Source organism: Pipistrellus hanaki (genome assembly GCF_964339955.1).
Source record: "Pipistrellus hanaki genome assembly, chromosome: 6".
In the NCBI taxonomy this organism is placed as follows: Eukaryota; Metazoa; Chordata; class Mammalia; order Chiroptera; family Vespertilionidae; genus Pipistrellus; species Pipistrellus hanaki.
In genome coordinates, this window is record NC_140508.1 from 36,512,747 (window position 1) to 36,656,228 (window position 143,482).

Genomic DNA, 143,482 nt, shown 5'->3' on the forward strand with positions numbered 1-143,482 from the left:
AAATAGCCCAGGGGCTGTGCTGGTGGAGATAAAAGGGAATTTGACTTTTGTGTCCTGTGGCCAGGCTGGGGGGGCTGTGACACGTGGAGATTGCTGACATAGCTCTCCTCCGCGCTGACCTTGACGGGTGCAATAAAAGGGGGAGCCCAGCTCCCAGCCCTCACCGTGGTACTGAGGTGGGTGATCAGGGCTGGGGCTGGAGCTGAAGGGAGTACAGGTGGGCCAGTGGGTGTGGGTACCTATGGGTTGGTATGAGTCTCCTCATACTGTGGAAGAGGATGCTCTGATGTTTGAGTGAGTGTGTGGGGGGGAGGGAGGGGGAGTTGGGGGCTCACCAGGGAGACTGAGGTGAGGAGCCCCAGGAAATCACCTGGGTCCTATGGATTGTTGGATCATGCCCCAGTTTGGGGCCCCTGGTTCCTCAGTTCCTCTCTCATTGCCATCTTCCAGTGCCTGCTGTCTTGGACCACCTTAAACCTCCAAGATTTCTAGTCCCTCATCCTCCACCTCTCAGCACTGCCACCATGATGGATGTGAGTGAACTCGGGGAGTCCGCCCGCTACCTCCGCCAGGGCTACCCGGAGATGATGAAGGTGCACACTGTCGCATGGGATGGTAAGTGAAGGCAGAGGGGCCACAGCCGCAGAGACGCCTTTATGGACTTAGACCAGGAGTGGGGAGGGTGACTGAGCTCAGGGCTGAAGGAGCATGCACCCTGGCCTGATAGCATTAGCCCTGGACCTTTTTCTTAGAGTCTGGGGTCCTGAGACTAAGGTCTGTGTGCATCACTGTTGGTGAGCAAGCCTCGGTCTGCTCCTCTGTAAAATGGGACAGTATCAGAGCTGCAGTCCGTGGCTAGAACCTGCGGCCTCTGAGGTGAGAGTGATTGGTATGGGTGCAGGCTGCTTCCACATGTCCAAAAAAACCTGTGCTGGAGCTATTTTTAGTGCTTTCCATAGAGCCAAAGCCTCTGTTTATTAGGGACAGGAATAAAGACTACTATTTATGACCTGGTTTGTTCATAGGACAATAATAACAATAGGCAGTGCCCATTGTGTGCCAGGCCCAGAGCAGATGACTTTCTATGCAAGAGCTCAACAACCTGGGGAGGTGGGGACCAGGGCCTGGGCCAGTTTCATGGGTGTGCTATCTCTGCATCTGCAAGAGAACACTGATCTCAGAAAGGCCTCATGTTTGATTTAACACTCTGTCACCATCTTAAAATTTTTAAAAATATGTTTTTATTGATTTCAGAGAGGAAGGGAGAAAGATATATAGAGAGAAACATCAATGATGAGAGAGAACTATTGATTGGCTGCCTCCTGCACGCCCCCCACTGGGGATTGAGCCCACAATCTGGGCATGTGCCGTTGGCCGGAATCAAACCTGGGACCCTTCGGTCCACTGGCCAATGCTCTATCCACTGAGCCAAACCATCTAGGGCCTATCTTAAAAATTTTAATTATTTTTTAAACAAGGGATCTGCACTTTCACACTGGGGCCTACAAGTCATGTAGCTGGTCCTGATTGAAGCACCTGGCTAGTAAGTGGCAGGACAGGGAACAGAACCCGGTGGGCTGCAGCCTGAGTCCCTCTTTAACCAGCGAGACATATGGGCTCCCTGAAGCTCTGGGACCAGCCGTCCAGGCAGGAAGATATACAAGACACAGAGTGAGGAGACCTGTGTTTGAGTCTTCAGTGAAATGGAGGAGGTGGAGTCACCTTTAAAATCATATGCCCACAATATTTTGCTATTGAAGGAAAGGCCCAGAGAGGATGAAGGATTTTCCTGAGGTCACAGGGCACACGTGGCGGAAGCAGGAATCTGAGCCCAAGTGTGTAATCGGGGCAGCGAAGGACTTACCCATCAGGGAATCCCCTGGGAAGATCCTTAGAGACCCTCCCAGCTCTGCCTTGACAGGAGCCTGAGTCTGGAAGGATCTGCTCTGGGTATTCCTGCGTCCTGGCAGAGGGGGTACTGGGAGGGGCACAGCTTATGGACATGGCCTGGGAAACCCAGATGGAACCCCAGCCTCTGAGTGTGCCTGGGCCATTCTCAACCTAGGGAAGAAGCGGGTCTGGGTACCTGATGAACAGGATGCCTACGTGGAGGCTGAGGTCAAGTCAGAGGCTACTGGGGGCAGAGTCAATGTGGAGACCAAAGACCAGAAGGTTTGGCTGCCCCTTTCCCTGGTGTTAGCTCCTCCACCTCTTCCCCCCCCCCCCATACTCCCAGTATGCAGCTGTTGGCCAGCTGTCTGTATGAAAGGGGGTCTGGGAGGGTACAGGGGTGAGAGGTGGAAGTCAGTGAATACCCGCCCGCCCTCCGGCCACTCCACTATATGGCCTCCCTGGCAGATGCTGATGGTGCGGGAAGCAGAGCTACAGCCCATGAACCCGCCCCGCTTTGACTTGCTGGAGGACATGGCCATGATGACACACCTCAACGAAGCCTCGGTGCTGCACAACCTACGCCAGCGCTATGCTCGCTGGATGATCTACGTGAGCCAGGAGTCAGGGAGGGGCCAAGGGTGTGGAGGGGATGGGTATGGTTGGGGCGGGGTCAGAGGAAGAGCCACAACGCCATGAGGACTGGACTAAGGAGACAGGACTATGGAGAGGGGAAGGGGTTTGTATAAGGGGGCGGGGCTAAGGGGTAGGGAGGGGCTTGTGCAGTGGGGCGGGGCTAGAGGTGGAGCAGGGTGATGTCATGAAGCTGTAGAAGTGGGGCTAGGGTCTGAGACAGGGATAGAGATGGTGCTGGAGTTGCAGCTCTGGGAGTGTAGTGGCGGAGCTTCAGCGTGGGGGCGAGGCTCCCGGTGGGGCCATGGAGAAGGGGACATGGCTGTGGGCAGGAGCTAAGGCTGGATTGGGGTTAGGCAGCCACAGAGGGTATCACGTGGCATAGTTAAGTGACTCTTGGGGAATATTGCAAAGGTCATAGTTTTGTGAGGGCTGGGGCCTGGGAATGGGAATGGGAACTTGGCCTCCAACAACCTAGTATCTATACGCTTTCTCCTCAGACTTACTCGGGCCTCTTCTGTGTCACCATCAATCCCTACAAATGGCTCCCGGTCTACACGCCCTCCGTGGTGGCCGCCTACAAGGGAAAGCGCCGCTCGGAGGCCCCGCCCCACATATATGCGGTGGCAGATAATGCCTACAATGATATGCTGCGAAGTAAGGGCTGCCTGGACTCCTCTTCCTCTCCCCGCCCAAGACCCCTACCCCAGCTACAGGGAAACTTCTTTAAAGGACCCCTTCCCTCCACTTGCATTGCCCTATGATACTGCCGGACACCCTGGCATAGCCATTGTCTCCCCAGTGGGAACTGGCCTGCGGACTGTAGGGTCCTATCTGGTCCTTCCCATTTCTGGCTCTGGTTGGTGGAGGGGCTGCCCTATGCCATGGATACCAATGTGCTCCACCTGTGGCTGGTCCCTCATGGCTAACTTCTGTATCTCCTTCCCATTCCTCCAGACCGAGAAAACCAGTCCATGCTAATCACGTAAGTGTGCGGCTCTGGGGATGGGGTGGGAATTACTAGCCTTCTGGCAGGAAGGGATGGAACTAAAATCATAGCCCAGGGATGGTTCTAAAGTGCTTAGGGCAAGACTAAGCTAAATTTATCACCTGGAGCTAAATTAGAGCATGTTCTCTGCCTCCATTCTGGGTTATGGATAGTAAGCAGGAAAGGGATACCCACGTATCCGATGATCACCAGCCCTGATCGCCCCTCTTTCCAGGGCCTGGAATCTTTCCCACCTCGATCTTTTGGGAGTTCTGAGTTTGGCTTAAGGAGAACGGGGCATTCCTCTTCCGTTCCTCCTCCTTCCTTCTCCTTATCTCTGGGTCTTATTTCGAATCCTTTGTTTGTCTCCATGGGAAAATGATAGAATTCTTACCTGCCAAGTTCATGTCCAGCCAAGCCGATATGGACATTGTTGGTGTATGAGTGTGTGCGTGTACATGCAGCCTGGTTTTAGAGCAAGGCCTTTGAAACCAGATAGAACTGGGTTCATGTTCTGTGTTCACTTCTTCCTGCTGATGTCCTTAGGCCTCTGAGTCTCATCAGTAACAACAGAACAATCCTACCCACCTGCCAGAGCTACAAGGAGTCAGCATTTTAATGTACATACTTGGCAACAGCAGGGACAGTCACATAACTTCTCTGAGCCCCATTTCCTTATGCATAAACTGGGGGTGATGATGGTGCCTACACTTTCTCCTCCTTACCTTCTCCTTATCTCTGAGTCTTATTTCTGATCTTTGTTTCTAAGGCTTAAATGATTAAATGAGTCAATACAAGTAAAGAAAGCACTTGGCCCAGTGCCTGGCACTAAATTTGCACTTAGTAAACGGTGGCATTGTGTGTTCTCGTCTCACAGGGGTGTGGGGGGGTATGATCTATCTACACGGGCCTGCTCTGCTGCTCTGTAAACATCTGGATGCCTCTGAGGGCTGATCTCTTCTAGATTTTGTCTTTTGAGTTGGGATCCTAACTTGGGAGCTGGGTTGGGGAGGGCAGAGGGGCCCTGCCTGGTGAGTGGGACACTGAGGGGTGGGAGGAATTGGAGTGGCCAGGTGGGCATTGGTGACGTATGTTTGTGTCATCCAAGCGGAGAGTCGGGGGCCGGTAAGACGGTTAACACCAAGCGGGTCATTCAGTACTTTGCCATCGTCGCTGCCCTGGGAGACGGGCCAGGCAAGAAGGCCGTAAGACTCGCCCACTTGGGCGCTGCTCACCACTGCTTCTCACTGTTTTTCTTTTTGTCTCCTCCCCCCCATTTTTTTTTCTTTTTATGTTGATTCCCCAGAGCCTCCAGCCCCGCCTGAGCCTTCCACCTTAGTGGGGGACTCTGGCCTGAGCAAGGCTTGACCAAAGAAGCTATGGCCACCTCCGCTATGCTCTGCCACCCAGTCCCAGGCCTCTGTGTTTCCATCTGTAACCCAGAGGGGCGGGACCACGTCGCTGTTCCCAAACTTTTTATGTAGCTTTTCCCTCACATGGTGACCTTCATAATTTGAGAGTTTACCAAATAGGCCGTTTTTGCTAAGAAATGATTTTTTTTTTGGTTTCCATGCACCAAAGAGAGTTACCTGCTGTCAGTCAAACAAGCAGGCTTATGCGGCATTTAGCCAAAGCCAGAGGCACTTGGCAGCATTCCCAACGGCAGGGGCAGGGGGCAGTTTTGCACCCCCTGATAGCTGTATGGTTTTTGAAAATTTCTGATACAATGGGGGGCCAGTGTTTTGTTTTCGTTTTTGAAATACAGTATTCGTTCCTCTGCCTTTTCTTTCCAGAGCCCAAGGCCGCCTCCCACTCAGTCCCCCTTCCTGGTCCTGTTGAGCCTTGCTTTATTCTGGGGCATTTTTCTTTTTTCTAATTTTCTTTTCTTTTCTCCACTTTAAGTTTTCTTTTCCTTTTTTCTTTTTGCCTTTTTCTTTTCCCCATTTGAGTTTCTTGATTTTTTAAATTTTTATTTCAGTTTTGGTTTTTTTGTTGTTGTGGTGGTTGTTCTTGTTTTGTTTTTGCTGTTGACTTTTTGGTACTCTTTCCTCCTTCCTCTCCCCACCCCATTTTCCAAACCCCATGTGAGGATGCTGCAGAAAGTGGGGGCTCGGTCCCTAATAGGAATGGTGGGTGGAAAGAGGCCAGAGTGAGCAGGGTAGGGGCAGGGAGGCCTCTGGTCAGAAAGGACTCCAGGGATGGGCTCCCTCCTGCCTCTGTCCCCCCAGCAATGTCTCTGGGGATTGTGTCAGTTGGGCTCCTGGAGGTGAGAGAATAACCAAAGTCCCCTGGTGGCATGGTAACTCACTTTAGAATCCATTCTTCCCTTCTCTCCCTTTCAGTTTCCCCAGAGAGATGGTTGGGGGGACAGAGGCAGGAGGGAAATGGCACATAATCTTAGCCAGAGCTTTGGAGCAGCCTCTTTCGGGCTGCCAGGACCCAGGGCAGGGAAGAGAAGGAAAGGGAAGTGGAGGGAAGACAAGGATGAGGCCAGGAGAGGACAGTGGGGGGATCCTCTCAGTTCAGTAAGTCTCTCTAGGTGAGACATGGGTGGCTGTGGGTGCTGGGAGGCAGATGCCTGGGCTCAGTGCCTTCTCTCCCACTTACCGTTGGCTTTGAGTATGTTACTTCCCTGCTCTGAGCCTTAGTTTCCTCATTTGCAAAGTAGGGTAATAGTAGGCACTGGCAGGGCCGTTTTAAATAATAGCCGGTGTACAAGTTAACTGTGCCATGGAGATGTGCCTGAAACAATGCGAAGGAGAGGTGTGGAGAAGGGCTCACGGAGGTGAGGGTACGAAGGTTCAGGTGACAGAGATCTCTTCCAGCCATAAAGCATCGGGAAGCCTTCCTAGAGGAGGGGGCATTTGAGCTGTTGCTCTGAACAGGATTTTAGGCAGGAGCCTCTAGTGCTTGGGGCAGGGGCCACTTCCTGGAATGTGGGAAATGATGGGACATGGAAGAGGCCAGAGACAGCTGGGGGAGGGGAAGGGCTGCTAACTGTAGACTCCCCCAGACTCAGCCCCCTGCCGTGCTTGCTCCTACTTTCTAGCAGTCCTCCTGCAACGGCCCTGGGAGGGTGAGGCGGGGGCGGGGCGGGGGGGGGGTGCTAACATCGCTGCCCTGCTAACTACTGTCACCCTGGCCTGGTGAGACCTCACACCCTCTGACACTGTCTTCCTTCTCCCCCAGCAATTTCCGGCCACAAAGACTGGGGTAAGTGTGGGACCACAGTGAGTGGGCCAGGCAACAATGATGAGGTCCTGGGAACCTGCCCTTCCCCTTCCCAGCCAGAGGTGTCTGGGATGGGCTGTTACCTGGGACGGCGGCTGCTCTGGGTCCCAGTCAGTGAGCATACCTCACCCCCCAGGGTACCCTCGAGGATCAAATCATCGAGGCTAACCCTGCCATGGAGGCTTTTGGCAATGCCAAGACCCTGCGGAACGACAACTCGTCCCGCTTTGTGAGTGGCCGCGGTGGGAAGGGTGGGTGGGGGGAGAGGGAGGGGCAGCAGGGAGACTCGGGTGGTGGGAGCTTTCAGCTGAGAGGGCAGCATGGCCGGGCCCTCTGACTCAGCCTGCACCCCTGCCCACAGGGCAAGTTCATCCGCATTCACTTTGGTCCCTCGGGGAAGCTGGCATCTTCAGATATTGACAGCTGTGAGTTTGGGCGAGGCGGGGAGGGTGGGGGCGGGCAGAGGCCTTTCTGCTCAGAGGGAGCACCCCTCAAGTCCTTGGCTTCTCCCTGTTTCAGGTACTGCTTTCCATCCCAAGCCACGGCCCAGCCCAGGCCCCTCAGCTCTTACCTGGAGCATTCCACCAGCCTCCATGTGGTCTCCCAGCCTCCCTTCCTCTGCTGGATCTTCCAGCCAGAATGACCTTTTCATGGATACTAATCTGACCACATTGTGTTCCTGCATAGAAATCTTTTCTGGATTTTATCACCTTAAGATGGAGACCCAAATCCTTATTTGGTCATTAGGCTCTTTATGATTGGGCCCTTACCCCACTCTAGTCCTTTCTCTGGTCTTAAAGGGTGGGCCTGTGCCCATCCTGCCCCAGACTCACATCTACACATCGAGTCCTCATTCTTCCTGGCAGCCCCTCCATCCGTCTCACCCAGTCCAGCTGCACAGACACCAGGTGCCCAGGCCACATGCACAGAGGGTCCGCCACACTGACCACTCCCCACCTTGGGATTCCTGCTCGGATCCTGATGAATAAGCACAGACATATGGTGATGGGCAGGGAACAGCATAATTCATGCCTCGACTGACCACGTGCAGACACATGGAGCTCTGCCCACACACACGCTGACACACCAGCACTGCTCTGGAGGAAGGAGGGGTTGTGGGTGAAGGAATGAAAGCAGAGATGAAAGAATGGGCAGATGAATATCCCCACACAGATCCCACATTCACATACCCACACATAGTTACACATGGGGATACACACACATTCCCACATTGTGACATGCAAGATGGAGAGACACACTTTATATTTTTTATGTGTGTTTTCTTTTTATTAACTTCAGAGAAGGGAGAGGGAGAGATAGGAACATCTATGATGAGAGAAAATCATTGATTGGCTGCCTCCTGCATGCCCCACACTGGGGATCAAGCCTGCAACCTGGGCACATGCCCTTGACTGGAATCGAATCCCAGACCCTTCAGTCCGCAGGCCAACGCTCGATCCACTGGGGCAAGAGACACACTTTAGTGCATGCTGATGTATACAGGCAGTGCCTCTACACACACCCCTGCCCCTCACCCACAGCCCTGCCCTGCCCCTTCAGCCCTATTGGGTGCCCCGCTCTGGGGAGGTGCAGAAGATGGTAGCCTGCACCTCCCTTTCCCCCAGATCTCCTGGAGAAGTCACGGGTGATCTTCCAGCTGCCCGGAGAGCGTGGCTACCACGTCTACTACCAGATCCTCTCGGGGAAGAAGCCAGAGCTGCAGGGTAAGGGCCAGGATGGATGGGGGAGGAGGGGTGTACATAGGACTGGGAGGGAGGGAGAGCTGCCTGCCCCTATCAGGCCAGGCCCTGGGATGTCTGTTTCCTCACTCTTCTGGGGTCTGTGACATCCTGTCTTTCTTCTGAGTCCCTTCTGTCCCCTCCCACTCCCTGGGACTTCTGGTTATTGCTGAGCCCTCTCTCATGCAGGGAACTGACTGCTGCTTCTGTAAAGCTGGCCCTCCTGCGGTCCTGAGGCTAGAGAGACCCTGCTCAGCCCAAGGAAGGGCCAATGGCTCTGTCTAGGCCAGCTCCCCTCTCTTGCAAGCCCCTGAGGGCAGAGTCTGGTCCTTGCTGTGCCCCAGCACAGGGTCTGGACCAGAGGGGTGGCCATGAACAGTGGTGGAGGGATGAATGTGACATAGGGACGGGCTCATGCCTCAGAGAAGCATAAGGAAAGAGAATCTATGGACTGGGGATGGGGAAGTCCTAGGAAGGCCCTAGACTTTCCTGCAGGGCTGGCCCCCAGGATCCACCACGCTGGGATGGGGTAGGAGGACAGCCAGCTGAACACAGCTGGACCCACCCTCTTGGCCTGTGTTCCCCAGACATGCTGCTCCTGTCCGTGAACCCCTACGACTACCACTTCTGCAGCCAGGGTGTCATCACCGTGGACAACATGGATGACGGGGAGGAACTCATGGCCACTGACGTATGTCGGGTGGGAGCAGAGTGGGCGCCTGTAGCGTGGGGGCCCTGTGACGCTGGGTGGAGATTGGGGAGCAGCTGCAGTGCCCTGAGCTTGGCTGGACCCTGGAGGGGCCCAGACTCCTCTGATCCTGCCATCCCTGCCGCAGCACGCCATGGACATCCTGGGCTTCAGTGTGGACGAGAAGTGTGCCTGCTATAAGATTGTGGGTGCCCTCCTGCACTTCGGAAACATGAAGTTTAAGCAGAAGCAGCGGGAGGAGCAGGCTGAGGCCGATGGCACCGAGAGTGAGGGGCCCTGGCCCTGATCCCAAAGTCCTGTTCGTGACCATTAGCCCTCACCCTTGTCCACAGTCTTTGACCCCAGTCCTAACTGGCCTGATTATTACCCCTGACTCAACGCCAGACCCTCACCCTCCTGAGCTGCACAAACTGTTGACCCTGCATTTGACCCTTGCTAGCTTCCCCTCCCCGATGCCAGGCCGAGGCCATTTGAGCCCCAGGTGCTCTAATTGTTAGTTCTTTCTCCTCATCCCACCCATGTACCCTGCCAGGTGCTGACAAGGCTGCCTACCTGATGGGAGTCAACAGCGGGGACCTTCTCAAAGGCCTTCTGCACCCCCGAGTGCGTGTGGGGAACGAGTACGTGACCAAGGGCCAGAGCGTGGAGCAGGTGAGCTGCTCGCAGACCGGCTGACCCGGGACGGCTGGGAGGGTCCTCCTTGCCCGGTCCCAGCCCAGCATCCCCCCACCTTCAGGTGGTGTTTGCCGTGGGGGCTCTGGCCAAGGCCACCTACGACCGGCTGTTCCGGTGGTTGGTGTCTCGGATCAACCAGACGCTGGACACGAAGCTGCCCCGGCAGTTCTTCATCGGGGTCCTGGACATCGCTGGCTTTGAGATCTTTGAGGTGAGGGCAGGCCCACACCCAGGGCCATGGGTGGGTGGGGGCAGGAGCCTGGGCTTCTGCTTGGGGGCAGGGTGAACTCATACCCATTCCCATTCTTCTCTGGGCCTCCTGGTCCTGCTGAGCCCTTCTGCAGTTTTATTTTTTTCCTTTTCTCCCTCTACAGTTTAATAGCTTCGAGCAGCTGTGCATCAACTTCACCAATGAGAAGCTGCAGCAGTTCTTCAACCAGCACATGTTTGTGCTGGAGCAGGAGGAGTACAAGCGGGAGGGCATTGACTGGGTCTTCATCGACTTCGGCCTGGACCTGCAGCCCTGCATCGACCTCATCGAGAAGGTGGAGCCTGGCGCAAGCTCACTGCAGCGGGAGGGTGTGGGTGCAGTGAGTGAGCATGTGCAAGTGCGCATGTGAGTGTGTGACTGTGCGTTGAAGTGAGCTTGGGCCTGTGTATAGCTCTGAATACATCTCTGTACATGCCATGAATGGGAATGTGTGCATGTGTGTGATAGGTGTGCTGGAGACTGTAAAAGCATGTTGGTGACTGTGTGAGCAATGTGAGTGTGCATCCCAGCACTGCTGACAACAGCCCCTCATGGGTGGACACAGTTTTGAAGTTCACAAGGTCCTACTGCAGCCACAAGTTCACTGGACCCTCAGAACTGCCCTGGGAGAGGAGCAGGATGTTTGCTTTTTGTTTATTTATTGTGAATCATTACAATATATAAATCTCCCCATTGTGCAAAGAATGGGAGAAAGAAAAACCAGAAAAGTGGAAAGTAAAGGGGAAATAGTGTTTCCTCACCCCCACACACCGGAGTCCTGGCCCTCTGCTTAGTTCCCCGGCATCGGTGTGCACTCAGACACTCGGATCGCCTCTTTTTATCTAAAATGGGTTTGAACTTTGAACACTGAAGAAGGCGCAGTAGTTCACGCAGCAGGTGGTTTTCAGACAATGCCTTTCTGGAATCTCCTGTTGGAAGTTTATTTAGGTGGTTGACAGTTTTTTGTTCATTTTTCACTGTTAAAGCAGCACATATTATGCGTTCAGGTTAGGAGACAGGCTTAGGGAGGCTCAAGGGCCCCATAGCTAGTAAGTTTGAACCCAGGAAGCCAAAATTTGAACTCGGCTGCTTTTTTTTTTTTTTTTTACTGGTCCTGTGAGTGTGTGAGAGATCGTGGAGCTGGGGGCTGATGGGTACAGAGATGCCAGTTTGAGTTTGCACAGTTCTCATGAGCAAAGAGGACAGCTCAGAGCTGCGAATTGTGCAGAAGAGGGATGGAGCCAAAGTGTCTTTTCTGTCTTAGAAGACAGGGCTCCCGGTGCAGGATGGTCTCTGCCCTCTGAGCAGGTGGCTGCGGTGGGGCATCGGGAAGGCTCCTGGAGGAGGGGCTCCGGGATGGGCTGGCACAACGGGGGGCCTTCAATCTGGTGCCCTGTGCCCAGCCGCTCGGCATCCTGTCCATCCTGGAGGAGGAGTGCATGTTCCCCAAGGCCTCCGACGCCAGCTTCCGGGCCAAGCTCTACGATAACCACGCCGGGAAGTCGCCCAATTTCCAGCAGCCGAAGCCCGACAAGAAGCGCAAATACCAGGCCCACTTTGAGGTGGTCCACTATGCGGGTGTGGTAGGTGCCTATCGGAACCCCGGCTCTTGACGACTCTCCCCCCTCTGGGTTTCTCCGCCTTGGCTCAGCACCCATCTGGTCTCCGCCAGGTGCCTTACAGCATCGTGGGCTGGCTGGAGAAGAACAAGGATCCCCTGAATGAGACCGTGGTCCCCATCTTCCAAAAGTCGCAGAATAAGCTCTTGGCCACCCTCTATGAGAACTATGCAGGCTCCTGCTCCAGTACGTGCCAGGGGACTGGATCGCCATTGTGTGGGGACTCGGAGTGATGTCCCTGGAGTGACTGGTCCCCATGTCTCTCCTAGCCGAGCCCCCGAAGTCTGGTGTGAAAGAAAAGCGTAAAAAGGCAGCGTCATTCCAGACGGTGTCCCAGCTGCACAAGGTGAGGCTCTGCCTGGGCCTGTGCAGGCCTCACCCCTTGGCCTCCAGCCCGTTCTCACTCCCTGCACCCTGGGCGGGCGGCCGTTAAGACTTGCAGTGATGTTTAACTCCTCTCCACGTGAACATCACAGCAAGTCTGTGCTGCTTCCCGTCCCCACGCTGCCTGGGCAGGGTTTGGGGGTGGATTGGGGGCCTGAGGGGGCCTGGGTGGGGAGTGAAGACTGTGGTGATGGGACCCAGTCGAGCAGAAGAGGGCAGAGGGTCACGGGAAAGAGTGGCAGGTGTGTGGAGGCATGCGGAGGGGCCCTCCCCCAGCCCTTAGCGGGCTGACCCACTGCGGTTTCCAATTCTGCCTCCCTGCCCTGTGTGCCTTCTCCCCTCTCCCCACCCCCAGGAGAACCTCAACAAGCTGATGACCAACCTGCGGGCCACACAGCCTCACTTTGTCCGCTGCATTGTCCCCAATGAGAACAAGACCCCAGGTAGGCCCCCTGGGCTAGGTGCGTGGTAGCGGGGGGACATGGCGGGAGGGGCCAGGGTGGACTGGGAGCTGGATCTTTCCCTTCCGCAGAGCCCCCATATGGACTGTTGGTCTTTCTTTGAGGCACGAGGTCTCTGACCTTTTCCTTTAACTCCCACCCGTCTAGGGGTCATGGATTCCTTCTTGGTGCTGCACCAGCTGCGCTGCAATGGGGTCCTGGAGGGGATCCGGATCTGCCGCCAAGGATTCCCCAACAGGCTGCTCTACGCTGACTTCCGGCAACGGTGGGGGTCTTCCTGGCCCAGCCCCGGCTCCTCCCCAGCTCCCCCTACACGGACACCTTCCCCTTGCCCTCCACCCTGGTGGAGACGAGCCTCCGAGGGGATGAGAAAGGCACACATTTTAGAGTCAGACAGACAATTCCTGTCCCTGGGAAGGATGCAGTGTGACTGGGGAGGCGGCTGGGCAGGAGTCCAGCGGGAGAGGTGGTGGCTGAGGCCTTGGAAACAGAATCAGAAAGAAAAGACAAGGGTGGTGACTCCCAGATGTTTGACTTGAGCAATTGGGAAGCTGGTTGTAGGTTTGCTGAGAAACCAAAACAGGGTTTTTATTTGGGGGAGGTAGTGGATTGGTCCCTACTTTGAACACATAAATTTGAAATGTCTCCAGCGATGTCCTAGAGGGAAGTCCTGGGTGAGACGGGATTTTAGTCTGGCGATGGGGCAGCCAGAGCTAGATGCAGATTTGGGAACTGAATGGGGATTTGTGTGGACCAGACTCTGCATGATGCCTGGCCCCTCATGAGCACCCAGTCAGCGCTCTTAGCTCCTCCCCTCCCTTCCTCAGTTTGGTTTTGTTGAGCCACTAACAGCCCAAGTTCCCGCCCCTTCCAGAAGTAACTGGCCATCCATGCTGACATGTGTATGTACAGATATTGTACATGGACATGTGCATGTGCACATACACGAGTCTGTGGGTTTGTTTTTTCATGTAACCATATGTCTTTAAAATATATGTATATATTTGTTGATTTCAAAGAGGAAGGGAGATGAGAGTAATTCATGGCTGCCTCCTGCACACCCCCAATGGGGATCAAGCCCGCAGCCCTGGCATGTGCCTGACCCTTGACCGGGAATCGAACCATGACCTCCTGCTTCATAGGTTGATGCTCAACTACTGAGCCACGCCGATCAGGCTAACCATATGTCTTGGAGATTGTTCCTTATTGATAGGAATAAGTCTGTAACATCATCCTTTTTTAATTTTAATTATGACTTTATTTTTTAGACCAGTTTTAGGTTCACAGTGAAATTAAGAGGAAGGTACAGGAATTTCCCATGTTCTCCCTATTCCCGCGCACACACAGCCTCCCGTTTTAAACCTCGCCTACCCCTGCTGACCCTGCGCGGACCCATCCTCACCACCCGAGAACACAGTTGGCACTCGGGCCTCTCAGCGCCTTACATCCTGTGGCTGTGGATGAATATGCAGCAATGCACAGCGTCCCGCTGGAAATACCCCATCGTCCAGTGCCTGCTCTCCTCGTCAGCCCCCTGGTGCAGGCTGGTGTTCCTCAGGTTTTGCCTTCACAGTGTGGCCACAGCCAACCTGACTTGCACGACCCTGTGCACACATGCCAATGTGTCCGCGTACTGGCTAGAATTCTCTCCCAAATGTTCCTTCAGTTTGAGATGTGCTCCACCATCTCACCCTCTTAAACAATGACAAAAGTGCCGCCTGCCTTTGTAAGCACTGCAGCCCCTTAGAGAACCTCTCTACGGGTTGCATTTAAATGGGACCGGGATTTCTCAGCAGAACACACCTGCCTCCTAGTCTCACACTGCCCTCCCCACCCCCACACACACCTCCCGCCAACTGGTTCAGTATGTGCCCCACTGAACTCTGCTCCAGCTCTGGAGAGTTCCAGGAACATTCCTCACCAGCCCCTCCTCACCAGCTCTCCCTGCTGTCCCAGGTACCGCATCCTGAACCCCGGTGCCATCCCTGATGACACCTTCATGGACAGCAGGAAGGCCACAGAGAAGCTGCTGGGCTCCCTGGACATCGACCACACCCAGTACCAGTTTGGCCACACCAAGGTCAGGGCACAAAGGAGTTAGGGCTGGCTCAGGTGTGGGTGGTCACACTGGACAGGGGACGTGCTAGTGGGTGGAGGTTACAGCTGTGGCCCTACCCACCAGGTGTTTTTCAAGGCCGGGCTCCTGGGCATCCTGGAGGAGCTGCGTGACCAGCGTCTGGCCAAGGTCCTGACGTTGCTGCAGGCACGGGGCCGAGGCCGCCTCATGCGCCTTGAGTACCAGCGCCTGCTTGGAGGCAGGTGGGTGTGGCGGAAATGGGTGGCCGGGTTTTGGTGGGACTTCTGTCCATTCAGGGAAGTGAATGAGGGTTTGTGTGGACCAGACTTTGCATCATGCCTGGCCCCTGTGAGCACCCAGTCATACTCTCTTGTGGGTCAGATTACCCCTATGGGAGTGAGGGTGTCTCTGAGGGGTAAGGCTCTGTTTTGTGCCCCTCAACTCCCAGCTTCCATTTTGTCACCTCAAAAGTTGGGGTAAGAACACCTATTTCTCCACTCCAGGCCATCCCAGAGCCTGGCCCACAGTGTTATGACTTCAATGCCAGGCAGGAGAATGTATGTGCACTATCTTGTTTAAAGGATGGGATGGTCCTAAGACGGGTGTTGCGATTATCTCCATTCAGAGCCATCCTGTCACAGCTGGCCAGTGGGAGGGGGCGGGATGGAAGGCAGGAGGTGGAGATGTGAGTCCAGGGGTCTGATTCCAGAGGCAGGTGGCTTTACCCCTCCTGGTGTCTTTAGGACATTTGCAAGGGCCACTAGGACATTCGAGGCTGTGAGCCCCCTCCCTGTAGGCACCTGCATGACCTTGGCCTCTCCCTCAATCTCACCTACAAAGCAGAGGCGTCAGGACCTCCGTGAGAGGGTGTTTGGGGAGATTGAGAGAGATCACACCCTGAAGGCCTGCCCCAGGGGAGGTGCTCAGGGAACACAGGGCTGTCACCAAGAGTGATCACCTGTCACTGCCCCTCCCCAGGGATGCCCTGTTCACCATCCAGTGGAACATTCGTGCCTTCAATGCCGTCAAGAACTGGTCATGGATGAAGCTCTTTTTTAAGATGAAGCCGCTGCTGCGCTCGGCACAGGCCGAGGAGGAGCTGGCGGCCCTGCGGGCGGAGCTCCGGGGGCTGCGAGGGGCCCTGGCCACCGCCGAGGCCAAGCGCCAGGAGCTGGAGGAGACGCACGTCAGCATCACCCAGGAGAAGAACGACCTGGCCCTGCAGCTGCAGGCAGTGAGTGGGGGCGGGACAGAGACAGCGTTTCCCTCAGGGACCTGATGCCACAGGGAACCCCAGACTGCTACAAGGAAACGCCCCAAGCCTTCCCTGATCTCCCTTCTCCAGACGGGCCACAAGATGAGGCTGTGGGCTCATGTCCATGCTCGCCTCCTCCATTCCCAGCCTGCCCAGCCACAGGCTGTCTGTCCATGTGTCCTGTGCTCCCACCCCCATGTCACTTCGGTTTCCCGCTGTCGCTGCAGTGGAGCCCCATTTCCCCAGCTCTCCCCTCCTTGCTGTCCCTGAAACAGACAGACCTGTGCTCCCTTCTCTGGCAAAGGGCCCACGGGAACCCAGGTCACAGGTAACAGTAATAACTGGATGGCAGGGATCGAGGGTCCAGAATCTCCCCACGCCTACAGAGCCACTCTGTCCTTCAGCAAATCCTTCATGTCCCCTGAGTGGCAGGCTAGCTCTAGAGATACACAGAGGGGAAGACAGATGGGCCTGTGGTCACCAAACTCACCTGCTGGTGCGGGATAACGTGAGGCAGCCTGGCACAGCGAGGGAGCCGTGAGGTGGGAGGGAACGCCAGAGCCACTCCACAGCTGTGCAGGGCTCGCATGTCCGCTGCTCCCACCCACCTCCACAGAAGGCCTCCTTTGGGCCTCACTCTGGGTTGTCCCCAGCCTAACATTCCCCTCTTGCAGGTGTCATTCTGCCCCTGCCCATCCCTCCACCTAAGCCCTCATCCCACCGACCCCCTTCAGGGCGAGAGCAGGCCATAGGCGTTCCGTGGTCCCAGGACCCAGCGGAGTCCAACCTTCGCACGGACAAATGAACTTCCTTCTCTAGGCCCCAGCATGGTGCCCCCCTGCTGGCTTACCTGGCCCTGCCTCCACCCTGCCCCTTCCCGTTCCCTCTAGGAGCAGGACAACTTGGCAGACGCTGAGGAGCGCTGCCACTTGCTCATCAAGTCCAAGGTGCAGCTCGAGGGGAAGGTGAAGGAGCTGAGCGAGCGGCTGGAGGATGAGGAGGAGGTGAACGCCGACTTGGCCGCCCGCCGCCGCAAACTGGAGGACGAGTGCACGGAGCTCAAGAAGGACATCGACGACCTGGAGCTGACTCTGGCCAAAGCCGAGAAGGAGAAGCAAGCCACGGAGAACAAGGTGGGCAGCAGCCGCAGGTCCCCTCCTGGCTCTGCCAGGCCCTGCTGTGGAGCCCTGGGCAGGCGGCAGTGCTTACCCCATTAGGGTGGGCGAGGACTCACTGTGTAACTAGTCTGCTAGCACTCACCGCAGGGCCTGGCATGAGCGGGTGCTCTGCAAATGCCAGCAGTTATCATCCATCCTGGACTGCCAGCTCCCTGAGCACGGGAACCCCAGCCCCCAGCTCTGTACCCCCGGGTGCCTTCGCATACCGCCCGTCATTGAACCTTTCCAACAGCTCCGTGGCATTCATTCAGGGAGGATGAAAAAGTGAGGCTCAGAGTGAAGTGACTTGCTCACTGGAAGGGGTGGCTACTCAGACTGGAGTGTGGGAGGGACATCCCCATCTTGACCCGGGCCCTGGCCCTGGCCCAGGTGAAGAACCTGACGGAGGAGATGGCAGCACTGGACGAGTCGGTGGCTCGGCTGACCAAGGAGAAGAAGGCGTTGCAGGAGGCCCACCAGCAGGTCCTGGGCGACCTGCAGGCTGAGGAGGACCGCGTGAGCGCGCTGGCCAAGGCCAAGCTCCGGCTGGAGCAGCAGGTGGAGGACGTGAGTCGGCGCAGCAGAGGGCCGTGTGGCGGTGCCGGGAAGCTGGGAGGGTGCCTGGCTGGGCCTGGCGGCTGAGCATGTCTGTGCCCCCCGCTCCCCCCCACAGCTGGAGAGCTCCCTGGAGCAGGAGAGGAAGCTGCGTATGGACACAGAGCGGGCCAAGCGCAAGCTCGAGGGCGACCTGAAGCTGACACAGGAGTCGGTGACAGATGCTGCCCAGGATAAGCAGCAGCTGGAGGAGAAGCTTAAAAAGTAGGCCTGGGGTGGGCGGCAGACCAACCCCCGGCCAGCAGGGGCCTCCTGAGCCTACACGGGCTTCTCACTCCTGGACTCTAGCCGGTTCCATGACCGCAGAGGTTGAACATGGAGGGCTGAGATGGGGGTTCCTTAGGTGCTAGTGGCAATGTCCTGTCTTCCCTGGACCAAGGACCCTGACCAGGCTCTGAGGCCAGGGCTTGAGAGGGAAGGCAGGGTTGAGGTCACCTATGGCTGCTCTGGGTGCAGGGTGTGTGCTGGACGGGGGGGGGGGGGGGTGGGTGGGGGGGGTGGGGGGGTGGGGGGGGGTGGGGGCGGCGAGGGGTGGTGGTGGTGGAGGCCCAGGCAGGCTGGTGGAAATTAGGACCAGGGCAGCCTCATGCTCTGCTGTGGCCTCCAGGAAGGACTCCGAGTTGAGTCAGCTGAACCTGAGGGTGGAGGACGAGCAGCTCCTGGGAGCGCAGCTGCAGAAGAAGATCAAGGAGCTGCAGGTGTGTGGGGGTGGGGTGGATGGGGCCAGTGTGATAGGCTTACAGAGGTGACCTGCCTCCCGCGGTCCTCAGGCTCGGGCAGAGGAGCTGGAAGAGGAGCTGGAGGCAGAGCGGGCGGCCCGGGCCCGTGTGGAGAAGCAGCGGGCCGAGGCCGCCCGGGAGTTGGAGGAGCTGAGCGAGCGGCTGGAGGAGGCGGGCGGTGCGTCCGCGGGGCAGCGCGAGGGAAGCCGCAAGCGCGAGGCGGAGCTGGGGCGGCTGCGGCGGGAGCTGGAGGAGGCCGCGCTGCGGCACGAGGCCACAGTGGCTGCCCTGCGGCGCAAGCAGGCGGACAGCGCGGCCGAGCTGGGCGAGCAGGTGGACAGTCTGCAGCGGGTGCGGCAGAAGCTGGAAAAGGAAAAGAGTGAGCTCCGCATGGAGGTGGATGACCTGGGCACCAGTGTGGAGACTCTGGCCCGTGGCAAGGTATCTGCCTCCTTCCTGATCCTGACCTCTGACCCCCCTTCAGCATCCTCACCTGACCTCCTAGGCCAGTGTTTCCCAAAGTGTGGTACGCGCACCCCCAGGGGTACAGGAAGAGTTTGGTGGGGGTACGCGTTGCACCGGAGTTTGGTGGGGATATGCACTGCACCGTGCTTAGCTGCACCTAATTCTACGTTCTCTTGAATATGAGGGGTACTCAGCGTTACGAAAATTATAGAAGGGCACACATATGTCAAAAGTTTGGGAAACACTGTCCTAGGCACTAATTCCATAGCTATCCTGACTATAGGCCAATTCAACCTCCAATTGCTGAACCCTGACCACCCCATGCCAATATTGACCCCACACTAATCTTGACCCCAATAGATGCTGACCCCTGACCCATTCACCTGGCATCTAACCCCAATCCCACTACAGTCCTGACTTCAAACCCTGACTCTGAAACTGTGTCTTGACTCCAGGTTATTTTTGACCCAACGTCCAAGTCTAACTTAGCCCTTGACCCGCAAACTCTGTCCTGAGTCCAGCAACCAACCTTGACCTTTGACCTTTGTACCATCTAATCCTGACAGCTGGACTCTGTCCCTACCTGACTTCAGACTCTAGTATCCCAACTTCATTCTGATCCACTGGCCTCAGGACTAATCCAGCTTTCTCACTTAAAAATTTTTTTAATCTAGGTATTGATTTTTAGAGGAAGCGGGTAGGGAGAAAGAGAAACATTGACTTATTGTTCCACTTATCTATGCATTATTCTCATATATGATCTGACCAGGAATCAAACCCACAACCTTGATATATTGGGAAGATGCTGTAACTGAGCTACCTTCTCACTCCTGATGTCCATCTTTTAAGCAATATTGGAATCTCTCTGAACTTGGGGCCCTGTTCTCTCTTTGATTCCTGGGCCCTGGTCTAGCCTTCTAGTTCCCCATTCCAGGTCCCTGTCTGATTGGCAGTCGTAGATCCCGCCCTCTAATTCACAAACGTGTCCTGACCTCTGACCTTGGACCTCAGGCCAGTGCAGAGAAGTTGTGTCGGACCTACGAGGATCAGCTGAGTGAGGCCAAGATCAAGGTGGAGGAGCTGCAACGGCAGCTGGCGGACACGAGCACCCAGCGTGGGCGGCTGCAGACGGAGAACGGTGAGGCCAGGGGCTCAGGTGGGCCATCCCAGGGCCTCGGTGCTGCCCCCTGCCAGCCTGACGTGCCGCCTCACCCCGTGGCTGCAGGGGAGCTGAGCCGCCTGCTAGAGGAGAAGGAGTCTCTGATCAGCCAGCTGAGCCGTGGGAAGGCCTCGGCCACCCAGAGCTTGGAGGAACTGCGGAGGCAGCTGGAGGAGGAGAGCAAGGTGGGCTGGCCACTGGCTGGCAGAGAGAGGGCAGTGTGGGCAGCAGGGCCTTTGGCCAGGCCCGACACCGAGGCCTCCGGTCCCTGCAGGCCAGGAGCGCGCTGGCCCACGCCGTGCAGGCGCTGCGGCACGACTGCGACCTCCTGCGGGAGCAGCACGAGGAGGAGGCCGAGGCCCAGGCCGAGCTGCAGCGGCTGCTGTCCAAGGCCAACGCGGAGGTGGCCCAGTGGAGGAGCAAGTACGAGGCAGATGCCATCCAGAGGACCGAGGAGCTGGAGGAGGCCAAGTAAGTGCCTTGCTGGCCAGGCCATCACCACAGGGTGACCTGTGCCTGAGCCCTGATGGGGAGAGGTGAGATGTGGGGGCCATGCTTCTGCCAGCCTCACTCTGCTACACAGCCCATCCCCTGTCTGTTCCGGGGCCTAGAAAGAAGCTGGCCCTGAGGCTGCAGGAGGCAGAGGAGGGTGTAGAGGCCGCACATGCCAAGTGCTCCTCACTGGAGAAGGCCAAGCTGCGGCTGCAGACGGAGTCAGAGGATGTGACCCTAGAGCTGGAGCGGGCGACCTCAGCAGCTGCCGCCCTGGACAAGAAGCAGCGGCACCTGGAGCGGGCCCTGGAGGAGCGGCGGCGGCAGGAGGAGGAGACGCAGCGGGAGCTGGAGGCGGCCCAGAGGGAGGCTCGCAGCCTGGGCACCGAGCTCTTCCGGCTGCGGCACAGCCACGAGGAGGCGCTCGAGGCCCTGGAGACCTTCAGGCGGGAGAACAAGAACCTGCAGGGTAGGACCCGGGGCCAGTGAACTGCCCCGGGGCCAGCGAACTGCTCCGGGGCCGGTGGGAGTCCCTGCAGTAGTCACCCTGGACCCAGGGGTGAAGGATGCAGCCTGGGTTGGAGCATGAGCTTTGAGGGGGCCCACTGGCCTCAGGACTAGTCCAGCCTTCTCCTCTGCCCTGCCCACTCTGCAGAGGAGATCAGTGAGCTCACAGACCATGCCAGCCTCAGCGGGAAGAGCATCCAGGAACTGGAGAAAGCCAAGAAGGCACTGGAAGGGGAGAAGAGTGAGCTCCAGGCCGCACTGGAGGAGGCCGAGGTCAGAGGCTGACGGGTGGGGTGGATATGGACCCGCTGCTTCCCTGGCCCCCCTCCTCCCTTAAGACACTCAGGGCCCCAGGGCCCACACTGCCTCCTCTGCACCCCAGGGGGCTCTGGAGCTGGAGGAGACCAAGACCCTGCGGATCCAGCTGGAGCTGTCCCAGGTCAAGGCGGAAGTGGACCGGAAGCTGGCAGAGAAGGACGAGGAGTGCACTAACCTGAGGTATGGGGGCCAGGCCATCCCTACCCACCACCACTCCCAGGGCCCACTGTCCTCAGGGCCAAGGGCCCTCCCAGCCCAGCCAGCTGAGTGGGAGAAGGAAGGAGAGCAGTGCTTGCTGAGCCCCCGCTGTGCAGACTGGCAGGGACACTAGTTTGTGCCTCGCACAGAGCTTCCTCAGGTCAGGATTACTGTCCAGTCTGGGGGTGAACGTCAGAGAGCTAGAGGATTTGCTGATGGGGACAGGAAGTCACACAGGGCTTGAAATCAGGGAGGGGCGTTACCCCCAGATGGGCTCAGTCCCCAGCGTTCCTGGGGCATCTGTAGGAGCAGCTGTGCTGCTGTGCCTGCCTGCTTTCGGTGGCCAAGACACTCCCCGTCTTCTCCCTCCCACAGACGCAACCACCAGCGGGCAGTGGAGTCCCTGCAGGCCTCCCTGGATGCCGAGACCCGGGCCCGCAACGAGGCGCTGCGGCTCAAGAAGAAGATGGAGGGCGACCTCAATGACCTGGAGCTGCAGCTGGGCCATGCCACCCGCCAGGCCACAGAGGCGCAGGCAGCCACCCGGCTGCTACAGGCCCAGCTCAAGGAGGAGCAGGCAGGGAGGGACGAGGAGCAGCGGCTGGCAGCCGAGCTCCGGGAGCAGGCCCAGGCCCTGGAGCGACGGGGCGTGCTGCTGGCGACGGAGCTGGAGGAGCTGCGGGCCGCCCTGGAGCAGGGAGAGCGCAGCCGGCGGCTGGCAGAGCAGGAGCTGCTGGAGGCCACCGAGCGCCTCAACCTCCTGCACTCCCAGGTGAGGGCAGTTCCCGGCGGGGGTGAGGCGCGCAGGGTGGCTGCCTCCTGGCTGACTGAGGCTCTGCTTCCCCCCAGAACACGGGCCTCTTGAACCAGAAGAAGAAGCTGGAGGTGGACTTGGCCCAGCTGAGCGGAGAGGTGGAGGAGGCCGCCCAGGAGAGGCGGGAAGCTGAGGAGAAGGCCAAAAAGGCCATCACTGACGTGAGGCTGGGCTGGAGCTGTGGAGGGGACAGAGCCCCAAGGGACCTCCACTGGGGCCCGTCACCCCGACCGTCCATCTCACCCCGGACAGGCGGCCATGATGGCCGAGGAGCTGAAGAAGGAGCAGGACACAAGCGCACACCTGGAACGGATGAAGAAGACCCTGGAGCAGACGGTGCGGGAGCTACAGGCACGGCTCGAGGAGGCAGAACAAGCGGCCCTCCGAGGCGGGAAGAAGCAGGTGCAGAAGCTGGAGGCCAAGGTGCGTGCGGTGGTCCCAGCCCTTCCCCCGCACAGCGGGCAGTGCGAGGGCAGGCTCAGGGCGTCAGAACCGTCTCCTGCTGCTCACAGGTGCGGGAGCTGGAGGCGGAGCTGGACGCCGAGCAGAAGAAGCATGCCGAGGCCCTCAAGGGGGTGCGGAAACACGAGCGCCGGGTCAAGGAGCTCGCGTACCAGGTGGGTGACAGGCCCACCTCCAAAGGGGCGGCCCAAAGGCTGGCCTGGTCCTGGCAAGACCCGAGTCCCCTCTACCTGTGCAGGCCGAGGAGGACAGGAAGAACCTGGCTCGCATGCAGGACCTGGTGGAAAAGCTGCAGAGCAAAGTTAAGAGCTACAAACGGCAGTTTGAGGAGGCGGTGAGTGTACGGGGCCTGGACCCCGGGGGTCGGGCACTGCCAGGTCAGGATGCCTGTGGAACCCAACTTCAAAGCTGGTCCCAGGCAAGAGGCCAGCAGCTGTCAGCGCCCCTCCACCTCTGGGACATGGCTTCCCGGTGCTGGCTCTGTGAGGAGGCAGGCAGGGACCTAGCTCGCGACCCGCCCCCGTCCCAGCGGGAAGAGTGTATCTCACAGCTCCGACAACAAGAGGTGAGACCCAGCGCTGTCTCTGAGGAGACCCCATGTGCTTTCCCTTCTGGCCCAGGTCTGGCACATGGGCACCTCTGAAGAGGTGTCACAACCCCTTCCCTCCTGCTGTGGTGCTGGGGAGGGGGCAGAGGAACATGGCAGTGGTGGGAGCACAGTGGAAGACAGAGAAGCTGGGTGCTTTCTGCGATGAGGTGGGACCAGACCGACCATCTCGGTTACTGAAGGGTGACCCAGCCTGCCTGTGCCCCCAGGAGCAACAGGCAAACACCAACCTGGCCAAGTACCGCAAGGCCCAGCATGAACTGGACGATGCGGAGGAGCGGGCAGACATAGCAGAAACCCAGGCCAACAAGCTGCGGGCACGGACTCGGGATGCCCTGGGCCCTAAGGTAGGGGCAGCCTGGGGCACCCCCCGCCTCTGCAAGGGGAGGGGGGGCAGGTGGCGTAATTCACGGGGCCACCCTCCCCCCCTCAGCACAAGGAGTGAAGCCTGCTGCCTGACGCTCGCCTCTCCATCTGCTGAACCCTGAATGAAGGCCACATCTGCAGCTCCAGCCGGACTCAGGAGGGGAGGGGAGCACATGGTCCCACAGACAAAAGTCAGGTCCACATCAGTCATTTAAAATAAAGTTCTTTAATAGTCTCCATTTAATCGGTTTATTCGTTGTTAATAAATTGGCAACACAAGGAGGGGCCAAGGCTGTGCTCCCAGGCAGGCTCCTGTGTGTCGGGCTCAGGTAGGAGATGCTGCCTTGGGGCACAGGGGGCAGGACACAGCCACCCCATGCCCCAAGGATGGGAGGGGAAGGCCCCTCACTTCCGGGGCGCCCCTCGGGACGAACACAGCGGCCAATGAGCACACAGAACCGGAGGGGCTGAGGGAGAGGAGGGAGGGACGGTGGGCAGGCTTGGGGGACGGGAGCCTTCTGTGGTTTCCCCCACCCCTGCCCAGGGCTCAGAAGCCTTGCCGGGGCCCAAAGGCCAGGGCAAGCTTGGCTCACAGATTGGGGGAGGGTCCCCATATCTCCCTCCCCAACCCAGGACTGATGGCCAAGAGACTAGGCAGGAGCTCAGACAGAGCTATTTTTAAAAGTCCCCTTATCTCCGGGGTCCAGGGCCCCAAGTTTCTGAAGGAAGGGAGGGCACAGCGCCCCTGTCCTCAGCGTGGGGATCTCGAAGGTCCTAAGGTTCCCCAATGACCTTGGGCCCTCAGACCTAAGGGCTTCTAGACACTCCCACGAAGCCTGTGTCTGAAGACCTGGGGCAGGCAGAGAGCAGCAGGAAGGCAGGGAAGGGGTGGAGACATGGCAGGGCGTATGGCACTCAGACCCACGCTCACCCGCACTGGCCCTGGCCCAGCAGCCTCCCAGGGACTGCCTGGCCCAAGGTCACTCCTCAGCGAAGTCTCTGTCTATGTCCATGTACGGCTCCTCGATGTAGCTGACGAGGGCAGAGGGCGATTGGCGGTCTGGGTTCAACAGGATGGACACGGTCTCTTTCCAGTATGAGAAGCCGATGCAGGAGCTCTGGGCAAAGAGAGAGGGGCTGGGAGGTGCCTGGAGGACCCAGGTCGAGCCCAGCACCCCGTGGGGAGGGCCATGGTAAGGGGACAAAGAGCTGCCCTCAAGGCCCAGGCAGGGACCACACCCCCCGAACAGCCCTGAGGGGCCCGGGGCCGCGTGCCCGCAGCCCACCCACCGGCCAGCGGGGTGGGCACTCACGTTCTCCAGGCAGGTGCTGTCCTTGTCCTTGTGCAGGTAGTGCTGCTGCCAGAAGCGCAGCAGGTTGTGGAAGTTGTTGAGCAGGAAGCCGGGGTACTTCTTGCTGTGCTCCATCCGCTGCAGCAGCCGCAGGTACAGGGGCAGCCGCTCTTTCCGCCGGGCCAGCATCAGGATCACCAGGCTGGTGTTGAGGCAGCTGACGTTCTCCTGCAAGGCCCCAGAGCCCCCGGTGGACCTGGGTTGCCACTGGCCGGGGAAGGGGTGGCCCAAGGCAGTCCCTGCAGAGCCCTGAGACCACACACTGAGCTGCCCCTGCATAAACCTGATGCCAGCATCCTGCCCTGAGCACCTTCCTGGTCCCTGGCCCCCCCACCCCCACCCTCTGAAGGGAACACCATCCACCTCCTGTCTAGTTAGAGTCTACCTGGCCTGAATCAGCTCAGGCACTGCTCCTTCCAGAAGCTTCAATCCCTGGGGAGGGCTGGGCATACACCTTAGATGCAGCATTTCCTTTTCTAACTTTCATTTGGCACCAGACAGCACCAGGAGGGAAAAGTCTAGGCCGGATTTGTTCACTTTGCATCCTGAGCCCAGGGCCTCACTCAATAAACGTTTGTCAGATGAAGGAATAAATACCACTGAGAGGTATTAGTATTACCCCATTTAAGAGAAGAGGGGCATGAAGCCCAGAGAGGGATGGCTGCACAGCCGAGGGGGGCAGGAGTTAACTTCAGGTCCGAGCCCAAAGCCTGCACAGCAGGAGGGGTGGGGTGAGCACTGAACTGGGAGTCAGAACTGAGTTGTCTATGCTGACTCCTCCCCAACTCGTCTGTGATCTCAGGGATCTGCTCCCTCCTCAGGCCTCATCTGTAAAATGGGGCAGATTCCTTACTGGAAAAAAATCCTCAGAATCACTGGGAGGAACTGAGAGACGGCCTCAGGGAGATGCACTCCCAGCGTGGGAGACAGCACCTCTGTCTGTCTCCGGACTCTTCCTGCATCGCATGCCTGCAGGGCCGCTCACCTGCGTCAGCGTCTGCACGTGGATGATGTTGATGAGGCGGAAGAGGAAGGACATCTGTGTGGGCACCTGGGATATGTAAGCAAGCAGGCGGCACTCGGAAAGGACCTCGGCAACTGGGGACGGAAAGGCAGAGGTGTGAGCAGCAGGCTTGGAAGCTGGTTCGTGGCTCAGGCCAGGGCTGCCACCTAAGCCACTCGTCAAGCCCTACGGGACCCGACTCTGAAGCTGCAAGTCCCTACTGTCAAGGCAACGAACGGGAAGGTTGACTGCCAAGGAAACAAACCTCCCGCTCTCCTGCCACCCAGGAAGCCCGTGGTCTCACTAGAGGCCACACGGGAGCTCAGCACCCCCCCTTCAGTGTGCTCCGGGATCACCTCTCCCTGAGGCCTTCTCCTGGTGCCACCTCCTGGGTCCTTCTCGTCCCAGGCAATCGCAGCCCGGAAGAGGAAGAATGTTTTTTGCATGCTGGTGGCAACGGTCTTTCACCTTATGAATATGTAGTACATGCTCAGTAAGGAAGCATGAACCACAGAGAAAAGTAAAAGCGCCACCACCTTGACCCCAGCCACATGAGTTTGGTGGGGCTTCTTCCAGCCTGTCCTGTCTCCTTGAGGAAAGCTGGGTGTCTGACACCAGCAAGGCCACGCTGGACGAATCGGCATTGGTGTTCTGGCCTTTTCCTACCTTTCATGTCCACCTGATTTTCAAACCGGTCCAGGGACAAAGTGACGCAGCGCACCAGCATGTTGGAGTCCACCAGCGAGCTGTTGATCTGCTTCAGGAACACCTGGAACTTAGTGGGGAGACAAGGCTCAGACGGAGACGGCAGGCTCCTGCGGCGATGGACTCAATGCAGGGGCACTGACCTACCTCCGCCCAGCTGTCGCCAGTAAAAAGACAGAGGCTCAGAGAAGCTGACTGACCTGCCCCAGGAGGGTTTACCCCAGATCTTTGGACACCACGCCCAGTGTTTTCTCCACTGAAGGCAGAATGCCAAACTCCTCATTTTTACTTCGTTGGTCTGAACTGGGTTTCTGTCAGACACACCCTCTGAGCCTAACACACCAGGCCCAGCCCATCTGTCTGGAGCTCATCATGGCACTCACCACACCGAGCCGCTTTCACAGCCCCTGGCTCCGACCATCACACCTGCTCCCAAGCGCTGACACGCTAATGCCCGGCGCAGAGATGCTAATGCCTGCCTGCTCCCTGGCAGTCTCCAATGTAAAACCAGGACCAGGGACTGGTGAGGACAAGGCTCCCAGGTAACTTCTGAACAACAGAGCAAACCCCACGGAGCCCTGGGTTAGTCTTACCTTTGCATCGGTGTTGATGTACTTATTGAATCTCTTGAATGCATCAACATTGAACTTCATTAGCTCCCCCAGGAGGTCAAAGTAACTCTGCAGCACATCCCTTGACTTGCACTCGCTATCCACAATGCAGTACAAGATATGCTGGGGGTGGGAGATGACAGAGTGAAGGCAGGAAGGCAGCTGAGCCCCGGGCGAACAGGCAGATGTGGCTGCCACCCCCCGGCTGCACCCTTCTAAGCTCCCGGCTTCCCGCCAGGGCCTGGCATGCAGCTCAGACCACACAGCATCTGCTCTGAGAAAGCATCCAGGTCAATGAAACCTGCCTTCCCTGTCCAGATGCTCATCTGAGGATGCTGGCGGCTCCAAGGGCAGGACCAGGCCCGACATCACACAGGAAGAGGGGTGGGTTGGCGTGTGTAGCCATGGCCTCTCTGGTTTGCCCACGGCTCAGAACTAAAGCCCGTGACCTGTTCTCTGGGCACCAAGATGGCCAGGGCTTGCCAGCGAGGGGAGGTGTCTCCAGATGTAACACTGGCCACTGCCCAAGCACCTGAGGCCACTCCCATAAATGAAGCACAGGGTTTAAGGACAGGAGGCACATTTTGACCCTATGGTTAGTACACTAAAATAAATGAATTTATCAAGAACAAAAAGCCAACTTATCTCTTTGATAAGGTTCTCTACGACCGTTTCTATTTTTCATTTTCTTTTTCCTGAAGTTACCCTGATTTGGAGCAATTATTTTCCATATGGATTTTACAATAATTGCTAGGTCAGTTCATATATATTTTTTAAAAACAGTTATAGTTTTGGCCCTTTTGCTCCCCCTCTTTTGTAAGCTATTTCTGAAGGCCATTTTTCAATAAAGGGAAATAAACTTTTAGTTAGCAGCAACGTGTCCTCAGGGTCAAAAGGCTTTGCTGGGTGACTCCACAGATACTATGCTCCTCTATCGCCACCCCTAGTCCTTCAATCATCCGGGAAGCACCCAACAGGAACCCACAGTTGGAGACTCAGGTCACATACCAAGGCAATCTGCACTGGCATTTTAAAATAGATGCAGTTGCTCCTGCCCAGCTTTCTAGGTCTCGGGACCGGAAAGCAGTGCACGGGGCTGGGGGAGAATGGGACACCCGACACCTGGCTGTCCAGGCCATTACCTCCAGAAGGCCTCGCTTCAGCAGGAACATCTGGTCTGCATAGGAGGTGGTCCCGCGGAGGAAACTCTCCACAGCCCGGGCTTGCCAAAACCTGCGACCCAAATGTTGACCCCTGGCCCAGGTGGCTAAGACTGCCCTCTTCCGGCCCATGCTCCATTCCCCAAGGTACTGGGAGGTGTTTGCTGACTTTTCATGTATTCAACATTTACAGAACACCTATCAGGCATCAGGCTTCTACTGGGCATAGAGCTGACAGCATGGTGAGGAACAGTCTTCCATTTGGTTCTGTCGGGAAGGGTCTGTGTCTCAGAGAAGGGCTAGTCCCATAACATGGAAATGCCACTCTAGCCTTTGTCCGTTCAGAAGGACAGGAGGACCTGGGATAGAGAGGCACCAGGGATGCGTGAGGAAACCTGATGGACATGTGTGAACGGGCCACTGAGTTTACCCCTGCTGAGCAGATGGAACAGACGGGCACCTTTGGGCACGGAGCTCCCTGACAGCTCACACCAGCCCTGACGGAAGGGCTCCCTCACCCACCTCCTGTCCACAGCCTTCAGGACTCAGATGGGTCTAAGGAACGCTGAGAAGCCCTCCCTGTCCATGCCCCCCTCCCTGTCCATGCCCCCCTCCCTGTCCATGCCCACCTCCCTATCCATGCCCACCTCCCTATCCATGCCCACCTCCCTATCCATGCCCCCCCACCTGCCCCAGGTGGGAAAAAGGTTTTCCTGTGTTCCCACAGCTGCTGGGGCAGGTCCTGGCTTCATGCCTTTCCACATGCCAGGGAATCCATGTGGGCAGGGACTGTATCTGCTCTTTCTTTTCCACTTCTCCAGCCCCAGCACAGAATAGGTACTTGGTGAATGCTTGGCCAATTCTTGAAATACACTGCTGGCATGCAGCAGAAGTTAACACAAACCTGCTAAGCTACAAGGGGAAATGGCAACCAAACCCCCTTCCCCTCACAGTGACCAGATGTTGGCGTGGAAGCTGGTGCCTCCAGGAGGTATTTCTAACCACTTGAGAAACACCTGGCTCCTGGGCCCCTCATGAGTGGCAGGCGCCTGTCTCAGACCTACCTGAAAGATGACTCAGCCGGCTCCTTTTTCATGACCTGCAGCAGACGCGTTAATAAGCCCCTCTTCCCATCACACACCAAACTCCTGAAATAAAACAGACAAAGACTCGAGCTTCCAGTCAAGATGGAAGCAGAAGTAGACATAGTACTAGCATTCTTCCACAACTATATCAAAATCACAACTAAACCATAGAACAGCCATCACTCAGAACTGCCAAAATCTGGCTGAGTGGAAGCCCTACAATTGGGAATTTGAAGATGCAGCCACACAGAGATTGGTGGAAGGGGTGGAGACACCCCGTGAAGCAGATAAAAATTGGGAGGGATATCTCGGCTGCAGAGGTACCTGGAGGAGTGAGGCCCCTCCAGCCCAGGGTTTCAGTGCCAGGAAGAGGTCCCACAACTTCTAGCTGTAAAAAACCCGTCAGGATTGTGGCTCAGTGAGACGGGACTGCTGGAGTCCACGGCAGTTCCTCTTAAAGGGCCCATGCATAGACTTACTCAGACTCCCTCCCTCTCAGCTCCAATGCTGGGATAGCAACTTGAAGGGCACCAGGGACATAGGGGGAGGGTTTGAATTGTTCATGATAAAGGCTGGAGGGGTGGCTTTCTCCCAGACAGAAGTCCTGGCGGAAGCCACTGTTCTTTTTCTGAGCCCTTTCTCCACAGAGCCAGCAGACAGGCATCATACCTGAGTCTCCATCAACCTGGCTAACACTGTTCACCCCCCCTGGTGATTCACTGAGGCCCCACCCAACTTTCGGGCCCACCCAAGTTCTTTCCAATGGCTTTTCCATTCAAATGGCCTGTCTTGGCTTATGTCTTAGACTTTCCTAAATCTCTCAAACAAGCACCATCTGGCCTTGGTGTGCCCCATACCGCTCCCTAAGTGACCCCAGGCCCAGCACTAGTTACAGCTGGCCTTGATTCACAGGCTGGCCTTTCCTGGGCACCTCCAAGCCCAGCACAAGTAGCAGCCATCTGCACATTGCTTTGTAGCTCATGTCAGGAGGCCCCAGTAAAAAGCTATCGCACCCCATAAGCAGCTTCAGATCATGTCTAAGCACCACCCAACCATTTCCACAAACGACACACTCAAAGGGCGGACTCGGCAGGCCCCAGAGCCCCGCCGAAGTCAGTCCTGCTCCACAGGGTGGGCCCCTGCACAGCTGATCCTCTGTTCCTTGCAGCTTATTGGCGTGGAGCTAAATCTCTCCCGTGACATGCTAACAGCAAGCAAAAGGCTCAACTAGAGGGGGTTCACAGCCCACACAGGGGTTGCACATAGAATACCCAGCTCAGGGAAACAGGCAGGCTGTGCCACTGGACACTACAGAACATTCACTACATCAGGCCACTCTACCAAGCCTGGGAGATGTAACAGTCCTAGCTAATATAAAGAAACCAACACACTGGTGCACGGATTCACAGGGAGGTGCCAAAATGAGGAGACAAAGAAACATGTCCTAAATGAAAGAACAGAACCAAACTCTAGAAAAAGAACTGAACAAAACAGAGACAAGTAATTTTATTAGATGCAGAATTCAAAAACTGGTTATAAGGATGCTCAATTAACTTAGTGACAACTTCAACAGCATAAAAAAGGACATGGAAACCATAAAAAGAACCAGTCAGAAATGAAGGATACACTAACTGAAGTGAAATATTAATTTATAGGGAATCAACAATAGAGTTGATGAAGTAGAGAATCAAATCAGTGATTTGAAATATAATGAAGCAGGAAATACCCAATCAGAACAGCAAGAAGGAAAAAAAGAATCCAAAAATATGAAGATAGTACAAGGAGCCTCTAGGATAACTTCAAGTGTACCAACATTCACATCATGGGGGCACCAGGCAGAGGAGAGAGAGAGCAAGAAAATTTCCCTAACTTGGTGAAGGAAATAAACATTTCCAGGAAGTGCAGAATCTCAAACAAGATGAATCCAAAAAGGCCCACACTAAGACACATCATAATTAAAATGCAACAGGTTAAGGACAAAGAGAGAATCTTAAAAGCAGCAGGAGAAAAGCAGTTACCTAGTTACTTACAAGGGAGCTCCCATAATAAGACTGTCAGCAGACTTCTCAACAGAAAATTTGCAGGACAAAAGGAATAGTAAGAAATATTCAAAGTAATGAAAAGCAAGATTATTCTACTCAGCAAAGTTACTATTTAGAGTAAAAGGACAAAGGGCTTTCCAGACAAGAAAAAGTTAAAGGAGTTCATCACCACCAAACCAGTATAAAATAAAATGTAAAAGGGTTTTCTTTAAGAAGAAGGGGAAAAAAAGATAAAATGGCTATAAATACATAACTATCAACAACTGAATCTAAAAAACAAAATAAATAAAGAAGCATAAAGAAACAGACTCATACATAGAGAATAATTTGATGGTTGCCAGATGGGGAGGGAGTTGGGGAAATGGGTGAAAAAGGTGAAACAATTAAGAAGTAAAAATTGATAGTTACACAATAGTACAGTATAATAAACAGTCAATTAATATTCTAATAATTATGTATGGTGTCAAATGGGTACAAGATATATCAGGACAATCACTTAAGTTATATAATGTCTAATCACTGGGGTATACACTAATACATGTCAACTTTAATTAAAAATTTAAAGAATGATTTTTAAAAATCTACATCCAATATATAACAGTTAAAACACTTAAATGCAAAATTAAATGTGAAAATAACTATTTTATACTGAAAAAAATCTTATATAATAAAAGCCTAATATGCTGTTTGACCAATCAGAGCATAATATGCTAATGATATGCTAAGGCTGCTCAACTGCTTGCTATGACATGCACTAACCAGCAGGGGGCAAATAGTCAACCAGTCAACCAGTTGCTTAGATGTGCACTGACTATGAGGGGGCAGGTGATCCCATCGGTAGGTTAGCTTGCTGCTGGGGTCCAGCCAATCGGGACTGAGTGAGACAGGCCGGGCAGGCCCGGAGCCCTCCTGCGGTCCCTCCCCAGCTGGCCAGCCTCCCACGTCTCCCTCTCCAGCCCTGAGCATGCACCAGTGGAGTTCCTCGGCCTGGCCTGCACCCTCTTGCGATCCAGGACCCTCGGGGGATGTTGGAGAGCCTGTTTCGGCCCGATCCCCCGGGCCAGGCCGAATTCAGAGAGAGGGACATCCGTGGCAGACCTGAGAGGCTGACAGGAGCACTGGGACTGGTCTTTCCACTCAGGTGGGGAGAAATTTGGGGACATTTCCAGGCTGCCAGGTTGCCCTTTTGCTCTACCTGTGTCCAGAGCATCCCATGGCCCCCTGCAGTCTTAACTGAACAGCCAAGTGCATTCACACCTTGTCTCAGGCCAACTTTCCATCCTCAGACTCACTAGCAAGTGATCAAAGGCCAGAAACAATCCAAGAATCAGGCCCGGCTCAGACCTACTAGAAGAAGGGCTATGTGCACCAAAAGTGGGCTGTGAACAGGTCTTGACAGAATCTATCAGATGGGGTGGAGTTTGTGCCAACAGGATAAGGCAGGAAGTACCCTGGGCCCCGGTTCAGCTGTAGCCAGCCCTGAAAAGGTACCCGTGCCTCTGGGCCTCGGCTCCCAGGTCCAGGAAACAAAGGCAGGAGCTAAAATGACTCAGGCCTCATCCTGGGGCAGAAAGGAGAAGCCCCGCAGGAGTTCTGGGCTCTCATCTGTTCTCTTTAAATAAACAAGCTCTACTTTATCCGCTACGGACCTCAGGGTGAGGCTATGTAGGATTTCATTTGAACAAGAGTTCTGTTCCCTCAAAAACAACAACGAAAAACCTGGAGATTATGACTCGTGTTGCTGGATATAGTCCTCCTTTGCCCTGACCCTATGAGCCGGTGACCTCCTCGCCCAGTTCCAGATGAGGCGGCAAACATAATCCAGCCAATGGGACTTTGCTGAGGGTGAGGGGCTGCTTCTGTCTGTCCTGCTCGGCTGTAACTGCCACCACGCAATCAAGGAGGATGTCAACGAAGGTGAGAGCAAGGGGAGGGGCAGGGCATCCGTGACCTTCGTCAGGGGACCTCTCTGAGACCCTGCTCGCCATGTGTGAAGTGGAGGTGATGGTGACACTTTCTTCCTGGGGCTGTTGTGGGGCTCCACTGATATAATGCAGGTGACGTAAGAACAATGTCTTACGCACAGGAGCCTTCAGGACACTGCAGCTACATGTAAGGACAAGTATGCATACCTGCGTGCACCCACCTGTGTGCCCCAGAGCACACAAGCTGCCAGATGGGCTGTGAGCCACAGCCGTACCCACTCCATGCTCACCTGTCAGTGTTGAGGACGGCTTCCACCTCGGGGATGTTGGCCTTGAGAGAGATGGCACTGAGTTCATTCAGCTCCTGGTTGTTGAGCAGCAGGTACTTGTTCCTGAAACAAATGGGTTGCAGGGAGCTTCAGGACAGGACTGGGGCTACCAGATCAGCACTGGGTTAGTACCTGCCCTTTTCTTGTAGAGGAAGAACTGAGAATCCCCAACACCTGTAGCCCCTGAGCAGGCACGCCAGGCTGCCCTGTTGCTCTACATGGGCTCTCAGGGTATGGAGTCTCCCTGGCCCCAATCCCCACCCCTCTGCTGGCCACATTCCCTAACAAGGCCTCTTCCCTTAGCATCCCAGGCCTTTCTTTTGCAACTGAACGATCTACTTGATTTCTTAAAGGCACTCCCACCCAACTCGTCCAAACAAAACTCATCGTTCTTAGTGTGCTTCACAGAGGTTGCGTTCTACCAGCAAAAGCAGGGCAGTAAGAGGCTAACAACTCCTGTCTTCACTCCCTAGGGTGGCTGCTGTGGACGAAGGGAAAGCTCAGTGTGGTGCCTGGCATAAAGGAAGGGCTGGACAAACGGCAGCTCTGGTTACAGCATCATGAAGTGCAGCCACACATGGTGACAGCGGCTGTCACGGCTCCCAGGTCCTCCACCTGAGCAGGGGTCAGCGATGGGACAAAGCAGGGAGAGAAGACAGAGCAACAACTCTCCTTCCAGGGACAGCTCGTACTCACTCGTGGTGGTCGCTGAAACTCTGGAGAAGCCTCAGAAACTGTATCTTCAAGGTGATGTCCTGAAATACACGTGCACCTGGATGTTAAAACCATAGTCACAGGCTCCAAAGGAAACACCCTCTGGGCAGAGCCTGGCACACTGCCTTGCTTCTTCGAGCCTCTGTCCTCATGCACGATAAGGACTTCTTTTGAGTTAGAAAAACCTTTGTTGTCTCCCATGCCTGGACAATAGCAGATTAAGATAATGTGGACTCTTCTTGTTAAAAACAACTCCCCCCACCCTCCAAAAAAAATCAGTAAGAAAATAAATAAATAAATAAATAAATAAATAAATAAAAAATAAATAAATAAAAACAACCCAACATACTGGATTAAAAAATAACTGAAATTCTTTTGAAGATGAGGCTAAGTTCATAAGAAAGAAAGGAAAATTCAGAGGACTCAGAAGTAAAGGGCCGAGTTCAGAGTTTGAGCACAGTGCTAACGGTAAAGATTGTGAAAACGAGACTCATCTAGGCCAGGGCTTGGGTGTGAATGCCCTGCAGGGACCAGACAGAACTGTGGGCCCATTTAAAGCCTGGGAAGCGTATACATTTGGCAAAAGAAGGGTTTCTCTGCCAGGCTGCTGCTGGTGAGAGAACCCCAGAGAACAGCCTCTGAAGCCCCCCGCAGACAAAGCAAAGGGCTTGTTAACCATTCCCAGGGCCCAGGCTCCGCAGGTACCTGGAGGGAAAACAACCCGCCCCACCCCCAAACAGTACACAGCCCGGGGCAAGACTCTGCCCAAAGTTGAGTCTGAAGACTCAAACACAAGTATTAGTACCCCAAGAACAAACTGAAAGAGACCATAAAAATGTGTTATAAATAATTAAATAATTAAAGAGATAAAATGCAATAAAAATATTAACATAATCTGAATAAAAATCAAGTGATTTTGACAGAGACCAAAGAGGAACCATAGCACTGGACCCTGACAGCTGGTGGCACTTTAAGATCCCAGAGCACTTTGCTCCTCATGCTGATGGCCGAGTCTCCATGTGGCCTGTGAGGGCAGCAGGCAAGGAAGGGTGGTCTTCCTTTTGCAAGAATCAGAGGCTCAGAGATTCGGCGACTTGTTCCAGCTCTCCCAACAAGCTGTGTGACCACACAGCAGGCCGCCCAGCTCCCGGTTCATTGCTCTCTAGGGAGCTCTGACAGAGACAAGATGGAGAGCTTAATCCCTTAGAAGAGGAAGGCATCCTAAATCCCTTGGATGCAGAGCACAGGCGGTGTGTGGTTCTTGAAGCAAAGTTATCAGTGGACATAGTTCCAGTGCAGCAGAGCACAGGAGGGAATCTTGTTAGATAAGTAGAGGGTGGCCCTGCCTTCCCCACGGCCTACAAAGGGGAGGAGGAGGCTCCCAGAGGGGCTGCTGCAGGCGGAGGGGTGGAGTCAGATCCTCCCCGAGGTAGATTCCAGTTATGGCATTCACAGGTTGTGACTTGAGATTTCTGCTTTACTCTCAAAGATGGAGATTTCAAAGGGTCAAGGTCTGGAAACAACTACTCCTGGCAAATAAAGCCACCCTCCCCAGGGTCCCGTGCTCACCGGGCTGCAGTCGCAGTTCTGGTTGTGGCCGTGGAGGACGAGGGCAGATGCTGAATGCTTCCTCCAAATCAGCTTGTCAAACAAGTTATTAAGCCCCGGGATCAGCTTGAACTCTGCGATCATCCTGTGAACCTGGATGGGGGTGGAAGGCAAAGGCATTTTAAACACAATGCAAGGAAAAGATGTAGCAAATCCTTGTGCTGGTACAATCACAGCCCCCAGGACAAAGAAAGCAACAGTAGTAGGGAGCGCTGTGGCTACAGAAAACAGCCACACGTTCCCTGTCCTGCTCATTAATTCTCACACTATCCTAGGAGTCACACTACAACAGGAACTCTTTTGTTCTGAGGGCTCTGGGTTTGTCTCTTAACTCCACCACATACAGACCGTGTAACCGAAGCAAATGCCTCAACCTTTCTGATGTGTTCCCAGCCTCCCACTGAGGCCGGGGGATCAGGGTGTGGGGCTGGCTGGCAACCTCCCTTGGCCCCTCCCCCTGACTGGTCCCAGATTGCCCCCCCCAATTCATTCGAAGGCGGGGCTGGTTGGACCACCACCCACAGCACCCTCCCCAAGGCTGGCGGCACCTCCAATCAGCCCCCACCACCCTGATTGGCCCACATCCTCACCCCAGGCAGCTCTGTTCCCTGATTGACCCCCCCACCCCATTTGGTGGGTGGGGACTGCCAGCCAATCCCCCAAGCCCCTCCCCCCAGCCAGCCCAGCCCTGATCCCGGCAGGCCAGCAGGGCCAACCTTCCGCTGCCTCCTCCTCCCCAGAGGCACAGCCCCAATCCTCCCCATTGGTTGGGGTCAGACTGGATCCCACTGGTGCATTGAATTAGTGCACTGAGCCCCTCTCCTTCTCATTCTCTCCTCTCTCCCTCTCTCCCCCCTCTCTCTTTCTTATAAGGTTTTTCAAGAATTTCCTAGAAAAGGCCGATAAAATAAGCAAGACCTATGAGGATATGAAAAGGGATCAACTAGAAATAAAGAATACACTGTCTGAAATAAAAAATATTATACAGAGTTCTAAAAACAGAATGGAAGATTGCAAGAATCAAGCCAAAGATTTGGAGCATAAAGAGCCAGAAGACACTCCTCTGCAAGAAGACAAGAGAATCCAGAAAGTTGAAGATAGTGTAAGAAACCTCTGGGACAACTTCAAGCAAACCAACATCAGAATTATGGGGGTCCCAGAAGAAGAGAGAGAGCAAGATATCGAAAACATACTGAAAGAAATAGTGACAGAAAACTTCCCCCACCTGGTGAAAGAATTAGACTTACAAGTCCAGGAAGCGCACAGAACCCCAAACAAAAGGAATCCAAAGAGGACCACACCAAGACACATCATAATTAAAATTCCAAGAGCAAAAGACAAAGAGAGAATATTAAAAGCAGCAAAAGAAAAGCAGGTAGTTACCTATAAAGGAGCACCCATACAATGCAGGCCAGATGGGAATGGCAGGAAATATTCAAGGTGATGAATAGCAAGAACCTACAGCCAAAAATACTCTACCCAGCAAAGCTATCACTCAGAATCAAAGGCCAGATAAAGAGCTTCACTAAAAAAAAAAAAAAAAAAAAAAAAAAAAAAAAGCTAAAGGAGTTCATCACCGCCAAACTAGAATTATATGAATTGCTGAAGGGGGTTCTTCAGGAAGAGGAAGAAAATAAAGATAAAAAATATGAACAACAAATACGTAACTATCAACAAGTGAATCTAAAAACCAAGGGAATTAAAAAATCTGATGAATAATATTAATTGGTGAATATAATAGAATCAGAGGTATGGAAGGGGAGTGGACTGACGATTCTCGGGGAAAAGGGGAGAGGGGGATGTGGGAAGAGACTGAACATAAACTGTGCACCTGTGGATGAGGACAATGGGGGGTGGGGAAAGGGCAGAGGGTGGGGTGGGAACCTGGTGGAGGGGAGCAATGGAGGGGGGAAAAATGAACATTTGTAATAATATGAACAATAAAGATTTATTTAAAAAAAAAAATTCGTGCATGGTGTGGGGGGTGTTTCTCAGCCTGGCCTGCACCCTCTCCAATTTAGGAATCCTCGAAGGATGTCCTACTGCCAGTTTACAGGGATCGAGCCAAAACTGGCAGTCAGACATCCCTCTTACAATCCGGGACTGCTGGCTCCAGCCGCTCACCTGCCTGCCTGCCTGCTTGATTGCCCCTAACCACTCTGCCTGCTGGCTTGATCACCACCAAATGCCCTCCCTGCCAGCTTGCTCATCCCCAACTGCCCCCCTCCTGGCCTGCTCACTCCAAACCGCCCCCCACCAGCTGTCCTGATCACCTCTAACTGACCCCACTGATGGCCTGCTCACTCCCTCCTGGCTCCCCTGCTTACCCTCAATGGCCCTGCCCCCCACCAGCCTGATCACTCACAACTGCCGTCCCATCCTGGCCTGATCACCACTCCCCTCACCCTCCAGCAACCCAAGCTCCCAGCCCCTCCTTTTTGTCTTTCTTTCTTTTTTTCAGTGCCTCCTTGAGCAGAGGCCAGGGCCAGCTGGAAGCAGGTATCTGGGATTTATTTATCTTCAAGGAAACTTTGTAGCCTTGTGCAGAGGCCAGGGCTGGCCAGGAAGCTTGGCTTCCTCCATTGCCGGGGCAACCCAAGTCTCCTGCTCGCTACAGCTCTATGGCCATCGCCATCTCAGTTGGGTTAATTTGCATACTTGATTGGCTGGTGGGCGTGGCTTGTGGGCATAGCAGAGGTATAGTCAATTTGTATGTTTCTCTTTTATTAGTATAGATATTATCCCACATTGAAGGAAGGAGCCCCAATGCTGTGGATGTCAGGATGGGATCTCACCCAATGAGATCCTGGTTTTTAAATACCAACTATATGCTGATGACCCCCCAAGTGATACCTCTAGTCCTGGCCTCTCCCCTAACTCCAGGTGCGGATTCTAATGGACACCTCACACCTAACTTGTTCAAACTGTACTCCTCATCTTCTTCCCTACACCTGCCCTTCCACCCCTTACCCACCTTAGCCATCTCAGTAAATGGCAAATCCATCCTCCCCGCTGCTTAGGCCAAAAACCTTGGAAGGAGTTAAGGAAGTCATAATCAATTCTTCTCTCTTATGCTTACATCTAAACTATCAGCAAATCCTACCCACCACCGATATGCAGGTCCTAGCTGTCATCTCTTCACATAGCAGCCACCGATATGCAGGTCCTAGCTGTCATCTCTTCACACAGCAGCCATTTCACTCAGAGCAAAACACCGAAGTCCTTAGCGTGGCCTATGGAAGCCTGACGGAATCTCTCCATGCAGCCCCTCCGCCCTCCTCTCCTCATGGCTTTTCAGTCCACACCCGTGCCCCCAGCCTCCCGCTTCCTATTGGCCTCCCAGCCCCCTGACATGCTCCCACCTCAGGGGCCTGCTCCCTCTGCCAGGTAGGCTGCCTTGGGGTCAGCATGCTTGGCTCCCTCTCTTTCTTCAGGGCGCTGCCATGCCAGATGTCACCCTTCATTGAGTTTTCCCTGTCTCCACCATCTAAAATTGTTCCTCACATGTGAAATAGGGATAATTGCACCTGTCTCACACAGAGCTGTGTGATGGTCCGGTGTCTGAATCAAAAGGTATGGAAGGACCACTAAGCACTCAGCCTCCACTCCCCTTTACTCACCCCTCCCCATGCCTAATTTCACCCCTAGAACAATGCAGCTAGCAGGAGAGGGCTCCTCTGTACCTTAAAGATGCTGCATACTTCCAAAACCTCTTTCTGCCTTTGTAGGGTATGGGCCCCTGCTCCTCCCTCTTGGAACTGCTTGAAGGCTGGGGTACCCCAGCACACCTGAAGTCCCCGGGAAGCTGCCTAGTTTTCATAATGTGACACAGTGCTGGGCTCTGGCCCACCACCCCGGCCCCATCGAGCTGGCAGCTCCACCAGTGCATCTACAGAGCAGTCATCCTGCCAGTCACTGACCATTTATTCTTCATGTTAAGGTCAGCTAGCAGAGCTGTTCTGCAGGGCACCAATGCTTTGCCTAGAAATGCTGCCCACAGCGAAGTACAGAGGAGAGAACGTGAGCTCTGGGATCAGACAGGTTTCCTCAGAGGAAAGGAATCGACCCCAATGCTGGCTGGGCTGGAGAGCCGCTCTGAGGCCCCTCGTGGAGCACACAGCACTCCACGCGCCCAGGAGCCCTGGCTCCGACGCCGTCGGAGGGCGGGGGCCCACCTGGTTCCGCTGCCGCCCCATCAGCAGCACGCACAGCACGTAGAGCACCTCCAGCTTGTACATGATCTCGTGCATGACCTTCATGGACTGCGGCAGCTGGGTCCGAGCCGAGGAGTGAGGCAGGCCGCTCTCCTCAGAGGCCCCTGGAGGAGAGAGCACAATGGAGGCTGAGACAGCCACCAGGAGAGAGGGTGAGTCACTGCCTGTGGGGAGAATGTTTCTGTCCCTCGTACCTGTCTGAACAGAGCTGAACTAACAGAGCCATTACACTGGATCCTGAGGCCCTGACAGAGAATTTGAAAGCCACAAAACCCCCAGAGGCCAGGCAAGCTTAGGGACTTAGAAAAATGGACTCTGAAGTTCTAGCTCATCAGCTTTAACACACACGAACCATGTCCCGACACAGCCACTGCAGTAACATGACCCACATGTTCCTTCCTCCATCACCATCAAATGCCCCCACCTCCCACCACCCCAAACAGTGCCCAGACAGATGTTGAGCAGCAAATTGTGTTACACCCTCCTCGGGTCAAATATGACTCCTAGTAGTTGGTTCCTCTCTACCTAGATTCCACAAAGGGGCACTGCCAAAAGCTGGGAGGAATTCATTCTGAAGATTTTTCCACCCATTTTTTCAAAGAACCTTCTAAACTTTCTAAGGTCCATCTTTCTAAGGCAGTCTGGGCATCACAGTTGCTGCTATGACAAAGATCAACATATTACCCACTAGCAGATTATCATCTCATCCAGCTTCATTGTTAGTAACAACAGCAGCAAGTAAGTAATATTTATCATTTGATATGTGCCAGGCACTGTTTTGGGCTTTAGGTAAACCGCCTAATTTTTTCTATGACCCAATTAACAAAAAGTCTCCGTGGGTCATGCAGGTCAGAGGAGCACAGTGTGTGGAAGGTGGTACGGCAAAGTGATGCTCTGGAATTACAACTTGCTGGCTGGGCCAGTCAGCTCCTCACTAGGCCTCAGACAGCTCTGTAAACGGGGAATCACCGGAGTGCCACAGTGAGGGCCAGGGTGACTGAGGACTGAATAGGAACACAAGAAAAGCCCACCGCCTGATTCTTGGGAAGCCCCACTCTTAGATCCCTGTCATTTTAAAAGGCCACTGGTCAGAGTCAGGAGACCTTAGGAGTTACTTCCCGTCAGTTGCCCTCATTTTAAATGTGAAAAGGTGAGTTAGTAACTACTGACTAAGGTCCTTTCAAGCTCCTATTGGACTCAAAAACACATGGCACAGAGCAGTAGTTGGACATCAGATATATTCAGCCAAGCTGCATGCAGAAGTCACGGTGATTTCTGCATGTTGATATCATGGTATGAAAACCTAACCTACTCTACCCTGTAGACCGAAACTATTTTTTCCAGCCATATTATGTCACTAATATAAAACTATAATTCTGAAGAAGCCCAGTTGCTGAATGAAGGATGATTGTTAAAGAAGACTCTGGGGCCATTCACTAGCTGGGTGGCCTTGGGTAAATCTGTTGATGTCACTATGCTCCCCTATCCATCCTCATCTGTAAAACAGGGATAATGGCAATAGTACCTATCTCCTGACAATGTTGCAAAGATGAAAGGATTGAACATATTGGAAGTGCTTAAAATAATGCCTGGCACACATAAGCAACGTATACATTAAACAGAAAGAAAAAACAAACTCTGATGCTTGTTTGTTACTTGTTTTTTTCTTTTTAACCTGCAAGCTCTTCTTTTTTAAATCCCCATCCAAAGACACGCTTAGAGAGAAGAGGAAGTTGGGGGATGGGGGAAAGAGAGGAAGAGAGAGGAACATCAGTCCTTTCCCTTCCACACGTGTCCCCACCTGGGGATTTAACCTGCGACTCAGGAATCGAACTGGCAACCTTTTGGTAAAGAGCTATTCCAGCTGAGCAATCTGCAAGCTTTTAATGACAACTAAAGTTACAGTGGGCAAAGACTTAAGAAAAATTTACTGAAAAGAAATCTAATTGAGAAAATTCTATTTTATTCTCAGATATTTTTCTACAGGTTGGAAGAAAAACCATAATTACTCAATTTCTATGTTGGGATACCTTGGCCCATCTCCCGGGACAATTTAAGAGTCAACTAATCTGTGAAAAGAGTCTAAAGAGCTATCGCTGGACACTTGTGTGGCCTGAAAGCCTCGGCGTCCTCGCACCTCGCTCGGGGAGCCCTGGGGCCTGAGGAGAGGATGGCGCTGGAAGGAGCAGGGGTAGCACATAGCATACAAGTCCTTCTCAGTGACAAACGTCTGTGGAAAGAGAGACACAGGCAGCTCAGGTTCTTCCCAAGTCACTGCCAACCTTTGGTTTGCAAGAACCCCTAGGAGAGGTATTTTCAAGAAACAGAGTCCCCAAAGTAATGGCCAGAGCTCAGTAATAAGGTAAGTCCCAATGATGAGGGAGGAAACTAGTTTAAGAGGCCGGGACTTCCCTCTAATCTCTTAAGCTCCACCAAACTGATTAAAGTGACGAACACACACTCTGTCAGTACCGCACTCTGGGTCATACTGTCTTTAAAAAAATAAATAAATAGCTGAAACCGATTTGGCTCAGCGGTAGAGCGTCCGTCTATGGACTGAATGGTCCCAGGTTCGATTCCGGTCAGGGGCATGTACATTGGTTGCGGGCACATCCCCGGTAGGGGGTGTGCAGGAGGCAGCTGGTCGATGTTTCTCTCTCATCGACGTTTCTAGCTCTCTATCTCTCTCTCCCTTCCTCTCTGTAAAAAATCAATAAAATATATTTTAAAAATAAATAAATAAATAAATAAAGAGGGCTGACAAATAATTCATACTATACAATTCACCCATTTAAAATGTACAATTCAGTGGTTTTTAGTATATTCAGAGTTGCACAGCCATCAATACAATTAATTTTAGAGCATTTTCATTACCCCCAAAAGAAATTACACTCATTAGCACTCACTCGCCATTTCGCAACTCCTCAGCCCTCGGCGTCCATTAAATTACTTTCTGTTCCCATGGATTTGCTTATTCAGGACATTTCGTATAAATGGAATCACACATGTGCTCCTCTGTTGGCTTCTTTCCCTTAGCACAGCGTTTTCAAGGTTCATTTAGGTTGTACCAAGTATCAGTATTTCATTTTTTTAAACTGCTGAACAATAGTCTATCATATGAATATATCATATTCTGTTATCTATTCAGCAATTGATGGACACTTGGATAGATTCATGTTTTGGCTATTATAAATCTGTTGCTATGAACATTCATGAGTAAATTCTTTTATAAACATGTTTTCGTTTCTCTTGAGTATATACCTAAAAATGGACTTTCTGGGTAACATGATAACGCTTGTTTAACCTTCTGAGGAACTGTCAGACTGCTTCCAAAATGGCTGTAGTCTTTTACAAGTCCCAACAGGGAATGAGAGTTCTGATTTCTCCATATCCTTACAACCAACACTTGTGTGTGTATGTGTGTTTAATATATTTTTTATTGATTTCAGAAAGGAAAGAAGAGGGAGAGAGAAACATCAATGATGAGAGAATCACTGATTGGCTGCCTCCTGCACACCCCCTACTGGGGATCAAGCCTGCAACCTGGGCACATGCCCTTGACCGGAATCGAACCCGGGACCCTTAGTCCGCAGGTCAACACTTTCCACTGAGCCAAACTGGCTAGAGTTCCTTGCCAACACTTGCTATTATCTGTCTTTTTTATGATAAACATCCTAATGGATATGAAGTGGTATCTTAAGTGCAGTTTAAATTTGCCCTCCTTTGCAGGCCTGGTCCCTCCCAACTGCTTTCCCCTGCTGGCCATCTTGTGTTCACATGGGGGCAGCCATCTTGTGTGTTGGTGTGACGGTCAGTTTGCATATTACTCTTTTATTAGATAGGATAGAGGCCTGGTGCACAGATGGGGGCCAGCTGGTTTGCCCTGAAGGGTACCAGGGGAGTGAAGTGGCCTGGGCGGGGCCTGTGGTGGTTGGCAGGCCAGCCATGCCCCCCAGAGACCCAAGCGGATGCCCTGGTATCTGGGAATTATCTTTTATAATTGAAACTTTGTAGCCTTGAGTGGAGGCCTGGGCCCGCCAGGGTGTGCGGAAAGCTTGGCTTCCTCCATTGCCGGAGAAACCCAAGCCCCCTGCTCTCTCCAGCTCCGTGGCTGCAGCCATTTTTGTTGGGATTTATTTGTCTTCCATAATTGAAACTTTGTAGCCTGAGTGGAGATCTAAACCAGCCAGCGTGTGCAGAAAGCTTGGCCTTTTCTATTGCTGGAGAAACCCAAGCCACCTGCTCACTCCATGGCAGCAGTCATCTTGGATGGGTTAATTTGTATACTCACTCCTAATTGGTTGGTGGGCGTGGCTTGTAGCTGTAGCAGAGTGATGGTTAATTTGCATATTATTCTTTTATTAGATAGGATATGTCTCTGTTTATGTCAGTAGCATACTGTTGATTCCTGATGCTCTGTAATTAAGTTTTGAAATTATGAAGTATGAATCTCCTGATTTTGTTTTTTTCCAAGACTGTTTTGGTGCTTTTGGGACCTTTGCTTTTCCATAGAATTTTAGGACCAGCTAGTCCACTTCTGCAAGAAGCCAGCAGGAATTCTGACAGGAAATGGGTTAAATCTGCAGATAGATCTATAGATCAAGATGGAGAGTACTGCTACCTTAAAAATACTGAGTCTTCTGATCCATAAACAAAGACCTGAGAGGTCTTTCCATTTACTTAGGTCTTCTTTAATTTCTTTCAATAATGTTTTAAAATTGTCAGAGTATAAGTTTTGCATTTATTAAATGTATCTGTAAGCACTATATTCTTTTTAATATTCCTGTAAATGAAATTGTTTTAACTTCAGTTTATTAACTGCTACTGTAGAGAAATAGAATTAATTTCTGTATATTGAGGTCATATCTTAAAATTAAGCTTATAACTTTGTTGAACTCATTTATTAGTTTAGTGGTTTTTTTAGTGAATTCTTTAGGTCTTCCTATATAGAAGATCATGTCATCTATATAGTTTTATTATTTCCTAATCTAAATGCCTTTTTAAAAAATTAAGTTTTGTTTATAGTTTCACTGTGGAGGCAGATCCACAGAGTTATGCAGACTGACACCCCAGACTTTCCTTCCTTCAATTTTATCTGCACGTGATTATAGTGAGAATTACTAGGTTTGTATAATCTGACCCCATCCTGCTGGCCAGTCAAATGCTTCAGTGTTGGGCAATTGGCCTGAAATGAGCCAGACTCCTTTACCACATAGCTGGAGCTGAGACTAGAACCTTACACATTTACTAGGCAGCCTACTCATCAGAAAAGAGAAGAGAGAAGACTAAAGAAAAAGAAGACAGAGCAAGAACTTTTTGGGTTCCTAAGAATGCTCTGGTTATTGGCTCCAAACAGTCTCTCTGATTGCGCAACCAAGTTACAGTCCCTCCAATCAGACTGGACCCCTTAGAGGGCGTTACAAGAGATTTGTCACTAACTAGCAAAAGAATCTTAATAATCATGCGCCAGGATTCCCTAAGGAAAAATTCTACTTTGAGCAAATTTCAATTTATCCTCTTTGGAAAAGAGGTCAAGAATGGCTCCAGGAATCCACCTCTCAGGAGACCCACCACAAGTACCTTGACTGTGCTCTGATTCCTCATTGGCCACTCGCATCAGAGCATCCAGCACCAAAGCATTGTCGAGCCACGTGTACCACTCCTCCAGCTCCTGCAGGAAGCTGGCTGTGCCCGTTGACTCGGACACCTTTCGAGTTGCCAGCTTGCAAAGCCGCTCAACAAAGCCAGGAATGCTGAGAAGGGCCGCTGCAAAAGAAAGAACAAAAGAAGGAATTTTCAAAACAGAGACCATTTCTAAAGCCCTCAGCAACCAACCAGTCCCTCGCTTGCATGACAGGAATGATTTCTAACCTGACAGCAGCTAGTCAGCCACAGTCTCCCTTTAAAATGAAAGGCCAAACAACGGTAAAATAATAATGAAGTTATAGAAACACATTTAGTAAGTGCAAGGAAAAATGCTCTCTTATATCTATTGGTGGAGATATAAAATTAGAATAACTTATGCCTTAAATCTGTGTGTCTTTGAGCCATGAGGTCTATTATCAGAAATTTACCATAAGGAAATAACCAACCCTATATAATAAAGAGGTAATATGCAAATTGACCCTCACGCCTTCACACAAGATGGCTGCCCCCATGTGGTCAAATATGGCCACCACAAGATGGCCAGCAGGGGAGGGCAGTTGGGGCCAGTTGGGTCGGCAGGTGAGCAGTAGGGAGCCAGCAGTCCGGATTGTGAGAGGGATGTCTGACTGCCAGTTTAGGCCCAATCCCACAGGGCTTAAACAGGTAGTCAGACACCCCCCGAGGGGTCCCAAATTGAGGATGCAGGCTGGGCTGAGGGACAACCTCCCCCCCTCCTAGTGCATGAATTTTGTGCACTGGGCCTCTAGTTATGTAATACAAAGACAGCTCTCTTTATAGATGTTCATTGGTGTGGTTTCTATAACAAAAAGAAATAACTGCATGTTCATTAATAGCATATTGATTAAATATAGTATATTTAAACAATAGAATACAATACAGACATTAAGAATGATGACTCAGCCGAAACCGGTTTGACTCAGTGGATAGAGCGTCAGCCTGCGGACTGAAGGGACCCGGGTTTGATTCTGGTCAGGGGCATGTACCTTGGTTGCGGGCACATCTCCAGTAGGGGGTGTGCAAGAGGCAGCTGATTGATGATTCTCTCTCATCAATGTTTCTAACTCTCTATTCCTCTCTCTTCCTCTCTGTAAAAATTCAATAAAATATATTAAAAAAGAAAAAAAAAAAAAAAGAATGACACATACCTCTCTATACAGTGACTCCAAAAGATATTTAAATATACTTATAAAAATTTGCTTAAATGTTACTTAAGTATTGGCTTGGTCATATTTTCTTAAAAAATTTGAAACTTTACTTCTTTAAATATGTACATAAAGAAATGTTCTAAGGCATTTACTTCGGCTGTTTCTGAGTAGAAAAGCATATAAATGCTTCTTTTAAAACTATCTATAGTTTGACTTTCCTATAATAAACAAGTACAGAGAAGAAAAAAGGGAGAAGAAAAGGTAAGCCCTTTTAAAAAAAAATTAAATTCTTTATTGTTGAAAGTATTACATGTCTTTTTCCCCCCATTTACCTCTCCCCAGCTGCTCCCACTCCCGTACCCCCCACCACAACCCACCCCCACCCCAGGACATGCCCTCACCCCCCAGTGTCTGTCCATTGGTTATGCTTACATGCATGCATACAAGTCCTTTGGTTGAACTCTTACCCCTTCCACCCACCCGCCTTTGCCTTTCCTCTGATGTCTGACGGTCTATTCAATGTTTCTATGTCTCTGGATCAGGGGTCCTCAAACTTTTTAAAGTGGGGGCCAGATCATGGTCCCTCAGAGAGCTGGAGGGCCGGACTATATGAACTACTAATTCCTACTGTAACACCTCGGCTGCGCTCACTGCCCAAAAAACCTGGCGGGCAGGATCAGACTCCCCTGGGGGCTGCATGTGGCCCGCGGGCCGTAGTTTGAAGACCCCTGCTCTGGATCTATTTTGTTCATCAGGTAAGCCTTTTTTTTTTTTTTTTTTTTTTTTTTTAAACCCAACTCCTCTAACTGGATAACTATCCAACTCGTATGAGTAAGATGGAAATCCTGATCAGCATGAGAGAACATAAACTTTGGAAGTAGGGAAATATGGGTTCAAATCTTGTCAACATCATTAACCTTCTTTAAAATAAGGCTAATATCTATACATGTTTGCTTGTGTGTGCATTAAATCTCCCAGGAAGGATAGAAAATAGCAGTTGTTGAAGGCAACGAGAATTAGGCCAATGGGAATAGAGGGAAGGAAACTTTTCAATGAACACCATTTGAATCTATAGATTTTTTGAGCCAGGCAAATGTGTCATCTAATTCAAACCTAATTAATATTTTATAGTATCAAGATATTACTATTAATTTGGGAATGCATAATATGGTATTGGAGTTCTGTTTAAAAAGTCATTATTTTGTGGAAACACTAAAATATATATAGGTAAAATTTTTATGATGTCTGGTATTTGCTTCAAAATAATCCAAAGTGAGGAAGGGAAGCTCAGTAGTTGACTATCTATTGGTGAACCAGGAGGTCATGTTCAATTCCCAGGTCAGGGCATAGGCCAGGTTGAGAGCTCAATCCCCAGTGGAGGACATGCAGAAGGTAGCCAATCAGTGATTCTCTCTCATCATCTCTATCTCTCCCTCTCCTTTCCTTTCTGAAATAAAATTTTTTTAAAATATATATTTTTTAAAGTGAGGAAGGGTTCAGCAGCTGTGCATTGCTGCAGGTTGCCCAGGATCAAACCAGAGAGGGTCGGACCTACGTTGCCATCATCTGTACATCATCCAGATATCATTGCTGACTTGTACACATAAGGAACTATTTGACATTGAAATTGGGTCTCAGAACTGTTGGACATTGAAATTGGGACTCAAACATTTTTTGTTGTTATATGTTTATTTCTAGTCTGCAGTTGCAAGATTTTTCAAGGAAAAGAAATGAGGAAAAAAATAGTTATAAAGAACCATTGAACAGACTGTCAAACTATAGCGGGAAGGCAAAGGAGGTTGGGGGGGTGGCCCTCTGGTGGTCAGTGTGCTCCCACAGTGGGAGTGCTGCTCAGCTGGCCGGCCTGTGCTGGTGTCCCAGGAGCACAGCAGCAGCCACTCACCCCCTCAGTAGTCCTGCAGGTCCAGTCTCCAGAGAATGGGCCAGGCCCTGACAGACGGGTGCCGCCGGCACAATCCTGACAGTGCAGTCGGCCTCCTAGAAGTCAGCCTAGGGCACTGCGGCCACTTCCCCTCCCTACCGTGTTTCCCCAAAAATAAGACATCCTCCGAAAATAAGACCTACCTACAGGTTTCCTTCTGAGTGAACTATAAGGCATCCCCCCGAAAATAAGACCCCCCTAGGCTAAACATGAGAGATTTGGTCCACTGATTCTGAAAGAAATGGAGTCACAAGAAATTCACCAGGAAATTCAGGAATTGGATTGTTATGATGATGTTCCAGAAGATGATGACATGATTGTCATTGAATAAATGAGTAAATTCTTGATACTGTAGGATTCACAGTTTGTCTGGTTTGTGCTGACAACTACCGTACTACCGTACCGTATACAGGTAATAAATTTCCTTTATTTTCATTTAGCAATAAATGTGTACCGTTTTCCTCTTCATGGAAAAATAAGACTTCCCCTGAAAATAAGACCTAGCACATCTTTGGGAGCAAAAATTAATATAAGACACTGTCTTATTTTCGGGGAAACAGGGTAGACACTCTGCAAGTAAGAAATGATATAAAGCGGCCGCCAGGTGGCTCGTCTGACAACAAGAGAGAACATCAGCAGAGGGATCCGGATCCGCCCCGAAGGCAGATCATGTTCCCCCATCAGCTCGAGATACAGGGCTCACAGCTGGCGAGCACCACTGTGGCGGCTGAGCCTCTCCGATCAGGACTGACTGGGCAGGAGCCTGAGGCACGTGCGGCGGGCGGGGATGAGCAGGAGCGGCAGGTGGCACTGGACTGCTGGTTTTGGCCTAATCCCCGCAGGCCATACTGAGGGCCCACCCATGCACCAAATTCGTGCACCGGGCCTCTAGTTATGGTACAAAAGAATACTATGTAGCTGTAAAGAATAATAAGATAATCCCAAATGTACTGGAATGGAATGCTTTGCAAAATAAAGTTAAAAGCCAGAGGTGGAATGATGCCTATTTACCTTGCCACCTGTACACACAGGGAGGAGTCAATCCGCTCCCTTCTCCGCCCGTAACTGGGCAATCTCTCTGAAGGCACACGTGAAAGAGTGGTCCTCAGTTATCACGGGAGGGGAACAAACTTTCTATTGTAATCTGCTCTTTCTTCTGTACCTGATACATTGTTTAAACCTTAGACATACATTACTTTTTCCCAAAAATGAAGAAATGGGATTGGATTCTACATGAAAATCTTCACAAAGCTGGATTCTCACTCTCACACCTCTTCTCTCCAGTTTCTTTCTTTCTTTCTTTTTTTTTTAGAGAAGGTATTTATTATTTACACCACTGAAATAGCCCCGTAAGAACAACTTGTTCATTTGAAGGGATCAGATTCCTTTCAAATACAAGAATTGGTCGGCAAACTCATTAGTCAACAGAGCCAAATATCAACAGTACAAAGATTGAAATTTCTTTTGAGAGCCAAATTTTTTAAACTTAAGCTTTTTCTAATGCCACTTCTTCAAAATAGACTCGCCCAGGCAGTGGTATTTTGTGGAAGAGCCACACTCAAGGGTCCAAAGAGCTGCATGTGGTTCGCGAGCCATGGTTTGCCGACCACGGGTATAAACTAATACTGTCAACACAAACAGTGGTCACATTACGTATCTGCAGGCTTAAGCATTTCAAAAAATTTTTTTAAAGCTTATACTAGATATTTTGCAAGTGTTGCACTTAGGCAAGATATAGTTAGAACAGAATAAACACTTTTATTCATGCATTTTAGGGCTGAATCAGTGATATGTCTCATTTTAAAATGTATTGCCTCTGCTTTCATGACAATACTTTTAGGCAGAAATGTTTCTACTTAGCCAAGAAACATTCTTTTCTTTTTTAAAAAAAAAAATATTTTATTGATTTTTAACAGAGAGGAAGGGAGGGAGATAGAAACATTGATGAGAATCATCGATCAGCTGCCTCTTGCACACCCCGTACTGGGGATGTGCCTGCAACCAAGGTACATGCCTTTGACCAGAATCAAACCCGGGACCCCTCAGTCCACAGGCCGATGCTCTATCCACTGAGCCAAACCAGTTCTGGCAAGAAACATTCTTGTTCCTTAGTTTTATTCTTCAACCAAATAACAATGCCATAGTCCTCATATGCAGATGTTAGGAATTCATGAAGATATTGTCACATTAATTCTTAACACAGTCTCTGCACAAGACCTGTGGTCAAATAACGTATAATCAATGCCTAGTGCCAAAAGCTTTTTCTCTTCCCTAGGTGGATTAAAAATCTCCACTTTGTATTCTCTAACTCTGCAAGAAATTTTCAGTAGGTTTTCTTCCCTATTTTCTACTTTGACTATTTTATTTATAATATCAAGGTCATTGACGACATCATTATTTGTCAGAAGGTGGACCTAAGACACCTCCCAAGATCTTCTCACGAGTTCCCATCATCATGATTTTAGTATTTGGTTTCAGTTTGAGAGTTCTAAGCTTAACATCATTTTCTGCAGGTTTGCGCCTTTTACTTTAAGTCCAAGTAATTTCTGTTGTTCTGGTAACACTCCTGTAAGGGTTTTGTGAAACAAACAATTTCACAAACTGTTTGTGATCTAGCACATTTCATCTTCTGAGAGTGTAGTCACTGAATATCCCTGTTCACCCCATTTTATGATGGTAGGGAAAGCCATCCGTAAAACATATATTGAGGCAACTTTTGCTCAGAAAAATACACCTCCAGTGCGGTGGGGCCGTCGGCAGCGGACGCAGGAACCACTCTCCAGTTTTTTAGCTGTTCCTCACAGGACAGTTCCTAAGCCTGCACACCGGATACAGTCTTTCAGATGGTACCTGCCCAGGATTCAGGGTTCTGACGCTCTGACTCTCACCACTGATTTCCGAGCTTTTGTGAAATCACTCGTTTCTTGAAAAGCTGATGAAAGCAATGGACTCCCTCTCGCCCCCGCAAGGCAGTCCCAATCAAACTCACCAGCTTATCCACAGTCCCAGGGGACTGGTACCCTTGCACTCTACAGTCTGTATTCTCACAGCCTTATCAGCAGCTCTAACACAGTTAGTTAATGTTAAACTGGCTAATGAACAAAACACCCACTACTTCCGAGAACTTATGCAAAAGCAGACCTCTTCTCTCTTCTTGTTAAAACACCAGTATTTCCAAAATACTCCTGTAAATTTTCCTCTCACAGGTTGGGCCCTGCTTTTCAGCTTGGAGATGATTCTGAATTCCATCCTAAGTCATGCACTACATAAATCAGCCCCTTTCAGCTCAGTGCCACTTATAAACTGGCAACTATCTGGCCCTGTAGCTTCATCTGTATCTCTAAAATCTTGAATTATCCCCCCCTTCTACCCTATGGAGCTATCTGTTCCTTCTGAATTGATAGAAGGGACAACTAGTTGTTCTGAGAATCCCCAAAAGGGCTCGAACATTTAAATTATCGGAGTTCCAGGAAGATAAGATGAAGCATTACTTTGGAAGAAAACCAGTTCAGAGTTACAGTATATTGAAAAACAAAACCAAGTTTTTGGCAGCATCCTACATGCTTCAGTTGTCTAAACCATCATGAACTAAATTGTGTTTCTCCCCTTGTCCCCTTCCCAAATTCATACACTGAAAGTCCTGGTCTACATACAACTGCATTTGGAGGCAGGGCCTTTGGGAGATAATTGAGTGAGGTCGTAAGATAGGGCCTTAATCCATAGGCCCAGAGTCCTTATGTAAGAAGAAGAGACACAGAGATCTCTGTGCACACACTGAGGGAGACCACATCAGGACACAGTGAAAAGGTGCTGGCTACAGGTCAGGAAGAGAGGCATCACCAGAAACCAACATTAACGGCATCTTGATCTTGGATCTCTAGCCTCCAGAACTGAGAAAATTAATTTCTGTTATTTAAGCCACCCAATCTATGGTACCTTGCTATGGCAGCTAGGACCGACTGCTACCTATACCTCTATTTAAAAGTATTCATTATTGGAATTCAATTAAAGAATGATAACACTGGGGACTAAGATTTCTCTCATCTACTATATGTGATTTACTTATGTTCACCTTGGCCTTCTCAGTGCATTTGACTGGGAAGAATGTGGGAGTAGAGACAGAATTATGGTCAGAGAGGTGGGAAGGCCTGTACATCATGTGCTAAAATACAACATTTAATAAAGCTTTATTCCAAAAGATACAAGCAAATATCATCTGGAGATTATATCATATATCATATTTTCCGGCGTATAAGACGATTTTTGAAAAGAAAAAAAGTCAACCGAAAATCGGGGGCAAAAGACCAAAACTGCACAAAAATTACCTGCAGATCTTGACGGCAAAGTAAGACTTTTCTTTGAAGTGGGGGGTAGTCTTATACAGCGAATATAGGCCTAAACCTATGTTTTAACTGTAAAATTAGGGGGTCATCTTATACACCAGAAAATACGGTATTAGCCACACAGGTATGAAAGTGAACCTCGATATTTCATAAAGACTTTTTTTTTTTAATGTATTTATCTCCTGCCAGCCTAATAGCCCTAACTTCTCTCCCTTTCTTGTCTGATCCCCCTAGCTGCCTATCTACTCTGCCTCCTGGCCTAAACCCCCTAACTGCCCACCTGTTCTCCCTTCCTCTCGGGGCCTTCAGACCCCGGCGCAGGAGTGCTGAGAGCTCTCCGCTGAGGCCCCCCCATCGTGATACCCCCCCCGCGCCCGCCCCCCTGGGTACAGAGGAGAGGCCTCCTATCCCGGTGGTGCAAGTCCCTGCCCCCATCCTTGCCCACCAGCTCCTGTGCGTGCACAGCTGGTTGAACAGTTGTGACTGGGACACCGTTAGGACCAATTAGCATATTACCTCTTTATATAGATAGATTATATATATAGGTTCTTTCAACTAGGCAGTCTCTTGTTGATGAACAAAACATTTAGATTATTTCTAGTCTTTTGTTATTATAAACAAAAATGTTGCAATGAATAACCTTGTATATACATTTGTGCGTGTGTGTGTGTGTGTGTGTGTGAGTGCGTAACTTATAGAATAAAGGCCCAGAGGGACTTAATGGATCAAAAGGTACATGTTTTTGTGACTCTGACAAACAATGATTCTTAACTTTTTTGAGGTTCTGATCCATTCAAAAATCTGATGAATACTATAGACTCGGCCCTCCAAAATGAACAAATACACACAAATTTTGCACATTCTAAGTGAATCCCAGGAACCCTCAGATGGATTAAGCTCTAGAGCTAATGAAAAAGTAGATGATTTAGAAAGGCGTCTTAGAGCTACAATCTTAGATTTCTGAGAGTTTAGAGACTTTACCTTGGTTAATTTCAGCTGCAGAAGGCCCCAAGCTCAAGCTCTTCTTCTGCTGAGCGTTTTTGGCAAGAAGCGTGTGCTTGTCATCATTCCCTGTGTCCATCTCTGAAATGGTGACCGCCAGAATCCGGCAGAAATTAGCAAGCTGCTGCTGATCGAAATTGGATACCAAGGAACTCAGATTGGGGACTTCGTCTAGCCGGATCATTTCCTACAGAAGACACAAATAAAACAATCCCTGTGCTCAGTGCATTAGAAATGAGATGTGCTCCTCTCTTCATTCCCCTAAGAATGTGGCCTTTTAGATTCAAATCCCAGCTCTGCAAGTTACAGCTGCACAATCCAAAGTTAAAGAACCTCTCTAAGTCTGTTTGCTCATTTGTCAAATGGGACTGACCCACCTCCTAGGACAGGTCTAAGGATTAAACCCTTGGAGCACCAATGTTCTTATTTTCTACCTGTGCTCATGTGGTTCATTTTACCTCTCAAACAAACAAACAAACAGAAATACCCATCAACTTTTATGAATCATAAACTGCCATTCTTACTACAGATGGTTTCTTTTTAAGAAATAACATTTTGCAAATATAGCTGAAGGACTGTGTTTCCGCACCTACTTGCATTCCCTTCTCTCTCCCCAGAGGTAATCATTTTGAACTTTGTATTTGTTATTGCCACATTTTTATACTTATGAATATTTCCATAAAAACATATGGTACTGTTCTGCATATAGTGTGAATGGCATCATATACCACCTTACTTTTCAGTCAACACTGAGATTTAACTTCACAGATACAATGAGCTCTAGTTCACTTGTTCTTCGTTGTTTTACTTCACAACTCATTGTTTCTATAAACATTTAGGTGAACTACAATTTTCCACTATTAGACTATGTTACAATGAGCATTCCTATAGGTGTCTCCTATGTATGCACAAGTAACCAATTACCTAGAGAAAGTGATGGGCATTCTTGCCTGTTTCTTGACTTTAGTAAAATTATTTCCAAAGTTTAACATTAAGTTTAATGTTTGCTGTAAGTTTTAATAGATATTAAGGAATGTCCCTTCTATCCCTAGCTTATATCATGAATATTAAATTTTATAAAATGCTTTTTGTTATCTGGTAATAGTACTCTCTATGCCAGAGAAATACCCAATCCATGAGAAGTTAAGTAAATTAGTGGGAGGAAGAGTAGCAGGTATTAAATGAAGAATATAAAGATGTCTCAAAAGGAGAAAAGTTCATGTAATACACGATTTAAAGAAAAAAACATTTAATTAAAAGTCTATGTATAAAAGACTCACTTACTTCAAACCTGCATTGTTCAAGGGTGAAATATATTTCAGTTTTTATTTACGTGGTATAAAGCCTAACAAAGTGAATAGCTGCACATGCCTTTGCTGCCCCATCTCCATGCCTCTCCGCCAGAGGCAATGACCACTATCCTGAATTTCATTACTACTTTGCCTTTAAAGACAGTTTTATCGTATGATTTATGTTTAGTTATTTCTGAGCTTTATAAAAATGATATACTACATCACTCTTCTGCAACGGACTTCTAGCAATAATTTCTATGATTTCAGTGTGCTGTTGCCTTTAGCAATAGTTCATTTCCCCCACCACTTTCTAACACAAGCATACCTCATTTTTGTGAGCTTTGCTTCATTGTACTTGACAGATGTTGCATTTTTAGCAAATACTAGAAGGCAAAATTTCCACCAGCAAAAAGACGACGACTCACTCTGTGATACTCTCGCTCTATTGCAATGGTCTGGAACTGGACCCGCAGTACCTCCGAGCTATGCCTGTGTTCCACTGTGTGAATGGAGTACATTAATTTTCCCATTCTCCTGAAGCTAGATCACAGACTTGGTTTCACTCTTTTGTTCTGTGTTTCTTGATGCACGTGTGAGTTTTCTGGGGCAGTGGCTTACAAACCATTCTTACAATGCCCAATAATTAGAAATATCCATAATAATCTAGTAAACATACATATGTGAATGCACAGATACATGTGTAAATAAGAAACAAAAACTCCTTCAAACAATACCCTTACATGATACACTTTGATCTTTTCTATTTAGCTGGCAGACCCACTGAACTGACTGCACAGCCTCTTGGCTTCAGTCCCGTGTTTTCCGTTCTGAGTGTCACTGTTCGGGGATGAACTTTCCCTGAGCGGGCCTGAGGCTTGGGCTGCAGTGCTCATGTCCTGGCCCTCAGGGCAGTGCATACCCAGGTGCTGGGTCACAGGGTACATGCATGTTAAAGTAGAAAACAGAAGAAAGGTAAAGATATTCTGCTGATATAAAACAGTATCATCACTAAAGAAGGGTGGTCAACGATATACATTCTCACTAAATTTGCTCTATTTCCTCTAACTGAGGTCTTGATTTATATTTCCCTAAATATCAATGAGGTTAAGCATCTTTTCTTATATTTATGAACCATTTGTTTCTCCTCTGTGAAATGCTTGCTCATATCATTGTCCATTTTTCTACTGAACTATTTCATTTTCTTGCCAATCTGTAAGAAATCCGGATAAATTTTGACTACCAATCTTTTGTCAGTTGCATGGGTTGCAAATACCTTTTCCCAGTTTGTGGCTTGCGTTCCTTCTTTATGGAGTCTGCCTCCCTTGCAAAATGTTCCAAGATACCCACAATATCTAGCAGAACTCATCAACATTTTGGCAACACAGGAAAAGCACTTCCAGACTCCCATGCTGACACTGCCAGGGAGACTGGAAGCCCCTTCTCCCACGCTGGCTGGAGCACAGTCAGTGGAACGACAACAAAGCCTTTTTATCGAAGGACACAAAGGGTCTGTCTGGGACCTGCACACATTTCCAATGTGTTCCTACAGACAATGGGTCACTTATGCATCTTCCGCCTGGGTGACAACAAACAGAACCCGAGCAAAGTACAGCAAAAGGCAGAAACGGAAGCTGGGACCACACAACGCATGTGGGTGTCCTTCTCCCAGCAATGCCAGCGCTCAGGGGCTGCTCCTCCTCCCGAGCAGTGAAAGAATTCCGCCAAACTGCCACCACCATGGATGTACGGGACAAATACTAGGGAGGGAAGGAAGTTTCAGGTCCTAAGAGGCTTAACACCAAAAAGCTAATGTAGTGGTTCTCTAACAGATGTCTATGGGCATGTTTTTAGGGCAATGATAAGTTTTTAACTTAGTGATTTCCTTTCAATCACAGTTAGTTTTCTTTTTTAAAGCACATTCTGGATCACTTGAATGTACATCTTATGACCAAGTGGCCACACTTCAGAGCTCATTACCTGTGTCTCCTGTGTTGGTGTCAATTAACATTAACTGTTGACAACTAATGGGGGAAAAACACAGGTAAACTTAACAAGTAAAGTGAAAGTAAAAAATCACCAAGGGAAATGTATCCTAATAAATGAAGGTTTCACAGCAATTCAAATATAGAAAAGGGTAAGAGAATGGAGTCACACAGCATGTAGCAGTAGGTATGCTAAAAAGATCTTGCATTATAATAATTAGTGAGTGCGGGGCAATTTGATTTTGGCAAAGTGACATTAGCCATCACATTAAATTCATTATGTCAATCTGAACTTTTGAGTTTTATAATTACTTTGATTTCAATTTGTATATTTGTTTAGGTTTCATTGTCATATAAGACCTATTAGTATAAAAATATAACCTAACCTTTACTTGAATATATTTAAGTAACACAAAAAATTATTTAACACTAGGAGTACGGAAGAATTTTTCTTTAAAAAGGGCTCTGTACATTAATTCAGGTTTCAGAGTCCAATCAGTTGAGACACTCTCCCTCCTGGTTACCCACCTGTTGGAAGACATACCTTTTTAACACTCAAAATATCTTCAATGAGGGTTGCTGTTTGTAAGAATGTCTTCTTACTCGTCATCAGTGTAAACAGGAAGATCACAAAGTCATTCTTTTCTGCCAAACGCTTTGTAACTCCTTCCGTCTATCACAGGGAGGAGAGAAAAGGCAGGATAAGTTATAAGTATGAAAATATATGCATAAAAGAGAAAGATATCCCTTCCAGACACTGGAAACACAATCCCACATTACATCTGAAACTCTTGGCTTAGGTCTTAAATCCCCAAAGCAATATACAAAACACTGTGTGCAAATGCGTTTTTCTGGGAAGGGGTGTTTCCATGATAATCTTAGGTTTGTGACCTAGTATCTGCTTAGTATCTAAATCAGGAGCTATAACCTAGCACATAGTCATCCAAGTTTTATTTGACCAGCAGTACTTTTAAAATTTTGAATGTGAATGTTTTTCAGGCAGCACGTGCCTACTCCAGGATTCTCACAATTTGTACAAGTCCCCACTCCAAAAACCAGCAACTTCAAACATTTCTTTTGTTCTGCCCAGTCCCTGAAGTACTGGTATTTCCGACTCTAAAAGCCAATCAACAATGGAGTCAATGACATTATACAGTCTTTTTTTTTTTTTTTTTTTTTTTTAAATAAGGACAATTTCTAAGTGGCCTCAGATACAAGAATAATTGTATGTCTCCTGAAAATTAGTTTATTTTATCTTATAGCTCCATCTGTGTCTATTTGTGCCATTAGCTTCATGTGGCTATTAAGCACTTGAAATGTGGCTACTGTGAACTAAGATGTGCTGAGCGTAAAAAACTTTGAAAGGTCGTTACAAAAAAATAAAATAAATCTTGATATTTAAATTTAAGCTTATTAAAATTAACTTCACTTATTCCTATTTTTTTCTCACTAAAAAAATTGCTATAAGGAAATTTAAAGTAACTTAAGTGGCTTCCATTGTATTTCTAGCGCACAGCACTGTTACAGATGCTGAGCTGAGAAAATGTTAAAACATATCTCCTATTTGTGTTGGCTGCACCATCCATAATATAGATGATTTTATGCTCTACATTTTTATATTAGCTCATTTCTTAGATGTATGTTATACCTTTAACTTATTTTATCCTTTTCATTTTTCTAAATTCATACTTCTAAATTTATGATTTTGATAGATTTTACATACTGCTGGAAGATGCCTGAAGTCTTTTTAAATGAGGCAAAAAATAAAATGGAACTTTCTTTGCATTTTCATCGCATACAGGTTTCACATCTCCAACAGCACTTGTTTCATCCTGCCATGTATTATGATTCACTGTTTGCAGTTTACCAGAAGTTCCTAAAGACAGGTACTGTCCTATAAAAACTGTATTTGTATACTGCTTTACAGAGTACTTTCACATCTATCGTTTCATTCGGTCTTCACAACAACCCTATGGTGCTAGCATGATTACTAGCTGCACTCTACCAATAAGAAGCTAATGCTTAGGAGGTGAACTAATAAACACTAAGCCAAAGACCAGAACTCAACATCAAGTTCCAGCACTAAGTGCTGTGCTCTTTCCTGTCTATAAATTGCTTTCTTTATTCACCATTCTTTTTCACTCACTGCTCAATGTGGTAGTGTCCTGCTAGATTGTGGGTGAGGCTTCTGGTTCTTATTTTGTCTTGTAACAAGGAAAATGAAGGGATGGGCATAAGGAGGTTAAAAGGTATCTTAGGGGTCATAGACACTCTTTCAATGCTTGTACCCCTTTGGCAATTGTTCAGTCTCTGCTGGGATACCTCCGGAGTTAAAGGAGCTCAGTACCTGCTGGAGTAACCGTGGCTCTTAACAATTACAGTTGACTATTAAAGAACACAGGAGTTATATACAGTCAAAAACCTGTAATTACAGTCAGTATTCTGCACCCACAAATTCCCAACTAAAGTTTGGAAATATAGTTGAGTCTTGAAACAACACAGATCTGAACGGCCTGGGTCATATGAAGTTGAACCTGTGCAGTCCGTGTTAAGGTCAACTCTACTATGAAACTCTGCCTCCCCGTAATTCAACCACAGCTGGTTCTGGTTCTCAGATCCACATACGGCCAATTCCTTCACTATCTGAAGGCAGCTCTCAGGCCCACCACCTCCCCTGAATCAACCTTTCTCAAGGACTGCAGATGTGGTGGGAGAAATGCAGCACCAAAGGCAGGGTACTTACACACACACAGGTGTTATACAGGATGCTCAAACAGTCCTTGGACATTTCATCACTTACTGAAAGGAAAAGGGAAGTGATTGGCTATTTTTCTCATTGAAAAGACAGTATATTAAAATTTTTGAAAATAAAAACAATTTCTCATAATCTCCTCTAAGGTGATTATTTTCCTATAAGCATATCTCCCTCCAGTTTTTATTTACCAAAGATTTTCATGGTGCCCATCAGAACCCACAAATCATTTGTAGACTGCTTTTGGTTTGATATAGTAGTTTGATATAGTAGCCATTTTCATTATGCTCCACAGTCTTCATAATTTCAGTATTTGGTAATATCATTATTTAAAATAAGTCATATTCACTTTGTAGCATGCTTAGAATATATCCAAGGTTTTGGTTTTAGTTTGTGTGTTTTTGTGTGTGTGTGTGTGTGTGTGTTTTTTCTTTCTATTTAAATAGACAAAAAAATACCCACAACAATTTAAACTTTTTTTGATGCTTGTGTTGAATTGGTTCCTCAAAAAACATTTCCAAAACCTGAACTACTAGAATCCAAAGTATAAGTATATAGATGTCTCTTATTATAAATCTGGTTACTTGTATTAGGGAAATGGCTTTTTAATGCCTGACTTACCAAGCCTAATAAAGAACTAGCTACTCCTCTGTCAGCAGAAACAAAAAGTAACACAAAAAGGAAAACTAAATTTTCATGACCACCAAACCAGGAGGTGATAAAACTGAATATGAATCATGGACGAAGTGTTTTGTTTGGCATATTTTTATTTTTAAAAACTATTCCCACTTAATCTTATGCTGCTACAATGCCTCTAAAAATGCTGGGTCTCCTTCTGAGATCCCAATAGGCAGTCCTGCCAAGTTAGCTGGACCAGGTGGGTTATCTGATATAATCCTGAGATAATGCAAGTGTCCTATATCCCTTATTACTCACTACCTTTCAACCTACTGAGGCTTGTTGGCTTTTTTATTTTATGACTTTAAAGCAGGTTGGAATACCCCGACCAGTATAGAGAGAACAGAAGAACCAATTTAGATAGAAAGGAAATCTGAATATGGATATTCAAAGATGAATATGAATCCTCTTAACCATCACTATACCTACCAATGAGGTCTTACATAGTTGATGTTAGGGAGGAAAAACTTTTTAATTTAAAAAAAAAGTGATGTTTTTGGAAGAGCATTCATGAAATATTAAGTGATCTCTGTCTTTTAATGCCAAGCAAAGTACACTTAATTCTTTTTATAAATTAAATATTGAATACCCCCAAAGAATATTTGTAATATGCATAAATTATGAGGAAGAATCAGAATAATACCCATATATCCACTACTGAATTTAAGAAATAATGCACCACCAGAAACATTTTTACTCTTTACTATATGCACTCTGGTAATGACTGAACTTTTTACCCAGAGCATATATCACCTTTATAACAACAAAAAAATAGTTTAAAACAAAACACACACAGTGATCTTACTGTATACGAGAAGTAAGAATAGCAAATAGAACATAAAAACTGGACCCAAGGACTAGTAGATGTAATTCTTTTAGCCAGTGGTTTTCACACTTTTTCTTTCAAAGCACCAGACTGTATTTCTACCTAGTATAAAATGAATAAATACAGCTGCTTGTTAGGATTGGAGAGAGTGCCTGCAGTTGGATCTAACCATTAAGAGTTAGAAAGAGAAGAGAAACTCCTGGAAACCGCCGTCCTATCGGCAGGTTGGAAAAAGGGAAGTGTATGACAAACATACTCACTTTTCAGTTTCTGTCCCCGGAGAGAGACTGTAGGCCTCATGAGAATTTCTACGAGGAGCTATAAAAAAGTATTTTTAGGTAAAATATTCAAAATTAATGCAAAGCACAACTTATAAAACAATCTTTGCTCTGCAACTCATGGCCCAAATATCTCTAACAGTATTACAAGAGCCTCTTATTCCCACCATAGACAAAGGGCAGGGAGGTTCAGGAAAATGAGTCTGAAATGAAAGCTTGGGTTTTAGTCCCAGCTTAACCACCCATTCCCCATGTAAACGTGGGCAGGTCGATGCCCTGACATAGACTCTGTTTTCTCATTTAAAAAAATACTAAGCATATTATTGTAGATTAGGCAATCTGTAAGATCCAATGGGGCTTTAATTTTTAAAAAGCTACAGATTATCACCTCAATTCTTCTTTTGCTTAAAGAATATTTGTTTTCTCTTATAAACATAAAAATAATCTCAAGGATGCTCCATAAACTGTAAATACTATTTCTACAGGGGGTAGGAATGATATGAGTTCATTTTTCATTTCACATACTTTAAATACTACACATAATTTTGCTTAAACTATTTACAAAGGCGTGCATTAAAAAAACCCATTCTGGCCGAAACCGGTTTGGCTCAGTGGATAGAGCGTCGGCCTGCGGACTGAAAGGTCCCGGGTTCGATTCCGGTCAAGGGCATGTACCTTGGTTGCGGGCACATCCCAGTCGGGGGGGGGGGGGGGGTGCAAGAGGCAGCTGGTCGATGTTTCTCTCTCATTGACGTTTCTAACTCTCTATCCCTCTCAATTCCTCTCTGTGTAAAGTCAATAAAGTATATTTAAAAAACAAAAAACAAACCCATTCTATTGAGACAAAGAAGACTTAAACACAATAAACCAATAACAGGGGGTTTGGCAAGAAAAAACCACTCAACTAAAGGTCAGTGAATGGGCAAAATGACCCAGAAAAGCACATATTTATGAATGAACTGAGATTCCTGGAGAATGCAGACGAGGAAAACCCCATAAAATCAAGAACCATTGATCCAAAGATGTCCTAAGGTGAGACTGACATCTGCTACAGAAAGACACATTTTCACTAAAAAGAGCCAGGAGGCTAGAGACACATTATTCTTTTTCCTTTCATAAACACACTGGGGTCCATTAAGTAAAATCCTTGATGAATGATTCAAAAGTGAAGGGGGGGGTCCCTTCAGCTGATTAGTAAGTAAACAGTATAGACCCAATGGGACTGCTCTAGAGTGACTGCTGAGCAGAAATTAAAGAGTAAAGTTCATGGTAAATGATGTATGTAATGTTCAATCTTTACTTTTGTAGAAAATGACATTTCTAAGGGAAGAAAACTTTTTTTTTGGGGGGGAGGAGAATTTAAATTAAAAAGATAAATGAAATAAAATCAAAATAAAAGAAAACTTTTAAAAAATTGTATTATAATATGCTATAGCAAAGAGTAGAAATATCATTCCTATACCATCAAAACCCAGATCAAGTCACAGAGGAACCACATGAAGGCCTCCCTCATGCTCCATTTAAGTGATGGATGTACAGACAGATATCTAGGAGGAAAAGTAGGATCCCAGTCCCTCACTCGTTACAGCAAAATAAATTTAGAATGGTGCAAAAAATTTAAACATGTGTGATAAAAACTTTAAAATATTAGAAGGAAACAGTGACAAAAGCAAGAAACAAAATTCTGAAGCCCTAACTAAAAAATTAAACCTTTCTACTTTTTTGTTATCATTATTAATCCTCACCTGACGATACTTTTTCCACCGATTTATTTATTTTATGTTCTATTTTCTTTGTTAATCCTCACCCAAGGATATTTTCCCATTGATTTTTATGGAGAGTGGTAGAGAGAGGGAAAGACAGAGAGAAACATTGTTATTATAGAAAGACATAAGATTGGTTCCCTCCTGCAGTGCCCTGATCAGGGCCCGGGTGGGGAAGGAGCCTGCAACCAAGATATGTATGTGCCCTTAACCTGAAATCAAACCTGGGACCCTTTGGTCCACACGCCAATGCTCTATCCACTCAGCCAAACTGGCTAGGGCTCCATTGATTTTTAGAGAGTGGAAGGGAGGGAGGGTGAGAGAGAGAAATATCAATGTGAGAGACACACTGAATGGTTACCTCTCACATGTGCCCCGATTGGGGGCCAGGGATGAACCTGCAACACAGATATGTACCCTTGGCCAGAAATTGAACCTGAGACCTTTCTGTGCACAGGCCAACACTCTAACCACCGAGTCACGACTGCCAGAAAAAGCTCTTGTCATTTTAAAGTACCACAAAGTCAAAATTTAATTCTCTAACTAGGAAAAAGAAGACAACACGTAAGTCAATGGGCCTTAAGAAATTAGGAGTAGCTACAAATTGATACTATCTGAATGTGTTTAACCACCCAAAATTCATGTTAAATCCAAAATGTGATGGCATTAGGAGGTGGGGCCTTTGGGAGCCCAGAGACCTCATGAATGAGATTATACCTTATAAAAGAGGCTTCAGAGAGATCCCTAACCACTTTCCATATGAGGAAACAGAAAAAAAGCTAGGTAGCCGAAACCGGTTTGGCTCAGTGGATAGAGTGTCGGCCTGCGAACTGAAAGGTCCCAGGTTCGATTCCGGTCAAGGGCATATACATTGGTTGTGGGCACATCCCCGGTGGGGGGTGTGCAGGAGGCAGCTGGTCGATGGGTCTCTCTCATCAATGTTTCTAGCTCTCTATCCCTCTCCCTTCCTCTCTGTAAAAAAATCAATAATAATAATATACATACATACATATATATATACATATATATATATAAAAGCCAGGGAAAGGGGAAATGGCTGCTGACAGGAAAGCAGACTGCAAGATAGTGTGTGAGTGAGAGAACGAAAGGAGAGTGTGTGGACATATGGGAAGTGGATATTTGTGGGTGAGGGTCAGCTACACTCCAAGGGACTATTGGGGATTGCCGATCCGGGCTCCCCTGACCAGGCAACCTACACTGCTGCTGAAATCTCTCCCTGTGCGATGACTCTACTGCAGAGACCGCACCATCTGGAAGGGGAGAGTGGCTGTTATAGGAAGACTATAGATCTTATGACACTATAAACAGAACACCCAGGGACCAACTGTGAACCCAGGAACACCGGGTCTCAGGCAGTGCAAATACTCTGACTCAGAGGAGCTCTGCACCTTCTCAAGGAAAGGTCAGATTATGCCTAGGGAAAGGACAGAGAGAACTACATAACCAGACAGCCAGAGAAGAGAGGTCATGAGGAGATAAAGAAACATCCCACATATAAAAGGAAAGGAGGCATCACCAGAAAAGGAAGTAAATAAAATGGAGGCAAGCAACCTGTCAGAGAAAGAATTCAGAGAAATGGTCATAAGGTTGCTGAAAAGAATGGAAGACAAATTCAATAATATGTGTAAGAACCAAGAGGAAATGAAGAAGATCCAAGAAGAAATGAAAAATGACATTCCTGCTATAAAGAACTCAATAGAAAGCATCAACAGTAGACTATAAGAAGCTGAGGACCACATCAGTGAGCTAGAAGACAAAGTAGGAAAAAATACCCAAGCAGAGCAGCATCTAGGAAAAAAAAAATTAAAAAACAGAAGGAGAGCCTAAGGGAACTTTGGGACAACATAAAACGAAACAACATCCACATAATAAGGATACCAGAAGGAGAGGAAACTGAGCTAGGAATAGAAAACCTGTTTGAAGAAATAATGGCAGAAAGCTTTCCTGATATAGGGAAGAAAAAACTCACACAAATTGAAAAAGCTCACTTAGGGGACTTTAATACCCAACTATCACCACTGGACAAATCCTCTAAACAAAAAAAATCAGCAAAGAAACATCAATCCTAAATGATTCACTAGATCAGATGGAATTAACTGACATCTTCAGAACATTTCATCCAAAGCCACAGAATATATATTCTTCTCCAGTGCACATGGGTCATTTTCAAAGACAGACCATATAGACAGAAATCATATCTAGCATCTTCTCATATCAAAATGGCATAAAACTGGAAATCAACTACAATAAAAACAATCCCAAAAAATCAAACACATGGAGACTAAATAGCATGCTATTAAACAAAGACTGGGTTACCAGAGAGAGCAAAGAAGAAATAAAAAACATTATGGTAACAAATGAAAATGAAAACACAACAATCCAAAATCTTTAGGACACAGTGAAAGCAGTCTTGAGAGGGAAGTTCACAACTCTACAAGCCTACTGAAAGAAGAAAAAAAAGAAACATGGTAATAAATTACCTAATCCTACAACTCAAAGAGTTAGAAAGAGATTAATAAGAAAAGCCCAGTGTAAGCAGAAGGAAGGAAATAATAAAAATCAGAGCAAAGATAAATGACATACAGACAAAAAAAAACACAAAAACAAAAACCCACAAAAAAAATAAAAACAAAAACAATACAAAAGATCAACAAAACCAAGAGCTGGTTCTTTGAAAGGATAAACCTCTAGCCAGGCTCACCAAGAAGCAAAGAGAGAGGACCCAAATAAACAAAATCAGAAATAAAAGAGTAAAACAACAACAGACCCCCACAGAAATACAAAGGATTGTTAAAAAAATACTATGAACAACTATTTCAACAAACTGGACAACCTGGAGGAAATGGACATATTCCCAGAAAAATATAACCTTCCAAAACTCAATCAGGAAGAATCTAAACATCTTGCCGAAACCGGTTTGGCTCAGTGGATAGACTGAAAGATCCCAGGTTCGATTCCAGTCAAGGGCATACCTTGGTTGTGGGCACATCCCCAGTAGGAGGTGTGCAAGAGGCAGCTGATCGATGACTCTCCCTCATTGATGTTTCTAACTCTCTATCCCTCTCTCTTCCTCTCTGTAAAAAAATCAATAAAATATATTTAAGAATCTAAACATCTCAATAGGCCAATAACTATGGAAGAAATTGAAGCAGTCATCAAAAAGCTTCCAGCAAACAATAGCTTCACAGGGGAGTTTTACCAAACATTCAAGGAAGAACTAAAACCTATCCTCCTCAGACTATCCCAAAAAATTCAAGAGGAAGGAACACTTCCAAACTCCTCTATAAAGCCAGCATCACCCTAATACCAAAACCAGATAAAGACAACTCAATGAAAGAGAATTAGAGGCCAATATCCCTCATGAACATAGATGCCAAAATCCTCAACAAAATTCTAGCAAATCGACTCCAGAAGATCATAAACCTTGACCAAGTAGGATTTATCCTGGGGATGCAAGGATGGTACAATATCTGCAATCAATAAACGTGATACATCATATAAACAAATTGAGAGATAAAAACCACATGGTCATATCAATTGATGCAGAAAAAACATTTGACAAAATCTAACATCCTTTCTTTATAAAAGCTCTTAACAAGGTGGGAATAGAAGAGTCATACCTCAACATAATAAAAGCCATATTTGACAAACCCACAGCCAACATCATACTCAATGGGCAAAAACTAAAACCATTTCCCCTAAGAACAGGAACAAGACAGGGATGCCCATTCTCACCACTCCTGTTCGACAGAGTACTGGAAGTATTAGCCATTGAGATTAGACAAGAAGAAAAAATAAAAGGCATCCAAATTGGAAAAGAAGAAGTAAAATTGTCCTCATTTGCAGATGACATGATATTGTACATAAAAAACCCTAAAGACTCCATCAAAAATTAGATTTAATAAATGAATTCGGCAATGTAGCAGGATAAAAAAAAAATGCCAAGAAATCTATGGCATTTCTATACACCAATAGTGAACTTACAGAAAGAAAGACTAAAAAAGCAATCTCATTTAACACTGCACCAAAAAAACTAAGATACCTAGGAATAAACTAACTAAGGAGGTAAAAGACCTATACATGGAGAACTACAGGACACTAAAAAAAGAGATAGAGGAAGATGTACACAGTTGGAATTGGTAGAATCAACATCATTAAAATGTCCATATTACTCAAAGCAATCTATAGATTCAATGCACTCCTCATTAAAATACCAATGGCATATTTCACAGAGCTAGAAAGAACTCTCCAAAAATCCATCTGGAATAAAAAAAGACCCCGGATAGATACAAAGTGACAACAAATACATATCTATCAACAAGTGAATCTAAAAATCAAGTGAATAAAAAAACTTGATGAACAGAATAAACTGGTGAATATAATAGAATCAGGGACATAGAAAGGGAGTGGACTGACGGTTCTTGGGGGGAATGGTGTTTGGGGTATGAGAAAAGAGACTGGACAAAAATCTTACACCTATGGACAAGGACAGTGGGGGGGGGGGGTAAAGGGCATGGAGTGGGGTGGCAACCAGGGGGAGGGGAGAAAAAAGAGGAACAACTGTAATAACCTGAATAAAGATTTATTCAAAAATAAAAAGACACAGATGCTTTGATCCCAAAGGTATATATTCACATGTACACAGAAGTATGTAGAAAAACCTTTACTTCAATCTTATTTGTAATAGGAAAGGTGTGAGAAAACTCTAAATGCCTATCAAGGCCTTGATAAATAAATTATGGTACAATTACACCAGGGAATACTACAGAGCTGTTTAAAATAATGAGGCAGGTTTACATGGACTCAAATGAAACTACCCCCTACCTCAAGAATGACATGGAAAAAGCAAGATACAAAGCAAACACCTGTATGTATCACATGTCACCTGTACGTGGGGAGAAAATAAACAAGGTGGGGAAGTGGGGCTATTTACACACACACAAAAAAACATCTCTGGAAGGACAGAGAAGACACTGGGAATCAGAGCTGCCTCTGAAGAGAGGATACTGGGGAATGGGGAAGTACACTTTAACTTAGTGCTTTCAAAAAAACAAGGTGGCTACATTATCAATTCAAATAAATTATTCTAAAATAAAAGCTATGCTGCTTCCAAACAGGTGAGTGCTAATGAGCTTTTAAAGATTAAAATTCTCAAATGATTGCTATATATTCTGAAATGTTTCCTGACTTCATTTTAAGAGTTAACTTCTCAAACCATTAAGCAGTAGTAATCGTAGTAGAAATAATAAAAGACTACTTACATCAACACCTCCAAACAAGTCAAAAATATATGTATTTGGGTAAGTGGTTTCTTGGGTTAGTTTCCTCTCTTCAGTAACGAATGCCATAGCCTCCATGGAGAGAAGAGGAGAAATGTCCTGGTTTAAAGAAAGCATGCAGACAGACATTCAGTTTTTGTATCTAACACAATCAGACACCAAAGCATCAGTTTGCATTTTAATCCCAACTTAAATCCCCATGAGATAGCCCCCAATGAACCACACTTCCTCATATTCAGACCCCCTGCAGAATCCTCTCCCACACTGAATCTGGGCTGGTATGACTCCTTCAACAAACAGAATGTGGCAGAAGTGACACTAGGCAATTCGGGCCTAATTATTGAGAAAGACTGGCAAAGTTGGCTTTTGCTATCTTGGAACCCAATCACCATGCTGTGAGAAGTCCAACATGGGCACCTACGGCCATGAGGAGGAGAACTGAAGCTAAGGACTGATATCCTTAGCTGATCTCCAGCTGACAACACCAACCTACCAGCTATGTGAGTGAAGCCACTCTGGATCTTTCAGATGATTCAACACCCAACCCAACACCACATAAAGCAAAAGAACCACTCAACCAAACCATTATGCAGTAGTAATAGTAGTAGAAATAATAAACAACTACTTATATCAACACCTCCAAACAAGTAAAAATTATATGTATTTGAATAAGTGGTTTCTTGGGTAAGTTTCCTTACCCGAAAAAATTGTTACAGATATATAGTGATTATTATCCCAAGCTACTAAGTTTTAGGGTAGCTGGTTCTGCAGCAATATATAACCAAAACATTGCTAAGTGTCACCTCTTCCAGGAAGTCTTCTGACTCCCTTCAGTAGGAGCATTCTGATGCACCTCTGAAGCCCCAAAGAAATCTGTGATTCATTGTGGCACTTAGCTCTTTTACTTCATACCTCTTTACAAACATGTCACCCTTCCCTAGATTAAATACTCCTCGAAGATAAGACAAACAGATTCCTCTTTGTATTCTCCCTAGCAGGTATTCAATACAGTCAATACAGTGTAGAGGCTCTCAAATTTGGAAGGACCAAAGAATCCTTTGTTCATATGGAACAGAGGTAATAGAAAAAAAATAATAATCTTACAGAAAAGTTGATATAACGAAAGTTGTAATAGTAGTAGTAATAGCTAATTAATTTAGTGCTTAAGTCTAAGCCCTTCATGCATTACCTCTTTTAATCCTCACAACCCTATGTAAGATAATAGTAACTTATCCCAAAATTTTACAGGTAAGGAAGCTAAGGCATGAAGAAGTTGTCAATGTCACACAGAGGTAGAGCCGGGATTTAAGTGTAGGAAATCTGGTTCCAGAGTCTGTGCTTGTAAAGCATAACTATTTTGGGTGAAAGAGTAGAAAGAATCCAGGACCTTACTCAGATTCTCCCTGCAGGAACCTGTGAGGAGCAAACACTGTGTGCTCAAACACTGGTGAGCATCAGAATCATCAGAAGGGCTTCTTAAAATTCAGACTACTGGTCCCACCTGCAGAGTTGTAATGGGTCTGAGGGGGGCCTGAGAATGTGCATTTATAACAAGTTCCCAAGTGATGCTGATGCTGCTGGTCCAAGTACATCAAGAAAAAGCAGAACTCTTACAGATCACTGTTATATGCCAGGCACTGCGCTTTTACATTTTAGTTCATTTAACCCTTAAAATAATTTAATAAGCATACTTTTACTCATTTTATATGTAAAAAAAACAGTATCACAAAGTTGCCTAGGGTCACATAATTAGTAAGTGACTGGACCACTTTTCCTGGATCTTATTTTTCTCATCCATAAAACCAGGAAGTACTTCCTGCTGGCAACCTAGTACAGTGGAAGCTGGTCTTTGGATAAGACAAATCTGGGCTCAACATATAGTAGCCACAAGCTTTTGGGCAGGTTATTGTCGAGTCTTGTTTTTTTTCTAAACTGAAAAAGAGAATATAAAAAACAGCTGGATTTTGTCTATCCAGCAGCTTTCTCTCTTCTTCGGGTAACAACTCCCCCCTTTCCACATAGTTCTGCTCAGGTTGTCAACAAGCAACTCAGTCCCAGCCCCTCGCCAAATCATCTCATTCCCCTCACCTGAGTGGCTAACACATGTTACAGAAATGTCACCCAAGACCTATGATTACACGGAAGAACTTGAGGTCACACACAGATGTCAAGACAAGAAATGTACAGCCTCCATGGACACAATGAGGGGGGTGAGGCCCTGAGGTGGGGGGTGAGGGTAGTATGGTGGGGGTCAATGGGGGAAAAGGAGGGACATACGTAATATTTAAAAAAATAATTATAAAAGAAGAAATGTACAGCCTAACTGTTCAGCTCCTGAATTCACACCTGTGCTTGTCAATTATGTAAAACAATAAAGGATCTTTTTTTTTCCTAGTCTGAGTGAGTTACTGTCACCTGCAATCAAAATATTCTAGACTAATACAAAGAAAACACCACCCATCTCATAAAGTTACCATAAAAATTAAATTTGCCTTGGTACACAGTAAATTTCAAATAAGCATTTGCTGGGTGAATAAAGAAATGATGATCACAAAGCAAGCACTCACTATTAATTTCCCTCATTCTACTTCTTTTTCCTCCTCCTTCATATTTCAAATTTTGCAGGAATCAAATGAAATTAATATTTAACTCTTTACAAAGTGTTTTTAAACAAGTGTAAAAGACTATAATTATTGCCGAAGCCGGTTTGGCTCAGTGTCCAGCCCATCTTGCTCAGCCCCAATAGGCCAGACCCCAGCAGCAAGTTAACTTATTGGTCAGTCAGAGCATCTGTGCTCTGGTGGTCAGTGCATGTCATAGTGACTGGTTGATGGGTCGACTGTCTGCCTCCTGGTGGTTAGTGCACATCGTAGCGAGCGATTGAACATACTTAGCATATCATTAGCATATTATGCTTTAATTGGTTAAACGGATGACTGGACAACCAGACACTTAGCATATTAGGCTTTTATCATATAGGATAATTGTCAATAACCACAAGGCCACTTCCATGAAACGTGTGATCCTTTAAACCCTATTCAAAAAGAATGCCATCTCGATCTCAGGGCACAGTGTTGACCTCCCAAAATAAGCAAGCACTGACACCGAGTCTAGAAGGACATCCACAGGGAACTCACTGGTGATTATCCTTTGGTGTTGGGGGTTTTATTTTCTTCTTTGCACTTTTTCTGAACTTCCCAATTTTTCTACAGCTTACGTAATAAAAACAGAAAAATTTTAAAAATAGACTGAGAGGGTTTTTTTAAAATTTATTTATTTATTTTTTATTTTTATTTTTCTTATGAGAGGTTTTTTTTTAAAAGCAGACATCTTGTGTCACTTGGATGCCCTGAATGCAGCCCCTTCAAGGCCCAGAAGAATTACCTTGAGGATGTTTTGACACTCAGCGAAGTCGCTGTGGAGGTGGCTGGTTGCATGCAGCTTCAGGAGCAGCTGAGGAATCCCACTCCATTTGGACTGTTTGTCTCTCTCGGTCAGAAACGTCTCAGTGAACTGTGAGTCAAAAGAAAGAGAAACATTTTACTGGTGAGGAAAGAACTACAGCTGACCTTAAACAACATGGGTTTGAACTGTTGGGTCCACCTACGGTATATGTGAATTTTTTCAGTAATTATACCGTCGGCCCTCTGTATACCCATGTTTTGCATCCCAGATTCAGTCATCCTGGGATTAAAAATAGTATCGTATTTTCAAACTGTGGCTGGGAGTCCACAGATGTGGAGGGGGTACTTTATGCACTGCTCCTCTGACATTTTATAAAAGGGACTTGAGAATCTGCTTGTTATCTGCAGAGATCCTGGAACCAATCCCGATAGTAGATACTAAGGGACAACCGCATTAGCATACAGGGCAAAGAAGAGCAACTGTCTCCCCAATCCCCCCTCCACACACACACACACACACACACACACACACACACACACACACTCCCGGACATGTAATTCAAAGACTTCTTTCTAGAAACCTTCAAAGATTCCTCAGTAGCCTATGAGTTAAAAGTTAACTCTTGCCTTGTGATAGAACACCCTTCATATTCTACCACCTACTTTCCTTTCTAGCCTCCTCTCTTTCCCAATGCACACTCCAGAGTCCAAGTACACGTTCTTTCTCTTTGCCCCTCTGCACAGGTTCTTCCCCTAAACTGTCCTCTCCTTGTCTTTTCTACCTGGAAGCTTCTTCTCCATCTTCAAAATGCAAACCAAACAGCCAGAGAATTTCCTTGACTGGCCTTTGCCTCTCTTCTAAAAGAGTAGGTGCCCTTCCGCTGGGCCCCTATCGACATTTATCCTACTGTATCATAATTAACAGTTCACGTGTTCTCCTCCTGTAAATTACGAACTCCTTTGGAGCAGGTATCAAGCTGTTGTTTGTCGGGCATACCTTCTCTCTCTCTCAAAGAATGCCAGGCACTGGTTTAATGATATGTACATTAACCAATTATGGCACATTTCCACCAACACTAGTGGGACAAACCACTGTCAGGGGCCAGATGTGAATTATTTTCATGTGCACCTGTCCCTCAATCAGGTAAAAGCTCTTGGTAACTGTTACTATATAGGACATGCAAGTCTTCAATAAAGTCTTAGTCACAACTCCATCCTGATACATGGTGGTCCCAATACCTAGTCAAGCACCATTATCCTCCCTGAGCATGTTTTAACTGTAAAAATAAGATAATACTGGGTAACGGGAGGCAATGCTTGTGAGAGTGACTTGTATTAGGATAAACCAGAGGAAATTACCGTTTTGTAGGGAAAAATGATAAAATATTAGGAATTTAATATCATTCTAAAGCTCAAATCAATGCAAATCCAAAAACAATGGGAAAACCACCTTTCCTTTCCTTGAAACTATGACTTTATGAAACTTAGCAAAAACAGTATTTACAAATTTATAGCTGTAAACATTTATATTTTTAAAAGAGGTGATCTCAAATCACTTATTCAAACTTCCACCAAAAGAAAGTAAAAAAAGAAAAGGAGTGAACCAAACACAAACCAAGCAAAAGGAAATAAAAAAAATATTATTGTAAATTAAATGATAGAGAACAGAAAAATAATAGAGAAAAATCAACAAAATCAAAAGCTGCTTCTTCGAAAAAACGTGAAAACTTTACTTACACTGACTAACTTACACAGACTCAAATTACTAAATTCAGGAATGAAAGATTAAATATTACTAGCAAACTTATCAAAATAAAGTTTATACTATATAGTAAGTGAATACCAGGAACAACTATATGCCAACAAATTATAAAACTTCTGTGAAATAAACAAGTTCTTAGAAAGATACAAACAAAAGAAACTGACTCAAGAAAAACAGACAAAGAACATCTGATGACTCTACAAGAGATCAAGTTAGCAATTTAATAAAAAAAGAAAGAAAAGCTCAAATTGAGATGCTTCCATTAAATAGAAAGGAATACCGCCCAACTCATTCTATGAGGCCAGTATTACTCTGATCCCAAAAATCAGACAAAGAAGGACATCACACAAAAACTATAGGCCAATATAAATATCTCTTATGAGAATATTATCATAATTAATGGTAAAAGCCTGAATGTTTTCCCACTAAGATCAGGAAAAAGACAAGGATGCTAACTCTCACCACATCTATTTAACACTGTAATAAAAATTCTAGCCAGAGCAATTAGACAAGAAAAAGAAATAAAAGCATCCAGATTGCAAAGGGAAAAAAAGCAAACCTATGTTTTCAGATGACATAATATTGTATAATATATAAAATACAGAGGGGGGGAAAGTAGGATTATAGTTGTTCATATGGAAAATACAATAATCCTATATAATAAGAGAGGAATATGCTAATTTTCCCTTACTCCTTGAGGCATAACGACTAACCATGTAAGGACCAGATCATGGATCTGCAGAAGGGTGGAGCAGTGAACTACAAGTGGGCAGCAAAAAGTTATAGGAAGAGGCAGGGTAGCAAGCTATGAGGGGGAGAAGGGAAAGGGGCCCGGGTGAGGGTGCAGGGGTAACTACAGGAGGGCAGGGCAGCGGGCAGAGAGCTATAGGAGGGCCGCAGAAAGCTACTGGCACAAAGATTTGCGCACAAGACTACTAGTTAAATAATAATACCAGAATATACTCTTGTGTTTCATGTACACACAAATCTACTGTAAATCTACTTTCGTCCCATCCTGTATATTAAGGAACACACACAAACTATTAAAGCTAATAAGTTCAGCAAGATTGCAGGATGCAAAATCAATATACAAAAATCAGATGAATTTCTATATACTTGTAATGAACAACCCAGAAATAAAATTAAGAAAACAATTCCATTTATAAAAGCATCCATCAAACAGAACAAAATACTCAGGAGTAATTTTAACAAAAGGAATATAAGCCTTATACCTCCCTACCTCCCTCTCTCCTTTCCTTCCCTCCATTTCTCCCTTTCACTGTCTCCAAAAATCAATGGAGAAAATATCCTCAGATAAAGATTAACAACAAATCTTTTTAAAAAATTAACAATCTATAAAAAGGTTAAAAATTTGTATCAGAAATTCAGATTTAATACTTGAAAATTTTACTCAATTTAATTCACCACATTAATAACAAAGCAGAACAATTATGTGAATGTCTCAATTGATGCAGAAAAGCATTTTAATAAAATTCAACATTCTTTCATAATAAACTCATAAACTCAGAAAATAAGTGAGCTAATAATAGTATCTACAGAAAACCTTCAGGAAACATCATACTTAATGGTGAAATGCTAGAAGCTTTCCCTCTTAGATCAGGAACATACCATTTCAATTCACTGCACAGGCAGCACAGTTAGGCAAAAAAAAAAAAAAAAAAAATCAAAGATATAAGATTGGAAAGGATAAAATAAAAAACTTCATTTGCCAATATGATATTCACAGATGATTGAACACATACACAATCCAGAAGAATGTAAAGGTAATGTATTAAAATATAGAATTAATATAAATAAAAGAGCAATAAAAAATTCATCTGATTTCCTATTATAGCTACAGTTAAAAAATGCAATTTTAAAAACACTATTTACAATACCATAAAAAAAAATGTCAAATGCTAAGAAATAAATGTAATGTAAGTGAGGCAAGACCACTACATAGAAAACTATTAAAAATTATCAAGAGAGATTAAGATTAAACCAAGGAAAAAGAGGAAAGAGGAGGGGGAGTAGGGAACAGGGGAAAAGAGAATAAAAGTATTATTTTTAATAGAATGCAATCTGAATACAATCTCAACCAAAATACTGTTTTTAAAACTGAGATAAAATATGTATGGAAATGGCAAAGGGCCAAGAAGAGCCAAGGAATCTTAAAGAAAACTAAGTACAAGAAGTTATTCCTATTCAATATACTATAGATAAAATCAACACAAAGTTACAGAAAATAAGACAATGTGTCAGTACAAGATTAAATAGATTAGTGGATCATAATAACATGAAACAGACAAAGGTGGCACTAAAAAGTAAGGGGGGATAAAAGAGACTTTTCAATAAATAACAATGGGTCACACTAGATATCTATATAGATTATAACTATCACACCCCAAAATAAATTCCAAGTAAAGTCTACATCTAAATATAAACGAAACAATAATGCTTCTAAATGACGAACAGAATACCTTCATGACCTTGAACTAGGCAAATACAACATGCACTAACATAAAGAAGATATTGATACCATGAGTTGTATTAAATTTAAGCACTTCCAGCCAAAACCGGTTTGGCTCAGTGGCAGAGCGTCGGTTTGGGGACTGAGGGGTCCCAGGTTCGATCCCGGTCAAGGGCATGTACATTGGTTGTGGGCACATCCCCGGTAGGGGGTGTGCAAGAGGCAGCTGGTCGATGTTTCTCTCTCATCGATGTTTGTAGCTATCTCTCTACTTTCCTCTCTATAAAAAATCAATAAAATATATATTTTTAAAAAAATTTAAGCACTTCTGTTCATCAAAAAATCTTTTTAGAGACTGAAAAGACAAGCCACCAAATGAGAGAAACTATTAGGAAATTTAAAAAACTATCTGCCAAACTATTAGGAAATTTAAAAAATTAAAGTCAAACACACACACACACCAAACTATTAGGAAATTTAAAAACTTAAAGTCAATTATACATACACACACACACACACACACACAAAAAAAAAAAAAAAAAAAAGGGGCAAAAGATTTAAACAGGCAACCCACCAAACAGGGTGTCCAAATGGCCAATAAACATATGAGAAGGTGCTTAACCTCCTTAGCCATCAGGGAAACACAAATTAGGATCATGAGACCATTGCACACACATTAGAATGGTTCGAGTTAAGATTGACAGCACCGTGCATTAGCAAGGACATGGAGCTACAGCAACCCATAAACTGCTAGTGGGAATGTAAATTAGTACAACCACTTGGTACACTGTTCTGTAATGGCTATTGATGCCGAACCTATGCATATCCTATAACCCAGCAATTCTAAGTATATACCCAACCGGAACTGCATGTACCCATCAAGAAACAGTGATGGTCTTCTCCCTGCTACTCTATTCAAATTCAACTCATTTTTCAGAACCAACTCAAAGTCTCATCTATTCCACGAAGCTCTCTAAAGCAATCAATAAAACTTCATAGGAGAACCCTGGCTGGTGTGGCTCAGTTGGTTGCGCATGCACTGAAAAGTCACTGGTCCAATTCCTAGTCAGAGCACATACCCAGCTTTCAGGATCGATTCCCAGTTGAGGTGAATATGGGAGATAACTGATCAGTTTCTCTCTCACATCAATGTTGTCCTCTCTCTCTCTCTCTCTCTCACCAACAAAAACACATAAAAAAATTTTAATAGATTTATATAAAGCTTCATAGGAGAGCCGAAACCGGTTTGGCTCAGTGGATAGAGTGTCAGCCTGTGGACTGAAGGGTCCCAGGTTCAATTCTGGTCAAAAGCAGTACCTTGGTTGTAGGAGGTGTGCAGGAGGGAGGTGATCCATGTTTTTAACTTTCTATCCCTCTCCCTTCTTCTCTGTAAAAAAATCAATAAAATAAAAGAAATTAAAGAAAAAAGCTTCATAGGAGAGAAAACTTCTTTTAAAAATAGAAGGCCATGCCCTAGCTGGTTTGGCTCAGTGGATAGAGCGCCAGCCTGTGGACCAACGTGTCCCAGGTTTGATTCCAGTCAAGGGCACATGCCCGGGGTTGCGGGCTCGATCTCCAGTAAGGGGTATGTAGGAGGCAGCCAATCAGTGATTCTCTCTCATCACTGTTGTCTGTCTGTCTGTCTCTCTCTCTCTCTTCCTCTCTGTTAATTAAAAAAAGAGGAAGACCTGCCCGGCCAGTATGGCTCAGTGGTTGAGCGTCAACCTATGAACCAGGAGGTCACAGTTCTATTCCCAGTTGGGACACATGCCTCGTTGCAGGCTTGATCCCCAGTGTTGGGCATGTAGGAGTCAGCTTATCTGATTCTCTCTCATCATTGACATTTCTATCTTTCTCCCCCTCTCCCTTCCTCTCCAAAATCAACAGTTGTATTTATAAAAATAAAAGTAAGACCCCAGCGAACATTTAGTGCGATAATTCTGCAGAGGAGGTTAACGTCAGGTGATAGACATGATGCTTTATAGTTGTTAAATATATATTTTTAATCCTCATCTGAAGATATTTTCCCATTGCTTTTCAGAGCAAGTATAAGAAAGGGAAGTGGGGGGAGAGATAGCAGCATCAATGTGAGAGACACATTAACTGGTTGCCTCTGCACGTGCCCCTGCCGGGGGTGGGGAACAAACCGGCAACCAAGGTATGTACCTGTGACTGGGAATCAAACCGGTAACCCTCGGGTGCAGGCCAATGCTCTAACCACTAACCTACACAAGCCAGGGCTATAGCAGTTATATCAATATATATAAAAGCCTAAGTGACCAGCCAACCAGCCAGTAGCAATGACCACCAGGCAGCAGACGCACAGCGCAGGAATGGAAACCACAGGCATGAAAACATGGAACAGACTGATGAATCTCAGAGGGAAGGGGCGAGGGGAGTGGGAAGAGATTAACCAAAGATCTTATATGCATACTAGAGGTGTGGTGCACAGTCTAGTGCACTGGCAGGTCCCTTGGCCTGGCCTGTGGGGATTGGGCAGAAACCAGTTCTCTGATATCCCCCAAGGGGTCCCAGATTGCGAGAGGGTACGGGCCAGGACAAGGGACCCCACTGGTGCATGAATCCATGCTCCAGGCCTCTAGTATTTTAATGTTTATCTACACAGTATATATCAGGCACAATGAATAAAAAGACTTTCATAAATGCATATCATAGCTAAATTTCAGAATACTAGAGAGGTGGGGGGTGGTGGAAGGAGAAGAGATGGGGAGAGGGTATCCTAAAAGCTTTCAGGGGCGGAGGGATGGGGAAATAATGTACCTACTTTTCTCCGGCATTCTCAAACAAAATAACACTGATTCACTATAATTTGTATGATAAACTACCAGTTTATATTTTTTTAAATATTTTCTCAGCACTTTCCTATTCAAGATTAGGAAACGAATGAACGTATTTTTCTCACATTCATATTTATAGAGTGACGAATTGAACAAGTCGGTGCAAGTTCGCGAAGCTTTGAGACAAAAATTGGCAAGAATGTTTACTGCGCGTATGCTTGTAACAAGATGATACTGGTATATCATTATGTGCAGGTTTTTATCCTACAACTTACACAATTTTATAAACATATATAATAAATTTTTTACTTCATAGGTACTTTTATAAATAATTTATATGTTTTTATATTATAAGATAATATGATGTAAGTAAATAGGTACTATCAGTGTATGTTGAGATCCACTATCGTGGACCCCCATTTTCATTTCATGGACCCCCAAATTTTTTTTTCGCTGACGTAGACCCCTTGCAGGTTGTCATAGACCCCTGGGGGTTGATATAGACCACTTTGGGAATCACTGTTCTAACTAGTGGTGGTCACAGGACTGTATACATTTATCAAAATGAATACATAGAACTACATACTAAAAATGGTGAATTGTATTGTTTATATGTACATCCCAATTTAAGAAATAGAAGGGAAAGGGTGACTTTTTCTCTAAGAAAAATAAAAAATTATAAAACAAAAATAATTGTTTTTTGTAAATAATTATATCATCACCATCGTGACATAAATACTTAACACCAACACTCCAAACTGTGATAAAACTACAAGAGTAGAATGATGGACACAAAACATGTGGCACAGGTGGCTGTGAATTAAAGTTTAATCTTCTACAAGAAGAAAATAGGTAATGTCTAAAATTAAAAGTCAGTAAACAGCCTTATAAACATGCTATTTAGAAATACAGGCTCTCCTGTTTCCTGGACCTTTTCTTGCAAAAGGAACAGCTCCAGTGTGGACAGTGGTGGCCTGGGTGGGGAGGGGTGTGTATGTGGAACCCGGGGGTGAAAAACAAGGCAGGGCACTGCTGGGGGCTTTGTTTTGTTTTGAATGTTTTTTATTGATGTCAGAGAGGAAGGGAGAGGGAGATAGAAACATCAATGATGAGAGAGGATCATTGATTGGCTGCCTCCTGAGTGTCCCACACTGGGGATCGAACCCTCAACTGGGGCATGTGCTCTGCCTGGGAATCAAACGGTGACCTCCTGTTCACAGGTAGAAGCTCAATTGCTGAGCACGCTGGCCGAGCAGGGCACTGCTGTGTCTTGTTATAAGGCTCATGATACTGAGAAGTCTTCCTCTCCACATTCCAGGTATTCAACGTCACAAGGCATCTACTGTCATTTTAAAATAATCATTTGGATTTTGTTTTCCTGTGAACAGCTGAGTACTGATGAAAGAGCCAACATCAAGTCATCTTTGAAGTTTGAATTATTGGCAGGTGTTTATGGGTTTTTTTCTCCTGGAGTACTTGTGGCTTAACAGTTTGTATGTGATAATCTCTTACATCATGCTACTTAGCTATCAACCTGTTTAGTCAATGTGACATTTATAGTTTTCAGACTTATTTTGTCTTTACTGCACTTTTCTTTTATAATAATTAAAGGCTGAATTCTATATACACCAATGTACACTGTTTGTTTAATCCTAAGTGTAAGATATCTAAACCTCAAAATACCATATTAAGTGCAAGGAAATACCCATCTTAAAGGATAATTAATGAGGATTAAATACCTTGTTAGGTTATTCTGGTAACAAATGGGAACCAATGATTACTTGTGTCCACTTTAATAGGATTTGTTTTGTTTCAATATAATTAGAAATAAATTTTATGGCCTGTGAATACAAAAACTTCCTATGAAGATTAATGGTATTTATTTATATTTTTAATTTATGAGAATTTATTCTATTCAGAGTTTTTTCAGTATCAAATTTCCTTCCCCTGAAGACTATATTTGACTTACACCCTAAGGTTTCACAAACACTAATGCTTATAGAATAAAGGTAAAACAAGCAGCTCCTACTGATTGTTTAAAGGGAGGGCTCCATCGAAGTAAAAAGTATGAAGTAATTAACACTCAGGAAAACAGGTATTCTGATATGCCAATGATCATTTAAAAAATAATGACTGGAAAACAGAACAAGGATGTCATAACCCAGGAGTATCTGAAGCAGTATCTCTAGGGGTTGTAGGTAAGAAATGTAGATTTGATTCTAACTGCAATGAGATGGCATTGGAGGATCTGATTTGCTTTATGGATCAAATGTGCTGAGAAGTGTGAATAAGCTCTGTAAATGCTGAAGCATATACCAGCGTATTTTATTACCTGAACAGAGGACAGATTGAAAGGGAGATGGAAATAAGGCACACTAAAGCCTAAGTAGGACAGGCCTATTCTAAACCAGGTGACCAGGCGTCTCTCCTGGGCTTCTTTTAAGTCCCATTTAGGGAAACGGGCAAGACTTGGGGAAGGAAGATCAGGTTCAGTGGAAGAGGAATCGGGAATATTATTTTTGACATATTAAGTATGAGATGTCCATTAGATATCTAAATGGAGATGGTGAGAAGGTATTTGGATATACCCATCTGGAGTAAAAGTGGAGATATTAGGATGGAAATATAGAATTAGGATCCATCAGAATATGGAGTACTTATTAAAAACAATACTCACTAACCTTTACAGCATGCTTATTGTGTTTCAGACACTATTTAGGTGCTTTGTATGTACTAATTCACTTGTTCCTAACCTTAACAGATTAGCCCCATGACTGTCCTTATTTTACAAATGAACAAACTGAGATATAAAGAAATTAAGTAACTTGCCCAGAGACACATAGCAAGCATGGGCCAGAGCTGGGATTCAAACCTAAGTTATTCTATTTTCTTTAAAGCCACTGGACTGTTTGGGAGCACAGAGAGAGCATGACTGAGGAGGAGGAAGACTGTGCCATCAAACAATTTACTGAGACCTGAGTCCCGATCAAGTGCCTGGCACCATTTCAGTCTCTGCGGATGTGAAGAAAAGTAAGACAAAGTCCCTCAAGAAGATAATGTCCCTAAAAGCCACAGGTTGACAACAACTTTGAATAAACATCTATTATGTGCCACACACTTGCCAAGCATTTTAGACATATCATTGCACTTAATCCTCCTAACAACACTAGGAGGTAGATGTTATTGCCATTTTAGAAATAAGGAAACTGAGGTTAAATAATACACCATAGGTCACACAACTAGTGAATGACAGAACTAGTGTTCAATCCAGGTCCACCTTGAAAATCTGTTTTTTTCCAATGATTTCCTATTACATGTTACAACGTGGGTGAATCTTAAGGACATTATTCTAAGTGAATGATTCCACTCACATGAGTTATCTAAATATTCAAATTCACAGAAACGGAAAGTTGAGTGGTGGTTACCAGAAGCTGAGGGGGAAAAGGGAGGGTTGTCTACTGGGTATAGAATTTCAGATTTTCTTTCTTTTTTTTAAATATATTTTTATTGATTTCAGAGAGGAAGGGAGAGGGAAAGAGAGACAGAAACATCAATGATGAGAATTATTGATTGGCTGCCTCCTGCAGGTGACTGAGCCTGCAACCTGGGCATGTGCCCTTCATCAGAATAGAACCGGAACCCTTCAGTCCTGCCCGCTGACGTTCTACCCACTGAGCCAAACCGTCTAGGGCTAGAACTTCAGATTTTCAAGATGAAAAAATTCTGGCGATCTGTTTCACAACAATGTGAATATACTTAACACTACTGAACTGCACACCTAAAAATGGATAAGATCATACGTGTTATTTTTTTTTTATATATCACAATTAAAAAAGTTTTTTTTTTAATCTGGTCTTTCCCATTATAGCTCATGCCATAATGGATATGCTTACTGTACTATAGCAATACCTGCAAGGCCCTGGTCAGTGTGGCTCAGCTGGTTAGAGCATCGTCCTGTGCCCCGAAGGGTCTCGGTTTGACTCCCAGTCAGAGCATATACCCAGGCTGGTTTGGTTCCCAGTCAGGGCGAGGCTGTGGTGAACACAGGGAGGCAACCAATTGAGGTTTCTCTCTCACACAGATGGTTCCCTCCCTCCCTCTCTCCCGTCTTCCCTCCCTCACTCTCTAGAATCAGTGGAAAACATATCCTCTGGTGAAGATTTACAAAAGAAAAGAAATACCTTTACAAAACTAATTTATTCTGCAATATGGAGGAGAAAGGGTGGAAGGTGTGGCAAAGAAGAAATTAAGAAAAGTTACCAGAAAAGGATACATCTGAAAGATGAAGGTCCCCACTTGATCCTCACTACAGTCTGGGAAGGTGTCTCCATCTGCACCTCCAGACCTGTACACTGTATCATCACAACCATCAGCCTACACCAATACTCCAGAAGCCTTCTCTCTGGTGAACTCCTCCAGTCTCCTTCCATTCCAAATAATCCAACACTGAAAACAAATTAAGTGTCCTAAATTGCCCCACTCACTATGCTTAAGAACTCTCATGCCTCTCTATTGCCCTCAGAACAGAGGATTGTGTTTAGGAGCAAAGTATCGAACCTTTTACTGTCTTAGCTTTCTCATCTGTGTTAAGGGATGAGTCGAGACACTGAATTAAAAAAAACCCTGAGGATTAGCCGAAGCCGGTTTGGCTCAGTGGTAGAGCGTTGGTCTGCGGACTGAAAGGTCCCAGGTTCGATTCCGGTCAAGGGCATGTACGGTCAAGGGCATGTACGTTGGTTGCGGGCACATCCCCGGTAGGGGGTGTGCAAGAGGCAGCTGGTCGATGTTTTTCTCTCTCATCGACGTTTCTAGCTCTCTCTCTCTCTCCTTTCCTCTCAGTAAAAAATCAATAAAATATATATATTTAAAAACAAAAAAAAAACCTGAGGATTAAATAACAACACTGTATACCTTGCACAATACTTGAGCCAAAGTATCTGATCAGTAATGGCGAGTTAGCTGCCTTTCTGCCTGTCCCTAAGAGCCAGCTCAGTAAGGCACTTTGGTCTAAAGAAGGATAGAGCAAGTATTTCCAGGATCTTCCTAAGGCAGAGAGAGAAGAATGCCAGCAGGAAAAAGTTGCTCATCTATGCTTATCCCCATGTCCAGGAAAATACTGCTCCCCCAGAACCGCTTCATCTGTGACCCTCCATACAAACTGACCACCTTGTCTTCCTTTTATTCTGTCCTCATCTTGAGTAAACAATACTGAAATGGCTCCAGATTAACATACACATATAAAGTTACACCGTAGAAAGTCTCACTCCCATATTCTCTCCATCTACACAATTGCCACCTCTCCCACCACTTTATTACTTTTTTGTGTATCCTTCAAAGGTTTCTTTATTGCCCTGGTTTGGCTCAGTGGATAGACTCTGATAGAGCATCAGCCTGCGGACTGAAGGGTCCCAGGTGCAATTCCAATTAAGGGCACGTGCCAGGTTGATCCCCAGTGAGGGGTGTGCAGAAAGCAGCCGATCAATGATTCTCATCATTGATGTTTCTAACTCTCTCTCCCTCTCCATTCCTCTCTCAAATCAATTTTAAAAATATATTTGTTAAAAAGTTTCTTTATGCAAGAGCTGTCTTTAAATTAAGTTAATGTTGCACAGGTGTGTTTACAATTTAAGTACTAGGAATGAGGAGGAGGATGGGAAGGAGCAAGGAGTGTAAGTCATTCATCCTGCTTTAACCTAAACTTAAAGCAATGGCCTTCGTTCATTAAAAAAACAGTAATAATCACATGTTGGGCGCCTATTATAAACCAGATACCAAATATAGCATTAATATTAACTGTTTACCCTTGTACCCTTACTATGCACCGGAAAAGCATTTAATGCTTTACACAATACACTCCCCTCCGACCCCCACAACACCTTGGGGTAGGTTCCTAATTATTATCTCCACTTTACAAATGGGGAAACCGAGGCAGAGAAGCTAAGTTGCCCGAGCAAGAGAGAGCAGCAGGGGCTTCGAAATCCAGGCCTGACACCACTCTTAACCATGACACTAAGCTTGGCAAAACAGACCCAGTCCTTGCACCCGCTGGAGCAGAGCCTAATAATGTGAGATACCGGTGAGAAACACGGGGTAGACAACAAAGAAATATGCAATCACACACTAGGAAAGTAATGGGAACGAAACACACTCGGGACTGTGCCTGAATAACAATGAGGACTTACTTGGGTTGGTGTGGGGGGTGGGGGGGTCCAGGAAAGGCCTCTGAGAGAATGACACAATGACAAACTTAAGACACGTTTAGGGGCGGACATGACCACGGGCCGCCCCGGTCACTTCACAAGGCGGAAGCCAACTCGCCCCGAGTCCCCCAGACGTGCGGACGTGGCGCAGAGCAGGCAGGACCCAGCCGCAGGCCCCGGGCTCGCACACGCCATCGGGGCACGATGCAGCCCAGCCCCGCTCGGCCCCGAACCCGGGGCCTGGAGACGGCCAGTGCCCGCCATCCGCCGCGGCTGACAGCGTGTGTGCAACCCGCGGGGAGACCCCGGGTCGGGCCCGTCCAGCGGCGGCCGGAAAGGCCTCTGCCCCGGCCCCTCGCCAGCTCCCGCCCGGTCCGCCCCGCCCCTCCCCGCCCCTCCGGGCCGGCTTCGTACCTGCACGGCCCGGACCAGGCCCCGGCCGGTCAGCTGGCCCTGCCGCAGCTGCAGCAGGATGTTGACGGGCCGCGGCCGGCCGCCCCATCCGCCCCAAGCCGCCACCGTGGCCGCCGCCCGTCGCCCTCGGCCGGCCCCAGACCCAGCCGCCGCCGGCGCCGCCGCCATGTCTCCTCGTCGGACAAACAGGAAGCAAGCGGCCCCAGGGCCGCGGAGATTTCTACGGGGTGGCAGAGGGGTCGCCGCAGCGCCCCCAGCGGGCCGTCGGTGGAGGCACAAGCCGCGTGGCAGGCACTGTGTGCGCCGCGGGGGCTGCTGGGAAATGTAGTCTTGGTTTCAGGCGGGGCAGGTGCGTTGAGAACTTGGCTGCCTCAGTTGCTTGTGGGGCCCTTGGGTGCGGCATTTCGGTGGCGAGGTCCCCCAGGTCTAGGACGAGTCCTGCTTGCGCACGCTCCCATTTCTTATCTGTTTGGGGACGTTACAGCCAACTGGCCGGGGAAAGATCTGGGCTCCAGGCCAGGAATCAAGCCTCATGTAATTCCTCCCTGTCTCTCCGCCGATCTCGACTCCCTGTGCAATTTCATTCAATCAGTAGTTTATTGGGAGCCTATGGAGCCAATAAATAGTTCTTAGGGGCGTGCTTTGCACCTGGCACTAAGCGGGTCATTGGCAATACAGTGGTGCGCAGAGCAGACTGACTAGATATCCTGACTGGGAATGCAGGTTACACGGGAAGACTGCAAGTCCATACATAAATAAACGCACAATAACTGGGCAAATTATGAAACTGGGTAGGTTGCAATGAAGTTAAACGAAATAATGGAAGGGAAAGGGATTGGTAAATTGCGATGTCATATTCTGTCAGAGGGAACTTGACTATTCAGCGAGGTTTTTATATATCAATATACTAAAAATAACCTCAATATTCATCAATAGGTGGCCGGTTAAATGAACCATGACTCATTTATACTGTAGAATACCATGCAGTCACTAAAAGAGATATTATATGCACACACTCTGATATGGGAAAATGATCCTGACGCAGTTAAATTAAAAAAAAAACAAAACCTCATGGAAGACCAACATGTGCCATGTAATCCAATTTATATAAAAATTATCTACTTATATAAATTTAAAAAAATATATTTTTATTGGTTTTAGAGAGAAGAAGGGAGAGGGAGAAAGATAGAAACATCAATGATGACAGAGAATCACTGCCTCATGCACACCCTCTACTGGGGATCCAGCCATAACCCAGGCCTGTGCCCTGACCAAGAATAGAACCATGACCTCTTGGTTCATAGCTCAATATTCAACCATTGAGCCACAGCAGCCAGATTCTACTTATAAATTTATATTCACATTACAAAGTCTGAAAATTGTGCACAGAATAGTTAAAGCAATTACTATGGAGGAATGGAATTAGGAGGTGGGGGAAACGTTCATTTCCTAACTTTTACACTATTATTTGCATTTTACTGTAAGCATGTATAACTTTAACCATTTAAAAATATAAATTATATATCTATACCTAGATAGAAAGATACTCACCACACATGAAATAAAAACAAAGCAAGTTATAAAGGAATAAATTTGTTATGATCTCATTAATGTATAATTAGACTTTCTTACCCTATGTGGTTATATGTACAGAATTACCTGAAAGAAAAGTCATCAAAATGTCAACTGTAGTTATCACAATGTACATGAAGCATGTCAAACTCATGAGCCGCATGTGGCCCACAGCGAATGTTTTTGCGGCCCAGCCAATATAACAGTATGTAATAAGTGTTTTAATAAAAGTTTTGTAACTTAATTTTTACAATATCTTGTTATACATAATTATTAATAACAAACCACAACATTCACAAATGACTGTTTACTACAATCCTGTTGCATTCATTTCCCTTATGCGCCTTATGTGCAGGCACACCATTCATTTCCACTAATACTAGCAGTGAATATTTTATCAGCCGATTGCCACATCATTAGTCTTATACTGACTTGTTTGGTGTGTGCAAGAGAAATATTTCGTTTTCGGAGAACAAGAAAAATAGGTTCATTATGCGTATTAATTTGTGATGTTATTTAGTGTCTGATAAGTTAATGTTCAAGAAAAAATATTAATTTTTATTAAAATGTTCTATTATATTTTTGTTAATGATTACTCATTTGCATTCAGCATGTCTCTATCGAAATAAACCTACCTTTCTATGAAAATTGAAGCTTTTCTTTTTTTGCAGTCCACATAAACTTAAACCTTGTTTATTTAGCCCGTGTTAGCCTTTGAGTTGACATGCTTGGTGTAAACAGATTTCATGTGATTTTTACCTCATTAATATTTTTCACATTTTTATATAGACCACATAACATTTTTTACACTTGGGAAAAAGGTGTTTTAACGTTAGAAATTAAGAGGAAAGAAAGGGGGGGGGTGTTTCCAGGAATACAAAGCTGATCGTTGGTGAGCTGTCTGGACAGCAGCGGCCTTCTCTGGACAATTGCAGGCCCAGGATCGCGATCAGAGCGCATCCTGGGGCATATGGTGGCGTATGCTTTCATCCTTGTCACAGCAGGAGACAGGATCCTGACAAATCTTACAGCTCATATGGCCCCCATGTATCTCTTGGGACTCATGCTGGGGACAAGTCTTCCCATCTCAGCTTTGACCCAACTACAGATACCACTTTCCATTCCTAAATTTACAACTTCCTCAGTCCAGCCTGGCCCAGACAATTCCCCAAAGATGGCTATTCACTGAGTCAAAAATTTTTACGTCAAACTCAGTCATGAAGGTCACTATGTGACTAGCAAATAAGGAGCTATTTACCCAGAAACCTCTGGGTAAAGGGCACTCTTTTCCACTTCATCTCTGTCCTGCGGACTTTTTCCATAGAAATGAGTGCCTCTCACCACCAGAGGGCATAGTACCCCTCCCATAAGAGGCCAGTGGATGTCAGCAATAGTGAAAAAAATGAAATTCCAAAACTGACTAATCCCCCTTCCCCCCCACACACACATAATAATCCCAAGTGGCTAAACCAAACACACTGATGTTAGAGTGCATTGCTTCTTGTAAATGACTTGCTAAACTCAGTTGAGCAGATGAATTACCAAGTGCAAATTTTAAAATCACTTTTCTAATCATAGAAAAGCCATTTTAATCAAAGCAATGGTCACAGCCAAAACTGGTTTGGCTCAGTGGATAGAGTGTTGGCCTGCAAACTGAAAGGTCCCAGATTAGGTTCCGGTCAAGGGCATGTACCTTGGTTGCAGGCACATCCCCGGTGGGGGGTGTACAGGAGGCAGCTGGTCAATGTTTCTCTCTCATTGATGTTTCTAGCTCTCTATCCCTCACCCTTCCTCTCTGTAAAAAAATAAAAATAAATAAATAAAAAAGCAACCGTCACAGTAGCAGTGTGAATAGACCATAGAAACAACTGTAGCATGTAACCATGTATCATTATGTGGTGTTACTTTGTACAATTAGATTTTTTCACATTATATTTCTAATGTACAACTTCTCAAGGATTTGTTTCAAAATGTTTGTTGAGTATCATCATACATGGCACTGTTGCAGGGGTTAGGGGTACAGAGCCAAGCGAAAGCCCCTGCCCTCCTGGAGTTTATACTCCTCTTTAGGACCCAAACTTCACTGAGCACTTACCATTGGCCAAGCACTTAATTTCATTGTCCTTCTTTCCCTCAGTTTTTATGAGGAAATTTTTTCAAATCTACAGAAAAATTGAAAGAATAATACTCTGAATACTTATATATTCCTTGCTTAGACTCACCAGTTGTTAACATTGTTTTGTCTTTATCTACTCTTTGTGTATACACATAGATCTATATCTATATATACATCAAATTTTTTTGCTAAGCCATTTGAAAGTAAATTTCGGATATCATGACACTTCACCCCAATAAGTGAGCATGTATCTCCTAAGAACAAGGTTATGCTCCTATTAGCCATGATACTATCATACACAAGAAATCTAACGTTGATATAATATTACTGTCAAATGTCTGTAATTGCCCCCAGAATATCTCCTACAGTCTTACACACACACACACACACACACGCACACACACACGCACACCAAGGATTCAATCAAGGATTCTGCATTGTTTTTCAATGTCATATCTCCTTTAACGATGCTTTTATTACTATGCAGTGGTTGCAAAACAGGAATTTTCTAATTCTATCATTCTTCACTTTTTATTAGATTATAATCTCCAAAAAAAAAAAAAAAAGCTCATTTCTTTTTAATCTGAGAAATCATTATGGACGCATGGATTCTTTTTTAGTTAATGTGTTATAATCCGTAACTGTTGTTAATCTATTTTCCCTTGGTTGATTAGGTTATCACTTACCGACAATGAAATGCACAGGCCTTACATGTTGAATTTGATGAGTTTGACATACGTTTATATGCCTGTGTAGGCAACACCCTAACAGATACAGAACATTTCTATCATCCGGAAAGTTTCCTCAGGCCCTTTCTTAGTCAACTCCCATGCCCCAGGCAAGCAATGTCCTGATTTTGTTCTTTACAGAATGGTCTTGACTGCTCTAGAACTTTATGGAAATGGAAACATGCAGTATGTAGTCTTTCGAATCTAGCTTTCACTCCGCGTAATGTTTCTGAGATTCATCCATTCCATGTGTCAGTTCCACTTTTTACTGCCTGGAAGTATTTCATTGTATAAATATGCACAATTTGTTTATCCAGTCACCTGTTGATGGGTATTTGAGTTATTTGTAGTTTGGAGCTGTTATGAATAAAGCTACTTTGAACGTTCTTATACAAGTTTTTATGGTGTATATTTACATTTCTCTTTCTTTCTGATGCTCACATTGTCACAAGTTTGATCAGCAGGAGTCCTTTCAAGTCAGTTCCTGTGTCCTTTGATATCATGTGGGACAATCCTACTTTTCAATGTTCCTTGTAAGACTTGAATTTGTCCAACTATGTGATGTGATCTGAATTCAGCAACTAGAGTCACTATAGGTCTCTGCTCCATTCCCCACAGAGAAAAATTCTTCCCTCACTTCCACAGTCAGTTACTCCTCAATCTACAGCAGCTCTTAAACTTTTGAGGAAGCTGAGGACACTTTTATGATGAAAGATTGAACCCTTTCTCCCCAAAAGGTGTGTGCATGCACATGTATGCACACACACACACACACACACACACAAATTTGCCATAGGATTCTCAGATTCTATAGTGACCTCCCAACTAACTGTCTTAAAGTCTGTTCACTGAATACCTACTATGTATCAGAAATTATGCTAGCAATGCAGAGGGGAAAGAGAACAAAAATTAACATTTAAAAAATACCTACTGCCCCGACCATTATGGCTCAGTTGGATGGGCACTGTCCCACGCACCAAAAGGTTGCTAGTTCGATTTCTACTGCCAATTGATGTTGTGTTTTCACATCAATGTTTCTCTCTTCTTTCTTCCTTTCCATTTAAAATCAATAAACTATTATTTAAAAAAAACAAAAAACACTCTCTTATGTGTTTCAGACACTATCAAATCATCATCTCAACAAAGAAGCATAAAATAGGGAGTTCAGAAACTAACAAATCGTCACAGCAAAATGGAATGTGTGCAATTATAAATAAAGGAATGTGGTCAATAAATGTCATTCATTCAATGAGTATTTATTGCACACTTGCTTTGAGCAGGCGCTGTCCGAAGACCAGAGATGAGTTTGTGAATGGCTTGTGCCTTCTGGGGCAGGGATCTAGATGACAACCAATTACACTTCTGACTCCAATCTACACAAGCATCATAACCTGAACAAGCTACTTAATGTTCTGAAGCCTTAACTTGCTTACTGTAAACGGAGAATAGAAGAGTATGCCTCAATGGATTGTTCTGCGTCATATATGAGACAATAGATACAAAGCACTCAACACAGGGCTTGGCACAAAGTCAGTACTATAAAATTAGCTATTATTGTAACATAATTTTTTTTATCACATAAGTTTCCTGTTCAAAAACATGTAAAATTCAAAGGCTTAAAGTGGCATCTTTAAGGCTCTACAATCTACACAAACCAGCTCTATCCCTAAGTATTCAACCCTAATTCCCACCGTGCCTCACCATACCCTCTATGTCCCTCGCAGACTGAAAGCCTTAGAGGCCTGTCTTCCCCGACTCCTGCAAACCCCACATTGTAAGACTAAGTTCCCGCCCTTTTCAGAACTCTGGAAGCATTTCTGGCCAGATTCTCACAATTTAACCCTGGCTCAAACCTTTTTAGTATTGTTTTGTAATTAATTCTAGTGGTTTCTTTCCTTCCTAGGTGGATTGCAGCTGAGAGAAAGATAAAGCAGTCAGATTTTTCTGTGAACACAGATAAAGTTCAAAATACATTCAAAGCCCCGTTTCCTTGAATTGTATCATTATTCCAATAATGTTGCATAGATTTGATCCCCTTTTTGAAATACTTCTTTGGAAACAATTCACAAAAATGTCTTTTACAAAGAAAGAAAAATTGAAGTAAAAGTCTTTGCCTCTGAGTCTTTATTACAATTCTTTGGAACCTCCTTAATGGTAATACATTTAATTCCTCTGGTGAATTCAAGTCTTGCAAATAGCCCAAAGGCCTTCTGAGTAGAGCTTGATAAATAGTGGATGATAACTACCATTTTACTGTGTTTTCTTTTTTTCCTTTTTGATGTTTTATTTGAAATAATTTTAGATTTACAGAAGAGTTGCAAGGATAGTACAGTCAGCTTCCCCAAATATTAACATCTTACATAACCATCGTTTTTAAATTTGTTTTTAAGCTGCAGCACAAGGAAGAGAAACCCCAGGTTGCTTGTTGTGTTTCTGTACTACAACGCAATCAATCAAGTGAGAACAAACTATGAAAAAAAGAGAACAGATTCCAATCAGGAATGAATGTCAAAAAGGGAAAAAGGGAACATCATTTCAAATGATTCTTAAGCATTAAAAAGATCATAAAAGAATATAGTGAAGAGATCAACCCAAGGACTTATATGCATGCCTATAAGCCTAATCAATGGACACAGACAACAGGGGGGTAAGGGCATGTATGGGGGGTTGAGGGAAGGGGTAATGGGGGAATAAGGGCACATATGTAATACCATAATCAATAAAGAAAATTTTAAAAAAAGAATATAGTGAACAATTTTGTGCCTATACATTTGAAAATCTAGATGGAATAGACACATTTTCAGAGGAAAACCACACCTAAATGGATATAAAAAGTTATAGGAAATTGGAATAATCCTATATCTATTTTAAAAATTGAATCTGTAATTTAGAAACCTTTCCACAAAGAAAACTCCTACATAGCTGTGAAATCTATCAAACTTTTTAAAAAAATATATTTTATTGATTTTTTACAGAGAGGAAGGGAGAGGGATAGAGTGCTAGAAACATCGATGAGAGAGAAACATCGATCAGCCACCTCCTGCACACCTCCCATCAGGCCTTTAGAGAGAAATAAGTTTCTGTTATTGATAAGCCACTCAGTTTATGGCACTTTGTCATACTCTGTTTCCCCAAAAATAAGACAGTGCCTTATATTATTTTTTTCTCCCAAAGTTGCGCTAGGTCTTATTTTCAGGGGATGTCTTATCTTTCCATGCGCTAGGTCTTATTTTCAGGGGATGTCTTATCTTTTCATGCGCTAGGTCTTATTTTCGGAGGATGTCTTATTTTCGGGGAAACACGGTAGTAGCTCAGGCAGACTAAGACATCATCCTAGTGTGTGTGAAACGGTATCTCATTGTGGTTTTCATTTGCACTTCCCTAATGACTGATGATGTTGAACATTTTTCATGTGCTTATTGGCCATCTGCTATACTTCTTTGGAGAAATGTCTATTTATCTCCTTTGACCATATTTTGATTGGGTTATCTTTTTATTGTTGAGTTGTAAGAATTCTTTATATATTCTGGATACTAGACCTGCATCATATATTTAATTTGCAAATATTTTCTTCCATCCTGTAGGTTGTCTTTTCACTTTATGATAGTCATTTGAAGCACAGAAGTTTTTAATTTTGAGGAAGTCCAATTTATCTGTTTTTCTTCATTTGCATATGCTTTAGGTGTCATCAAAGAAGGCATTGTCTAGTCCAAGGCACAAAAATTTATGCCTATGTTCTCTTCTAAGAATGTTATGGCTTTAGCTCCTATTTAAGCCTTTGATTTATTGAATTAAAATTTTAATATGGGGTCCAAATCTTTTGCAGGTAGATATCCAGTTGTCCACGGAATATTTGTTTAAAATACTATCATTCCCACCGAGACTGGTTTGGCTCAGTGCATAGAGCGTCGGCCTGTGGACTGAAAGGTCCCTGGTTCAATTCCAGTCGAGGGCATGTTCCTTGGTTGCAGGCACATTCCCAGTAGGGGGTGTGCAAGAGGCAGCTGATTGATGATTCTCTCTCATTGATGTTTCTAACTCTCTATCCCTCTCTCTTCCTCTGTAAAAAATCAATAAAATATATGTTTAAAATACTAGCATTACCTATTAGATTGCCTGGGCACTTTTTCCAAAAATCAATTGATCATAAATATAAGGATTTATTTCTGGACTCTCAATTCCATTCCATTACTTTTTATATCTAGCCTTATGCCAGAAGCAGTGTCTTGATTTTTGCAGCTTTTATATATATACTTTTTTTTTTTTTTTTTTTTTTTTTAGGGAAAGTGGAAGAGAGAGGGAAAGAGAGAAACATCGATTTTAGAGACACATTGACTGGTTGCCTCCTGCATGAGTCCCAACCAGGGCCTGGCCTGGAGAGTAGCCTGCAACCGAGATATGTGCCCTTGATCAGAATCGAACCCAGGACCCTTCAGTTCACAGGCCGACGCTCTATTCACTGAGTCAAACTGGCTAGGGCTATTAGTAATCTAAGTTTTTAAATCAGAATATGTGAATCGTACAACTTTGCACTTCTTCAAGATTGTTTTGGCTTCTGGTATGATTTCAGTCTTCTGGAACTTGTAGAGACTTGTTTTGTACCCTAACATGTGGTCTGTTTTTGTAATGCATTGAATTGGATTGCATTGAATTCCATGTGCACTTGAGAAGAACGTATATTCTGTAGCTATGGAGTGAGATGTTCTATAAATGTCATTTAAATCCATCTGATCCATTGTGTCTTTTAGAGTCACTGTTTCCTTGTTATTTTTTTTTATTTGGAAGATTTATCCACTGAAGTCAGAAGGGTGTTAAAGTCCTCTACTATCACTGTCTATCTCTCCCTTAAAGTCCTCCAGTGTGTGTGTGTGTGTGTGTGTGTGTGTATATATATATATATATATATATATATATATATATATATATATATATTTAGGTGCTCCTATATTGGGTGCACCAATATAAAGATTTACCAGGGTCATATCCTCTTGTTGGGTTGATCCCATTAGTATAATTAGTGATATTTATTGTCCTTGTGATGGCCTTTATTTTGAAGTCTATTGCATCAGATATGAGTATTGCCATCCCAGGTGTTTTGTGTTTTTTTCTATTTCCATTTGTGTGGAAATGTTGTTGTTTTACCATCCCTTCACTCTCATGCTGTGTCTTTTGTTGAGGTGGGTCTCTTGTAGACAGCATATATTTGGGTCATGTTTTTATATCCATTCAGTTATCCTATGCCTGTTGATTGGAGCATTTAGTCCATTTACATTTAAGGTTATTATTGGTAGGTACTTATAGCCATTTTAATTCTTTTAAAAATATATTTTTATTAATTTCAGAGAGGAAGACAGAGGGAGAAATAGAAACATCAATGGTGATAGAGAACCATTGATCAGCTGCCTCCTCCACATCTCCTGCTGGGGATTGAGCCTGCAACCCAGGTATGTGCCCTTGGCTGGAAACAAACCTGGGATCCTTCAGTCTGCAGGCCAACACTCTATCCACTGAGCCAAACTGGCTAGGACCCGTTTTAATTCTTTATGCCTAGGTTTCTCTCTATATATATTTCTTCTTCTCATCACAGCAGTCCTTTTAGCATTTCTTGCACTGCTGGTTTGATGGTGATAAACCCCTTTAGTAATTTTTTTTTTTTTTTTTTTTTTTTTAAGTCTGGGAAGCTCTATTTCACCATCTATTTTGAATGATAGCCTTGCTGGATATAGTAATCTTGGTTTCAGATTCTTGCTTTTCTTTTCTTTTTTCTTTTTCTAAAAATATATTTTTTATTGATTTCAGAAAGGAATGGAGATAGAAACATCAATGAGAGAGAATCATCGATTGGCTGCCTTCTCCATGCCCCACAATGAGAATTGAGCCTGCAACCCAGGCATGTGCCCTTGACTGGAATCGAACCTGAGACCCTTCCATCCACAGGCTGACGCTCTATCCACTGAACCAAACCAGCCAGGGCAGATCCTTGCTTTTCATTACCTTGAATACTTCATGCCATATACTACAGGCCTGTAGTTTCTGATGAGAAATCAGCTGGAAGCCTTATAGAAACTCCTTTGTAGATAAGAAATAGCTTTCTTTTGCTGCTTTAAGATTCTCTCTTTGTCTTTTAATTTTTAGCATTTTAATTACAATGCATCTAGGAATGGGCCTGTTTGGGTTCTTCTTGCTTGGGACTCTCTGTGCCTCCTGAACTTGTGTGACTTTCCTTCACCAAGTTACAGATGTTTTCTGCTATTATTTCTTCCAACACATTTTCTATCCCTTGCTCACGTTTTCCCCCTTCTGGCATTCCTATTATGCAAATATTGTTACATTTCATGTTGTCCCACAGCTCCCTTAAGCTGTCCTCCTGTTTTTTAATTGTTTTTTCTTTTTGGTTCTGATTGAATGATCTTTTTTCTGTCTTCTAATTCACTGATCCAATCCTTGGCTTCCCATACTCTGCTGTGTATTCCTCCCATTGTATTCTTTATTAGAGGTATGTCATTCTTCATAGTTAACTCTTTTCTTATACTGTTGAGCATTTTTGCCATTCATTATTCTGAACTCTGACAGGTTACATACTGTATGATACTCTGGAAAAGGCAAAACTATGGGGATATTAAAAAGATGTTATTTCCAGGGATTGGGAGAAGAAGGGGATAAACAGGTAGAGCACAAAGGATCTTTAGGGCAGTAAAACTATTTTGAATCTTTTTTTAATTTGAAACACGTTCCTTCTAAGTGACCTAGTGTGGGTATAAATAAGGTTGGCCATGAACTGACTCCCTTTGAAGTCAGGTAATGAGTACATGGGGTTTATTATCCTATTGTCTCTACTTTTGCTAACTGTAAATTTTCTATAATTAAGATTTAAAATCTCACTTCCCGAGGCTTTCTTTAACCACCTTATCTAAGGTAGATTAACTCTGCCCATGATTTTCTAGCACAGCATCCTATTTTCTTTGTAGCACTTACCATGATGGTATTTTATATATTTCTACTTTATTTCTTTCCACTAGAATTTAGTCTCCATGAGAATAAAAACTTTCTGCCTTGTTCACTGCTGAACTGTAGGGCTGAGGCTGGCACACAACGGTGCTCAGTAAATCTCTGTTGCATAGAAGGATAGATGGAGAGGTGGCAGAACTAAAGGACAGAAGCACATGCTGGGGCAAGAACTAATGCAGGAATACACTTATAATAACACCCTCAGCAACAATACCAGGAAAGGGGAACCTTGAGAGGAGGGGAGATTCAATTATCAACCCCTGGGGTCTTTGGAGCCAGGAGACTTCAGGTTTAATTGTTTCTCCAACTGTATGAGAAAAATAAACTCCATTTTTTATTTTTATTTATTTATTTTTTTAGTCATGAACTCTTTCTTTGAATGAAATCTTGTGAAACACAATATGTAAAATAGAAACACATGATAGTTAAAAGCAGATTTATTATTCTAGTCTAGTTTCAAAAACGCAACAAGAAAATCATCCAGTGGTTACGAGGAATCCAAAAACACCTGTCCCAGTAATGCCAACTTCGAGGTAAAGGGCTGACTAGGGCAGCTGAGAAGTGGGATTCTCCGCTTGGCAGGCTTCTTCTCCCTCACTCCATCGTGGTTTTCGGGTGAGGAGAATGTTCCTGGCCTTGCTGGGGGTTCCCATGGCCCTGAGCTCTTCGTTGTTTTCTGGAATCTTGATCTGCCCTGTTTGAGAGAGTAGAATTCCTTCATCAATCCCTCCACTTCCCACTGCTCTTCCTTCAGCCTCCGGCAGCAGTGCAGGGCGGCAGGGTCAATGGGGTGTGCTTCTGTGTTGAAGATGTAGCCCCCGGCCCCCAGGATGCATTCCCCATAGGGGGTGATCACCGCATCGAAGGTGGAGCCGTTGTTGTGAATGAAGTTGGTTGGGTCAAACAGAAGGTAGAGGTATTTCACAGTCTCGGCCAGGAAGAAAGACTCCATGCGGTTGTCAAGCTTGTGGTCTCGCAGATCCTTGATCTGCCACGAGGGAGAGGAGAAGAAGTCAGAAGAACATTCCAGTGTAGCAGAAAGGGTCAGGGGACCCCGTTTGGGATTCCTGGCCTGCCGCTAAACAGCTGAGGGCCTGTGGGCAAATTATCACCACAACTTCCAACTGGGCTTCCTGCTTCCATCCTTACTCTTCTAAAGTATATTTATGTCACAAGTCTTACCTATCACTCATCCACAGAAAACCTCCAGTTGATCCCTCATTTCACAGAGACTAAAAAGCAAAGGACAGAGCCTAACAGGTCCTTGCTGGTCTGGCCCCTCCCCACCCTGGCCACTCTGTCCCTTGCTCTTGCAAGTCCAGCCACAAGGCCCTTCTGTTCTGTGAGCCAACAAGCGCACTCCCAGGCCAGGTTCTTTCAATCTGGAGTGCTCTTCCTTCAGACATCCTCACAGCCTGCTCCCCCACTTCTTTCCAGCCTCCGCTCAAATGCTCCCTCTTCAGAAAGGTCTTCCTTGATCCCTATCTGACCTGACAATTCCTATTTCCTTTACCATACCCTTTTGTGACTATAAACACAGATCTAATGATCCCCTTTAATGACACTGTAGAAACATAGCATCAGTTACTTAGCTAATCGTCTTAATGGCATTAGAGTGGCCACCAGGTTTTTGCTGTTATAAACAACTAATTAGGAGTCTTATAAAGAAAATTTCATACTGAGTTTATGCCATAGATGTTAGTAAGTTTACTTGCTGCAAACATTTATTTCTAGCTTCTCGGAATTAGTAATACATTTTTTAAACAACAACAACAAAAAAGTAACTAAAATACGAACTTAAAGTACCAGGAATTATTATTCTCTTGTCTGTTTGACAAAGGCCAAGCAGTCAGATGCCTGTTCACATCATTCACTTTGGAAGACCTCCAAAGGGCTTCATTTTCGTGGAAATAAGTTAAGCATTCCTAAAAGGCCCCAATGGGTTTATCCACTTTGGCTTTTCACACGATACAACACACTGGAAACTAAAACAAACCCATTGCTTTACTCTCTCTCTCTCTCTCTCTCTCTCTCTCTCTCTCTCTCTCGCTATATATATATATATATATATATATATATATATATATATGTGTGTGTGTGTGTGTGTGTGTGTGTGTGTGTGTGTGTGTGTGTATCTATATATATCTTGTTTTTAAACATATGTACTTATGTTCTGCTTATAGAATACAATCACATACAATTTTGAAAAAGACAGTTTGTTTGTTTTTAATCCCTCATCCTAAAAAAAACAAAAAACAAAACCTCTGTAGGCTTTTTGGTGAATTTTCTTCCAGACTATTTTCTTACACATCTGGTTTCGAAATGTCTGTCATGACTATTTACATCTTGCCTGCTGGGCCCTCTAAGGATGTGACATGGCTCTCACTCTTGACCCTTTCAGCGCATTCTCCACAGTGATCTTTCTAAAATAAAATCAGGCTGTGTCACTGCTTCGCTGTAAATCCTACCAAGGCTTTCCATTCCCGGCAGAACAACGGCCGAACTCCTCCCAGGGCTTACACAAGCCCTTCGCGATCCGGGAAGCGGCCTACCGGCACCTCTGGGACACGGCCTCCTCCCACTTCCTTCTTGCTCACTCCAGCCCAGCCACAATGGCCTTCTTTCTGTCTCCCTCCTTTCTCTCTCATTCATAGTTTTCCTATAAAATGTTACCCAGGGCTGTGTGTGTGTGTGTCTGTGTGTGTGTGTGTGTGTGTGTTTTGTTTTGTTTTTCACTATAACCCTCAGCCTAGCACAGTGCCTGACCTATGAAAAGACATTCGATAAAATATCTGTGAGACTAGTAAGGTCGTTTCATTAAGGATCTAAATATACGGGCCTCCGAATTTTCCCGACGTTCCACCCTTAGAGAGGATCTTTAAGAGCAGGGGGACATTTCCCAGTTCTTGAAACCATGGAAACACTTACTGTTGCAAATCCACATTCCACCTTGCTGATTTTTTCAATGGACTCCACGGCATCCCTTCCAAGGTCTAGGAGGGTGGGATCCCCCGTAGCACGGTAGAGGTACATGGCGCTCTCAATGAGTTCTGCAAAATCCGATGCAAACCCTTCTCAGCCAGCGGCTGATGGAGGAAGGCCCGGGCCCACTCCATACCTTGTCTACGGGCCCCCACTGGGAGGAACGGGGAGAACTCACTCAGCGCTGAGTTTCCAGAGCTTATTGGCCCAGAAGCCTGAGGCTTAGTGGAGACCAGACCAAGGAAGAAACAGGCAGCCAGTCTCTGGGACAAAGGAAGTGGCAGAGACAGCTGCCTCTCGCCCAGTGCCTGTTGCCTTACTCAGTATCTCCGGCGCCTTCCTTAGTAATAGAATCCCTAATTTCTGCCAAGTCCATGGCTGCCAAGACTAACAACCATTCCCAGCAGCCAGGTGTGGGGCTAGGGCTGCTGATACCATTGAGAACCATAGATAAGACCAGAACATGAAAGAGAAATATTTCTATCTTAATGAAGTGACTATATTATTTTTTGTGCTTTTTTTTTTTCTTCCCTCCCCCCCGCCCCCCATCATAGCCCAACCTGATCCTAAAACTTAAAGAGCATGGGCTTATCATTACAAGGCCCTTTCTGAGATGGGATGGAACAAAACAGAAAGGCCAACATACTCAAGAGCCAATCTTCAATCTCGTGAGAATGCAGCCATCAGTTCACCATGCTCAGAACAAGGCAACAGTCTTGCCCTAGTCTATTCAACTGGGATTGGATGTTCACACATGGGCCCCATCTGAAGATAATAATTAACCAACTGGAGTTGGTCCAAATGAGAATATTGTTCTGGAGGAAAGAAAACCCAGGAAAATGTGCTTATTGCTTTCAAATATCTGGAGAGCTTTTATGGAAATGCAAGCCTTGCCTTCTAGGGTGGCGCCAGTGGGTGGAAACTACTATTCGGCGGATTGTTCTACTTCTTTACCTGCCTTCTCTCAGAGAGGAAAGCTCTCCTTCCTAGACCAACCTCTCTTCCTGATTATGCCTTCCCTGTTTCCTCCTTGATCAGCACTTTCCTCTCTTCTGGTTTATTACTGCAAACTCTTTTCTTTTTTTTTTCAGAGAAAAGATCTCTGCCTATCTCCTCAGATTCTCCTTTTCCCTCCTTTACCCCACAATCGCTAATCTAACTGCTCATTTTAAGACAGACTGTGTCCACTGGTAGGTGAACACACTATGTGTGTTCAAGGGAAGAAACCAGAGTGCTGTTCTGGGAAGTCTTCCCGTCTGCTTCCAGCAGCTGGCTGGGCCAGTGCTCCCGGCCAGGCAGTGGCTTTCTCTCCCTCACACATGGGCCTACATTCGCTAGTAATTGCTTTAATTTCCTGCATACGCAGCCAATTCTCTAGAGTCTAGACTCTAGAAGATGGTGACAGCTCAAAGGTGAGATTTGAATTTGGAGTGGGAGGGAACTGCCCCAGAGGCCTTTAAGCTAGGCCAGTGGTCATTAGCCAACAGAGCCAAATACCAACAGTACAACGATTGAAATTTCTTTTGAGAGCCAAATTTTTAAAACTTAAACTTCTTCTGATGCCACTTCTTCAAAACAGACTCGCCCAGGCCGTGGTATTTTGTGGAAGAGCCACACTCAAGGGCCAAAAAGCCGCATGTGGCTCGCGAGCCACAGTTTGCCGACCACAGGGCTAGGCTCTGTGTGTCAACAGCTGCTGATCAGATACAAGTACCAGAGCATAACGCCAAGACCGGTTTGGCTCAATGGATAGAGCGTTGGCTTGGGGACTGAAAGGTCCCGGGTTCGATTCCAGTCAAGGGCATGTACCTTGGTTGTGGGCATATCCCTGGTAGGGGGTGTGCAAGAGGCAGCTGATCGATGTCTATCTCTCATCGATGTTTCTAACTCTCTATCTCTCTCCCTTCCTCTCTGTACAAAATCAATAAAATATATTTAAAAGAACAAAACAAACAAACAAAAAAAAAAAAACAAAACAAAAAAAACACACAAACAAGTACCAGAGCATAAGGCACCGGCTAATCTAATTTTAGAGTAGTACCCTATCTCCCATTTTCTATGCTTTGTGGTAGGAAGAATGATTGGGTTAAGTCATTCCTGGATTCCTGAGGAATGACTTAACTCACTACTTACAGAGGTAACAGGTTGCCTCTGTAAGTAGTGAGCTCCCTGCCACTGGCGGTAACCACACAAAGACTATATCACCACTTCACACAGGGGATTTCAACTAGAAGACCTCTCAGGTTCTCTCTAACCCTAAAAACTCATATTTAGCCCCAAACTGACTTCATTTTATCTAGAACACTGGAAAGGATACCTTCTGAGAGTTTCCTCTTTTTAAAAAAAGCCATGTGAATATATGCATGAGAAATACCAAGAACAGCAGCCTCCAAGGAGTCAAAAGCTGCTCATTTGCTCTTCCCACTGGCTGTGTTACTCCCACTCCTGTTCCCTCACCACAACTCTCACAACAAAGCCAACGGGGTAGAGAAGGGCAGAGCAGGCAGAAGCCACTAGAAGGCTGTTGCATAGCTAAAGAGCATTCAAGTGGGAAGGTGCAAAAAGTCCAGGACAGTGGTCAGGTAACCGGTTTTGGGGTGGAGATGACCATGTGTGCTGACTAAGCTTCCTTCCTCTGTCCCCTGTTCCCTGTTCCTCCTTGTGACGTTGAATTTTCCTGCAGTGAATCAGAGAATCGGATTTTCCTCTCCTTCTCGGCTTCATCTTAATTTCTGAGCTGCAAGTGAGGCGGTAGATGAGACCAGATGATTCATTCTTACCTAAGTCCATTCCGTTTCTTACTATGGCACTATCGTTTATCTGACCCACTGACTTAAGGAAGTTGGCCTACACTTCTGAAATCTTGATGGCAGGAACTCGAAAGGAGTCAACCGGGCTTTTTCCGTCTCACTCACTTGCTCCGGTTTGAAAGATCATTAAGATGTAGTTAGGACAGGGAACATAATAAATTCTAAATAGCCTCAAAAATTAAAAACTGTTATGGAAAATAACTCTTCTACTAACACAGTACTCCTTAATGAATAATGTTACTTTCAATGAATTGGTATTAAAGTGCTCACTTCCACACAAAAAAAGGAAAAGAAAAAAGATGTAGTTAGGAAACCTGGGTTCCAGTTCTCGCTCCTATACTCACAGCCTTGGGCAATCCATTTCAAACCCCCGGGCCTCAGTCCTCTTATGCAAAAAGATGAGGATAAATGGTTCCTAGCAAGAAAACCACCCAGAGCCACTGGAAGCATCAGATGGGGGGCACCGAGGGGGAAAAGGTCTTGTGAAGACTCGGAGGCACGTTAGCTTCTGAAGACACGAGGACATGGGGCCGAGAGCCCAGCCCGACGGCCAGAGACGCTGCTCACCCGGCCGGAGTGGGTAGCCCTCGCGCTTCTCCACGGTGTACCCCTGGGGAATGTTGTAGAACTCGGGGAGCCCCCCAAACTGCTTCCACACGGTGTAGTAGTTCAGGAAGGTCCTCATGGCGTTGTCAATGTCCCCGATGAGACTCTGCAGGAGACAGCCACCAGGTATAACACCCCACCACGTCAGGGAAAAGGAAAGTAACAGTTTTAGAGCCACAAAGGCCTGCGGTCAAACCCCGGGCTGGCCATTTACTCACGCCGACCAGATACCCTCTCTGAGCCTAATCTGTAAGATACACAATGTAATGTATCTCACACATTGTGGGGAGGGACGGAGGTTGTACACAAAGACCCTGACTGCCACTATGTGCTAAGTCAATGCTGGACTGAACAGTTTTTAAGTAGGTAAGTCCCATCCTACACCCCAGCATATAACCATTTTGTATCAGTCTGTAAACATAAGCAAATATGTGTGAGTATATATTATTTCCCCCACATTTAATATAGCTGATCAGATTGTTCTGCAGTTCCCTTTATTCATTTAACAATATATCTTGATCTTTTCCACTAAGTACATAAAGAGCTCCCTCCTCCTATTGCATAGAATTCCACTGTTTGGACCATAATTTAATTAGCTCCTTATGAATAAGCAGTTGACTTGGTTCTAATCTTTTGCTATATCAACGCTGCAATAAATAACTCTGAGCATATGTCACCTCAAACTTATACAAAGTGTATCTGGCCGAAACCGGTTTGTCTCAGTGGATAGAGCGTCGGCCTGCAGACTGAAAAGTCCCAGGTTCGATTCCGGTCAAGGGCATGTACCTTGGTTGCGGGCACATCCCCAGTGGGGGGTGTGCAGGAGGCAGCTTGTCAATGTTTCTCTCTCATTGATGGTTCTAGCTCTCTGTCCCTCTCTCTTCCTCTCTGTAAAAAAATCAATGAAATATATTTTTTTTAAAAAAGAAGTTTCAATACCTGTATCAATTTAAAACAAAAACAAAGTGTATCTGTAAAATAAACTTCCAGAATTAGGATTGCTGGATCAGAGAATACATGCATTTGTAATTTTACTAGCTGTTACTAAGCAGCTGTTAATATTCACATAAGCTCACAGGTAAACAGCTGACCTTTTAAAATATATATACAATTTTTGAAATTATATACATACATATATATACATATTTTAATTGATTTCAGAGAGGAAAGTAGAGGGGGAGAGAGATAGAAACATCTATGATGCGAGAAAAATCATTGATTGGCTGCCTCCTGCACGCCTCCCACTGGGGATCAAGCCCAAAATCCAGGCCTGTGCCCTGACTGGGAATTGAACCATGACCTCCTGGTTCATAGATAGATGCTCAGCCACTGAGTCACGCTGCCTGGGCCAGCTGACCTTCCTGAGGTCTCCACTGGATATCTCAGGGATAGGACAAACTTGACTTTTCCCAAGCAAGATCTTGGTTCCCTCACTTTTCCACAAAGTTGTTTTTCTACTCCTGCATCTTTTCTGTCTAGTTAATGGCACCAGCGTCTACTGAGTTACTCCAGCCAGGAACCAGACGGTTGTCCTTGACTCCTCCTTAGCCTCACCCCACATCCATTCCGTCAGCAATTCCTGCCAATTCCATCTCCCAAAACATCAAGATCTTTCTCTTTATCTCTGGAGCCACCACTTAGTCTGGTCACCAGCAGACCAGACTGTGATGACCTCAAAAGCCTCCTCCCAGCACTTGTGCCCTTGCCCTTTCCCTCCCCCTGCCCCCAAGGCAGCCAGAGCAGCCCTTACCGCACACGCCAGACCTCGGGGCTTCCCACAGGCGCAGCGGAGAACTGAGGTGACGCACCGTGGTCCTTAAGGCCCTGCAGTCAGGTCACTGCTGACCTTCCATCCAGTGATCTTTTCCTCCCCTAGACTGTGGCCCCATTGCTTTTCTTTGTTCCTGATAAACACCCAACTCTTTCCTGCCTCAGGACCTTCACACACGATATTTCCTCCCCCTGGAACAACGTTCCCCGCCCCAAGTTCTTCAAGGATTTAATTCTTTCAGGCTCTAATATCATCACATCTGAGAGGCTTTCTTATCTAAAGTTGGTCCCCATCCAATATTCTATTTTAGCCTCTAATTTGTTTCCTTCATTTGCAATTTATTATTTTATCTATTTATCTGTTTTACATGTTTTGTTTTGTTTTTGTGTCTCGCCCCATAAACTTCATTAAGGGGCCTGGAACACAGAGGGCATTCAAATATTTGATGAGTAAGTGAATAAACAAATTTAATATCTCTAAGCCTCCTGTCTTCATATGTGAGACAATACTTAGCTCAGTATGTTGTGATGATTCTGAGTAAAGCGCCTGACACATAAATCATTTTTTCATAAAGATTATGTACTACTTAAAAATAAGAGAGCCCCAAAAACTCATTAAGAGACACATTTCTAATAAAATTGCTTTTAGGTTTTATAATTATTTGTCAAAATATTGTAAGCTATTAATGCAATTTTAATCATTTATAAATTAATAATAACTAAATCCAGAAGAAAACAAATTGAATACTCAAAGCCTATGGTCACAGGGAATTTTTTAATGTTTTTAGTTTCTATGTATTATATTCAAATTTTGTTACAGAGAGATATGATAGAGTATCAATAAAATTTATGTAATAATTGTAATAATTAGGATTAAATTCTTTTGGGGCCTAGAGTGGAAATACGAGTTCAAGGAGAAAAAGGTATGGTATACAACTATTCAAACACATAAGATAAAAAATATCTAAGGGGCACTTTAGTTTTTCAAAATTCTTCTAGAGGGGCACTTAAGCAATAAAATTTGAAGATCCAAGGATAACTGGCCAATATTTAATATTACCAGCTAGAGGCCCAGTGCACAAAATTCATGCACAGGTAGGGCCCCTTGTCCTGGCCAGTGATCAGGGCTGAACAGGACCTTCCTTCGTTCCGCACCACCCCCTGGTGGTCAGCACACGTCATAGTGAGCAATCGAACCCCCAATCTCCTGGTCAAACTCCCAAGGGGACACATTGCATATTAGCCTTTTATATATACAGATAAGTTCTCTCTGAGCCTGTTGTCCCATCTGTTTAATATGGCTAAAAGTACATAATGGGGGACTAGTTAAATAAATTATAGTGTCCCTATTCAATGGAATATATGCAGCTGTTTCAAAAAGATAAAACTTAGCCTTGGCCATAATGGCTCACTTTTGAAGCATTGGCATACACACCAAAAGGCTAAGGGTTCGATTCCCGGTAAAGGGGACATGCTTGGGTTGCAAGTTTGGGGGGCAACCAATTGACGTGTCTCTCACACATTGATGTTTCTCTCCCTCCCCGTTCCTCTCTTCCACTGTATCTAAATATCAATGGAAAAAAATATCCTCAGGTGAGGATTAACAACAACAGCAAAAAAAGGTAGAACTAAATATGTGGTACCAATAAAGGATGATCTCTGAGATATAATTAGTGAAAAAAGAATATGTATATGTCCCATATATAGAAAGAAAAAAAAAGGAATATAAATATTTATATACTATGGATATGGATTTCTGGAAAAATAAATAGAAAACAGATAATAAGGGCTGGGTTAGAGAGAGAAGGTGGGGGCTTAAAACTTACTTTACAAGATATTCCCTATTGCGCTTTTCAAATTTACCACTACATGCATGTTATTACCATTTCTTTAAGTTAAAAAAACAAACACTAATTTATAAAAATATTTTGGTACACCTAGGAGGTTAATTAGATGGGCTCTAAAATCCCTTCCAGCTACAAATCTCAGACTGTGTAATAGAACAAGAAAATGATGGCGACACAGCAGTCCCAGCTGTTTTCACAATCTTTCTCAGGCCCGCTGTCAAGAATGAGGTTTGACAGAAATGCCCAGTGGAGAAACAGCTGTTGTCAATGTCTGTTACTGCCCAGCCTGGAAAGATACTCTCCAGCTTTTATTAACGTCAATCCACAGCACCCTGGAAGTTAGGTTCCTGACACCTTAAAGCTCCTCTTGAAAAATTCAGCGAGACAGAATCTTAAATCTATCCAATTCCCTGTCTCTCTTCCATTCCCAAGCCATCCCTCCAAAAAAAAAAAGTACGCAGGCAACTAAACTATCTTCTTTGACTCTTACATCAGCATGAGCTTGCTTTGCCAGTTACATAGGAAAATGACCACCCTCTCTGATCATTCCTACCTGAAGACCAGGCCAGTAGGCCTCCAAGGACTGGAAGACCGGCATGGACACAGTCCCCTTGTACATCTGCACCCACAGGTACCAGTCATCAAAGCGGGTATAATTCCGAATGGCTTTGTTGTATTCTGCAGTGGAGACGGAATAATGGATATGTCAGTGATTACGGAGACAAGAGGCAGCCCTTGGCAACAGAAGCATGGACTTAAAACTTTTGAAGAATTATATATGATGGGCTAGCCTCAAAGCAGGCTAGGGTGCAATGAGGCAGAGAGGAAGAAGCATGGGGCCCGGAGTCAAACTTCCAGGCTCAAATTCTAGCTCCAGCTTTACCACTTGCTAGCTGTGACTTTAGGAAAGTTTTTCCCTCTGAAGCCTCAGGATCATTATCTGTAAAGTAGGGAGAGTAATGTTATATGCCTCATAGGGTTGTTCAGTCAGTTGTTCATCCAACAATATTCACTTAGCGCCTACTCCATGCCAGGTACCCAGAACTGGCAAACAAGGCTAAGAAAGCTCTCAGCCCTCAGGGAGCCTACATTCTACTGAGAGCTTTAATTTATACCTCCCCCTAAATTGTAAATCCAAGGGCCAGGCCTTTTTTTTATTCGTTTCTGAATCCCCAACACTAAGATAGTATATAGTATTGGTATTGATATATATTAGAGAGAAAGAGGAAGGCAGAGGGAGAGAGAAAGAAAGAGAAACATTGTTGTGAGAGAGGAACATCAATCATTTGCCTCCCACAGGCATTCGACCAGGAACAGAACCTGAAACCTGAGTATGTGCCCTGACCAGGAATTGGACTGGCAACCTTTTAGTGCATGGGATGATACTCAACCAACTGAGCCACACTGGCCAGGGTGATAATCATAACAAATGTGCATAATACTATCTGAATGAATGAAGCATTAAATACACATTCAAATAAATAAGAATCTCAAATAGTGTTGTAAGGAATGAATAAAATAGTCTATGTTCAGTGCTTGACCTATCAATGGTACTAACATATTTGCTGAACAAATTAATGGTAGCTAGAGTAACAATTATTAGCTGCTCAACAATTCCTCAATATCATTATTAGTAGTGTCTAAGAGCCTGGAGGGTAAAATGTTTGTATTCAACAGGCAATAATCTATGCCCTACCTCGTGCATTGTGGGAAATACAAAGATGAATATGGCATGGATTCTAGAACTATGGATGACAGTTGACTGTAAGAGACTGAAGGCCATAAATTCCGAGGAAGGATTAAGCTACTTCCTGGCAAGGTGACATTCAAGCTGGGCCGTGAAGGGTAAACAGAATTTTGGCACATGAAGACAGGAAAAAAGGCAAAGGAAACACATGTGCAATGGCCAAGCAATAAGATCTCTAGGGCTATACACAGAGAAGGCTGGCTCTCGGCGAGAAGGTGAAAAGAGGTGTGGACAGTGAACATCCACGACGGCTTTGAATGCGGACTGAGATATTCAGAACTGATTTTCTAGGCGATTGGGAGCAACTGAAGGTTCATAAATAAACCACATGTCAATAGGAACAATCACGGGGAAAGCCCCCTTGTCCTGCCTTTACCTAGGAACATAGCCATGAGCTTCTTATCCTGCAGCAGGATGGCTCCTTTCACCAGGTACTCAAAGTAGGAGTCCACACCAGCCCCGATGCCTGCGTCCTGGGCCACCCACTTGCCAGTGAGCACGTCAATGTGGTTGCCAACCTAGGAGAGAGACAGAGTATCAAGAGAGGGGCCCAAACAAAACAAGCATCTCCCACATCCCTTACTGCCTAGTGAGATGCAAGGGCAAGGCCGGGCCATGGCCAGCTTTCCTTCCTATCTGTGGCGATGCATGTCATGCATATTTATGAGGACTTAATATCCACACTGGGCAAACCAGGAAAAATAACAATGATTTGGAGGTCTATGTCCTTTCTAGAGTAAGTGTGAGCTGGGAGATAAGAACTTGCTTTTCCCACAATCTGACTCAGATTTCTCAGAACTCTGCACGTGTTTACAGTGTCTAAATACACAAGACATACTTTACATATTTCCATAAGTCAACTCAGGGAGTACAACCAAGAAACCAGAGGAGTGGCTGCTTGTAAGGAGGGGAAAGGGGAAGCTGGGGGCAGGATTCAGAGACTTCACAGGTATCACTGGGTACCTTTTTTGTATCCTTTGACTTGTACACCATGTGGCTCGTAAAACCACTTTAAAATAAAATCTAAAACATTTAAATGAAGAAATATTCTGGGGCTCCCCAGCAGCCTTTGAACAACAGAAGAAAAGATTACTATGACTGCAAGAGAAGGCTAAGGGGCCCCTGGCTTTAGTAGCCAGAGAAGCCTCTACTGCCTGCCTCATTAGGCATTCACTGGAATTCTTATCTTTAGATACAATCAGTAGGGTGAGTCATCTTGGGAAGACACATGTTTACATTGTCCTCTAGTGCCAGGGTCTTTCTCAGCATCTGCTAGGGTTCAAGGAATCTGGAGGGGCTGTGCATAAATGAATGAAGAGACTAGAGAAGAAATATGAATTTGGTAGGCATGGGGGAACGCCAGATGGAAATTCAGTTCTAGTGATTAAGCTCCCCGAATGTCTAGACCCCTAGCTTTTTATTAGCACATTTTTTCCCCTAAAGCAAAGCAGATATACATATCAAAGGTAAGGTTTGGTAAACATAAAAGATGATCAGGTTGGTGGAACTGTCCTCAGCTGTCTGGCAGCAGGCAATAATATGTAGATCTTCAGCCCTGCTGAAGTCCCAAGGTTCACCAACCTCTTGATGAACTTCTTGCATTTATGACCTGCTGGAATTAGCCTCCAGCACTCTAGGCAAGGGCATCCAGGGATGAAGCATAAGGATTCCAGTAAACACTTGGGGGTCGGCATATGCAGAGGCTTGTTTGGAAAGATCAAGGAATAATTAGGGGTGCCACCTTCAACACTCCCCTAAGCCTCCCCTAAGTCAGAATTCCGATAAACAGGGCAGGCGGCCTTCCACACATTTCTCTTTCATCAGAATGTCCTCCTGACAACTTTCCAACCAAGTCTCTTGTGCTCCCCAACAGAAATGCATTGTCCATGTAACTTAGACCCTGGTGGAGGTTGATAACTTCATCTGTTACTCAATCAAAGAAACTATTATACTAACTGCTCTGTGCTAGTTTGGGTTCCCCAGAAAACAGACCCTCAGCAAGGAAGGCTGAAAGTAGCTGATTTTGAAGGTGAGTCCCTGAAAACACTAGCAGAGGAAGGGGAAAGGGAGGTAGGGAAGGTTACACAGCCCATAAAGGGTGTGCCATCAGGCAAGCTACCACCATGGGAACTAGAGCTCAATCCCAAGAGGAAGACCTGGGAATCAATATAGAGCAGGAGCCTCAGCATATTTCACCTGAAGGGTGGAGAACTGGGGTCACTATCCACAAATCCCCATCAGTGTTATTCACTGATTTGCTCCAGGGTTAGCATTAAGTCCTGGTACTTCCAGTTGTAAAGAGCAGGATCCAGACACCAGAAAAAGGTGGCAGGCAAAGAGACACAGATGATGGTGGTTGGAAGACAGGTCAGTGTACATGAAAATGGTAAGGGCTGGGAGGATATGAGCAGGGCATCCAGAATCCACTCTGGTACCAGGACTACAGAAAAAAACTGCCCGTGTTGGACTTAACAGTTACTATTGGTTTTCAGTGGGGCATCTTCTTAAGGGATTTTCAAGGATTCCTCACCAGAGTTTCACTTTTCTTTAAAAAAAAAAAAAATTTTTTTTTTTATTGATTTCAGAGAGAAAGGGGAAAGGAGATAGAAATATCAATGAGAGAGAATCATTGATCAGTTGCCTCCTGCATGCCCCCCACTGGGGATCAAGCCCACAACCCGAGCATGTGGCCTGACTGTAACTGAACTCTGACCTCCTGTTTTATAGATCAACACTCAACCACTGAGCCATGCTGGATGGGCAAGCTTTACTTTCCAAGCTGACTTAGAACTAGACTTTACATAAAATGTGCCTCTACCTGAATCACTTTCAGTCAGTAGTCTCTATAAGTTATAATAATTCAGCAAAGGAGGTATTAATACATCATCATCACTGCCGAAGCAACTGAGGATCACACAGGTTGGGTGACTTGCTCAGGATCAGACAGTTTTGATGAAGCAAGGTCTAGGATCAAACCAAGTTCTGACTAAACCTAATGCTATTTCCTGGACAGCATTGTCTCAATTACTGTAAATTTCACTGGATTATCCAGTTTAGGAGCTGAAACTGACCTTAAAGATCAACTGACACAAGTGTGTTAAGTTTCCATGGGTTAATAGGTATTAGATAGGAAAGGGAAACTCTGGGGTCAAATGGTTTGGTAAACGTTAAGCCAAGTTGAATAGATTTATTTATTACAGGATTTAATAACCTTTATCCTGCTCATGTTCATCATGACTCTCCAAAAAAAAAAAAAAAAATCTATATATAGAATTCCCAAACTTAATTGACTAGAAATCATTTTTTCATAGAATAGCCATTCATAATCTCTCAGACCTGACAATCTAAGGTCACCAAATGAGTCAGGGGCTTGAAGCATACAACCCACTCCTTAGCAATTGGAGAAATTCAGAAAGTCATTGCTCAACACACAGTCCTTTCCCCCCACACAGTATGTTCTCTCATGCTCTTTCCCTCTGTGTTAAAATATGAATTGGATGCTTGGTCTACTTTCAGTGTCATGAGCCTAAGTCCTGGTCCACTCCTGAGGTCACCTCAAGTTGCCTTTGGCTGGATTCCAACTTGTTGCTCAGAGGCCTGACCCTTGTAAGCAGGGGCCAAGGTGGTAACTTGACTCAGACAGGAAGGGTGTAGCCAACCTACCAGCCCAATATCCGACCGGCTCTCCCAGAGACGCATCAGGGCCACTCTGGCCACATCTTCAAACACAGGATCACCGGTGAGGCTGCTCAGGGTGGCGAATTCCACAATGAAGGTCCCGATCCCTGCCGTACAGGTGACAGGGGTCTCTCCCGGGTTCACACCGTGAAGCAGGTTCACTGTTCCATATGGCATGCCAGTGGGAGTCTGAAAGGCTGAACAATCATAAGATTACGACCCCAGTCAGGAGAGAGAGGTAGGGATGGTTGGATACAGTCCTGAAGCCTGAGGCCTTGGCCAGCACTCCCTTTATTTCCTGAGCGACCTACTAAAGACTGAGCCGGAGAGGGAAACCTGTCACTGGAGGACCCTCGGTGGCCGCCTAAGCCAGATGCTGGCAAACTCCGCTCCCCGTGACCCGTGGGCTCTCGCTCGTGATGAGGGGGAAAGCAGGGGGCTGCCTATCCAGGTTGTCACATGCCACACATGCTCACTTTAGATACAGCAGCACTATTTTTACTTACTTTACATTTGCCTTCAGAGGCCAGGCAGGCAGGCAACTTAGTGTGAAGCAGGCGCAGCTTAAGCCATGGGGATTGCGGGGCTGATGGCACTCTAAAGAGCATGTCCCATTAGAAGCCACTGAGATTCTTTTTAATTTTTTCTTTCAGTTTTATTGAGATATAATTAACATACAGCATTATATAATTTTAAGCTAAATAGCATAACTTGACTTACGTATATTGTAAAATAATGACCACAATAAAATTAGTTAAGCCCGGCCGGCATGGCTCAGTGGCTGATGATTAACCTATAGACCAGGAGGTCACGGTTCGGTTCCCAGTCAGAGCATGTGCCCAGGTGGCAGGCTTGATCACAAGTGTGGGGCAAGCAGGAGGCAGCCGATCAATGATTCTCTCTCGTCATTGATATTTCTCTCCTCCTCCCCCCCCCTCTTCTTCTCTGAAATAAATAAAAATATATTAAAAATAAATAAATGTACTCTAAAATCACCTGGACTCATGTTAAATAAAATAAATAAATAAATAAATAAATAAATAAGATTAGTTAGCCTCCATGATCTCATATAAATACAAAAATAAAATAAAAAACATTTGTTTTTTTTCCTTGTAATGAGAATTTTTAGGATCTACTCTCTTAGCAACTTATAAATACATCATACAGCAGTGTTAACTTGTCATCATGTTATATATTATATCTCCAATTCTTATTTATCTTATAACTGGAAGTTTATATCTTCTGATTCACCCTCATATACTTTCTAAACACTATTGTGAGCAAATGAAACATATCTGCAGATCTAAACACAGGAGACAATTTGAGATCCTAACTTTACATAAAGAGTTTACGGGCCAAATTATTATTATTTTTTTAATGGACATAAATCATTAAAATGATGAGGTGGTCCAACCCTGAATTTACAGGGAGCAAAAGTCATGCTTGCAAAGAAGTGATTCAAAGGTCACACACAGAGAGCCGAACAGAGCTGGGGCGGGGATGTCTGCCACGGTGCCATCCCCTGTCCTCTCCCCACAAGCCCTACGCTCTGCCCACCCCACCCCAGTCCTTTCCGATTTAAGGCAAGGAACGAGACCGGCAGCCAGAGCCAGAGATTTCCTCTCCAGGAAATCTGGAGATCAAAAAGGTAACAAAACATTAGCAAAGTCATTAAACCTTCCAAGAACCGCAAGGCTCAGCGACTTTGCTGGCCATCTGGACAGGCATGAGTGGCAAGTAAGGAAAATGAGAGCAAGAAGGGCTTAAAGGAATATTTCAGAAAAATCCGGCAATGCGACACACAGGGGGAGTGACAAAATTCTATTTCATGACCTGAATGGTAGATATATTGGTACTTGTTCCAATATGAACTTTTCAAAATGGACATTTCTCAATACAAAATTTTCTTAAATGGCATACAAGAGAAGGGAGCAACCGGGCAGAGTTTCTTCTAGGGATGAGTCACACGGGACATGATGTTTGTAAGGAGACACGCAGGCCATCAGTCATGAGTGAGACCTGAGCCCGGATCACTCACTCTCCTCAGCTCTTCCCCGGGGATGGGAGGCCAGTACTGTGTGAGAGGGAGAAGTGAGATGGCCGAGAGGCTGGTGGGAAGCACAGCGTGATGTGTTTGGATATGACTAGCCCTAAGCCTCCGCCACACCCTGAAGGGAACACAGTGTCCAGCTGATGCTGCCGAGGCCAGCTACTGCCCCGCCAAACAAACACACGGAGGCTTGGCTTGCAGCCCTGTACACGGCTTAGATAAAAACAAGGCCCTCTCTCCTTTCTGACCTCGTTTCATGCCTCCCCAAAACCCAATGTTACTAAACAACGAGTGGGTTAACAACAAGACGAAGGAAGAGATCAAAAGGTATCTTGAAACAAATGAAAATGAGAACACAAGAACCCAAAATCTATGGGACACAGCGAAAGCAGTCCTCAGAGGGAAATTCATAGCATTATAAGTCTATCTCAAGAAACAAGAAAAATCTCAAATAAACCATCTAACTTCACACCTAAAGGAACTTGAAAAAGAACAACCAACAAAGCCCAAAGTGAGCCGAAGAAAGGGAATAAACAAAATACAGTCTATAAAAACAACACAAAAGATCAATGAGGCTGGCCAGTGTTGCTCAGTGGTTAAGTGTTGACCTATGAGCCAGAAAGTCTTTGATTCCTGGTCAGGGAACATGCCTGGGTTGCAGTCTCGATTCCCAGTGGGGAGTGTGCAGGAGGCAGGCGATCAATGATTCTCTCATCATGGATATTTCTATCTCTCTCTCCCATTCCGTTCTTCAAGAAAAACAGTACTATGCTAAGTTAAATAAGTCAGTCATAGAAAGGTAAGTATCACATGATCTCACTTACATGTAGAATCTAATGAAAAAAATAAACTGATGAACAAAATAGATCCAGAGACATAGAAGCGTGGAATAGACTGACAAATTTCAGAGGGAAGGTGAGGGAGGGGGTGGGGTGTGGGGAGTGATTAACCAGGGAACTTATGCTTAGACAGAGACAATAGTGAAGGCCTCAGAGAGGTGGATGGGGGTGGAAAGGGTCAATGGGAGGGGGAAAAACAAACAAAGGTGACATCTGTAATAGTTTCAACAATAAAGATTTGAAAATAAATGATAAAAAGGTATATATGTTTAAAAGATATATATATGTTTAAAAGATATATATATATGTTTAAAAGATATATATATATATATATATATATATATATACATATATATATGTTTTTTTTAAAATACATTTTATTGATTTTTTTACAGAGAGGAAGGAAGAGGGATAGAGAGTTAGAAACATCGATGAGAGATTCATTGATCAGCTGCCTCTTGCACACCCCCTGCTGGGGATGAGCCCGCAACCAAGGTACATTCCCTTGACTGGAATCGAACCTGGGACCTTTCAGTCCACAGACCAATGCTCTATCCACTGAGCCAAAGCAGTTTCGGCTATATATATATATTTATTTATTTTTTAAACAAAGATCAATGAAACCAAGGCTGGTTTCTTTGGAAAGATAAACAAGTTTGACAAAGCTTAACAAGACTCATCAAGGGAGTAGGGGAGTGGAAGGGGGGAGTGGGGAGATAGATCAACCAAAAGGCTTACATGCATGCACATAAGCATAACCCATGGACACAGTCAGTGGGGGGGGGGGGGGGGGGGCTTTCGAGGGGGGAAGGGTGGGAACGAGCAGGGAGAGGTCAATGGGGGGAAAAGGATTCGTATGTAATACTTTAAGCAATAAAGAATTTTTTAAAGAAAGAAGAACCTAAATAAAATCAGAAGTGAAGAAGTAACAATTGACACCAAAGAAATACAAAGAATTGTAAAAAAAAAATATATTGCAAACAAACATAGGCCAACAAAGTGGACAATCTGGATAAAATGGATACATTTCTAGAAACATACAATCTTCCAAAACCGGATCAGGAAGAATCAGAGACTCTGAATAGACAGATTACAACTAATAAAACTGAAGCAGTAATTTAAAAAATTCCCAACAAATAATAGTCCCAAACTAGATGGCTTCACAGTTGAATTTTACAATCAAAGAAGAACTTACCCTTCTCAAACTATTCAAGAGGAGGGAAAACTCCCACATTCAATACAAGGCCATCTCATCTTAATTCCAAAATCTGATAAAGACACTACAAAGAAAGAAAACTACAAGCCAATATCCCTGATGAACATAAATGCTAAAATCCTCAACAAAATATCAGCAAACTAGATCCAGTAATACATTAAAAGACCATAAACCACGATGTATGTAATGGGATTTATTCCAGGGATGCAAGGTTGGTACAATATCCACAAATCAATAAATGTGATATACCACATAAACAAAATGAAGAATAAAAGCCATATAATCATATCAATAGAGGCAGAAAAAGCATTTTATAAAATCCAGCACCCGTTTAAGATTTTTTTAAAAACACCGCCTCTCAGCAACGTGGGATTAAAGGGAACGCATACCTCAATGCAATGAAGACTATATGTGACAAATCCACAGGCAACATCACACTCAACGGGCAAAAATCAAAAGTTTTTTCCTTAAGATTGGGAACAAGACAGGGATATCCACTTTCACCACTCTTATTCAACATAATTTGGGAAGTCCTAGCAGTAGCGATCAGAAAGAAGAAATAAAAGGCATCCAAATTGGAAAGGAAGAAGTAAAACTGTCCTTATTTGCAGATGACATGATACTGTATATAACAAAACCTAAAAATTCTACCTAAAAACTATTAGAACTGATAAATGATTTCAGTAAAGTAGCAGGATATGAAAGAAATACCCAGAAATCATAACAACTCAAATGATATACAAAAGAAGGTTGCATTTGTATACACCAATAATGAACTATTAGAAAGGGGAAAGTAAGAAAACAATTACAGCCGAAACCGGTTTGGCTCGGCGGTAGAGCATCGGTCTGTGACTGAAAGGTCCCGGGTTCGATTCTGGTCAAGGGCATGTACATTGGTTTCGGGCACATCCCCAGTAGGGGGTGTGCAAGAGGCAGCTGGTCGATGTTTCTCTCTCATCGACGTTTCTAACTCTCTATCTCTCTCCCTTCCTCTCTGTAAAAAATCAATAAAATATATAAAGAAAGCACAATTTATTAAAAAAAACAAAAAAACAAAAAAAACAATTACAATTGCATTTTTAAAAAGTTCCTAGGAAAAAAATTTAACCAAGGATGTAAAAGATCTGTACTCAGAAGACACCAAAAAAACTAAAGAAGATACAAATAAGTGGAAGCATATACCACTTTCATGGATAGAAAGAATTAGTATAATTAAAATGTCCGTATGACCCAAAGCAATCCATAGATTCAATACAATCCCTATCACTATACCAATGGCATTTATTACAACACTAGAATAAATACTCCAAAAATTTATGTGGAATCACAAAATACCCTGAGTAGCCACAGCAATCTTGAGGGGGGGAAACAAAGCTGGAGGAATCATGCTACCTGATATAAAACTATATTACAAGGCCACAGTAATCAAAATAGTATGGTACTGGCATAAAAAGAGACGATATATATATATATGTGTGTGTGTGTGTGTGTGTGTGTGTGTGTGTGTGTATATATGGAATAGAGCAGAGAGCCCAAAAATAAATCCATGCCTTTATGGTCAATTAGTATTTGACAAAGGTAGAAGGAACATACAATGTGTCAAAGACAGTCTATCAATAAATGGTGGTGGGAAAATTAGATATATGCAAAGAGAAAGAGAGAGAGAGAGAGAGAAAGAAACTAGATCACCTTCTTACACAATACACAAGAGTAAATTCAGGAGAGAAACCAAGATGGCGGCATAGGTAACCGCCTAACTGCAGCCTCACACAACAATTTCAAAAAATACAACTAAAATATAAAGTGGACATTATCCAGAACTACAGGAAAGTTGACTGACTGGAAATTCTACAACGAGAAGGAAAGAGAAAACCAGAAGGAAAATCAGAGGAGCTGTAAAAGCCTAAGATACGGAGACACGTTGCAAGCGCGGAGAGGAGGGGCGGCTGAGTGCCTGGCTGGTGTTCCCTAGCAGGAAGGAGACAAAAGCTCCGGACTGTGCTGAACCCCAGTTCCGACTGCACTGAACCCCAGTTCTTGGCGAGACCCTCGGGCCACAGGCTCATACAGAGGGAATCTAGGCTGTAAGGCGGAAGCTCAGGGGAGCAGCGAAAGGCAGAGCCCCTGAGTCACGCACATTTCACACAGAGGACAGACTGTTGATTGAGCTGCTGGATTGCCCTAGCGGGAAAGAGACATAAGCTCTGGACTGCTCTTAACCCCACTTCCAACGGCACTGAACCCCAGTTGCAGGCTCCTTGGGGGAGAGACTAGACTGTCTGGTAGCAGGCGAAACTCTAGGGCACCTTTTTCTCAGAGGTGCTTGCAGCAAGTACCAAAGGACACTATGGAACACTGAGACTCAGGAACCTCATAGGGTGGGGCTAACCTGAATCCAAGGCTGTAGGCTCCACCCTGAAACTCCACCGCATCCAAGCTGAGTACAGAGGCTTTTGCAGTTTTCCAAGTCTAGTTGAATAAGGCTGTCTCCTGGCATAGATACAGCTGATCCACCCACTCTACCAACTCAGGGAAGCAGCGAAAATGCTGAGACAAGGAAACAGATCACAAACCAAAGAAATGGAGGACAAAAAGCGACTGGATATAGAGTTCAAAACCACGCTTATAAGGTTTTTCAAGAATCTCCTAGAAAAGGCCGATAAAATAAACAAGACCTATGACGATATAAAAAGTGATCAACTAGAAATAAAGAATACATTCTCTGAATTAAAAATATTATACAGAGTCCTAAAAACAGAATGGAAGATTGCAAGAATCAAGTCAAAGATTTGGAACATAAAGAGCCAGAGGACACTCCTCCGCAGAAGCAAGAAGACAGAGAATCCAGAAAGTTGGAGATAGTGTAAGAAACCTCTGGGACAACTTCAAGCGAACCAACATCAGAATTATGGGGGTCCCAGAAGAAGAGAGAGAGCAAGATACCAAAAGCCTATTGGAAGAAATAGTGACAGAAAACTTCCCCCACCTGGTGAAAGAATTAGACTTACAAGTCCAGGAAGCGCACAGAACCCCAAACAAAAGGAATCCAAAGAGTACCACACCAAGACACATCATAATTAAAATTCCAAGAGCAAAAGACAAAGAGAGAATATTAAAAGCAGCAAGAGAAAAGCAGGTAGTTACCTATAAAGGAGCACCCATACAATTGTCAGCTGATTTCTCAACAGAAACCATGCAGGCCAGACGGGAATGGCAAGAAATATTCAAGGTGATGAATAACAAGAACCTACAGCCAAAAATACTCTGCCCAGCAAAGCTATCACTCAGAATCGAAGGCCAGATAAAGAGCTTCACCAATAAAAAAAAAAGCTAAAGGAGTTCATCAGCGCCAAACCAGAATTATATAAATTGCTGAAGGGGGTTCTTTAGGAAGAGGAAGAAAATAAAGATAAAAATTATGAACAACAACACGCCGGGACCAGTTTGGCTCAATGGATAGAGCGTCGGCTTGGGGACTGAAGGGTCCCGGGTTCGATTCCGGTCAAGGGCATGTACCTTGGTTGTGGGCATATCCCCGGTGGGGGGTGTTCAGGAGGCGGCTGGTTGATGACTCTCTCTCATCGATGTTTCTGACTCTCTATCTCTCCCTTCCTCTCTGTACAAAATCAATACAATATATTTTTTTTAAAAATTATGAACAACAAATATGTAACTATCAACAAGTGAATCTAAGAACCAAGGGAATTAAAAAACCTGATGAACAATATTAACTGTCGAATATAATAGAATCAGAGGTACGGAAAGGGAGTGGACTGACGATTCTCGGGGAAAAGAGGAGAGGGGGTGCGGGAAGAGACTGAACAAAAACTGTGCACCTATGGATGAGGACAATGGGGGGGGTGGGAAGGGCAGAGGGTGGGATGGGAACCTGGTGGAGGGGGAAAAAATGAGGAACTTTTGTAATAATATGAACAATAAAGGTTTATTAAAAAAAAAAAAAAGAGTAAATTCAAAATGTATGAAAGACTAAATGTTAGACTTGAAACAATAAAATCCTAGAAGAAAACATATGCAGTAAGATCTTAGACATTTCTCAGAGCAATATTTTTTTCTGATATATGTTCTCAGGCAAGGAAAACAAAAGAAAAATAAACAAATGGGATTACATCAAACTAAAAAGTTTTTGTACAGCAAAGGAAATCATCAACAAAATGAAAAAATAACCCACTGAATGGAAGAACACATTCGCCAATGATACATCTGATAATGGCCAGGATGGCCATTCTCATTTCCAGCAAGGGAAGCAGGACCCTCTGTAATCCATCTCTCCCCTTGTCAGTGTGGGCTTACCTGGGAGGAGTTTTCGGGCGGCCTCCTCGGCCATCCTCAGGAGGGGTCCAGAGCAGGGCCATCCCGCCTCCACTTCCACCCCGGCCTTCTTCGACAGCAGGTGAGCAGACAGAAGTCCTCCTACCACTACCCATGGCACAAAAAGTAAACGTCAGAGTCCCAAGGACCAGTGTTTCCCTTGTGCAAATTAAACCTAAACACTCTCTCTTTTTTTTAAAAAATAAATCTTTATTGTTCATATTATTACAAATGTTCCTTATTTCCCCCCCTCCATTGCTCCCCTCCACCAGGTTCCCTTTCCCCATCCCCCAGTGTCCTCATCCATAGGTGCACAGTTTATGTTCAGTCTCTTCCTGCATCCCCCCCCCCCCCCCCAAACCTAAACACTCTCACCGGGAAGGGGCTAAAGCCATCTGTGAAAGAGTCCCGTAATCCCACATATTGGTACAGTGTTAAGTTTACAGAGTTTTGTTCTCTTGGTGGGCCACAAAAAGACAATGGTTATCTGGTGTTTTTTTAGTACCTACTGTTTACCAAACACTAGGTACTACCGTCCCTTCTTTAGATGAAGATACTGAGGGTAAGAGAAGCAAAGTAAAATTACAGAAGGAAGGAAAAAAAAATCTCAAAAGCAGTCAGAGTCCATGTAAACATGACTGGTAAAGCTTAATGACGAGTACATCTGGTTCATTGTACTATAATATTTTCTCTACTTTTATGCATGTTTGAAAATTCCCATAATAAAAATTACTTAAAAGGGGCTGCCAGCATAAATGAAACCAATAATCTATAATGACATAATAATTAGATTGGCAGATTACTTTTTAGCAATGGCAATGAAACCAGAAGACAAGGGAAATTTTTCCTCAAGGTGCTAACAGAAAATAACTATCAACTTAGAACCATATGTCCCACAAAAATACCCCCAAAGGCCAAACAAATGCAGTGAGAAAGACATCTTCGTACACACAAAAGCTGAGAAAGTTATCCAAGAATACACCCACACACCCAGCTGCTGTAGCTCAGTGGTTGAACATCGGCCTATGAACCAGGAGGTCCCGGTTCAATTCCTGGTCAGGGCACATGGTACGGGCTCAATCCCCAGGGCAGGGCATGCAGAAGACAGCCACTTGATGATTCTCTCTCATCACTGATGTTTCTATCTCTCTTCCCCTCTCTCTTCCTCTCTGAAATCAATAAAAATGTTAATAATAATAAAAAAGGAATACACCTACACTAAAGGACATTCTAACAGAAGTACTTCAGATGGAAGGAAAGCGGTCACAGATGTAAGGTGTGAAGCAGAACAAAGAAAGATAATAAGAGAAGTGGTAAATATATGAATAAATCTAAACTTTAAATTACGGAATAACAATAATGTATGGAAGGCTTCAAAGAACTAAAATACATGACTACAGCATACAAGTCAGGATATCCTCAGAGTCAGGTTTTATATTGCTTAGGAGGAGAATATTTTCATTAACTCTAGATTTTGTTATGTTTGTTAAATTTTCTAGAAAAACTATTTAAAAGGCTAGATATCATGCATATCTAAATTAGTAAAAGGAAGTGATATGGAAGGAGAAGAATCAATCTAAAAAAGCTCAAAAAAAGGAAAAAAAACAACAACATAGAAATGATGAGGCAAATAGCACAAAATAATACCACAGAAATGAATGTAAATATATCAGTAATTATTGTAAATATAAATGGATTAAACATTTCAGTTAAGAGACTCTCAGATTGGATAAATAAACAAAATATAATACATTAGAGGCCCGGTGCATGAAAATTTGCACACTTGGGGGGGATTCCTCAGCCTGGCCTGCTCCCTCTTGTAGTCCGGAAGGGAATGTCCGCCTGCCAGCTGAGGCCCGCTTCCCCGAGGCCCTGGTATAAGCTGGCAGCCGGACATCCTCGCACCGCCCCGGAGGCAGAGAGGCTCCCGCCCCAGCCGCTGCACTCGCAGCCATCACCCTGGCTTACGGCTGAGGGGCGTTCCCCCTATGGGAGTGCACTGACCACCAACGGGCAGCTTCTGTGTTGAGCATCTGCCCCTTGGTGGTCAGTGCGCATCATAGCGACTGGCCATTCCCAGAAGTTCCACTGTTCGGGTCAATTTGCATATTACCCTTTTATTATATAGGACTAGTGGCCCAGTGCACAAAATTTGTGCACATTAAAAGGGAATTAATTAGAGGAAATATTTTAATATTGCTATTTGCCCTTTCTCTATAATAGAAGTGTCAGAGATGAAAGATAATTGATAAAAATGTATATGAAAATCTTCCTCCTATCAGAGTTTGGGGTGCACCACGGGAACCAGAATCAATCCCCACCCACCCATGTGTGCCTCAAAATCATGTGAGACCCAGACCCGGCTGGCCCCACCCCCATCTAGCCCCGCCGGGTTGGGGGGCATGGCCTCAGGTCTCCCGGCTCAGCACCGGGGCAGGGTGTGTGGCCTGAGGTCCCCTGTACTGGCCCCAGCCCAGAGCCTCAGCTCCCTACTGATTGTTCGTTAAGGCTTATTAAAGGAACTCAACCTCCGCTGTGGGTGTAGCCATCTTGTGTTACGGGATCCCCACCTCTGCTGTGGGTGCGGCCATCTTGTTATGGTGTGACACTCAATTTGCATATTCCCTCTTTATTAGATAGGATAATTTACAAAAGATATAGCTAATCATAAAAAATGAAAGATCGAAAGTAAGAGTATAGAAACACATATATAGGGCAAATGCCAACCAAAAGAAAGCTGGTATATTCATATCTGAAACAAAGGTACAAGGATAACCTTAATTTCCAGATGACAAATTTGGCTCAGAATTGTGTGATACAGCAATGAACATGGCCTCAGGTCTGATTCCTAAATCAGGATTTTATGCCATACTGTTCCTCTGCAACCTGATCTTTTAAAAAAAAATTATTTATGCCCTAGCTGGTTTGGTTCAGTGGATAAAGCATTAGCCTGTGGACTGAAGGGTCCTGGGTTTGATTCTGGTCCTGGGTTTGATGCCCGGGTTGCGGGCTCAATCCCCAGTAGGGGGCATGCAAGAGGTAGCCAATCAATGATTCGCTCTCATCATTGATGTTTCTCTCTCTCTCACACCCTGCCTTCCTCTCTGAAATCAATAAAAATGTATTTTTTAAAAATTCATTTATCACCTTTCTATAAGTTTCATTGTAAAACAAAAACAAAAACAAAAACATCCAAAATAAAGATGAGCACAACAGGGGAAAAAATATAACTGCCCATCCAGAGATGACAGCTGTTGAGCCACTGGAAGTCCAGAAGTTCACTGATAATAAGGACTGTGCTAGCCTCTTAAGAGTCATTGGAAACCTACTAAATAGTTGATTCTAGGACTCAACCTAGCGATCACAATTCATTGGTTTAAAGTGGAACCAAAACATCTGAACTTTTGAAAAGGTTCCAAGTGGTTATGATGGAGCACCAGGTTTGGAAACTTAATACTCGAGACTTGCACTGTATAAGATAGTAATCATTAATCCCGTTGTCACTATTGAAATTTAAATTCATTAAAATTAAATTAAATTAAAGATTCAGCTCTCCAGTTGCAGTAGGCACATTTCAAATGTTCAATGGCCACATGTGGCTCGTGGCTACCGCATTGGACAACATAGATACAAAATATTTCCATCATCACAGATATGGGTAGTGCTTCCTGGATTACATCTTTCTTGTTCATCACTATATGCCTAGCACTGAATATATGTTAACTACGTGAGTAAATCTGGCATATTTCTACCTAGTCTTTTCTCTGTCCCCTGCTCATGTCTGAAACTGATGAGGAATCCTGAGGTCTTCCCACCCTACCCTTCAAGAGGGAAGAAGAGCTGTCAGTCACTGGTTTGGGCCACGTGCCCTGGTAGGGCCAGCCCTGAAGATCCGATTTACCACCTTCTGGTTTGTACAGAGGCAAGAAATCCACACTCTGTTTTCTACCAAAAAAATCCACACTCTGTTTTTTGGATTTCTTACCCTTACCTCGGATGTTGGTTTCAAACACAGAAGCATTCACATCAATATCAAAGTCCAAGTTGTCCTGGAGCACTTCAACCACCCTTTGGAATTCTGAGACATTTCCCAAAATCTAGGAGGAAAGAGAGACATGACAATGAAGATATCTCAGGCTTGAAGGCATTGAAAATTCTATATAATAAAAGGCTAATATACAAATCAAACCGAATGGCAGAACAACTGGTCGCTATAACGTGCACTGACCACCGGGGGGAGACGCTCAACACAGGAGCTGCCCCCTGGTGGTCAGTGTGTTCTCATAGGGGGAGCACTGCTCAGCCAGAAGCCAGGCTCAGGGCACAGCTGGGATGAGAGACAACCCCCTGAGTGCACGAATTTTGTGCACTGGGCCTCTAGTGTTGGAATAAGAGTCTAGGATCTGTCCTAACCAGTTTGGTTCAATAAATAGAGCATCATCCCAGAGACTAAGGGGTCTCAGGTTCGATTCCAGTCAAGGGCATGTACCTCAGTTGCAGACTCAATCCCCAACCCTGATCAGGGCATGTGCAAGAGGCAACCAATCGATGGGTCTTTCTCGCATGGATGTTTCTCTCTGTCTTTCCCTCTTTCTTCCATTCTCCCTAAAAATCAATGGAAAAATATCCTCAGGTGAGGATTAACAACAACAACAAAAAGTCTGGGATCCTATGCCAGAGTGGCCCTCACTTATTAAACTTAAGGCCTGCAGTTTCTGTTCTAGGACTGGTGACAGGTGAAGAAACCACTGAGAGCTAAAAATTCACAAAGACCCAACATCAAGAGATTGGTTAGGTAAATTCTTTTTTTTTTTTTAATTTATTTTTATTGATTTCAGAGAGGGAGAGGGAGAGAGATAGAAACATCTATGAGAGAGAATCTGCCTCCTGCACACCCCCAACTGGGGATTGAACCCACAACCTAGGCACGTGCCCTTGACTGGAATCGAACCTGGGACCATTCAGTCCACAGGCCAATGCTCAATCCACTGAGCCAAACTGGCTAGGGCTAGGTAAATTCTTAGGTACCGATTCAAGAATACCCATTTAAACAATGTAAAATGTATAAAAATAATATAGACTATAGACCACATTAAGGAAATCTTAATTTGCTATTTGCAGTGAATATCTGTTGTTTTTAGCCATTCGTGCTTGTGGAAAATACTGCGGGATGGTTGGCCAACCATCATTCCCCATCTTCTTTACCCTGTTAGCCTCCCACCACAGAGGCTGGAAATCCAGATATTTCTGTCTTAGACTCTTGCTGCTGGAGGTGATTGTGTTAACCAGCCAATTCCAAACTTTGAGAAGACTACTGAGGGCACTTCTAGGAAAGCTTGTGTTTTCCTAATAAAAGCCAGTGTGGCTTGGTGGTTGAGGGTCGACCTAGGAACCAGGAGGTCACTGTTCAATTCCCAATCAGAATATATGCTCATGTTGTAGGCTTGATCCCCAGTGGGGGGCATGCAGGGGGCAGCCGATCAATGATCATCTCTCTTCACTGATGTTTGTATCTCTCTTTCCCTCTCCCTTCCTCTCTAAAATCAATAAAAATATACTTTTCTTTTTTTTTAAACCTCACTATTATAACTCCAGAGTACAGTACCGTGTTTGGCATACAGTTGGCCATTAAATGGAGAAGTAAATGCCACCTTCTCTAGGAAGCCTTTGATTCTTCCTTTAAAAGACTCCAGTAACTTCATCTATAAAACTCTTTAGGCATCTGTGTCTCTCCACATTAAGAGTATCTTTGACTGGACAGGAGCCTCACTCATTCCTGCATTCCCCCAGAGTGCTGCACATGGCCCACGACGGAATTACTCAAGAAATGTTTGTTGAATGATTACATGAATCTTTCTCCACACGGAAGCTACTGATCTGCTCAAAACAGGTATTTCATCATTTCCTGCCCTCTACTTACAAAACTTCGGTGGCTTTCCATGATGAAAATTAAAGATCAAAATCTTTAATACTGTGAACCTCATCCGGTTCCCATCTATCCCTCCAGCCCCATTTGCTTCTCCCTTTTCCTTCCAACATCTCACACGCACGGGCCTTCCTTTAGTTCACTGCACTGGCCACACACCCTCTTTCGCCATAAGGCCTTTGCGCAGGCTGTTCTCTCTGCCTGGAGAACTCTTTCCTCCAACCCACTTCCCAAGTCAAAACTTGCTTTTCCTTCAGATCCCAACTGACGTATCAGCTCATTACCTTGGGGAAGTCCTCTGTGACCTCCTCAGTCTGGGTCAACTTCTTTTAGTTACAACCACTCATCAAAGAACCATGTTCCTTCCCTCAATTTGTAATTACACATCCTTTAGGGTTAATCTTTTATTCTTTGTTCCCTCTCACTAAAATCATAAACTCCAGGAATTAAAGCAGGGACAGTGTCTGTTTACTGTGTCCCAACTGTGTGACTCAGTAGTTCAGTGTCAACCGATACACCATAAGGTCACGGTTCAATTCTGGGTCAGGACACATGCCCGGTTTGTGTGCTCAATTCCCAATGGGGGGAGGGGGGGGTGAGCTAGAGGCAGACAATCAATGATTCTCTCTTATCATTGATGTTTCTATCTCTCTCCCTCTGCCTTCCTCTGTTTTTTTTATTTGATTGTTGTTGTTAATTTTTTTTTCTCCCTTTCCTCTTTGAAATCAATAAAAAAAATACTTTAAAAAAAAAACCTCATTATTGTAATTCCAGAGCTTAGAAATGTGCTTGGCATACAGTTGGCCATTAAATGGAGGAGTACATACAACTTAACATTAAAGTGATAAAAAGCTAAATTATTGTATATCTATAAGGTAATCACAATTATGTAATATTATTAATTTATAAAGATGAGAGGTGTTGTGAAATAGTGAAATGGGGGAAAGTGAAATGGGGGAAAGCGGTTAAATCCTCTCTTGTGGCTTAAGGATGACGGTGAAGGCCTGGAATCGTACAGAACTGGGTTCAGGTCCTTGCTCTTCCATTTCAGAACTTCATACATTGGGGCCAAGTCACTTTGTCTTTTTAAGTATCAGCTCTCCCCGTGGTTAAGGAATAAAGGTACTTACCTCAAAGAGTTGCTGAAAGTAATACATGTAAAGTGCTTAGCACATAGTACATAATACACTAATTACTGCTATTATTTTTATCCCTGTACGATCCATTAGACTGTAAGCCTCTGAAAATAAGGAGAGCATCAAACTCTCTGTATCCCCCACTAAATAGATTTCGACAGGCCTATCACAGTTCTGTGGTCTAAACATGTGCTGAATAAATGAGCCTGAATAAACCTGAAGGTAGTCATTTTCCTCTATCTAGATGGGCATGAGTTGAAAATAATAGACCTAGGTGAAGAATTCATCTTTCACTAATAGTCAAACTGCCCAGAGGAAAAGGAACAGAGGAGACACTTACCAGCAAGGTATCCAGAGCATCAATTAGAGTCAGAGAAAAGCTGGAAAAGGACAGAAATCCCAGCTTAGTAAGAAAATCAAACACCACATGTCAAGACTGCCCCAGATCAGTATCCAAAAACCTGACACACGAGGCAGAGCAATGCCTCTGCCTATCCCACTTCCAGTCACAACAGAAAAGCCATAGTGAAAATTGCCAGGAACCTGACCCATTTAATGCGCCTGGGATCGGGGACTGATATAAGCCCGACTGTAGTTAAACAGGTTGCCTATATTCTGTGCATTCTTCTCTGCCTAGGTACACAGGATGAGACTGCAGCTAAGAGTACAGGCTTTTCCACACCTAAAAACTTATCTCAGTACACAGGACTGTATGCTTGAGAATACTCATGTCAGTTTAGAACAGCAAAAAGCTAGAAATAACCCAATGTACACCAGTTAAAAAGTGATTAAACTATAGTACACTCTAAGAACACAAAACTACAGAGGTTATCGAGTTCTTCAACAAAAAGAGTTCTATTGGCTAATGTTAAGATACTTAAATTGTTAAATGAAAAAGATTAGGTATAGCCGAAACCGGTTTGGCTCAGTGGATAGAGCGTCGGTCTGTGGACTGAAGGGTCCCGGGTTCGATTCTAGTCAAGGGCATGTACCTTGGTTGCAGGCACATCCCCTGGGGATGTGCAAGAGGCAGCTGATCGATGATTGTTATTGATGTTTCTAATTCTCTGTCCCTCTCTCTTCCTCTCTGTATAAAAGCAATAATATATATATATATATATATATATATATATATATATATATATTTTTTTTTTTTTTTTTTTTTTTTTAAAGATGAGGTATGGAATAGGCAGTGTGACATGTTTACTAGTATATCTGCATTTTCAAAGACATGTAGACAGAAAGCAGATTAGTTGTTTGGGCTGGTGGTGGTGGAGGGTTTAACTATAAAGGGGCACAAGGGAACCTTTTAGGGTATTCTATATCATGACTGTGATATCAGAACCTCAGAAATGTTCTACTTGTTGATTGTGATAATGGTTACTACATTATTTAAAATAAATTTTATTATATGTAAGTTATGCCTTTAAAAAGTTAATTTTAGCCCTGCTTGTGTTGCTCAGTGGTTGACCATCAACCCATGAACCAAGAGGTCCCTGCTTTGATGTTGATTCCCAGTCAGGGCACATGTTCATCCCCAGCAGGTGGTGTGCAGGAAGCAGCGGATCAATGATATTTCCATCCTCTCTCCCTCTCCCTTCCTTTCTCTCTAAAATAAAAATTTTAAAAACATGTTTTTAAAAGTTAATTTTAAAAGATGTCTATATGATTATATAAACTGAAAATATTTATGGAAGGGTATTCAAGAAAGATATTTCCTTTATTCATACAATCTTGTACTGCTTGAATTTACCATTTGCTTGTACTACTTTATTCAACCAAAAAAACCAAAAACTAACACAAATTTTGTTGATTTTACTTAACTTGTCCAGTCTTTAGCATACGCATTTGTTAAATGGAGATAAGTGTTAAGAGAATTAAATGAGATGAAAAAAGGTAAAATGCTTAGCACAGTGTTTAATCAATGTCAGCTTCAATTAAATGCAATGATTTCTTTACACAAAAAGAACAAGACAGAGAATTCCATCTCTGATTTTTATTCTAGTGTGAGAAAGACAAACTAGCAGCCAAGTAAAATGATAGTATCAGAGAGTGAGAAGTGCTAAGAAGAATAACTGGTTTGTGAGAGTGACCTGGAAGGAGTGGGTAGTCAGGGAAGCTGATGCTGAGGTGACATTTTGGGCTGAAATCTCAAGAAGCAGTCAGTGTGTGAGGATAATGAGGGAAGTGTGTTTCAGTTTCACTAGCAACAAAGGCTCTGAAGTGCCACCATTGGGAGAGTTACATCTCCTCCTGGGTTTGTTTGTCCACTTATAAAATGAAGGGGTTGGGTCTTTTGACTTCTTGGGCCTTTCCAAGGTATTCTACAATACAACTCCAGAGATTTGCCCAAGCCCCCACAACCAGTCCTATTACTCTTGTGGCTGGACTACAAAGGCTAACCCAGCAGGCTAACCAGGCTAACCCAGGCTACTGCACTTCAAGATCCAGAGTTCCAGGCTGGGTGGGTCCGGATGGTGCTGGCCTGAAAGGGGGCGGGCTGGGAGCGGGTGGGAGGGAAATGGTCATGGCATCGCCCTGACTAGGAGCTTTTCCGGATTCGGTAAGGAAACCATCAAGCCACCAGTCCCAGAGTCCCACCCGTCTGGAACCGGACTGCCAGACCCCGGCCACCCCTTCGCACTACCTGCCCCAGGTGTCATGCCCGTCACAGGTGAGAGGCCGCAGCTCGTCGTAAGGAAAGGCATTCTCCAGGTAACTGTCGTAAGCGTGGGAGAACATGGCCTTGACTCGCTCCCTGGTGAGGATTAGGAGAAATAAGGCGGGGGAAAGGAAGGGGCAGAAAACAAAATCTAGCAGGGGGAAAGGACAAGAAATAGGCGGAACGTGGAAATCACGTTCTGCCGGGAGTCCAGAGGCGGATTCAGAGCAAATGAGGGTGGGGGTCCCGGGGTAGAGGGGAAGGCGAGGAACCCGCTCAGTGCTTTCCATTCCCCTGCCGCGTCGGGGCGGGGAACCTGACCGCTTCACCTGTAGTGGGCGGGGTCGGGCGCGGAGCCATCGGGGCCCGGCGCACCGAGGTGCGGTGGCGGCAGCGAGCACAAGAGGCCGAGCGGGACCAGCAGCCGGAAAGGCATAGAGCTCGTGTCCTGTCAACACCGCCGCCGCGGCTGCAGCCACCACCAGCTGCTCATCCTGCGAGCCTCTGGGTTCTTCCGGGAACCCGCGTCACTGCGCCTGCGCGTTGATGAATCAGTCACTCACTTCCGGACTACAAGCCCCAGAATGCAACTGGTAGCGGAAACGAGGCAAAGAGCTTCCTGAAATACACAGTCTGGAGCAGAGGCCCACGTGTCCTAAAGACAGTGGCTGTTACAGCTACTATAACGTTTTAGTAACCTCATTTATTGAGCACTTATTGTGTACTAAGACTGTATGGAGCACTTGAATACATTATAAAAAATCATTTTATTAAACAGGAAGGCAGGGAGTGGATGTATTTATATATAAAGATGGATGAAGCATGTTCAACCTTTTCTATTAGGCATACTGAGTTTCCCAGACCAGTTCCCTGCTCGTTGTGTAAGATACAACTTACTTCCACTTATTTATCTAAAGCTGCCACTCTCAAAATTTCCAAAAATCCTATCAGTTCTAAAAATTCATGAATTTTGGATTGGTGTTATTTTTTTAATTCTCAGCTGAGAATGTTAATTGATGAGAGAGAGAGAGAAAGAGATGGATGTGAGAGCGAATCAGCCATCGGTTGCCTCCTGTATATACCCCAACCCAAGATCCAACCCACAACGTGGGCATGTGCACTGACCAGAAATCAAACCTGCAACCTTTTGGTGTATGGAATGACACTCCAACCAACTAAGCCAGCAGTCCAGGGCTCTCTCTCCTGCCATTTAGGATGTGATTACATCCTAATGATCTCTTCGGTCTTCAGTCCAGTGCATAAGTTTTCCCATCCCAATCCCCTGGACCATCTCAGTGGCTGCAGCCCTGTAGAGTATCCCAGATGAGAATAAAGACTCTGGGGCACTATAGCGTTCAGAAGGTTTGGAACATACTTTTCCATTTTCCTTCTTGCAAGTTCCCAGAGCTTGGTCATCGTTTTTAGACTACAGCAACACTCATGACTGGACAGTATGATGTGCAATAAAATCAACCCTGGATTTGAAGTGAGACCTGGGCTTCAATTCCAACCTCAAGTACATGTAAATGTTATGCCCAGTCTTCGTGATCCCCAAGGACCACCAGGGAGCTGAATCCGATGCAATAAACAAAAGAGCCTTTTCCTTGCTAGCATGGGCTCTGTCCCACTCACGCCGGCAGCATGGCGGAAGAGCACGAATTTTGCCAAGTCCTGGGGTTTTACTCCGGTGGTGATGTCACTGCTTTGGCTGACCCTGACTGGGCTAGGGTCCAGTTAATGGAGGATAACTCCGCCCTGCCCCACAGTGGAGTCAGGAGTTTTATCCGCGCCCCGCCCTGCCCTCTCAGTAAAGCCTCTAAATGTGACCCTGAGCCAAAACCGGTTTGGCTCAGTGGATAGAGCATCAGCCTGCAGACTGAAAAGTCCCAGGTTTGATTCCAGTCAAGGGCATGTACCTTAGTTGTGGACACACCCCCCAGTAGGGGGTGTGCAGGAGGCAGCTGATTGATGATTCTCTCTCATCGATGTTTCTAACTCTCTATCCCTCTCTCTTCCTCTCTGTGAAAAATCAATAAAATATATTAAATAAATAAATAAGTAAAAAAGAATTGTTCAAAAAAATATGTGCTCTAGGTGCTTGCCAACAATTTTTTAAAAAATCAATAAAATATATTTTAAAAATAAATAAATAAATAATAAATATGACCATGAATATTGCCTCTCCCTCTCTGGACCCAGCTTTCTCATCTATAAAATGAGAGGCTTGAACAAATGGACCTCTGAAGTCCTTGAACTTGAGCTTTCCGTGATACTAGTGTAGTAGGCAATTAGGTATGAGCAGAGCAGGAACTGATAGGCCAGTTGCTGAGGGTCACCAGGGCAGAGAGCAACAGGCAAAGCTACAAGCCCTTGCAGATCACTCCCTTAAACATTAACCCCTGCAAACGACTTCTAAAGCTTGGCTGTGTTTTGGCCCCAAGCCCTTAGGAGTAGCAAAACAAGGCAGAGGAATGTAATGGCTGACTTAAGGACCAGCTGCAATGACTAAAGACCCTCTGGAGACCAACCAATAGTGAAGACCACACCCTCAGGAGATACTGGGAAAGCTGATGAATATTTTATTGAAATCCACTCCTGTCACTTCCAGATAAAAGCCCTGGAACTGAGGGCCCTGCTCTCTCTCTATGGGGCATGTCTTTCCCCACCCTCTTCTTCTCCAACCCCCTCCCCCCATCCTCACATGCTCTTCCCCCCACTCCCCAATTTGTTTCCTGAGTCCATTCCTTCTACAACTCACTCCTACTTCTGTGATATCCTAAATAAACTTTCTTTCATAGTTTGAGTCTTGGCTATGAATTCTTTCTTTTTTTTTTTTTTTAATATATTTTATTGATTTTTTACAGAGAGGAAGGGAGAGGGATAGAGAGTTAGAAACATCGATGAGAGAGAATCATCGATCAGCTGCCTCTTGCACACCCCCTACCAGGGATGTGCCTGCAACCAACGTACATGCCCCTGACCGGAATCAAACCTGGGACCTTTCAGTCCGCAGACCGACGCTCTACCACTGAGCCAAACCGGTTTTGGCTTTAATTCTTTCTTAGCCAGAACTCAAGTACCTAGGTTGCCGAAACAAAGTTGGGTCTGCCTCCAATGGATCTAACACCTGTTTTTCCACCACTAACACTAGGATTGGCCATCCTCCCTCTTTGCTGAAAAGGTCAGATGGAAGTGGCAGCTCAGTTCCTTGAGCTGGAATGCAGACACATATGGTCTCTTTTGGTTAAACTCCTTGAAAATATCTCTAACTGCCATCAGTTGATATGAGAATTAAAACCCTGACTTAACTCAGGGAGCTTGAGGTAGTGCAGGACAGTATTAAAAGTGTGGGCTTTAAATTTGAGCAGACCTGAGTTGGAACACTAGCTCCATCACCTATTAGGAGTGACCCACCGGTTTTTCTTCTGAGCCTCATCCCTATTTGTAAAATAGGAATAATACTATTATCTACCTGGTGGTATTATGAGGATTTAGTTAGCTAGTGCATGTGTTTGTCATAGTGCCTGGCAGAAGAGATACTAAAAAAAAATGTTAAGCCAAAACCGGTTTGGCTCAGTGGATAGAGCGTCAGCCTGTGGACTGAAAGGTCCCAGGTTCAATTCTGGTCAGGGCATGTACCTTGGTTGCGGACACATCCCCAGTAGGGGGTGTGCAGGAGGCAGCTGATCGATGATTCTCTCTCATCAATGTTTTTAACTCTATTCCTCTCTCTTCCTCTCTGTAAAAAAATCAATAAAATATATTTTTTTAAAAAGTTAGGATGTTTTTGGAAACTCTTCTTGAAGGTGCCAAATGGATGGGAAACTGAGACTTAGATAACAACACAGGCCACTGTATTAGTTTCCTGTGCAACTGTAAAAAATTACCACAAGCTTGGTGGCTTAAAACAACAGAAATTTATTCTTTCTTAGTTTTGGAGGCCAAAAGTCTAAAATTAGTTTCACTGGCCACATTCGAGATGCTGGCAGGGCCACCCTCCCTTTGGACATTTATTGGTGAATACTTGGAATCACACAGTGTTCAAGTCTTCCTATGGGTCAATACAGTTTGGAGGATGCACAGATTGTATCAATACCCATGGTCAATACTCTTAGACTCTGTGCTGAGTGGAACAAACCTTGGACTCGTGATCAGAAGCCTTAGGTTCTTAGCCACTATCTCCTTGTGATTTTAGGAGAAACTTTGATTTGAGGAAGGGAAGTTCAGTTTCCATATCTGGAAAATGAGAGCATGGGACTCTCTCTCTCAGCACAAGGAAAATATTAACAGATTCACACAGAATTATTGCGAAATAAAATCAGAAAACAGAATTCAACACACATTCACTGCAGAAATTTCCCCCTAGAAACAATCATAAAGCAGAACAAAATGGTCGGATAACACTACAAGTGAAATTTGATTATTGCCAAATGAATCATATCAGTAATGCTAATAAGAAAATGGCCAAAATGTATCAATAATAGCAAGCATTTATATAGCATTTACGATGTTCCAGGCACTGTTCTTAGTACTTCACATACATCAACACCATTAATCCTTTCCAAAACCTTGTGAGACAGCATTTTACAGGTTAAAAAAAAAAAAAATTGATGCCCAGATTTTAAAAACTGAAGGGAGGCTTAGTAATAACCAACATCTCACACTGAATAAGTGGTAGAGCCAAGGTTTGGATCCAAACAATCTATAATCGACTGCATTGATAAAATTAATGACAAGTGTGAATAAAAGTCAAATACAGAATTTAAAAGAGGTGGAAATCTGACTTCTGCAGTGTTCTCTAGCTTTAGTGTCTCATAATTATATCCCCTTCCTTTTTTGCTGGAAAGTCAGAGCAGAAAGCTGAATTCGCTGAAGCTGGAAGCCAAGGCTTTAACTGAGCACTCTTGGCAACTTTCAGCAGGGAAATATCTGAGAATTCCTTTCCTAGCATCTGGGGATCATGCGGTTCAAGTGGATTCTCCCAACTCCCAGAGCCAAGTTTACATACTTTGGGACTGCCAAAAAATAATTAGCTTATCCATGGGAAACTTCCCATCTACTAGTAGCTTTGTAGAAATGCTTTAATTTCCCCTGACCACATACGCAAACATTTAGAGCACTGACTCCTTGGTCAGAGCCCCAGAACAAGCATTATAATGCTCATGTTCCAAGTGAAGTCGCACCTGTGGCCACATCTGCTACTGTTATGAATCATAATGTAAATATCTGTGTTTTCCGATGGTCTTAGGTGACCCTGCTAGTGGTTCTCAACCTGTGGGTTGCGACCACAGGTTGAGAACCGCTGCTGTAGAGCCCATCATAAAACCACAGATATTTACATTACTATTAATAACAGTAGCAAAATTACAGTTATGAAGTACCAACGAAAATAATTTTATGGTTGGGGGTCACCACAACATGAGGAACTGTATTAAAGGGTCGTGGCATTAGAAAGGTTGAGAAACACTGGCCTAGAGCAGTGTTTCCCAAACTTTTGACATATGTGTGCCCCTTCTATAATTTTCGTAACACTGAGTACCCCTCGTACTCATGAGAAAGTAGAATTAGGCACAGATAAGCACGGTGCAGTGCATATCCCCATGAAACTCCGGTGCAACGCGTACCCCCACCAAACTCTTCCCGTACCCCTGGGGGTATGCATACCACACTTTGGGAAACACTGGCCTAGAGGAACTCTAGCCATTCTGGGTATATTCAGGCAAAAGTATAGAATCAAGAATTGACCACAGATAGTCTCATAGTCTGGTCTGACGGGCTCAGAGAGGCCACATGGCATGCTCTAAATCCACAACTAGCAAGTGGCAGAGCTGAGATGTGAACCCGGACAGCTTTACCCCAGAGCCCAGGACCCTGGATATACCACTTCTCCTCTGGGGCCTGGGAGGAGAGAGTGGACTGAGTGGACAGCACAACGATGCCCTGAAGGACTTTATATGCAGAGGAGAAGACAAGGGGATAGAATGTGATCATGGAGCCACCATGGGAGACAAAACTTTACTGGTTTTGTGAAAACAGTGAGAGGTCACTTCGAGTTGGGTGCATCAGGGAAGGCTTCCAGAAGGAAGTGGTATCTCAGCAGGGCTTTGAAAGTGTAGGAAGGATTTGGTGAGGTCTAGAGAAAAACAGCAGAAGAGTAAAATATATGTAATAATAATTCATAAGAAGTTGTTTTATCTCCACAGTGAGTTTAACACTAGAAACTTAATGCATTTGCCACATTAACAAATTAAATATGGAAAATCATATCATTTCATTAGATAATGATAAAGAATTGAAAAACTCAAAACATTTACTATAAAAGCTTAGCAAACTATAGGGAATATAGTCAACTAGAGGCCCAGTGCATGAAAACTCATGCACTGGAGGAGGGGATCCCTCAGCCCAGCCTGCACTCTCTCACAGTCTGGGAGCCCTCAGGGGTAGGAGGGACCCAGTGATCAGGGAAGACAACGCCCCATCACACCTCTGCTGCTGCCACTGCCAACAATGCAAGTTTCAGCTGGCCCTGGTTACCTGAGCCTTGGGTGGCCCTGGGGGGCTGGAGGGCTGAAGGAACTGGGGGACTTTGGAGGCAGGCACGCAGAGTGGTTTGGCCCACCTGAGCCACCCCAGCCTTGCTGCATGCCTGCCACCCCGATGGGGCTAAGGGGACTGAGCGCCACCATCTTGTGGCTCTGACCGCCACCATCTTTGAAGGAGTGGCAGTCAACTAGCATATTCCCTCCTTATTGGCTGTGGGCACCACCATCTTTGTGATGTGGTGAGGGTCAATTAGCATATTTCCTCTTTATTAGATAGGATAATATTGTAATAACCATATATGGTATCAGATGGATACTAGACTTATTGGGGTAATCACTTCATGATGTATATAAATGTCTAATCACTGTGTTATATACTTGAAGCTAATAGATAGCATCTATAATTAGAAAAGAAATTAATTTTTTAAGACTCAGGAAACTAAGAATAAAAGGAATTTTTCTTAATCTGATAAAGGGCTTATAAAGGGTATCTATTAAAAACATACAGAAAATAGCATATTTAATGGTAAAAAATTGAAAGCTTTCCTTTTTAAACAAGGAAAATGATAAGAATACTCTCTCATATTTTCTATCATTTCTCTTCAATATTGTTCTAGACTCTAGAGCAGTGTTTCCCAAACTTCTCTCATGATGAGAATCACCTGGTGGAGTTGTTAAAACACAGATTCCTGAATCCCAACTAAGAAGTGCTAAACTAGAATTTTTGAGAACATATAGGTAAAATTGCATACCTAACTTAGTGCTCTGTATATAAAATCTGTCTTAGAGCACTAGTTAAGTATACAATTTTACCTATATGTTCCCAAAAATTCTAGTTTAGCACTTCTTAGTTGGGATTCAGGAATCTGTATTTTAACAACTCCACCAGGTGATTCTCATCATGAGAGAAGGTTGGGAAACACTGCTCTAGAGGTTGTAGTGATAACAATAGTTAAGAAAAGCCCTAAATGGTTTGGCTCAAGGGATTGAGCCTGTGGACTGAAGGGTCCCAGGTTTGATTCTGGTCAAGGGCATGTACCTTGGTTGTGGGCACATCCTGAGTTGGGGGTGTGCAGGAGACAGCTGATCAATGTTTCTCTGTCATCGATGTTTCTAATTCTCTATCTCTCTCCCTTCCTCTCTGTAAAAAAAATCAATAAAATATATATTTTTAAAAAATACTAATAGTTGCCGAAACCGGTTTGGCTCAGTGGTAGAGCATCGGTCTGCGGACTGAAAGGTCCCAGGTTCAATTCCGGTCAAGGGCATGTACATTGGTTGCGGGCATATCCCCGGTAGGGGGTGTGCAAGAGGCAGCTGGTCGATGTTTCTCTCTTGTTGACGTTTCTAGCTCTCTATCTCTCTCCCTTCTTCTCTGTAAAAAAATCAATAAAATATATTTAAAAAAAAAATACTAATAGTTAAGAAGAAACTATAAAATTAGAAAGGAAGAAATGAAACTGTCACTATCTACTAGCAATATGTCCATGCATATAGAAAATCCAAAAGAATCTATAAATAATTGTTAGAATGCATGTTTGTAAGGCTTCTACATAAAAAGTCAATGCAACAAAATTATCAGCATTTCTATATACCAGCAATAATCAGTTATCACATGAAATGTCTTTTAAATACCATTTTAAATACTGTTTTAAAATATGAAGGACCAAGGGAAAATATAACAAAGGCTGGGCAAGATTTTTAAAAAAAAAAAAAAATATTTTTTTATTGATTTCAGAGAAGGGAGAGAGAGAAATACCAATGATGAGAGAAAGTTATCAATTGTCTGCCTCCTGAATGCCCCCCATTGGGGATCCAGTCCGCAACCTGGGCACGTGCCCTGACCATAATCGAACCGTGACCTCCTGGTTCATAGGTCAACACTCAACCAGGCTGGGCAAGATTTCTAGAGAAAAACTTAAGAAATTCTGACAGACACTAAAGAAGATGTAAATAAGTGAAGAGAAATTTGTCTATCATGAATTGGTTGGTTCAATATTGTGAAGATCTCAGTCTCTTCAACCTGGTACAATAATTCCAAAGTTTATGTGTAAAAAAGTTCAATATACAAAAAACAGCCAAGACACTCCTTTTTCTATGGAGATATTTTTCTTTATTGGGAAACTTAGGATTTGGGTACATCAAATAAAACCAATTTATTGCGGGGGGGGGGGGGGGGGCATGAATAAAAACCCACAATGGGGGGGGAAATTAACACTGGGCCATAGCCGAACCCAGATCATATATTCTTTTAATTAAAAATTTCTAGTTGCTTCATAATTGACCTTTTGATATAAAATGACCCATTAAATTGCCAATTTGTGCTTCTTGGTGTTGAGGCTCACAGGACAAGCTAGGACGTCTTCAAACCTTGAATTCCATGGGGGGTTGTTTGGCTTTGGAACCATTTCTTCCCGTGCTCAGGAGGCAGCATCAGCAACAGTGCCCACCTTCTGGGCAGCTTCTTTCTCGGCATGAGGAGCCTGCAGAACCGCCAGCCACAGCTTCATCTGCCTTGGGGCAGCAGCTCGGAGGTGCCGATCTCTAGAATAACTCCGGTACTCTTTCCAGCCAGATGCGAACGGATGAGCGAGAACCAATGTTCTCCTGGCATCTGCTTTTGTCCTGGGGGGATGCTACACCAGCATGGAGTCGGTCAGGGGCTACTGCCCCTGCCCATGGACCACAGGCTGGATGCCTGCAGAGGCAATATGGTAAGGTGATGAGGACTGCGGAAATGAGGCATACTTAGAAGATGCCATAGTCCGAGGAGCAGCGTGAAGTTCTAAGTTATATATATAATTGATTTTTTACAGAGAGGAACAGAGACAGATAGAGAGTTAGAAACATCGATGAGAGAGAAACATCGATCAGCTGCTCTTGCACACACCCTACTGGGGATGTGCCCACAGCCAAGGTACATGCCCTTGACCGGAATCGAACCTGGGATCCTTGAGTCCGCAGGCTGACGCTCTACCACTGAGCCAAACTGGTTTTCGGCTGAAGTGCTAAGTTCTGCACAGCTCTGGGAACACCTCCAGACTGGCACCTGTCAGCCAGCCCTTGCTGGGCGGCACCAACACCACCAAAGTCCATAGCCAAGTGGTCCAGCTCTCTGAGAAGTTGGAGCCAGGTGGCAAAGAGCTGGATGAGGGCCAGGCTGGCATATAGCACCTGGCATATCTTGGAAGCCTTGAGGTCTCCCACCTTGCTGCCAGTGTGGATCAGGTGTCAGCCGCGCTAACTGGTGAGGTGTGTAATATGGAGGTCCTCCCTGAGCCTGTGGAATGGCTGGCAGAAGCAGCCAGCAGGGGCAGGCTGGAACTGTAAGGTGACATCGACAGGGAGTGCTCTCTCCAGCCACCGGCTGCATTTTCCGGTTGGTCAGGTGAGCCTTTTGCTCTTCCTTCCTCTGGGCCAGGGCGACATATAGTGGTTTGGAGGCCCCGATGCCTCCGTTCATCTCAGCGACTGACTGCTTTGGTTGCCTCCTCAGGAGATGAGAAGCAGACAAAGCCAAATTCTTGGCTTCTCTCATTCTCTCATTACCTTCGCCCTGGTGATGGATCCGAAAGGAGAAAACTCTTTCCTTAACTTCTCATTGCCAATGGTGTCATCCAAGTTCTTAATATAGAGATTCATCACCCTCTGATATCGACTAATTCTCTCTTGCTTCAGCTGTTCAAATTTCCATTTTAACTCAGCCTGCTGTTCCACTGTCTTCTGTGTACAGCCAACAGAAATGACTTTCCCACTTATTTATTTTCCATCCATCTCTTCCACAGACTTCGTGGCATCCTCATGCTTTTCGTAATCCACAAAGCCTCTGGATTTCCCACTGGGATCTCTCATCACCTTGACACTTAGGGTCTTACCAAGCTGGCTGAACAGCTCTTTCATACTCTCTTCATCCATTCCTTCCCCAAAGTTGGTCAACTTGGCTTTGGCTTCCAGCTCGGCTTCCTGCTCCTTTCCAGACTTGCGTCTGCCCACGAACACTTGGGCGGTCCGTAGGCACAGGCCATTCCTCTTCTCGATGGCTGAGTCTGCTGCAGCCTCTTGGGTCTCACAGTGAACAAAGGCATAACCCTTCTCTCAAGCCTTTCTCATCACACATCGCCTTGCAGAGCACAATGTTTTTTGTTAGGTCTGTTCTGAAAGGAGCCAGGCCAAGAGACGTGAGAGTTTTATGAAATTTCATGGCGCACTCTCCCAGTGGCTGAGACCAGCATGTATGGTGTCCGCCGAGAGGGGATGGTTAGATTCTCTTATATAGGGTAAAAGTATGCCTTGCAGGGTCAGGCTGTGGGTGCGCACGTTGGTCAAGTGGAAGGAAGGAGAGTGCACTGGTCAGTCAGACAGAGAGGAGTTCTTACTTTGCTTCTGCAGATGCAGACCCTCTGCCCCAAGCTGGGGGAAAGGCTTAGAACGACGTATTTCAGAAAGCACGTCCACGCCGGAGAGGCTAAGGGAGGTTCACCCTAACCATGTCCAAACGCAGGAAAAGTACCACAAAGTGCCTTGCTGGCTACCACTCTGTCCAAGTTCCTGGTGAAGATGTGTCCCACACCAGCTTTTCTCAGAGCAGTCCCTCATGTTGGAGATTGGCTTTCCCTTAATCACATCTAAGTTCCTAGTATCCAAGGCCCGCTCTGCGTCAGTGTCTGGGAGTTAACATAGGTGCTCAGCGTCAGTGTCTGAGGCTGACGTAGCTGTAACCCTGGGGGCCGCAGGTGCGCATGTTGGAGCAGGCCTGGGTGGACGGGGCAGGCCTAGGTGGACGGCACAGGGCCCGCGGGGCTGACCTTTTCGCACAGCCTGGCCTCGGAGTGCAGGCAGCCACGTACAGGGAGGCCAGGGGGTAGCTGCTGGCGGCAGCGTTCGCCTCTGAGCTCCCGCCACACCCAGGCCCGCCGGGAGGACTTCTTCCAGGGACCACACTGGACGGAAGGGGATCTTCCCGGAGCCGGTCCGCGCGGGCCCACGGGCGGGCAGCAGAGCGGAGCTCAGAAGCGGGCACAGGCTTGGAAGCAGGAGGGCACCTCGGCGTTACAAAAGGCTCTCAGAAACGATATTGTGTCTCTCCCTCCCCCGCCCCCCAGGCGTTTGTAATTTTCAGCTGTCTGAAGCTCCAAATTTCCAAAACAAATTTATTAAAATGGGGACTTCCCTCTAAACTACAAAAAAATCTTAAAAGAACCGCTGAAACCGGTTTGGCTTAGTGGATAGAGTGTTGGCCTATGGACTGAAAGGTCCCAGATTTGATTCTGATCAAGGACATGTACCTTGATTGCAGGCACATCCCTAGTAGGGAGTGTGCAGGAGGCAGCTGATTGATGATTCTTCCTTCTCTCTCATTTTT

General features: G+C 45.3%; 3 protein-coding genes and 1 pseudogene across 6 annotated transcripts; 1 reads left to right on the plus strand and 3 right to left on the minus strand.

Annotated features, from left to right (window-relative positions):
• Positions 1–415: 415 nt before the first annotated feature.
• Positions 416–23,921, plus strand: MYH7B (myosin heavy chain 7B). Its single transcript, XM_084888544.1, has 40 exons — positions 416–615; positions 2,066–2,172; positions 2,359–2,502; positions 3,024–3,180; positions 3,481–3,508; positions 4,620–4,716; positions 6,701–6,724; positions 6,879–6,971; positions 7,104–7,167; positions 8,368–8,466; positions 9,069–9,172; positions 9,318–9,456; positions 9,723–9,841; positions 9,927–10,076; positions 10,240–10,410; positions 11,519–11,698; positions 11,788–11,920; positions 12,004–12,080; positions 12,474–12,561; positions 12,727–12,844; positions 14,536–14,659; positions 14,762–14,898; positions 15,635–15,890; positions 16,802–17,044; positions 17,459–17,635; positions 17,742–17,887; positions 18,291–18,381; positions 18,454–18,843; positions 19,879–20,005; positions 20,093–20,211; positions 20,301–20,497; positions 20,638–20,987; positions 21,174–21,298; positions 21,408–21,523; positions 21,917–22,313; positions 22,391–22,516; positions 22,608–22,778; positions 22,868–22,972; positions 23,056–23,151; positions 23,634–23,921. Exons 1-40 carry the CDS (start codon positions 525–527, stop codon positions 23,910–23,912), a joined length of 5,955 nt encoding a protein of 1,984 aa, XP_084744670.1. The 5' UTR covers positions 416–524; the 3' UTR covers positions 23,913–23,921.
• Positions 23,922–24,000: 79 nt separating this feature from the next.
• TRPC4AP (transient receptor potential cation channel subfamily C member 4 associated protein) lies at positions 24,001–86,795 on the minus strand. Of its 2 annotated transcripts, none has more exons than XM_084888555.1 (19): positions 86,557–86,795; positions 72,893–73,021; positions 69,491–69,607; positions 62,428–62,485; positions 60,655–60,710; positions 58,456–58,584; positions 54,617–54,824; positions 46,119–46,304; positions 40,500–40,642; positions 36,286–36,417; positions 34,699–34,757; positions 33,964–34,065; positions 29,686–29,769; positions 28,604–28,694; positions 27,444–27,584; positions 26,812–26,920; positions 26,128–26,240; positions 25,104–25,310; positions 24,001–24,908 (listed from the first exon to the last, which is right to left on the minus strand). In XM_084888555.1, the coding sequence occupies exons 1-19, from the start codon at positions 86,722–86,724 to the stop codon at positions 24,771–24,773; spliced, it is 2,370 nt and encodes a 789-aa protein (XP_084744681.1). In that variant the 5' UTR covers positions 86,725–86,795; the 3' UTR covers positions 24,001–24,770. The 2 variants fall into 2 exon arrangements, with proteins under 2 accessions (XP_084744681.1, XP_084744682.1); XM_084888556.1 differs by having other exon boundaries at positions 40,500–40,666; positions 86,557–86,794.
• An 11,604-nt stretch (positions 86,796–98,399) lies between these two features.
• Positions 98,400–132,113, minus strand: EDEM2 (ER degradation enhancing alpha-mannosidase like protein 2). 2 transcript variants are annotated; one of them, XM_084888612.1, is made up of 11 exons: positions 131,908–132,112; positions 131,564–131,674; positions 129,257–129,296; positions 125,846–125,951; positions 121,837–121,962; positions 113,406–113,617; positions 110,119–110,260; positions 108,549–108,673; positions 104,340–104,484; positions 100,909–101,030; positions 98,400–98,968 (listed from the first exon to the last, which is right to left on the minus strand). In XM_084888612.1, exons 1-11 carry the CDS (start codon positions 132,012–132,014, stop codon positions 98,468–98,470), a joined length of 1,737 nt encoding a protein of 578 aa, XP_084744738.1. In that variant the 5' UTR covers positions 132,015–132,112; the 3' UTR covers positions 98,400–98,467. The 2 variants fall into 2 exon arrangements, with proteins under 2 accessions (XP_084744738.1, XP_084744739.1); XM_084888613.1 differs by lacking the exons at positions 100,909–101,030; positions 104,340–104,484 and having other exon boundaries at positions 131,908–132,113.
• An 8,925-nt stretch (positions 132,114–141,038) lies between these two features.
• LOC311624825 (polyadenylate-binding protein 4-like) lies at positions 141,039–142,861 on the minus strand (annotated as a pseudogene). Its single transcript has 2 exons — positions 142,829–142,861; positions 141,039–142,209 (listed from the first exon to the last, which is right to left on the minus strand). The product of its transcript is annotated as a polyadenylate-binding protein 4-like (transcript).
• Between the last annotated feature and the right edge of the window lie 621 nt (positions 142,862–143,482).

Excerpts from the sequence above, each read along its gene's own strand:
- MYH7B (XM_084888544.1), top strand. The coding sequence starts at position 525 with ATGATGGATGTGAGTGAACTCGGGGAGTCCGCCCGCTACCTCCGCCAG. Across the intron at positions 14,899-15,634 it reads CAGCGCCTGCTTGGAGGCAG|GGATGCCCTGTTCACCATCC; the intron begins GTGGGTGTGGCG and ends GCCCCTCCCCAG. Across the intron at positions 22,517-22,607 it reads CCAAAAAGGCCATCACTGAC|GCGGCCATGATGGCCGAGGA; the intron begins GTGAGGCTGGGC and ends CACCCCGGACAG.
- TRPC4AP (XM_084888556.1), bottom strand. The coding sequence starts at position 86,724 with ATGGCGGCGGCGCCGGCGGCGGCTGGGTCTGGGGCCGGCCGAGGGCGA. Across the intron at positions 34,066-34,698 it reads AGTTTCAGCGACCACCACGA|GAACAAGTACCTGCTGCTCA; the intron begins GTGAGTACGAGC and ends CATTTGTTTCAG. Across the intron at positions 25,311-26,127 it reads ACGTGCAGACGCTGACGCAG|GAGAACGTCAGCTGCCTCAA; the intron begins GTGAGCGGCCCT and ends GGGGCCTTGCAG.
- EDEM2 (XM_084888612.1), bottom strand. The coding sequence starts at position 132,014 with ATGCCTTTCCGGCTGCTGGTCCCGCTCGGCCTCTTGTGCTCGCTGCCG. Across the intron at positions 131,675-131,907 it reads CCCGACCCCGCCCACTACAG|GGAGCGAGTCAAGGCCATGT; the intron begins GTGAAGCGGTCA and ends AATCCTCACCAG. Across the intron at positions 113,618-121,836 it reads CGCCCGAAAACTCCTCCCAG|CCTTTCAGACTCCCACTGGC; the intron begins GTAAGCCCACAC and ends ATGATTGTTCAG.